Below are 144,179 nucleotides of genomic sequence, written 5' to 3' on the forward strand. Positions count from 1 at the left end.
ATGATATCAGCTGAGGGCAGGAGGAAAGCCATCTCCACCTGCTCCTCCCACCTTATCATGGTGGCATTGTTCTACAGCACAACTGGCCTGACCTACTTCTGGCCCAAGTCCAACAACTTACCAGAAAACAAGAAGCTGTTATCTTTTTCTTACACAGTCATCACGCCCATGTTAAACCCCATCGTCTACAGCCTGAGGAACAGTGAGGTGAAGGGGGCCCTGAGGAGAACATTTTGCAGAGCAAGGTTACCACAAAAGGGATAAAGTCTCAGTCTTTACTCTCTACCTCCACTGGTGTAACTTCATTCTGTTTGGCAACTGCTCCTTTTTCATACTGGGAAGAGTGAGAGGAGGATTGGGCTGATTGGGTTCCATGGAGTAAATCCTGGTTTACACCAGGTTGCATACAAGGATTAACATAGCTTCCCAGACAGACAATTAGAGAGTGTTGTGGTAGCTGTGTTTGTCCCAGGACAGGGGAGAGACAAAGTGGGTGAGGTGATATCTTTTACCAGACCAACTTCTGTAAAGTTTAGAGCTCCACAGAGCTGAAGAACACCTGCCACCAAAAGAAGTTGGTCCAATAAAAGATATTACCTTACCCGCCTTTGTGTCTCTCAATTGGATAGATAGACAAATAAGGACAATCAGACACACAGGCCTTAGAAGAATATAAGAATCTATTGTCAGGAATTCTGAATAATGTAAAAGACTGAACCTGTTGCATGTTGGAGGGCCCACAACTTCATAGGACATCCATTAATGTCTGCCTTGGAGTGGACTGAGCAAATACCTGAGAGGCAGCAATGTCTGAAACCTAAGCCCAGATAAGAAGCTGATTGGAAAGTCAATTAGGGCTGGATCTTCACTGGGTGTGAATTAGCATTTCATTAGTTTGGGAAGCTGAACCCATAGGGTTGCATGGGAACAACATCAATTTACACTAGCTGGGGATCTGCCCAATGGACCTATGGTAGATTTCCACCATCTGGGGATCTGGCCCATGGATAGCAATGGATCAATGGAGCTGTGGCTGATTTACACAAGCTGGTGATCTTAGCCTTGGATATCAATGGAGCTTAGACACACACACATCCCTTGAATCCCCTTTAGTTGGTAGTGTCAACTTGGCAGGACAACATACAGCTTTAGTGTAGAGCAGTCCATAGTTTTATATTACTAAGTTATGCTGCTTCAGTCGATGTAACGTAGATCATCTTACAGCAGTGTCTACTCTGAGCTATGCCAACAGGACACACTCTCCCACCGACTTACCTTCCAGCTCTCAGGGAGGTGGAGAGCAAACATCTATGGGACAGTGATCTGCCATTTACTCAGTTTGTCTTCACCGGACTTGCTAATTTAACTCCGCTGCATCAACCACAGCAGTGACAATTTAGCCAGAAGTATACACAAGCCCTATGTGGAATGAATGGCTTGTATATTGACTTGATATGGGACAAAGAATCTTAGGCCATGATGGGGATGTGAGCTGAACACCCACCCACAATCCAACAGAATGTAGAACGGTTTCTTTGTTCACCATCTCATCAAAGAGTCTGTGCCTGAAAGGCAGAGGGAACCCCACTGATTCCCTTCCATGGTAGGGGCCTTTGGGAACATGTGAACTTTGGCCCCTCCTATTTTCTGCCTGTGGCACATCATAGTCTGTGGGTTGTAATGGTTTGGTCTAATTTGAGTGGTTGGGTCTACTGTGCAGATGCTGGGTGGTTTTGGTTGCCTGTGATATGCAGGAAAAGAGACTAAGTGATCAGTGACTCCTTCTGGCCCTAAGCTCTGTGACTGTAACATTATATAATTGAAGTGGTCCTCTCTCTTTGGGACTGAAACATATTCAACATGATAGTATGACTGAAGCTTGTACATATTAAAAAAAATAAGAAAAAACAAATTCTCATTTTTTTAATACCTGAGAGGAGAAGAAAGAAAGAAAGAAAGAAAGAAAGAAAGAAAGAAAGAAAGAAAGAAAGAAAGAAACTCCAGACAAATATTGGGTTAAATAGCTTGGAGTTTCCACAGGACCTGAGCTAAAGGCAGCAAGTAGTCACATTGTCCCAGGACTAAATTGTGACCCATATGGCCCTGGTTTCTCACTTGCAGCAGCAGAAAGAGTTCTCTGTACCTACACATGGAAAAGGTGGCTTTCTCCTCCATGTGGGATCAGCTTCAACAGCCAGCATTTTGGTGGAAGAAAGGGTCAAAGACAACTCACTGACTAGTTGCTTTTCCCTCCATCTGTATATGTGAATTTCAGTTGGAGCTGGGTGCCTCCCTCTATATGTAGAGATATATCTATCTCAGAAAGCTAGAAGGGACCCTGAAAGGTCATCAGGTCCAGCCCCTTGCCTTCACTAGGAAGACCAAGTACTGATTTTGCCCCAGCTCTGTAGGTGGCCCTCTTGAAGACTGAGCTCACAACCCTTAGTTTGGCAAGCCAATACTCAAACCATTGAGCTATTCCTCCCCCCTACAGTCATTAGGTTCCTTCGAAATCTACAGCCTTAGGTCAAATTTTCAAACCTGACCTCTTGTTTGTAGGCTGAGAAACCCCTGAGTATGGATTACTGAAGCTCTGGGCACCAAGAATTCTCTTTGCCATCAGATGCATATATAGATGCTTAGCACCTCTGAAATTTAGACTTTACATGTCTCAGAATAGGCACTTGGAAACAAAGGGACACTAAATTAGAAGCCACAATCGAAAACTGGAACCTAAGGATCACATTTTGTAAAGGCATTTTTAAAGTGAGATCCCGTAAAGCACCTAGGCACCTAAGCACTTATTTCAATAGTAACCAGAAGCTTATGAAAATCCTAATAGATGCCTAGATTCCTTTAACAATCTGCCCAAGTGACTTGCTCAAGCTCAGACAAGAAGTGTGCATTAGAACCAAAATGTGTTCTCAGTTTCCGGAGCTAAATTTTCAAAAGCAAAGACAATTTTTTTGTTGCATCAAATTTTGGGTGCCCAAATGCTTCCTCTTTAAAGAGGCTTGATTTTTAAAGGTGGGTGTTCAGCAGTTACTGAAAATAAGGGCCCTTCTATGCAGAACCAGTGCTAGTATTTTTAGTGCCCTAGGCGCATGGCCATTTCGCCGCCCTGCGCTCTGGTCCCGTGGCTCCGGTGGACCTGCCACAGTCGTCCCTGTGGAGGGTCCCCTGATCCGCGGCACTGGTGGAGCTGTCGCAGTCGTGCCTGCAGGAGGTCCACTGGAGCTGTGGGAGCAGCAGACCGTCCGCAGAAATGCCTGCGGCAGCTCCACTGGAGCCGCGGGACAAGTGGACCCTCCACAGGCACCACTGCGGCAGGTCAACCGGAGCCGCCTGCTGCCCCCCCCGGCAAAATGCCGTCCCCCAATAATCCTGGTGCCCTAGGTGATTGCCTAGGCCACTTAAATGGAAGTGCCGGCCCTGCTTCTATGTCACCTCAAGTGAGACATTCAACATTTTGGGCATCCAAAAAACCTAGTTATTTTTGGAAACATAGGCCTTTTTTCCCAAATCCACTTCTTTTATCACCAAACCATTTTTTTCCTCATAGCTCCAATAGGATCCTTACAATATTGTGAAAAAAATTAGAGGTGGATTAAAAATAAAAATTAAAATACTTTTAACAATCCAAATTATTTTCATTTTGAATGATTCCAAATGGAATTAAAAATAAAACAGAACACTAACTGTTTATTCAAAACATTTTTTCAAAAAAATTAATTTACAGCTAATGTTTTGTAAATGTAAATGTGGCAAGATTTTGGTAAGGTTTATACTATTTTAATTAAAATTTGATATAAAATAACACGGTACATTTCACGACAAAGAAAAAGAAACATATCAGTAAGGTCCGTAAATATTTGGTTGAAAATATTCCAACCAGTTCTAGAAAGAACATCAGCTTTCTACTCAACAGTCACAAGGCATCAGTGGAGTATTGTGTTCAGTTTTGGGTGCCACATTTTAAGAAAGATGTAGACAAACTGGAGAGAGTTCAGAGGAAAGCAACAAAAATGATCAAAAGATTAGAAAAACTGACACAGGAGGAAAGAGTAAAAAAATTGAGCATATTTAGTCGTGAGAAGAGAATATGGTAACAGTCTTCAAATATGTTAAGGGTTGTGATAAAGAAAATGGTCAACTGTTCTCCAAGTCCAGTAAAGTTAGGAGAAGACCAAATGGGCTTAACATGCAGCAAAGGAGATTGAGGTTAGATAGTAGGAAAAAATGATGAAAACTGGTGATCTAGCCCCAGAATCTATAGGATCTTGATTTACTGCACTGACTGTCAGGATCCCAACATGTAAACATCATTGAAATGAGTTTTTGTGTCATTTCCATTCATAAATCCCAAAGGTGGCTAAGAGACCAAATCCCAGTGGTCATTAAAGGATGTTCATATAGTTATGTAGAATCCAACCATGAATCCTTTGGAGTCTGCTTCTTTCCAAGGTAGGTGAAGAATTTTTTTCACTCAGAGAACCAACATAAACATTATTATTTCTTTTATACTTTTTATTCTCTTATGCTTCTTGGTCACAACTTTTCTCTGGCCTATATTAGCTCCTTGGGCTTCAGTGGAGTAAATTAGATGTATCTTGGTATGTCTGCAAATTTCTCTTCTTTCCACTGAAAATCACTCAGACATATAAGACATATTGCATAGAAACCCACAGACAGTCTCATTTAGACAGTCTTACTCAAATACAGTAGAAATAGCAAGTAGTCCCCAAGATTTCAAGTAGAATACTTATGGAGTGAGTTTCTATTCAATGTGAGGAATGGGAGGAATCAGAAACAGAATTCAGAATACAGCTACGTTCTCTTCAGATAAGAAATAAAGGCTAATTAATCAGATTTTTGAAGGTATTTAAGCACCTGTAAAGGTACTTAGTAGAATTTTCAAAAGCATCTGGGTACCAAAAATCGTTAATTTCAGCACAGAGAGAGTTTTGAAAATTCCGCTAGGCACCTAAATATATTTAAGAACCTCATCCAAAGTAACTCCCTAAGGCCAGATTCTGGTACCAGTTATTATGTGATATTAATATGGAGTAGCTCAGTAGAAGTCAATGGAGTTTTGAGAATTGATGTGAGCACAACTAAGGGCAGACAGTAATTCTAAATTGCCAGAGTTTAGATTAAGCCATTCCCTGAAATGGGAACAGCAGATAGAGAGTCCTGGGGAATCTGGTCTTCAGGTCCCACGATGGATTTGCAAGGCTCACAATGAGAGGGCAAAAACAACTACAACCCCACCCCACTTTATCTGTAAACTGATTAAATGTCATCTGAAGTCATTAAGTTGGATTCAGATTTCAGTGAGAATGAGAAAACTCAAGAGTGTGGATTCAGATGATCTTTCTGGTATTATCTCTATAAATATTGGATCATTTGAAAAGATTTTCCATATAGTCCAGGCTGGCAAATAAGTGATAGAGATGTAATTCTCCTCTCGCTCATCCTGGTGTAAATCAGGAGGAACACCACTTCAGGTAATGGGGCTCATTCTCCACTCTTTCAAACTGGTGGAAATCAGGAATAACTCCACTGGAGTTACTGAAGTCACAACAGTTTAAAACTATTATAAGTGAGGGGATAGTAAGGTTGACTATTTTCAATTAAATAAGTAGTTATTTTGGCACACAAGAAAATAATTATTAATTTCCCATTAGATTAATTTTTCTTTTTAGCTATAATTTTATTTAATTATAATTATTTTTATTATTACTCTTATATGGTTACCATGAGAAACAACACTACTTGGACGTAAATATAGCGACAACCAATTCTTTGAGTAAGAATATCTGTTATACTGAAAAATACATTGTGAACAAAATGGCATATGTGCCATTGGCAATTAGTTTTAAGTTAGAATGAAGATCACATACGAACAAATAGAGTTTGATCCAAAGCTTAATAACAGCAAAGGACTTTGTATTAGGCAACAGATGCAAAAGAAGAATTCTACACAGGGGATGATCTTTTAATAGCTATTTCTATAATAGCTATAAACACTGGATCATCTGAAATCTTTTTTCATATCTATCTATCCATCCATCCCTCCTAGGAAGAACAGTTTACTACATATTCAGTCGGTAGAGCCATCTTGTATTAAGTATTCAATTAATCTATCTTTCAGTAGAAAAGAATCTACAATATCTCTCTGGGCAGATAGATAGATAGATAGATAGATAGATAGATAGATAGATAGATAGATAGATAGATAGATAGATAGATAGATAGATAGATAGATTAGGAATACAGAAAGAGACATGGAGAGGACATAATAGCTGGTGTAATATTTTGTTAAGCTCCTGATTTGTTTTTATTATTTCTGTTATTTATTACTGTTACTGATTCATTTCACTCTTCCTTATTTTATTGCTGGATGGGATGGCTTAGAACTATTAGCTCCAAGTCCTAAACACCTGAAACTACTTGCTCAAATATCAGTAGGGTGGATGAAGATTGATAACGTTCTGAGGTAACATAAATCTATGTCCATGACGTTTACTCTATCTCTCTTTCTCTCTCTCTGTGGTGCATGGTCTTCAGTCTAGCATGTAAGAGAATCAAGTTACAGTACTTCTTCATGGGCATTAAACAATGCAGGGCAATATTTTCAGATGGACTAATAGGCATTTTTCCCAATATCTCTCACAAAAAGTTCCTAGTCGTTGCACAGATGTGCACAGTACTGTGGGTTTCTGAAAGATGTCACTTATTATCCCAAATGTCCTTTGTACAGTCCTGTTTTCTGTCTGACCCCATTCCATTGGAACTTAATGACAGTTCAGTCATTCACTTCCATTTTATCAAGATAGTAGTTTGTGAAACCCAGCTGACCACGGCACAATATCACCATGGAGGAGCCTGCCAAGCCCAGCTGCCCCCGTTACTGCCTGGTCAATAGCTCTGAGCCCTGGGTTAGAGCAATTTGGGTGTAGATGTAAGGGGAGAGTGGCTTGAATCTGATTTTGAAACCTGGGGTTACACTGCAGTATATACGTACCCTATGACAAACATCATTAAATGATTGGTAAAATGTCCTCAAAATGTTCTTATGCAGAAGAGAGGTTTCTGATTTCACTCCACACCACTCTTCTCCAAATTGGATTATTTTGCTGAACAGTCCCATCACATTCCCTCTGCCACTGAAGAGTCAATGACTGTTCTTCCCTATACTTCATCCTCAACATATCAATAAAAGGAACTTTGTACGGCAATGTGAAAGAGGATATGCTATGAGGAGATAAAGAAAATTATGGATTCTCCTAGACCGCCAACCCCTACAGATTAGATCTTGTGAAATAGCATAAAATATGATTCACGAAAGTATTAATCTTTACTTAATTGAATAAAAATGTGAATAATGTTAGTGGTCATCTACAGAGTTTCAGATCTTGTGTTTGGAAAGCTGGGACAGAGAGTGTCATAAACAGATCATTAAGGGTTAATACCTTTTTTACTTGTAAAGGGTTAAAAAGTTCACTTAGCCTAGCTAACACTTGATCAGAGGAACCAATGGGGGAACAAGATGTTTCAAAAGGAAGGAGGGAAGTTTTTCCTTTGTTGAGAGTTTCAATTTCAGCTGGAGTGAAAAAGATCAAGGAACCAGCCTCTTATCAGAGTAGTAAGTTTTAGAAAGGAGTAAATAGGTTTATGTTTATTTCTTTGTAACCTGTCTTATGCAATTAGAGGTAGAATCAAATTGGGTATTTGGGTATTTTTTTGTGTAACTAAATTCGTGCCCAGGGGAACATCCTCCATGTTTTGAATCTTTTGTCTGTGAGAGTAGCTGGTATGCTAATCTCTCCCAGAGGGTTTTCTTTTACTTTTCTTTTCTTTAATTAAAAGCCTTTTTCTTAATACCTGATTGATTTTTCCTTGTTTTTAGATCCAAGGGGATTGGATCTGGACTCGCCAGGGATCGATGGGGGAAAAGAGGGGGGATGGTTAATTTCTCCTTATTTTAAGATCCAAGGGGTTTGGATCTGTGTTCACCAGGGAATTGGTGAAGTCCCTCAAAACTACCCAGGGAAAAAAAGTAGTGCTTGGGGGAGGGTGGCAGCGATACCAGATCTAAGCTGGTAATTAAGCTTAGAAGTGTTCATTCAGGTCCCCACATCTGTACCCTAAAGTTCAGTGTGGGGAAGGAACCTTGACAGAGAGAGAGAGAGAGATGAATATAGATTACTATTTAACTCCTGAGCAAGGGAGAAACAAATAGTGATATATAGAGAGAGAGATGATGCTGAAAAGAGAGATCTATTCAGATACATGTCTCTCTGTCTTTGTTCTAGATAGAGAAATAAGATTATCTGAGAGTCAAAAACTGATACATAGATTTTGATATATTACTATCAATATCTATCTATCTATCTATCTATCATCAATTAACAATATATATCCCCACATAATTAGGTAAATGATGGACAAAAGTGATCATACAAACTCTTCACCAAGTCAGTTTTATAAGACTTTCTTCCAGGTGAAACACATTGAAGAAACATCATGAGAATAATGAATCACACTACTGTCACAGAATTCATCCTTGTGGGGTTTTCCGATCATCCGAACCTGCAGGTTCCGCTGTTCCTGATCTTCCTTGGTATTTATACCATAACCCTTACAGGAAACGTGCTCATTATCCTAGTAACATCATTTGACCCCGCTCTGAATAGCCCCATGTACTTCTTCCTCCGGAACTTGGCCTCATTAGAGATCTGCTTCAATTTGGTCATTGTCCCAAAGATGCTGGTCAATCTCCTGATGGAAAATAAAGCCATCTCCTTTGCCGGATGTGCAGCTCAAATGTATTTCTTCTTCTTCTTTGGGGCAGCTGAGTGCTGCCTTTTGGCCGCAATGGCCTTTGACCGCTATGTGGCCATATGCAACCCGCTGCATTACCCGGACATTATGACTCAAAGGGCTTGTTTCCAGATGGCTGGTGCCTCATGGTTCTCTGGATTTCCAGTGGCAACTGTGCAGACGATATGGATATTCAGTCTGCCATTCTGCGGGCCAAATCAAGTCAACCACTTCTTCTGTGACAGCCCCGCTGTGCTGGAGTTGTCCTGTGCCGACACCTCCCTCTTCAAAATCGAGGCCCTCACAGCAACTGTGCTTTTCATCATGTTCCCATTCCTGCTGATCCTGGTCTCCTATGTGCGGATCATCATCACCATCCTGAGGATGCCCTCAGAAGAGGGCAGACACAAAGCCTTCTCCACCTGCTCCTCTCACCTGGTGGTGGTGACTCTCTTCTATGGCACAGCTAGCTCGACCTACTTCCGACCCAAATCCAGCAACTCCCCAGACACCAAGAAGCTCATCTCTGTCTCCTACACAGTGATCACCCCCATGTTAACCCCCATCATTTACAGCCTGAGGAACAAAGAGGTGAAAAGCGCCTTGGGGAGAGCATTGGGCAGGAAATTATTTTCAGAGAAAATGTAATTTCTTCAGGCCTAGAACTCCATTCAGATCATGGGGCTGGTTCTCCTCTTACTTACCCAAGTAAAAATCAGCAGTAACTGCCATTGAGTCAACACGCCAAATCCCTTCTCTGTCATACTGGTATAAATCAGAACTGGCACCTCCCGAAATAAATTCATCTTCTCTGAAACTATTGTAGGGCAGAAGGGAACCAGCTTTTGATTCAGGAGCGGTGATTGTTACCTGAAATTCTGATGGACTTGAATGAATCCTGCAAACTGTACGTGGTTTAAATTCAGTAAAATGCCAAGATTATTATTTTGTTCTATTCCTTTTGATGTGTGTTTATTTTGTTTGCTTAGCCTCTTGCCTTTAAGAGCTTCTCTTCACCAGCAAATTTTAACAAAGTGGTGTATTAGGTCTGCTGTAATTAAGTCTGAGAAGACTAATCTGTTTAATTGTTATTCTAAGTACTATAAATCTGTGTGTTCCCTTGCATTGATTTTGAGTTGGGTTTGTCTCATGATGATTAAGGTTATTTTTACCTGTAACTCTGATGTATTTTAATGAATCCTGCAGACTGTTTTATGTTCAGTAAAATACTGAGAGTATATTTTGTTCTGTTCATTTTTGTTTTGACTCTCTTCTTCTAATCTCTTCACTAGAATGTTCTTTTTTTGAATTTAAAAAACTGAAAATATAAAATTTCAGATAATAATCAACAAATTAAAATATTTGGAAATGCTGCCAAGGCGCCTCATGGGAATATTTAACAGAAACAAATATCTGATAGAATGGACAGCTGCTTCTATGGACAGTTATTCCAGTCGTAGAAGAGGTCTTACCCAAAGCTCAAGGGGGTCATTTAATTGACTTATTTGGGCTTTGGAATAAGCTAAGGAAGAACAATCCCTATTAGTGACACCAAATCAATGTAGTGCTTGTTTCTTCTGAGGTTTTGACCATTCAGAACTGTCATAGAATTCAAGGGGCATGATGTGATTTGGGACTGTCACTCTTGGATCCCAAATAATTAGTGATGATTAAAGTCAACATAAAGATTCTAGTCCTGATACTACTTTATACCACTGTCACTCCATTAACTTTAGTAAAGCAATGCTTCGTTTACATGGGTATGACTCAGAAAAAAGTCACGCCTCACATGGGGAGTAATTAAAAGGAAGGACATTTATCCTAAATTACCTTAATTTTTCCAGTATTACAAAGGGAAATTCACTACCACATAGAAACACAGATTTTAAACTCAGATAAGCTGATTCTCATTTCTGCTTCTTCTTCTTCTTCTTCCTCTTCCTCCTCCTGCCTGGACCTTATGATATCTTTATCTCAGCCTTAAATTAGCATTCCCAACCCTTTGAATGCCTATATGCAACCCTCATAGCAAGTGACTACTCCAACTCCTCGCTCCCCAGCATTTAAAATACAACTAGAAATATGTAGCATTTAAGGGCATTTGAACAAGGACCTTTCTCAAGATATAGCTTTTCTGCTGTGCCAATGGAAACCCAGGTAATTCATGATAGCCAGCTTGAGAGGCTGTTAGGACTTTATTTCAGAATAAATGCCAAGGTCCTTATATTTCATAACTCAGGATTTCAACTGGTATCATCATGACAACTGCACCACCAGACATAGGAAAGTAATTCCCACTTCCCTTGGACATCAGTGTATATCACCCAATTCTTCTTATGAATATCAATGGATCTATGACTGATTTACACAAACTGGGGTCTTGGCCATGCATATCAATGGAGCTATTGCTGATTTATATCATCCTAGGGTCTGCCCTATGGATCTCAATGGACCTTAGACCTACTTGAGCAAATTTAGATGCTAACATTCTGGCTGGATGAAGAGAATCTGAGTGACTGGAACTCTTCCAATAGAGATTAAATATGTAAATGTGATTTTAATCAGTACAACTCACCTCATATTAAAATGGGAATGATATTTATTTATCTAGTATTTATTTGTAAATATATTACATATCTAGTTGTACTGGTGCACTTACTTATAGGGGATGATAGATAGATAGATAGATAGATAGATAGATAGATAGATAGATAGATAGACATTAAGGTCAGAAGGGTCATCTAGTCTGACCTCCTGCACAATGCAGGGCACAGAATCTCACCCATCCACTTTAATAAAAAACCCCTAACCTATTTCTGAGTTATTGAAGTCCTCAAATTGTGGTTTGAAGACCTCAAGCTGCAGAGAATCCTCCCGCAAGCGGCTAGAGATAGATAGATAGATAGATAGATAGATAGATAGATAGATAGATAGATAGATAGATAGATAGATAGATAGATAGATAGATAGATAGATAGATAGATTTGTTGCCTGTCCAGAAAGTGTCCAGGAGACTTTCTTCAATAAATTCCATCAATTATAAATAATGCAGAGAGCCCTGCTTGCTAACGACTCTTATTCTCTCTTATGACATAGTTCAGTAAAAGTGAGTAGCCACATAATTTCTTCTTGCACCATACATTGAACCTCACCAAGCTCTGTGAAGCTAGAGAGCACGTCCCTTCCACCAAGAGAAGCTGGTCCAATAAAAGATATTACCTCACCCACCTTGGTCTCTCTCAGTTGGACAGACAGACAGACAGAAAAGGAAAATCAGGCACACAGTCCTTTAGAAAAATATGAGAATCTATTCTCAAGAATTCTGAATAATGTAAAAGACTAAACCTGCTGCATGATGGAGTGCCCACAACCTCATGCAGTAACATCTGAAACCAAACCCATGGTACGGTGCTGATTCACTATATTATCTTGGAAAGCCAATGAGGGCTGGAATTTCAGTTAGTGAAAAAATAGCATTTCATATCTTTGGATCTCAGAACTCATTGGCAACCAGATGGGGCACTAGAGACAATGGCTTCCATTGAGACACCATCTAGGGGTCTGCCCTATGGATATCAATGGATCTATGACTGATTTACACAAACTGGGGTCTGGGCCATGCATATCAATGGAGCTATTGCTGGTTTATATCATCCTAGGGTCTGCCCTATGGATCTCAATGGACCTTAGACCTACTTGAGCAAATTTAGATGCTAACTTCCACCCAACAATGATAGAAAACAGCATGGGAAAATTGCTCTTACATTAATTTGGTGTGGTACAAGGAATATTAGGCAATAATGGGGAACTGGACTTCCAAGCTCGTAGAGTAGCTTTGTAAACTGGAGCTTCCATTGGTAAGAAAGCTCAATACTTTACTGAACCCCATCAACAATCCAACAGAATGTAGAACAATTTCTTTGTTCACTGATTCATTAAAGAGTATGTGCCTGAAGGGAATACCAGTGCCTGAGGGAATACATTAATTGCGGGCCATTGACAGGGCCTCAGGCACTGGTAAATCACAGGCCTCCTATTTTTGCCTGTGGCACATAATAGTTTAATCTCCTGGTGGCTGTAATACTTTGGTCTAATTTGAGTTGTTTGCTTTAGAGTGCCGTTTCTGGGTAGTGTTGGAGGACTAGAACCACTACCACCACTAGCACATCAGACTAGATGATCCGGTTGTCCCTTCTAGTCTTATGCACTATGACTCTGACATTATGTATCTGAAGTAGTCCTTTTCCTTCAGGGCAGAAAACCATTCAAAATGGGAGTAGAACTGAAGCTAGCATGTATTCAAACAAACCAGAATGAACAAGAAAAAAAATAAAAGACAGATTTTGTTTCTTTATTTAACATATGAGAGAGAAAGTAAGTAAGAAAGATAAAGAACACTGCAAAAATATTGGGTTAGGTATCTTGGAGGTTATTTCATGAGCAATAAGTAATTTGATGAGCAATGAGCAATTTTTGCTGCATCAAGTTTTGGGTGCCCATATTCTAGCATTTTAAAGAGGCTGTTTTTTTAAAAGCGTATGCAGGGCCGAGGAAGGAGGGAGAAAATCAGGGATTTTCAATGGCACCTCCAAGCAAGTGGGACATTCAACATTTGGGGCCTCCAAAAAATAGTTATTTTTTTAAACATAGGCCTATTTTCCAAAATCCATTTATTTCATCACCAAACCATTCTTCTTCCCTCTCACTCCCATAGCATCTTTATGATACAGCGAAATACAGAGAGGAGGATGAAAAATGAAAAATAAAAAATAAAGCACTTTTTGCAGTCCAAGTTATTTTCATTTTGAATTATTCAAAACTGAATTAAAAATAAAAGAAAACACAGACAGATTTTGTTCATTAACTTTTTTTTCAAAACATTGTTTTTAATCAATTTACAAGGTAATGCTCTTATTGTAAAGGTAATAAGGTAAAGTTTTGGTAAGATATAAAACTTTTTTGGGGGATGCTGCACTTTAAGAAATATGTGGACAAATTGGAGATACTCCAGAGGAAAGCAGCAAAAATGGACACAGGTTTAGAAAACCTAACCTCTTTGCCAGAGGATGCTGTGAAGGCCAAGACTATAACAAGGTTGAAAAAAAGAACTAGATAATTTCATGGGCAGGGATGGTGTCTTGGCTCTTTTTGCCAGAAGTTAGGAATGGGCAACAGGGGATGGATCACTTGAGGATTACCTATTCTGCTCATTCTAGCTGGCATTGACCACTGTTGGAAGACAGGAAACTGGGCTACATGGACCTTTGATCGGCCCCAGCATGACCGTTCTTATGTTCTTATGTTTTATGACTTAGGAGAAGAGGTGAAAAAAATTAGTCATGTTTAGTCATGAGTAATGAAGACTGATGGAATCCTGTAACAGTCATCAAATATATTAAGGGTTGTAATAATAAAAAAAAAACAATTGTTATCCATGTCCACTGAAGATCAGATAAGTAAAGAGCTTAATCTACAGCAAAGGAGATTTAGATTAGCTATTAGGAAAAACTGATAAAAACTGATTACCTAGACCCAGAATCCTTATCACTGCACTGACTCTTGGGATCCCAAAAGGTAAACATTGTTTCAGTGAGTTTGTGTGTCATTTCTGCTAATTAACTCCAAAGGTGTCTAGGAGTCAAGTCTCATTGGTCATTACAAGAAGTTCATATACTCATGTAGAATCCATCCATGAATCCTTTGGAGTCAGCTGCTTTCGGAGGTAAGTGAAGAAATTACTGAGCTCAGATGAGCAATATGAGAATTGACATTTCTCTTACACTTATTCTCTTATGTTTCTTGATCACAACTCTCCTCTGACCTCTCCTTGGGTTTCCGTGGATTTATTCCTCATTAACACCACTGTACATGAGAGGTGTATTGGGCTTTCTTCTGTATATTTCTCTTACTGATACTGAAAACCACTTAGACATATAAGACATATTGCACCGAAACCCACGGACAGCATGATTCAGACAGTCTCATTCAAGTACATTAGGAATTGAAGTAGTCCTCCATGATTTCAAGAAAAGTAATAATGGAGTAGGTTTCTATTCAGTGTGAGTAATGATGAGGAACCAGAGGCAGAATTCAGAATGCAGCTACATGCTGTCCAGTTAGTAGAAAAAGGCTATAGAATTGGATGTTTAGAGGATTTAGGCACCTGTAAAGTCATTAATTGGAACTTTCACAAGGATCTCAGTGCCTAAAACCATTAATTTCAACATATATTAGGCACCGAAATGGTTTTAAAAATCCCACTATGCACCCAAATATATTTAAGAACCTGGTCCAAAGTAACTCCCTAGGGCCAGATTCTGATATCTGAAAACAGTTATTGTGTGGTATCAATATGAAGTAGAAGTAAATGGAGTTTTGAGGATGAATGTGAGCACAACAAAGGGCAGACACTGATTCTAAATTGCTGGAGATTTAGGTGAAGTCATTCTCTGAAGTGGGAACAGCAGATAGAGTGCCCTGTGGTATTCGGTCTTCAGGTGCCAGATGAATTTGAAAAGCTCAGACTGAGGGGGCAAAAACAACTACCAAAAAACCCCATACATTATCTGTAAACTGATCAAATGTTATCTGAAGTCACTAGGTTGGATTCAGAAGTCAGTGACCATGAGAAAAATCAGGAGTCTGGAGTGTCATAACCTAGTCCCAGATTTGGATCTTAGCGTCCAATATATGGGGGTTAGCATGAAAACCTCCAAGCTTAGTTACCAGCTTGGACCTGGTAAAGCTGCCACCACCCAAAAAATTAGAGTGTTTTGGGGCACTCTGGTCCCCCCAAAAACCTTCCCTGGGGACCCCAAGACCCAAATCCCTTGAGTCTCACAACAAAGGGAAATAAACCTTTTCCCTTCCCCCCCTCCAGGTGTTCCTGGAGAGATACATAGAAGCAAGCTCTGTGAATTTAAACAGAGGGATTACACCCTCTCTATTTCCAGTCCTGGAAACAGAAGTAATTCCCTCTTCACCCAGAGGGTATGCAAAGTCAGGCTAGTAAATCTAACACACACAGATTTCCCCCTGACTTCTTCCTCCCACCAATTCCCTGGTGAGCTGCAGACTCAATTCCCTGGAGTTCCCCACTAAAGAAAAACTCCAACAGGTCTTAAAAGAAAGCTTTATATAAAAAGAAAGAAAAAATACATAAAAATGGTCTCTCTGTATTAAGGTGACAAATACAGGGTCAATTGCTTAAAAGAAATATGAATAAACAGCCTTATTCAAAAAGAATACAATTCAAAGCACTCCAGCAACTACACCATGTAAATACAAAAGAAAAAAACAATAACCCCTATTGTTTTATGATCTCTGTACTCACAACTTGGAAACAGAAGATTAGAAAGCAGGAAACAGAAATCCTCTCATAGCCGAGAGAGAGACAGGCACAAGACAAAAAAAACAAAGAACTCAGACACAAACTTCCCTCCACCCAGATTTGAAAAAGTCTTGTTTCCTGATTGGTCCTCTGGTCAGGTGTTTCAGGTTACTTCTTTCCAGGTGTAAGAGACATTAACCCTTAGCTATCTGTTTATGACATGGAGTCACATGATCAGTCTTTTTGGTATTGTCTCTATAAATACTGGATCATTTGAAAATCTTTTTCATATACTCCAGGCTGGCAAAGAAGTGCTAGAGAGCTAATTCTCCTCTCACTCACCCTGGTGTAAATCATGAGGAACTCCACTTCAGGTAATGGGGCTCCTTCTCTCCTTCACACTGGTACAAATCAGGGATAATTCCAGTGGAGTGAGTGAAGTCACAACAGTCTAAAATTGGCATAAATAAGAGAGAAGGGTAAAGTTGTCTATTTTCAAAGAAAACTAAAGTTTATTTAAGTGACTTTGACAAAAAGAAAATAATTATTAATTTGCCAAGTGATTAATTAAATGAGAATATTTTTTCTTTTTTCTTTATAATTTTATTTACTACTTTTTTCTTTTTATTAGTATTTTTCCATTGTAACAGTGACAAACATTATTAAATAGTTTTAAATATCCTGATGACCGATTCTCCAGGTAATAGTGTCAATTTGATTGTAATATGCATTGTGAACGAAGTGCCATATGTGCCATTGGAAATTAATTTTTAATAAGAATGAAGAAAGCATATGAACAAATAGGATTTGATTCAAAGTCTATTGACATCAAAGGACTTTCTATTTGGCCAAGAGAGGCAAAAGAATAATTCTACACAGGGATTGCCTTTTAATAGCTATTTCAATTCCAAATTCCTGAGGCTGCATCAAAATCAGGCCCCATCTTTTCAACCTTTTGACACATAAACCTAGGACTTCATTTTTCTTTTCCAAGTACCTTACTCAAAGCATAATAACTTCTACTAATGTAACACAGTGTCATGTCCTCTCTCTCTTCCTGTCTCTATTTTTCTATCTATGTTAGGTAGAATATTGTTCTGTGTATGCCTGTAGATTCACTCACTTATTAATTTATCACTAATCTATCTTTCAATTAGGACTCTCAAGTGATTAAAAAAAATAATCATGATCAATCGTGCACTTTAAAAAATATATCATGATTAATTGCACTTTTAAACAATAATAGAATACCATTTACTTAAATATTTTTGGATGTGATCTACATTTTCTAATATATTGATTTCAAGTACAATACAGAATACAAAATGTACCGTGCTCACTTTATATTTATTTTTATTATAAATATTTGTGCTATAAAAAAACAAAAGAAATAATACTTTTCAATTCACCTCATTCAAATATTGTAGTGCAATCTCTTTATCATGGACGTTAAACTTTCAAATGTATAATTATGTCCAAAAAGTAACTGCATTCAAAAATAAAACAATGTAAAACTTTAAAGCCTACAAGTCCACTCAGTCCTACTTCTTGTTCAGGCAACTGTTCTGACGAACAAGTTTGTTTACATTTGCAGGAGTTAATGCCACCAGCTTCTTATTTACAATGTCACCTAAAAGTGAGAACAGGCATTCTCAAGGCACAGTTGTAGCTGCCATCGCAAGATATTTATTGTTGATTACTGATTACTCTCGCCCCTCGCTCCACCGATATGGTCACAAGGTGCCCGTTATCTACCGGGTAATGAGCGTTGGGATAGGGCGGAGGTTCGATCACTGGATGCCCTTGGGAGGGGTGACAAGTGTCCCAAAAGTAGCAATGAGGATAACGCAAACAATCAGTCGTGGGGTTAAAAATTGAGGGTTTATTGAATGGGTCACAGGTGAGGATAAGGAACAACTCAATACTAGTTACAACTTGGGCTTACAATATAATACCAGAACAAATAATAAAAATACTGCAATTACAAACAGAAGCTGACCCTGGTACCTCTCTAGGTCCCAGTAGTTATTCAGGTCCTTCCAGGGGTTAGTAAGAGTGCTATTGGTGCTATTATTAAGCATAAATGCAATTACCCGTCTAAATAAAAGCAAAATGCAATAAGACAACTAAAGCTTGCCGTGAGACTCCGGCTTACAACACGATACAAACTCAGTTAGCTAACAAAAATAGCAAAATCAGCACCCAGGCATACTCACACACACAAACCACGAAAGTTTCATCATCACCGGTAATCGGGTAGGCTCCTTAAAACACGCGGCCGAGGGAGACCTCGAGGTGATCAGGCTCGGTTACAAGGTCCAGCTTTTTTCGTTTCTCCCTGTCCACTCTATACACACTGGGCAATTTATAAAGGTAATGAGGTGTTCAATTTTTTGGCCAGGTTTCTCCTAATTAGGAGACTTGCAGGTGCCTCGTTACCACCCTCGGGGGGGAGGGGGTTCCTGGAAATGGCTGACCACAAAATTTGCCTAGCACCAACGGTAACTTACAGGAAATGTTTTTCGCTTGAAACTATGTGCTCGTTTCCTGAACATGGAGGCCAGGGCAGAAAACTGCTTAAAGCTGCAGCACTAATACAGGCACTAACATTTATATGACAGATGCTCTAAAGATTCATATGTCGCTTCATGTTTCAACCACCATTTCAGAGGACATGCATCTAGGTGGATGACAGTTTCTTCTCAATAACAATCTAAAGCAGTGTGGACCAACATTATTCATTTTCATCATCATGAGTCAGATGCCACCAGCAGAAGGTTGATTTTCTTTTTTGGTGGTTCAGGTCCTGTAGTTTCTGCATCAGAGTGTTGCTCTTTTAAGACTTCTGAAAGCATGCTCCACACCTCGTCCTTCTCACATTTTAGAAGGTTCTTCAGACTCTTAAACCTTGGGTCAAGTGCTGTAGCTATCTTTAGAAATCTAACATTTGTACCTTCTTTGTGTTTTGTCAAATCTAAAATGTAAGTGTTCTTCAAACAAACAACATGTGCTAGGTCATCATCTGAGACTGCTGTAACATGAAATATATGGCAGAATGCAGGTAAAACAGAGAAGTAGACATACAATTCTCCCCCAAGGAGTTCAGTCACAAATTTAATTCATGCATTATTGCTTTAATGCGCGTCATCAGCATCTACTCTAGAGCAATGATCAAAGCATGAAGGGAGATACGACTATTTAGCATATCAGGCATGTAAATACCTTGCAATGGTGGCTACAAAAAATGCCATACGAACACCTGTTCTCACTTTTGGGTAACATTGTACATAAGAAGCAAACAGCATTAGCTTCTGTAAATGTAAAGAAGCTTCTTTGTCTCAGCAATTGACTGAACAAGAAATAGGACTGGGTGGACTTGTAGGCAGTAATGTTTTATATTGGTTTGTTTTTCAATGTAATTACTTTACAAAGAAATCACCATTTTTAAGTTTCGCTTTCACGATAGAGATTCTACTACAGTACTTGTATGAGGTGAACTACAAAACACTATTTCTTTTTTCATTTTTACAGTGCAAATATTTGTAATCAAAATAAAATATAAAGTGAGCAGTGTACACTTTGTACTCTGTGTTGCAACTGAAATCAATTCATTTGAAAATGTATAAAGCATCCAAAAATATTTAATAAATTTCAATTGACATTCTATTATTGAACAGTGCGATTAAATCAGTGATTAATCACAACTAATTTTTATAAATGTGATTACTTTTTTTGAGTTAATATCTCTCTGGACAGAGAGATGGATAGATAAACTACTATTGGTTGGTGTTTGTCCTGCTTTGAGCAGGTGGTTGGACTAGATGATCTCCTGGGGTCCTGAAAAGCTAGTAGGGTGGATAGAGAAAAATAGATTCCTGAGGTAACAAATCCACATCCATGCAGTTTACTCTCTTTGTGAGGTGAATAGTCTTAATCTGTCACATAAGATAATGGTGCTGCAGTACTTATTCATGAGCATTAAAGAATGCAGAGCAATATTTGTAAATGGGCTAGTAAGTGTTTACTATGATACCTCTCATAAAAATTCCCAATCCCTGCACAGTTGTGCACAGTTCTGTGTGAGTTTTTGACAGATGTCACGTTATATCCCAAATGTCCTCTTCTGGTTGATCATGTATAGAGTACATTTTGTGTCTGACCCTGTTCCTGTGGAAGTCAATGGGAGTTCAGACACTGATTTCAATTTGTGGTAGTTTGTAAAGCCCTCCTGACGATGGCACAATAGCACCATGGAGGAGCCTTCCAAACCCAGCTGCCCCTGTCACTGTCTGGTCAATAACAATTACATCCAGAGGCTTGAGACTGGCTATACTGTGCTTGGGAGATGATGTGCATGGGCCAGAGCTCTAGTCTGCTGATCAGAATTTTCTCTGGCTCCAGTATGAGTGCCCACAGCTGCTCTTTTCCTCCTTTTCACAGCCACACAGAACAAGCCAGAATCCAGTTTTGTCTGACCCAAAGGGGGCAGCTCAGAGCCTCAGCTGACATAATGACATCAACAGAGAGATACTCATTTTCACAAGCTGAAGACTGGCATGACAGAGAACAGTGTCATAACATCAGCAGGACTATTTACATGAGTAAGGACTACAAAGCTGAAGAGAGGATTTGCACAATAAGGAACCTAGAGAGTTTTTAAAGAATTAGATGCCCAGTTCTCTTTGTGATATGTACCTCACGCTCTTGGGCTCTTTTGAAAAGCCCAGTCTCAGGGCCAGTCTACACTAGGAACGTTGCAGCGACACAGCTCCACCAATGCAGCTGTACTGCTGTAGCTCATCTGGTGAAGATGCTAAATGCCAAAGTAAACGAGTTTTCCCATTGGCATAATAACTACACCTCTGAAAGAGGTAGTAGCTAAGTTGGCTGGAGAAGTTGTCCTATCAGCATAGCTCTGTGGACACCTTCACTTATGTCAGTGTAATTATGTCACTCGTGAATGGTGGCGTATCTGCACCCCCAAGCAATGTAAGATGTACCATTATAAGTGGTAGTGCGTACAAGCCCCCAGTCTGTAACAGCCGTGGTAGTATTAGGTGTTGTTTGGCCCTCAACATCTAACCAATATCAATAGGAACTTAGGGCTCCAAGTAGCTAAAGGATTAAGACCTAAATAAGAGTGTGGGTCTATCTGTATTTGTTCTAGATAGAGAAATAAGATTATTAGAGAGATAGAGTCAAATAGTAATATAAAGATATAAATATATAATTATATCTATCTGTGATCAATTAGAAATATATACTCGTAAATATATGTGTAGTTGATGGATAAAAATGATCACACACACTCTTTGACAAAAACAATGAGTCTGGTGGCAGCTTAAAGGCATAAACAGATTTATTTGGGCATAAGTTTTCATGGGTAAAAACCTCACTTCAAAAATCCACAAAAGCTTATGCCCAAATAAATCTGTTAGTCTTTAAGGTGCTACCAGACTCCTTGTTGTTTTTGTGCATACAGACTAACACGGCTACCCCCTGATACTTGACTCTTTGACAAGAATGCTTTCTACAACTCTCTTCCAGATGAAACACACTGAAGAAACATAATGAGCATGTGGAATCACACTACCGTGACAGAATTCATCCTTGAGGGGTTTTCCAATCACCCCAACTTGCAGGTTCCGTTGTTCCTGATATTCCTTGGTGTTTATACCATAACCCTGACAGGAAACATGCTCATTATCCTGGTGACATCAATTGACTCTTCTCTCCATAGCCCCATGTACTTCTTCCTCCGGAACTTGGCCACCTTAGAGATCGCCTTCACTTTGGTTATCATCCCAAAGATGCTGATCAATCTTTTGGTGGAAAATAAAATCATTTCCTTTGCCGGCTGTGCATCTCAGATATATTTATTGTCCTACTTTGGGACAACTGAGTGCTGTCTTTTGACTGCTATTGCCTATGACCGCTATGTGGCCATCTGCAACCCACTCCGCTACCCAGACATCATAAATAGAAGGGCTTGTTTTCAGTTGGCTGGTGCCTCATGGTTCTCTGGATTTCCAGTGGCCACTGTGCAAATGATGAGGATATTCAGTTTGCCATTCTGAGGGCCAAATCAAGTCAATCACTTCTTCTGCGATATCCCTCCCATGCTGGAATTGGCCTGTGCTGACACCTCTCTCCTGGAAATTGAGGCCCTCATAGCGACTGTGCTTTTCATCACGTTCCCATTCCTGCTGATCCTGATCTCCTACGTGTGGATCATCACCACCATGCTGAGGATGCCCACAGAAGGAGGCAGACATAACGCCTTCTCCACCTGCTTCTCTCACTGGGTGGTGGTGACTCTCTTCTATGGTGTAGCCATCTCAACCTACTTCCAACCCAAATCCAGCAACTCCCCAGACACTAAGAAGCTCATCTCTCTGACCTACACGATGGTCACCCCCATATTAAATCTCATTATTTATAGCCTGAGAAACAAAGAGGTGAAGAGTGCCTTGACGAGAACACTGGGCAGGAAATTATTTTCAGAGAAAATGTAATTTCTTCAAGCCTAGAACTCCATTCAGTTCATGGGGCTGGTTCTCCTCTTACTTACCCAAGTGTAAATCAGCAGTAACTGCCATGGAGTCAACGGGTCAAATCTCTTCTCTGTCATACTGGTATAAATCAGAACTGGCACCTCCCAAAATAAATTCATCTTTTCTGTAGGGCAGAAGAGAATCAGCTTTTGATTCAGGAGGGGTGATAGTTACCTGAAATTCTGATGGACTTGAATGGATCCAGCAAACTGTATGTGGTTTAAGTTCAGTAAAATGCCAAGATTATTATTTTGTTCTACTTCTTTTGATGTGTGTTTATTTTGCTTTCTTAGCCTCTTGCCTTTAAGAGCTTCTCCTCACCAGCGAATTTTACCAAAGTGGAGTACTAGGAATGCTGTAATTAAGTCTGAGAAGACTAATCTGTTTAATAGTTATTCTAAGTACTATAAATCTGTGTGTTTCCTTGCACTGATTCTGAGTTGGCGTTGTCTCATGAAGATTAAGGTTATTTTTACCTGAAACTCAACTCATGTATGTTAGTGAGTCCTGAAAACTGTACCAGATTTATGTGCAGTAAAATACTGAGAGTATAATTTTGCTCTGTTCATTTTTTGTTTTGACTCTTTTTCTCACCTCTTCCCTAGAATTTTTTTATTTTTTGAGAATAAATTGAAGATATGAAATGTTAGCTAATAATCAACAAATTAAAATATTTGGAAATGCTGCCAAGGCGCCTCATAGGAATATTTAACAGAAACAAACATCTGACAGAATGGACAGCTGCTTCTATAGACGGTTATTCCAGTCGTAGAAGGGGCCTGACTCCAAGCTCAAGAGGGTCATTTAATTGAATTATTTGGACTTTGGAATAAGCCAAGGAAGAACAATCTCTATTAGTGACACCAAATCAATATAATGTTTGTTTCTTCTGAGGTTTTGACCATTCAGAACTGCCATAGAATTCAAGGGGCATGAGATGATTTGAGGTTGTCATTCTTGATCCCAAACAGTTAATGATGATTAAAGTCAACATAAAGATTCTAGTCCTGATACTACTTTATACCACTGTCACTCCATTAACTTTAGTAAAACGATACTTCGTTCACACGTGTATGACTGAGAAAAAAGTCACGCCTCATATGGAGAGCAATTAAAAGGAAGGACATTTATCTTAAATTACTTTAATTTTTTCCATTAAAACTGTAAAAAAGGGACATTCACTTCCACATAGAAACAGAGATTTTAAACTCAGATAAGCTGATTCTCATTTCTTCTTCTTTCTACCTGGACCTTATTATATTTTTACCTTAGCCTTAAAATATCATTTCCAACAATTTTCATCTCTATATGCAACCCCACAGCAAGTGACTATTCCAACTCCTCACTCCCCAGCATTTAAAATACAGCTTGAAAATATGTAGCATTTAAGGACATTTGAACAAGGACCTTTCTCAAGACATAGCTTTTCTGCTGTGCCAATGGAAACCCAGGTAATTCATGATAGCCAGTTTGCGAGGCTGTTAAGACTTTATTTCAGAATATTTTTAATTGCAAATATACAGGGGTTATATAAAAGTTGTATAAATAGGATTGCATCCCTCTCCTTGTACTTATTGTATGTCACTTATCTTCTGAGATTGTAATCTGTGTGGGGAATGGTTTGTACACACATAGCACAAAGAACCTGGACTCTGGGCACCATAGTAATATAAACATGATGTAGTATTCATGAATTAATATTAAACGTCAGATCATTTCTCCTTCCTATTATTTTACTGTTGTTTAGATTTTCTTTCTTTCTTTCATAAAAGTATGTGAAGTGATTTAAGTAAACTGAATGTCATGCAGTTGGCATGAAGTGTCAAACAGTGTAGTGTATTTAGACCTAACCCTGCAGTTGTATCATTATGAAAAGCAGAATAAATGCCAATGTCCTTATATTTCATAACTCAGGATTTCAGCTGGTATCATCATGACAGACATGGGAAAATAATTCCCACTTCCTTTGGACAACAGTGTGCATTACCCAACTTTTCTTTTTCTGTCTGGACTGAAGAGAATCTGAGTGACTGGAACTCTTCCAAGGGAGATTAAAGATAGAAATGTAATTTTAATCAATACCAATCATCTTACACCTTTCACTTCTAAACTTAATTCAGAGACTCTCAGGTTTGTCTGCAGTTTCATACCAGAGCTCTGAGCAATCATACTACTCTCTTACATATAATGCAACTCTCCCACCTTTTCTGCCCTGCCTGTGCTTCCTGAACAGTTTATATCCATCCATGACAGTGCTCCAGTTATGTGAGTTGTCCCACCAAGTCTCTGTTATTCTAATTAATTGGCTCCAGGTGTCTTAATTAACTTGCCTGTCTTAATTGGTTCCTGATTGCTCTGGGGCAGCACCCTGTTCTGGTCACTCAGGGAACACAAAACTATTCATCCAGTGCCCAATATATTTGCCTTCTACCAGACTCCTGTACATCCAGTGGTCAGGGTGTGTCACAAGTGTAAATGGGAAATCCTATTAGGTGCCTTTAACAGTCTGCCCAAATGACTTGCTTGAGCTCAAACAGGAAGTCTATGGTAGAACTAAAGTCGTCTTCAGTTTTCCTGAGCTAAATTTTCAAAAGCTATATGCAATTTTTGCTGTATTAAGTTTTGGGTGCCAAACTCTGGCACTTTAAAAAGGCTTGTGGGTGTTCAGCACTCTCTGAAAATCAGGGACTTTCTCTGGCACCTCAAGTGGGACATTCAACCATTGGGTCTCCACTCCTTCGATCATCAAACTGTTCTTCCCTTTCATTCCATAGGATCCTTGCAATATTATGAAAATAATTAAAGATGGATGAAGAATGAAAAATAAAATACTTTTAACAATCCATGTTAATTTCATTTTGAATGATTCAAAATGGAATTAAAAGCAAATCAAAACAAAAACAGGTTTTTTCTATTAACTTTTTATTCAAAAAAATTTTCAAAAATTTTAATTTACTAGCTAGATTATTATTATGAATGCAAATATACATAAGGTAAGGTTTTTTGTAAGGTTGACAATATTATTATTAAAGTTTGATATAAAACAACATGGAATGTTTCATTACAAACCAAAAGAAACAAATCAGTAAGGGCAATAACTATTTTGTTGAAAAATATTCCAAATTCTTCTAGAGATAACATCAGAGCTCTGCTTGGCACTCATGAGGCTTGGTGGAGTATTGTGTTCAGTTGTGGATGTCACATTTTAAGAAAGATGTAACCAAATTGGAAGGAGTCTAAGAGGAGAGCAACAAAAAATATCAAAGGTTTAGAAAACCTGACCTAGGAGGAAAGGTTAAAAAAAACTAGGCATGTTTCATCATGAGAAGACTGAGAGGGAACCTGATAAAAATTTTCAAATATGTTAGTGGCTGATATAAGGAAGACAGGGATCAATTGTTCACCATGTCCACAGAAGATAGAGGAAGTGATGGGATTAATCTGCAGCAAAGGAAAATCAGGTTTGATATTAGGAAAAGCTTCCTAACTCTCAGGATAGTTAAACTCTGGAATAGGCTTGCTAAGGTGGTTATAGAATGCCCATCAGTGGAGGTTTCTGAGAACAGGTTGGACAAACACCTGTCAAGAATGGTCAAGGTTTACTTGGTCCTGCCTCAGTGCAGAGGAGCTGGATCTGATGACTTTCTGAGGTGCCTTCAAGCCCAGTAGATTTTTCTGCATGATTTCCTTAGGGCTCCTTTCAGCTTCTCATTCCTCAAGCCATAGACAATGGGGTTCAACATCGGTGTCACTACAGTGTAGAGCAGGGAGAGCAGCTTGTTGCTTTCCACATAAGAGCTGGACTTGGGCTGCAAGTAAACAACACCCCCTGTGCCCAGGAAGAGGGTCACCACAATAAGGTGAGAGGAGCAGGTGGAGAAGGCTTTGTGCTTCCCTTCAGTCGAGGGCATCTTCAGGATGGTGGAGATGATCTGACTGTAGGATACTAGGATCAGGACTGAGGGGACTATGGCCAGTAGAATAATGAGCATGAACAATTCAGTCTCACTCCTGTAGGTATCTGCACAGGCCAGCTTCAGCACAGGAGGGATATCACAGAAGAAATGGTCAATTTCATTTGGCCCGCAGTAGGGTAAAATAAATACTAAAGAGACATGTCCTGAGGACACCAGGGAGCCTGCAGCCCAGGACACAGCTACCATCTGCAGGCAAAGGCTTCTGCTCATAATAAGCGTGTAGCGCAGGGGGCAGCAAATGGCAACGTATCGGTCGTACGCCATGGCTAGAAGGAGGAAACACTCCGATATACCCAAGGAATGGAAGAAATACACCTGTGCGGCACAGCCCAGAATGGAAATGGCTTTGCTCCCCACCAGTAGGTTGAACAGCATCCTCGGAATGGTGACCGAAGCATAGCAGATCTCCAGGAAGGAGAGGTTTCTCAGGAAGAAATACATGGGGGTGTGGAGGGCAGCATCCACCAGCGTGATGAAAATAATTAGGCTGTTGCCCAGTAGGATCACCATGTAAGCAGCACCCACCCCTACAAAGAGCCAGCCCTGCAGCACATCAGGAACATGAGAAAACCCGAGCAGAATGAACTCCCTTACAGAGGTTTGATTTTTGACTGACATGGAATTTCTTGTGCCTGGCTTTCCTCCCACATGCATGAAGGCCTAGAAGGATTCAAATTCATTGGTAAATGTTAATTTCACCAGACACACACAAACTGACAAAAAACATATTTCCATTGATAATAACTGAAATTTACAGATAATCAGAGAAAGAAAACTTTTCCTTGAGAACTTATTCGAGTTTGACTGAAGGATAGTTACCTTATATATTTTGGCATGTGATGTTGATAATTTATGTTTTAACAGTTATAAATGCTTTAAATTTTTGAACCTCAACATCGACTGTAATTAAATAATGATTGTCTGACCCTATCTCCCTAATTTCCCACAACTGTGAAAATTTCAATTGAAAAAAAAAATTTACAAATAAACCTTGATATTATCTGTTGAAATTATAAAAAAATAAAAATCATATTCTGCCACTATGTTGGGATCAGCCACAGAGTTGAACCTACTGAAGTGAAAGCAGAGTCTGGCTCATTATTTATCAGTTGTATTCCATCAGTGCTCGCAATTTGCTAGATACCTTCCACAAAACAATTTATGAGCTTCAAGATAAGTTCATATTCTGGGACTGAATGATTCTTAGGGATCTACTGTTCAAACACCCACATCTAAAAGGGAAATGAGAAGAGAAAAGACAAGTGACAGGGACAAAGCACGACATAGAGTAACATGCAGGAAAATATTCACCACTGCTGCAAAAGGGCACATCTCCTGGATTCTGCCTTCTTCTGCTGTGTTCATAGATACTGGACCCAATTTCCTTCTTATTACCCAGGTGTAAATGCAGAATAGTGCCTTTAAAGTAAACTATCTTGTACACTTCTCGGGATTCACACTAGCATAACTTCCTGGACCTCACTGAATTCAGAAGGGAAATGAGGTTCAAATATTTAACAGTGAGTGTAATTAAGCATCGGAACAAATAACTGAGGAATGTGGTGGATTCTTCACACAAAATCTTTACATCAAGACTGGATGTCTTTCTAAAATATATATGCTATAGCTAAGCCGGAATTTGTGGACTCAATACAGGGTGAAATTTAGGGCTCGTTCAAACATTTGGAATGACACTGTGGAGAATGCGGGAATTTTTCTAATATTTGTAATGAACAATATGTGTGACTGAATTTGCCCACCCATGTATTGCTAGCCACTCTGCATGAAATGAAGGAGTCAATTTCTCCTAGGAGAGAAGGGAATAAGGCATGGCTGAGTGTCAGGTATGACATCTGGATTGGGGCCATTTACATTATCAAAAACTGAATGGAATGGATACCTGTGCTTAGAGTCTCCTGGAGAGACAATAGAAGACCCAATTGCCAGACATTATGCTTAAGCCAAGGTGGGGCTGAACTTGTGAACACAATAGAAGCAGCAACTGGCAACAAAGACACTGCAGGTGTCATGTGGCTGTATTAAGAACTCCCACAGCCAGAGAAAGACAAGGAGACAGAAACTAAACATGGACTCGAGAAACGTCTGGAAAGCCAGGCAAAGGATCCGCTTCTCTGGACCTTGACGAACTTTCCTTTACCAGAGTAACCCAGTTTCTCAAGTGCAGTATTCCATTTGACTAATCAATACTACCTAGTCTAGAAAAGCAGCAAAGAATCCTGTGGCACTTTATAGACTAACAGATGTTTTGGAGCATGAGCTTTCGTGGGTGAATACCCACTTCCTCAGATGCATGTAATGGAAATATCCAGGGGCAGGTATATATATGTGTGCTAGCAAGCAAGCTAGAGATAACGAGGTCAGTTCAATCAGGGAGGATGAGGCCCTGTTCTAGCAGTTGAGGTGTGAAAACCAAGAGAGGAGAAACTGCTTCTGTAATTGGCAAGCCATTCACAGTCTTTGTTCAATCCTGAGCTGATGGTGTCAAATTTGCAGATGAACTGAAGCTCAGCAGTTTCTCTTTGAAGTCTGGTCCTGAAGTTTTTTTGCTGCAGGATGGCCGTCTTAAGGTCTGCTATAGTGTGGCCAGGGAGGTTGAAGTGTCCTCCTACAGGTTTTTGTATATTGCCATTCCTAATATCTGATTTGTGTCCATTATCCTTTCCATAGAGAAAAAGGAAAAGGATAATGGACACAAATCAGATATTAGGAATGGCAATATACAAAAACCTGTAGGAGAGCACTTCAACCTCCCTGGCCACACTATAGCAGACCTTAAGGTGGCCATCCTGCAGCAAAAAAACTTCAGGACCAGACTTCAAAGAGAAACTGCTGAGCTTCAGTTCATCTACAAATGTGACACCATCAGCTCAGGATTAAACAAAGACTGTGAATGGCTTGCCAACTACAAAAGCCGTTTCTTCTCCCTTGGTTTTCACACCTCAACTGCTAGAACAGGGTCTCATCCTCCTTGATTGAACTAACCTTGTTATCTCTAGCTTCCTTGCATATATATACCTCCCCCTGGATATTTCCACTACATGCATCTGATGAAGTGGGTATTCACCCACGAAAGCTCATGCTCCAAAATGTCTGTTAGTCTATAAGGTGCCACAGGATTCTTTGCTGCTTTTACAGATTCAGACTAACACGGCTATCCCTCTGATACTAGTCTTGAGAAGTCTGTCTGGTTTCACTGCAGATACTCCCTAGGTGCACTGTCCCCCAAAAGTCTCGAACCAGGAGTCTGAACTAAGCTGGACTTGCTATTGAGAGCACATAGGGAGAAATGGGAGCGGTAAAGCTAGTTGACTCAGTCTCAGAGTCATGAGAGCTCACTCTAGTAGAAAGAACAGGAGTACTCATGGCACCTTAGAGTCTCTTGCAGATACAGACTAACACGGCTGCTACTCTTGTAAAAAGTAAAGCCTTGGGACTGGTCAAAAATAGAGGGATTCCAAGAGAGACTATTTAAAAGCTGGGGCATAACACACAACCTGTAAACCATTGACAGAAATATTTTCCCATTTGAAAATAAGGTTTCACCAAAATCTAAAATCTCTAGGGGAAAAAACAATTTCTGCAGAATTTTTCAAGAAAGCAAGCATTTTATTTTGGGTCACAATGTCAAAATGTTTCATTTCAGAATCTTGTCATTCTGCAAACACTATTTGGCATATCAATTTTTTGTCCTGAATCAGGATGAAAACAAAGGCTGAACTATTGGAATTTCCTATAAGATGGAAATTCCATTTTTCATCAGCTCTATTGAAATTCACTGGTCTGCACTGTACAGGAGGTCGGAGTAGATGATCACAATAGTCCCTTTTGACCTGAAACGCTATGAATCCATGAATTTACTCTGGATTTATTCCTGAGTAACCAAGTGCAGACTTTGGCTCCATTCGTCAACTATTTTATGGCTCTATTTTTTTTCAATTTTGATTAAAAAAAAAGCTCAGATTTTCCTCTCTGCTATATTAGAGTGAAATCAATCTGACTTAAGGAGTATGACTCCACTCAGCCCTAGACCTTGTCTATGCTAGAAAAATTATATCAGCATGACTAGGTTGCCCAGGTGTTTGAAAAATCCATCTATCTTAGTGGGGCAGTTAAGCTGACCTAAGTCCCTTTGTACATAGTGCTGTGTTGATGGAAAAATTCTTCTGTTGACCTAGCTACCACTTCTTGGGGAAGTGGATTACCTCCTCTGACAAGAGAACCCATCCTGTCAGAGCATGTAATGTCTACAGCGACACACTACAGTGGCACAGATGAGGTGCTGCAGCTCTGTCACGGTAGCATTTCAAGTGTAGACAAGCTCTTAGCAAGAGTAGCAGAAACTGGCTCAGAGTAATTCCGCTGTAGTCAGTGAAGTGAATCTAGATTTAAACCAGAATAAACAGAGATTTGTTCCGGGTGACATATTCAAGCCAAAGAGAATTAGAAACACAAATACCATTGGGAATCAATAGGACTAATGCATATAATTGCTTAGGTACATTTGATCACTCACCATCAATGTGTGAAACAATTGCATTGTTTGATTTCTGTACGTACACCCATCTTTTAACCCTTGTCCCTGTAGAACCAACAGTATAGCTAAATTCTTCTCTCAGACATATTGGTGTGAACCAGAAGTAACTCCACTGAAGTCAGTGAGGTTGATTCTCTATCCTCTTTTATATTCTGCTTTAAATCATGGATAACTCAACTGGAGTCAATGGGGTTTGATTCTCCTCTCACTCACTCAAGAGTAAATCAGGAGTAACTCCAATGAAGTCACTAGACCTGATTCTGCTCTCATTGTCCTGAGTTCAATCAGAAATCAATTGATCTCATTCTATTCTCATGCACTGCAGTGTAAATCCTGAGTCCTATTTTACTGTCACTCACCGCAATTTAAATCAGGAGTTGCTCCATTGAATGCAGTGGATACTAAATAATCTCCTCTCACTTACCAAAGCATAAATCAGGAGTATCTCTATAGTGGAATCAGGCTCAGTCATATATCATGTTACTTTCATTTTTTTTTCCCACTGAAATAGTTTCGAACCTTCTCATATCATCCCCAATATATTTATATTTCTGGCTAATGTATCAGAAAAATAACATCAAATACAAAAGTCTCACCTCCATCTGGAATGCGCTTTGTTCGTTTTGGTGGTTGCTAAATAATATCTGAAAGTGGTGAAGCAGCAAGAGCGTTTCTGTTTTGATGATCCACTTGAGATCTCTCCTTTTATAATCCCCTTAATCCAAGTGCTGACCTGCCATAAAATTTAACAGGTGTTTTTGTCTTTTTCTCACACAACAATAGAAAACTTTACCTATAGTGCATGTGTAACCCACATGTCTCCTGGGTGTGGTGCTCTGTCCCAGCTAGTGGCACTGAGACTACTTAGAGAAATTAATGAGTCTGCTACAACCTTAGCTAAGGTTCTTGTAGCTTTTAGCGCATGCAGTAGAGGCTCATGCTCTAAGCTCCAGAGGGCCCAGGTTTGATCCCATCAGTTGACCACCAGGGTCTGCTGGTGTTACACATGGGCTCTGTGTAAAGATGGTCAAGTTTTGTCATCTAAACTTTTTGGGTTCTGTTTTGTTTACAGAAAATAGGTTTTCTTCCAAAATAATAAATTTAAATAAAAACTTCGGTTCAAAAGTCAGGTTTGGATAAATATGTTTTGTTTTTTTAATTTAAAACCAAAACTTTTAATGGCTTGTCTGAACAGTGTAAATGTTTGACCTTTTATGACTTGTTTTTTTATTGCAAGCTGAATAATCTTTCATGAGAAATTTTTTTTAAAAGACATAACATGAGCTGTTTACAGTATTGTTGTAGCTGCCATTTTTGAGCCATTCTAACTCTTCTGTTTTGCTATCAGTCAGGATGTAATTTTGTATAGTATCTCTTAGAAGCACAAAATAAACTTTACAGTCCAAAGGAAGGATTTTAAGTACCTCTGCTTTTGAATTTTTTGTAGGAAGGAGCAGAAAATGCAGTTTCTGTAAAACAGAATTTTAGGAGGGAAATCAAAATGAATAGTTAATGCGGGGTGAGTTTGACCCAGATCAGAATATTTTGTTTTTTAACTGATGCAAAATATTAAGTTTTGAATCAATTCAATAAATCATTAAACTGCATGTCCCTATCACTGCGTTGCATTATGAGAGTTAGTGATCTGGCTCGGGTGACCAGACAGCAAGGGTGAAAAATCAGGATGGGGGTGGGGTTAATAGGCTCCTTTATAAGGTAAAGCCCTGAATATTGGGACTGTCCCTATAAAATCAGGACATCTGGTTACCCTAGTTCCAGCCTCCGTTCTCTCATATGCACCAAGATCCCTGGAGGATTACATCACCCATCGTGTTATGCAGATTTCCTTCTGCCCAAGCTGCATGATGAATCATGGGGGGGGGTCACATGTGTCTGGGTACATTATGGGAGATGTATTCTATTCAGTGAGCCTGGGTCATAGAGGAGAATGGGTGCTTCAGTTCAATAAATCAAAATGAAGAAAGGACACTCATGGACACTCATTTCCCATTAAAACCTCTTAGGCAGTTTTGAAAATCTCAGCCTTTGCTTTACTCATTTGCTGTGAGTACAGGAAACAATCCCCAAACTCTAATTGTATGTGAGGCTTCCAGTTTGGATATATGAAACTCATCTGAGGTCATCAGTTCTAAATAGTGGATTACGACCTGGAAAATTATCCATGTTAGTAACAAACTAGCCAGTCACTGACTGATTCACTGACACAATTGGGCTTGGATGCAGTAGTAAGTGCACAAAAGCCCTTGCACTCACATACTAACCTATTGATTTCCCATTGACTTGTGGGATTTAATTTAATTGTTCTCATTGATCCAGTGTCATGAAATTATGGGTGACCTAATACAGGAAAAATCCATTTAACTAAATTCTGTCTTTTCCTAGAAGTCATCAAATAGTCATCAGTCATTGAATAAGACCCATTCAAATTCATTCCCCAACATATGAGGGACAGCTGTATCCAACCAACGTGAGCAGGGCATGCTGAGTTTGAGGACATCTGTTTTGATAGCATTACTACATAGCATTCATTTCTGGACATGTTTACTTACAGGCAGGGTGCTTCTATAGGGGTCATATCATCTATTCTCATAACTCCATTGAAGTCAGAGAAATTGGTCAATAATCTTTAATAATTCTAGCTGAGCTGCAGTTATATCATTTAAGCTACACATAGGGTATATATGAATGTATTTCTAGTATCCTTTGTGCATGTGAGCTGATATTAAGCGTTCTTTTGCTCTATTTACCATGACACAGGTCTTCCACAGACAAGAACACAGATATCAGGTAGACAAAAATCCGAGCTTCATAATTTACATACAGATTTTTAAAATTGCACATGAGATGGAGGGTGTGGGGGGAGGAATAAAGCTTCATTCAACCCATTGTAGTTCTCAGATATAGATATTGGATACATGATTATGTACCATAAACTCAGGGATGGTCAGATCTGGGGTTTGGATGGGGGGACCTGTCACAGAGCCTAGCCTGTGCTCCCTGCCAGCCACCTACGAGGACTCAGCAATCTGCAGCACTGGTTCCTCTCTGGAATACTTCCTGGGTACCAACTCTCAGTGGGGTCCTCAGCCCACCTGACATGGGTGTTTTTTGTAGGAGAGTGAGGCCTCTCTTTTATAGCTTCTTCCAAGTGGAGGAAACTCCTTTGTTTCATGCCAAGTCCCCCCCAGCACAATCTGTGGAAAACCACAGATACCGAGATGGAGTTCAGAATCATATGGTCTAGTTACATGCCCTTGCATGCTTCACTGAGTCATAGCAGGGGCCTTTACCCATTGCTTTCATGCTCCCTCTGGGAGGCTTTGTATACAAGTCCTGAGATAGTCCTTGTGAGTGTGTATTCCCCTTGATGGGGCCTCTAGCACTGTTTAGCTTTCCCACTGTTGCAACTGAAAGGCTGGTTGTGGGTGTACCCAACTTCACAACATATTTCAGTGACACACATATAGTAAAACTTCATAACTTCACATACAATGATAGCACATAGAATCCAACAAGATATTAATGTTCAACAGATCACGACTTTTAGAATGATACCTCACAAGGAAGACTTCGTACAAAACATAATAATTACATCACCGTGGTGAATATAGGATGCTTTGGAATGCAGACTGTCACACCATCATTAACCCAAAGTATTTACCTTTGCATCTGTGTGGCGTGTATGTGCTACAGGCCCTGTCAGTAATGGTTGGTCCACATACATATAGGCTAGGCACTCATTGTATAGCATTAGGGTTGCCAACTTTGTAATATTTAAAAACCAGATGCTCCAGCAGAAGCCCTTGAACCTCCTCCATCCCCCAAAGCCTTGCCACTTCCCCGCAGGCACTGCCCCTGCTCCACCCTGCCCCAAGGCCCCTTCCCCCATTTGCTCCTCTTCCCCTCTTTCCTGATTGCTCACTGCTTTTGCCTTCTCTCCCCACCACCGCTCTCCCCAGGTTGGGAGGGATTCACCTGTGGAGCCGGGTCTGGAGCTTCAGCCACCCAGTGCAGGTAGGAGGTGGCTCAGGCTGAGTAAGGGTTGGCCTGGGTGATGACCAGGCACCTCCCTTTGTCTCATGCCTGCAGTAACCAGACTTTGGGTGTCTGGTCAGTAGATCTGACCGGACACTGTCAAGTGCTCTTAAAGTCCAATTGAAAACCATACACCTGGCCACCCCAAGAAGTTTTCATACTGTAACTTCATAGTTTCAACCAGAATTCGTAAGTTACATAGACATACTGCCATTTCATCACAGGGCTATCTTTAATTAGTTTTGGCTTGGGCAAGCTGATGTGTGATGGTTGGGTAACAAAACAACGTGAATAGAAATCCATCTCTGAGTTAAATTCTCAGAAGTGAGTGCTTGTACACTGAAACAGCACTAGTTAAATGTCATGAAGGGGTTTTTCAAAGGAAGCTAAAAGTGGCAAATCTTAGATATTAGAAATTAATTCTGCATTACAGGAGAAATATCTTCTTGAATAACATTATCAATATTTAGTAATAAAATTTTGTATGGTTCCCATCACTCAGCATTTCATATGTATGAATCAGTTTATCCTCAAAAAAACAGGTGAGATTGGGAGTTGTTTTTATCCCCATTTTACAGGTTAGGAATTGAGGCACACCCACATTAGAGGCCATATTTAGAAAGGTATTTAGGTGCCCAGTGGGATTTTCAAAAGAATCTAGGAGACTAAAACTCATCAAATTCAATGGATGTTAGGTACGTCTGAAAGTTGCATCAGGTACTTAAATACTTTTGAAAATATGGCTCTAAGTGACTTTCCTAAGATCATAAGAAGTCTGTGGCAGAGACAGGAACATAATCTAGATCTACAGTGTCCCAGTTCACTGACTGAACCACAAATTTGTTCTTTTCTCTCTAGATTACAGCTGGCTGAAAAGTGGATTTTCTGGTTCTCTAGAAATTTAGTTATTTCTAAATTTGGGTTTGCTTGGAATTGGGAGGGGGGGAAAAAGGGTTCCTAGCTCATGAGCAGACTGCATGGCAAGGATACCTTGCAGCTGCAGACTTTAGAACCTAGGACGACCCCTGGCCTGGAGCAGACCACATTGCAGTTCTGCCCTGGAGTCGCTCACCCTACAATACTAGGTTCCCTGGCCCTGAGGCACAGCACTGTGTTTCATCAGACAATTTCTGGCTAGCTTAGGCTTCTTTTCTAAGCCACCTGGATGTATTCCACAGATCACTAATGCATGGATGCAGATTGAGACTCATCGGTTGATGGTAAAATTGTCCTTGTGCATGTAACCCACTCCCACTCAGTGTGCTGCTCTGTCCCCCTTAAGTTGCGTCTGGGACACATACAGAAGTTGAAGGTCTGCTCTAGCTTTGCTTAATAAAACGGCTATTTTAGCTCCTGTAGATGTTCATGCTTTAAGACCAGAAGGTCCCAGGATCATTTTCAACCAGGGCCAGTACAACCATTTAGGCGACCAAGGCGGTCGCCTAGGATGTTAGGATTTGGGGGGTGGCATTTTCTTTGGCAGAAACCAAGGTGGCCAGATCTTCGGCCACCCCAGTCGCCGCCGGCATTTAGGTGGAGGGAGCTGGGGCAGAGAAGTGCGGGAAGGGCCCCCTGCAGCAATTTAAGGGAGGGGATGCACACAGGGGAACTCCCTACCCCAGCTCACCCCTGCCTCACCTCCTCCCTGAGCACACCATGGCTGCTTCACTTCTCCTGCCTCCCAGGCTTGCGGCGCCAATCAGTTTAGGCACTGCAATCCTGGGAGGTGGGAGAAGTGAAGCAGCGACGGTGTGCTCGGGATGGAGGCAGAGCAGGGATGAGCTGGGGTAGGGGGGTACCTCAGGGCGGAGGGGGGGTGCTGATGCAGGGGGAGCACCTCAGGGTGGAGGTGGGGAGCTGCTGCAGGTGGGGCACTTCAGGGCGGAGGGGGGGAACTGCCGCAGGGTGGGGGCTCCTCAGGGCAGGGGCGGGTACAAGGTGGAAGTTTCGCCTAGGCCACGAAACATCCTTGCACCGGCCCTGTTCTCAGCTCAGGGGGCCTGTGTTACATACCTCTGAAATGTGGGCTGACATTCTTTTTGAGGAGTTATCTGTCTCCCTGCAGAACCACTGTTCCAAAACATTGTCTTGTTTAGTTTTAATTGAGTGCAGCATCAGCCTTCCTTCCCCTGGGGAAATTGTCCTTCACCTCTACCAAACAGACTTACTTGGGCCACTTGAATTCTTTCCTGTGAGCTCATCTTTTGAAGAATATTTTCCACAGTGCTCTTTTCATGTCCTGATTCCTTAGACTATAGATCATTGGGTTCAATGTTGGATTGATTACGCTATGCACAACAGCTACAATTCTGTTCATGTTAAAGGAGGATCGGGCCGTTGGGCTCACATACATGAAAATCACAGTCCCGTAGTACAAAGAGACTACAGTCAGGTGGGAGGTGCAGGTAGAGAAAGTTTTATGCTGGCCTTCAGCAGAAGGGATCCTCAATATGGTGATGACAATGTACATATACGAGACCGGAGTGGACAGGAATGTGCTGAGAATCACTAAGGCAGAAAGCATGAATATGGCCTTCTGTGTTCTGTATGTGTCCACGCAGGCCAATTTTAGCAGTGGTGGGATGTCACAAAAGAAATGGTTGACCACGTTGGAGCCGCAAAATGGTAAACTGATCACCAAAAAGGCAGCCACCAATGGTTCCTGACACCCACCAATCCAGGAACTAATAATCAGCAACATGCACACTCCTTTGTTCATGATGGTGAAGTACCTGAGAGGGTAACATATGGCTACGTATCTGTCATAGGCCATCACTGCAAGGAGGAAGCATTCAGCCGTGTAAAGGAAGAAGACATAAGATTGCAGCAAGCAGCCAGCCAAGGGAATAGTTTTCACCTCTGTGAGCAGGATGGACAGTAGCTTGGGGACTGTGGTTGAGGTATATCCCATGTCCAGGAAAGTCAGATTCCCCAGGAAGAGGTACATGGGAGTATGGAGGCATCTGTCCATCCTGAGGGTGATGATTATAGCAATGTTGCCAGTGATGGAGAGAAGGTACATGGCTAGGAAGAGGATGAAGAGTGAGACTTTTACTTTTCGGGTGCCAGGGAAACCCAGGATAATGAACTCTGTCACTGAGCTACTGTTCCATGGATCTACATGCACTTGTCTGATCATCTACCGGAGAAAGCAGAACAAAAGGGTCAGAAAAAATTTGCAATTTTCAACCAAACAGCTTGTGTCAGAAAATGTCAGTTCATCAAACTTTCTCCAATTCAGGATGGAATGTTTGTCCTTTCTGTGGGTCATCTACATCACAGCTGAGTGCCTTGACCACTATATCAGAGTGTGTCTCTCTCAAGAACCTCTCCTGATGCTGTTTCATGTTGTATAAATAATTAACTAATCAGTGCGAGAAAGGCAGCAGCTTTGATTCTATAGTGTGGTGGCCAGGGCTTTGTCTACACTAGCATTTTTTTCACAGGGGTGTGAAAAAAAACACTCTTGATTGACATAAGTGTCACAGACAAAAGCACTAGTGTGGACAGTGCTATGCTGGTGAGAGACGCTCTCCCATCGACATAGCTATCGCTACTTGTTAGGGGTGGTTTCATTATGCCAGCGAGAGCATTCTGTCCCGTCACCATAGAGTAGCTAAACAGGAGAACTTACAACTGTGCCACTGTGTGCTCCGTAGTGTAGACATAGCCTCAGGCACTTGTCTGGAATGAGGAAGACTCATGGTCAAACTTCTGTTCTGAATCAAGCATACAGCAACATACGAACATGTTATACACGCTCCCATAAGCCCTTCAAGGCAACTTCCAAAGCAAATATTTTAACTTTCTCTATGTATAAATCTTGATTATTGACCTTTTTAAAATTAATGGAAAATAGAAATTCAAAAACACCCTAGGTGACTTTGAAAAAATCTGCCTTAATAGAAATAGGTTAATAGAAATCTCCACATGTGCATTAGCTAGTATTGCATATTATAAAGGAAGTAAACCCTCATGTTTCAAGGCACAAACCGTCCATAGCTGAGTGGGTCAGGGAGAAACATCTCCTCTGGGAAGGAAATATCATTGCTGCACCATCCTCTGAAGTGTGCGGCACTGATTACTGTGAGTGGAAGGGTACTGAAGTGGATCACTGATTAGAACCATCATGGTAATTCCTACATTCTTAAAAGCCTAGTCAAATCAGAGTTGCAGTGGCCAGCACCTTGCAAATTCAGAAGCTGATGGCAGGCAGGAATTAACGATAAAAATAAATTCTGTATTCCAGACACTTAATCCCAAAGAGTAGCTGCTAAATAAAATCTAACCTGGGTACCATGCACATGAAAGCATCTCTGTTTTTTTCTGGGTTGTATGATAATTTATCTTGAGAACTTAAAGACGTGGGCTATATAGCAAGGTAACAAGTGAGTCACAAGATAAAACTCTAACCAAAATGAGTTCAAATAAGAAAACAAAAATATTTATTCATCCCCTGGGGATTTTTTTTCACAATCCTCCCAATTGCTTCCTCCTAGCAGCAGGACTCTGGTTCTGACATACCATAAAGTTTAAGGGCCTATTTCAAGTGTACTTCATGCCTCAGGAGACACAGTCAATACAACACCTCCTGGACTAGAAATGCTGCAGGAAGATCATTGATTTTATTTCTGTTGGCATGAACAGATTGATAAGGAAATGTGATCCTTATCTTCTAGGGATACGGTCCCAGTGAAGGCACTTCAGAAAGGGATAGATAGATAGATAGATAGATAAAGAATGAAATTCAGAAATTCCATCCCAACTTGGGACAAAAAGTTGAAATTTCCTTACAACTTATCTACACACAGTTTTTATACAGTCATATTATGGACACAGCTTTATTGTGTTATAGAGGGGTGAACATCACCTTAAGGCAGTTTTGAAAACCCAAATTTTTGAACCTAACTTTAGGCTCTTCTTTTTCCATGTTTAATCCATGATTATTATTTTAAATAATTTCAGTCGATGAGAATAACATCACAGCCATGATAACCTGCAGGGAATATGGCATATTTTAATACAAACACAGTATAATCTGTGTACACATGCACAGAAAAAAACCCACATTGTGCGTCTTGCCCTATTTATAGATGGGTGTATGGATTATTGATTCTTCTCTTAGACTGCTGTGGTTAAAGATTTGGTCTCCTGAGGGCTACAGCTACAAAGCAAAACTATCAGCATTTGAAGACCCTAAGAACATACGAGAAACAATTCCAATTTATGGTAAGTTCCTTTATTAACAAATGCAGATCAACTACCCCATAGATACTAAAATATAATAGCAGATAAAGTGCTTAACCCTATATCCAGCCTCACTCACATCTCACATCTCCTTCTGGGGGGACACAGGGGAATCAGTCACTATTCTCATCTCCCCATGCATTTCTTCCGGCCAACCCACAGTACACAGACTGTACAACACATTATACTCTGAGTTGCATTTACAACAACTAAGGCTCATACCTATGCATAGGGATGTCAACTTCCTTATCTTTATTTGCACCACCACTTCCCATAAACTTTAGGGTGCTCTGCTTTTCATAGGTTAGCATCCTAGTTCCTCTTATTTCCATTAGCACTGAGGGATAGACGCTCCTATGGGAACCTGCGGTTACTGCAGAATTTCTCATGATGTTACAATCTGGTATCTTGCAATCTAGATGCGGTACATTGTGGCATGTTTTTTCCAAATACCACCCACTGGCACATTCTTTTAGGTGATATTGTAACTTTACTGGTATAGAGTTATTCTCGAGTCACCTACCTATGTACACCCTCATGAGGCCTAAAGTCTAGTATGGCTACATTGAAATCTTACAGGCCTCAGCCTGTAGGCCTTGCATTACAGCCTTTGCTAATATGCCTAATACAAACTCATATATGCTCATCAGCCCTGTACTCCTGACTTAATCCTACTTAAGGATCCTATCCAGCACCCCTTAATTAATTAGATTTAACCACAACAGTAAATCCTCTATTAAATGTGTCCGTGAAATGGCTACAAGCAGAAGAGAATTTCCCATCGAAGAGCACTGAGCACCTCGAAAAACATGCTCCTCCATCCTGCATGAATGGAGAGACATTAAGGCTCCAAGAAAACAAAATTAGATCAATGAAGAAAGGGGCAGATTTTTTTTAAGAGAGTGGAATTTTCAAAAGCATCTGGGTGCCCAACTCCCACTGAAATCGATGAGTTTTCTTCTGAATATCGCAAGGGGCACCCAAATGACTTTAAAAAGCTGGCCCTATGAGCTAAATTCACAAAAAAAAACCATAGGCGTTCTGGTGCCATGCATTGCAATGCCTAACTTCTACGCACCTAGAAAATCCCTGGGATTCATGAAGTCTGAGTTTGGCTCCCGGTGAAATGAATTGGGAAAGGCAGGCACCTCAGAACAGGATTCATAAACGCCAGCATGTGAGATGGGGAGCCACCTACACTAGACAATGGGAGATACCAAGAGGAAGGTTATGTCTGTTCTTCCGCTCTCCTGTTAAAGCTATTCCACTGTGGATAAATAATTTTAAAAGGTCAGTGGAGCAGGAGGACTGGATCCTCCACCTCCCAAGTGGATGCTGTAAACACCAGGCTCTGGAGTCATTATCATGCTTTCTCTCCCTCTCTGTGGCCCAATGGTTCATTAATAATTTAATCCACTGTGGAATAGCTTCATCAGGAGAGCTTGAGGGATCCCCACATCAGGATGGCCCCCAGTTCAGGGGTGAGGCCACTCACCTGAGAGGTGAGCTGTTAAAATTCCTCAACTGGAGGTGGAGACTTAAAACTGGAGGTATCCTGCACCCCAGATGAGTACCTGATTCACAGGACTGAAAGTTATGAGAGAGCTTCTCCTCCCCACCCCTACTATTTTGTGTAAGCAAGTGACAGGGGATGGATCACTTGATAGTTACCTGATCTGTTCATTTACTCTGGGGCACCTGACATTGGCCACTGTTGGAAGACAGGATGCTGGGCTAGATGGACCTGGTTTGCTGCTCCAAGCCAATGGGGGCTGCGGGAAGAGGCACAGGCCAAGGGATGTGCTGGCCGCCCTTGCTGCAGCTCCCTTTGGCCTGGAACAGTGAACCACGGCCAGTGGGAGCCGCGATCGAACAAACTGGCCAGCCAGGGTCTTTCCCTGAACAAGTGGCGGCCCAAGTTTGAAAACCACTGCTTTGGATGATGTTACAGTAGGAAATATTTCTCTCTAGAACTGAGATATTCCTTAGAGCCCATCAAACAACAGAAGAATAGACGTGGGGAGTTGGAAATTTTCTAATGGCATTTGAAATTTAATTGAGAATTTAAAAATTCCAAAAATTCTGTGAACTCTGTAGATTTGTAACAAATAAGAAAAATATTTTGGAAAAAATACTGTCACTTTTCACACTTTATCATAATTCAAAAAAATTCAGGGAAAATCAAAATTTTGAAAATTACAACAAGCTCCATTTTAATAGGTAGAAAAATGCAAACAAAAAATGAGGGCAAATAATTGCAGATTTTTTTAATTGAAGTTCAAAATCTGCATAAAATATCATAGAAATATTAAATACAAAATATAACTAGTTCAATATGAAGGATTTATCCTTTGAGCATCCCATTAGGGGACATTTCCCACTGTACTCAAGATGACTCTGAGGGTATATTCCAATAAAGGAGATTTCTCTTTAGAGTGGAGCTATTACTCGGTGTACTGTCCAACTGGAAGAAAATTGCCTATGTTTTTGGAGGAAAGATCTTGATTCCCATTCTTCGAATTGCTTCTTTAACTTCCTTGTTCCTGAGGCTGTAGATAATGGGGTTCAGTATTGGAGTCACCACCGAATAGAACAGAGAGAGCAACTTGTCCACATCCAGGGAATAAATGGATTTGGGGCGTATGTAGATGAACATGGCTGTCCCATAGAACAGTACCACTACAGTGAGGTGCGAGGAGCAGGTGGAGAAAGCTCTGTGTCTGCCTTTGGCAGAGCTCATTTTAAGGATCGTGGCGATGATGTGGATGTAGGACACCAGGATCAGCAGGAAGGGCACCATGATGATGAAGGCAGCTGCCACAATGATTTGGAACTCATTCCAGTAGGTATCTCCACAGACCAGCGTCAGCACCGGCTGGATCTCACAGAAGAAGTGGTTGATCACATTGGACTCACAGAAAGGGAGTGTGAAGATAAACATGGTGTGGCCCAGGGCCACGAGGCTGCCACAGATCCATGAGCCAACAGCCAACCGGACACACACAGTCTTGTTCATGATGTCCGCATAGCGCAGTGGGTTACATATGGCGCTGTAGCGGTCATAAGCCATAACGGCTAGCAGGCAGCACTCTGTCGCTCCAAATAACAGAAAGAAATACATCTGTGCAGCACAACCAGCAAAGGAGATACTTTTATCCTCCGAGAGGAGGTTGGCCATCATCTTGGGCAGGGTGACAGAGGTGTAGCAGATCTCCAGGAAGGACAAGTTCCTGAGGAAGAGATACATGGGAGTGTGAAGGGCTGGGTCCACATTTATAAGGATGAGGATGAGGATGTTGCCCAGCACTGTGATGAAATAAATACATATGAACAACAGAAAGAGAAGACACTCCATATGTGGGAGGTTAGAAAAGCCCAGTATAATGAACTCAGTCACTGAGGTGTGATTTTCTGTGATCCCTTCAGGATATTTCATCTTGAGAAATAAAAAAATACAAAAAAAAACAAACCAAAAAAAAGTATTCATTATTTTGATGCAGCATTTAAGTCAAGCATAACTATCTTCATACTTAGCCATCTTTCTATCTCCATAGACATATATCTCCCTCTTTCTCTCTCTAGACATATATCTATATCCCTAGACATCTATTTATCTCTATCTTCATACATACTCATCTCTCTATCTTTCTCCCTAGACATCTATCATCTCTCTCTCTCTCTGTCTCCATAATATCTATCTATCTATCAGGGCTGACATCATATTGGCCAGATTCTGTTCTCACAACAAGTGTAAATCCACGGCAACTTCACTTAAGTCAATGGTTCTCAGTTGTCTCAGTTACATCAAACTTAGGCTTGTGTATCTCCAAGACTGCATTGGAAGGGCATCTGTTTTATACCAGTCTCAGTAGAGAATTTGCACGAATTAAGTTGCAACTGTGGAAGGCTGAATCCAGCACAATGAATTTACACTGACATAACTAAGATCAAAATCTGTCTCTCAAAGCAGTGATGTTGCAACGTAGATACAACAGAAACATACACAATTCTCAGCTCACATGTGATATAGGCAGTGTAACTATTCAGATTTGTCAGCAAAGTGTATAGCTGTTTCACTGAACTTCCCACTACATAACAGTTTGAACAACAAACTGTGGAAACACATGGTTAGAGCGTTTTTAATCAGTATGCTACAGAAATGGCCTGATTCTCCTTACACTTATTCCGGATTTATAGCAAAAGTACTCCACTGACTTCAGGACCCTTAATCCTGATTTCTTTCTCTTCCCTCCCTCCACTTTAATGCATTTAATTCTGTTTCTGCCCCTCTTAATCTACCCTTTAGCCTCTCTCTTACTAACCTTTTTAACAGCTCACTTCTCCTCTCCCCTCCAGTTCTAATCCCCTCCCTATCCATCTTTTTTCCCCTTCCCTTTCACTGGTTACACCAGTGTAAAACTATAATATAGGAGATGAGAGCCAAAGCATTTCTCACTCTGTGACCTCAAGATCACACACATGAAGGATGATTGGCCCTCTTGGATGTACACTTAAACAAAACTGATCTAAATTATACAGATTCCTTTTTAGTTTGTTTTTAGTCTACATGAAGCTGGATCCACACTGAATTCAAGGTGGGTGTTTAACCCCTTTAGGCTCTGCTAAAAATCCAGGCATGGATTAATATAGAAATGCCTTAAACTTTGTTAATGCAGAGTTAAAGTTGCCCAGTAAATCCATTTTACCGTTCCAGAATGTGGAGAATGGTTAAACTTAAACTTCAGAGAACCAGGAAATGACCCATTTACCCTGTGACTTACTTTCCTTTCTTCACACTCTGATCCATTGTTCAGGACCGAGGACTCTGTCTTTCTCCTTCCCTCTATTTAATCACCTTGACAATGTTGCAGAAGTAAAATCAAACATAAGGATTCTAGGGCACTTTAAAATATTGTTCTTAGACTAGAAATCTTGATATCAGGCAAAAGCTTCTACAAGCAGCTCCTGCAAAATGCAGGCAGCGTGCACATGACAGATCCTCTTGGAACTACCAAGCACAGGGCTGTAACCCCCAACCTGGGGGCTGAATCTCAGCTTCAATGATCACCATGTATCACCTTAAATCATCCAGACACTGTGACAGCCAGCTCCCTGAAAACACTCATGTGACATCAGAGCTTGCTCACATGTGCACTTCAATCCCTTGGGCACATGCCGTCTTGGAGATCTAAACTCTGTTCTTCAGAAACGTTTTTCCAGCATCGCACCCCAAAAGGGGCAGTGGGTGACATGCACTAGCCGAGTGGCTGATTTTGCATGGTCAGAGCTATAGTTTGACCCCCAGGAATGTTCATATTAAAAGAATGAGATGATTTTGTACAATGCTGTACTTGAAGAGCTGTGTCCAGAAACCCTTTGCTCGCACGTCCCCACGTTTTGGCCATGAATACTAGAAAGCCCCCAGACAAGGCACGAGGAAATTGAAATGAATCTGACTAAACAGGCAGATTTTTGATCACTATAAAAAGCTGACATTTACAAATAAAGCTGCTTTGTCCTCAACCTTATTTGGAACCGAACTGGCACTCGGCTGTAATGAATATATTAACAGACACCAGATGGTCTTTGTCACACTATAATCACTTAGGACATGGTTATTCTTTCTGTTAAACTTAATTAAATCTGAAGCCACTTCACTGAGATCAATGCGGGTATGTCCATTTAAACACAAAGTAAATGAGATCAGAATAGAGCCGTTCATATGCAAGTTTCATAACATTAACGGTGCTGGGGTTAAATTCCTGTCTTCACACTCAGAGTGAGATGAGAAGCAGGGCCTGCAATGTTTTATGCCAGGTATATTACAGTTTGAGGCATGATGTGAATTTAACCAGAAGAGCACCTAGATTCAGCTCTTTCAGGATAATCTAAAGGGGTTCAGCGTAATTCTACTCGCATCGAGAAATGCCTCACCTACCTTTTCAGCCCACATGCCTCTCCTCTCTCTGTTTCTCAAAGGAGTTGGGCAGGGATGGCACTGGAGCATTTAACAGCTTCTTTAGCAAATGCTTTAGGGACCTGCTCCTTGATGCTTCTTAGACTCTCTGTTACAGGAAAACCTATCATAGCTATTAAGCCCTATTCTTTCTCCTCATGTACTCAGGGAGAAAACAGTTACAGATTTCAGAGAGAGCACAGTTTGGCATTTAGTTTGTTTTTTTGGGTCCATAGGCCAGATTCTCAGTTGGCATCAATCGGTGTGGCTCCATTGAAGTCAACGTGCCAGATCCTCCTGCTGGTGTGAATTGGCATAACTCCTCTAAGCTTGTTGGGCCAGATCCCCAGTTGGCGTAAGTCAAAACTGTTCCATTTAAGTCAATAGTCAACACAACAAGTGGTGTGTACCCGCCTACCCACACTGGAATCTGTGGGGTCACAGCCATGTACACCAGCTAAATCTGTGACCCTATAGGTGTAGTACTGACTGACCACTACAGTCTGTAGCCGCATTGCAGAAGTGGATCCCAGGATATTACAAAGGTCACATGTGTTATCGGACCAACTTCTGCTGGGAAGAGAGACTAGCTTTCGAGCCACACAGAGCTTCAGGTCTGGGAATGGTACTTAAAGTATCACAGCTATATACAGAATGGAATAGATTGTTTCCCATAAGCAGTTAGCACATATCCTAAGGGACCATTCAAGGTGGAGTGGCCTGTTTACACCTCTGCAGTCACAGGACAAAAAGAAAGTTAGTGGTTTACAGATTGTTGTAATAAGCCATAAATCTAATGTCTCTGTTCAGTCTGTGAATTTTGGTCCATGTTTACACCGCAAAATTATGTCAATCTCAGGCCGTGTCTACACTAGAGACCTTGAAGTGGCACCGCTGCACCAATGCAGCCACGCCTCTTTAAGGTCTCCCATGTAGCCGCTCTAATATGATTGTAAAAGCTGTCAAGAAAAAAAGAAAACTCTTTCTCACCCTCTGAAACTAGGAGTTCTACCTTAGTTGTCCCCAAACCTGTAGAAGCTGGATGGGTTGAGAGGTATTTGAGGTTTCTTTTGTGACCTGAGGGGTGGAGAGCAAGCCCAAAGGCTCTCCAAAGTTGCTCTGCATGTTTTCTTTTGACATCAAAAGCTGCTTTCTTCTCAGCCTATGTATGGCCACACAAGGGAGTAGGTGTCAGTGAGAATTCCCCACCGCATGCGTGGCTGCATGCTGGCTAATTGGGTCTTTGCTCTGCTAGCTGGGGGAGTGAAAGCACCAGTCACCCGTACCTCCTGGGAGCAAATGGAAGGGGAAGTGAGAGACATGGTGCGGAGCAGAAGTCATGTCTGTTCCATTCTCCCTGTATGTCAGCTGGGAAAGGACAACAATGGGAAGACCTGGTCACAGTGATGCTCTTGGGTGATACACTGCCATAACCCAAACAATGTGGGCTGAAAAAAATAGTTTGGGGACACTTTTCCCATCTGAAAAATGGGGATAATGGTCATTAACATCCTTTGAAAAGTGCATCGCCATCTCTGAGTTGTCAGTGGAGCTGATTTTCATTAAGCTTGCTGAAGCTGACAGAATACTACTGTCCTGTACAGCAATTTCTGTATTAGTAGTCAGGAACTCTTGATTTTCTATCTATCCATCCTAAACACAGCCATCTATCCATCCATCCCATACACAGCCATCTATCCAGCCATCCCATGCACAGTCTGTATCTATCTATCCATCCCAAACACAGCCAACTATCTATCCATCCATCCCATGCACAGCCATCCATCTAACTATCCATCCCATACACAGCCTCTATCTATCTATCCATCCCCTACACAGTCATCTATCTAACTATCCATCCCATACACAGCCTCTATCTATCTATCCATCCCAAACACAGCCATCTATCTATCTATCTATCCATCCATCCCATACATGGCCTCCATCTAACTATCCATCCCTGACATGGCCTCTATCTATCTATCCATCCCTGACACAGCAATCTATCTATCCATCTCCAATAAGGCCTTCTATCTATCCATCCCAAACACAGCTAACTTTCTATCTATCCCATGCACAGCCATCTATCTATCTATCTATCTCACACACAGAGTCATCCATCTAACTATCCATCCCCTACACAGTCATCTATCTAACTATCCATCCCATACACAGCCATCTATCTATCTATCTATCCATCCCCTACGCAGCTATCTATCCATCCATCCCATACATGGCCTCCACCTAACTATCCATCCCTGACATGGCCTCTATCTATCTATCCATCCCTGACACAGCAATCTATCTATTTATCCATCCCCAATAAGGCCTTCTATCTATCCATCCCAAACACAGCTAACTATCTATCTATCCCATACACAGCCATCCATCTATCTATCCATCCATCCCATATACAACCATCTATCCATCCATCCATCCCAAACACAGCCATCTGTTTATCCATCCCATACAAGGCCAACTATCTATCTATCCTATGCACAGCCAACTATCTATCCGTCCCATACACAGTCATCTATCTATCACATTTGCAATTGTGTTGAATTATGACTAAATAAGTATTGTGACTGTGCACTGCTCCTCTGAAGTATATTTGTCTATTGGCTGGGATAGATGTCTCTTGTGTGAAAAATAAATGTAGCATGTCACAGGGGATTCACACACATTGTGCTCTCTCCTGGAGACTTTTCTTCATTTTTTTCTTGTTTCCTTTTTTTTTAATTCTTAATCTAAAATAGAAGCCATTCACACTGATTCTGGTTTATCTTCCTGTGTCTTTGAAAATTGTAGCCTAAATGTATAAAGCAGACTTGGGGCAGAGTTGGAAGCTAGGTTTCAATTTTACAAAACAGAATGCAGAGCGAGTGTGTTTTCCACCAAGGTTCCATTTAACCAATAGTGTTGATGTTGGGAGGCAGTGCTTTCCAATGGCTAGTGTCTGAGTTGAAAGTCAAGGGAGTTCAGTTTTATTCCTGGCTCTACTGACTCATTCACCAAGTAACTTTAAGCAAATCACTTCCCTTCTTTGTGTCTTATGTCCCCTGTCTGTAAGAAGATGATAAGAATATTAAAGTTAGAAGGGACTTCAGCTAGTCTAACCCCCTGCTCAAAGCAGGACCAATCCCCAGCTTTTTATGCTGTTCCCCAAATGGCCCCCCTGTAAGGATTGAACTCATAACCCTGAGTTTAACAGGCCAATGCTCAAACCACTGAGCTAACCCTCCCCCTATAAAGAGCAGTTATCCACTTTGGTGAAGGGCTTTAAGATCCTTTGCAAGGAAGTGGTACACTATAAAAATGTTATGTTAAAATAGTACAATCCATGTGGGGACTGCTGGGCAAATTTTGAATTATATGTGTATTCCTAACTCAAGCTAGTTGTCCCAAGCAAACCACTGATGTGAATATTCATGACTGATCACAATATAAATAAGAGGTTTCCCTCAAATTTGATGAAACCCTGTAACAGACAGTGAATTGGGAGTCAGAAAACCTGGGTTCTCCATCTTCTCAGAGCATCAGATGATGTGAAATATTGGTCAAGTGACACTAGCTCTCGTGCCTCAGTTTCCCCATCTGCGAAATAGGGATAATGATATTGACCTGCATTTGTAAGTGCATTGAGATCTATGAATGAAAGGTGCTATATAGAAGCTGGATACAAATATCTTTGTTTTATAAATGGAGAAACTGAGGCACAGAGAGGGGACATGATGACCCAAGCTCATCCAGTAAGATGAGATAAACCAGGGAGTGATTCTTCTTTTGCTTATGATGGTGTCAAGCAGGACTCACCTTTTGCTCAGCTGATGTGTATAGGGGCACAGCTCCATTGACTTCATTGGAACTATACAGGTTTACACCAGATGGGGATTTGGCCCAAGTGAATTACACAGGGGTAACTGAGTCAAGATTCAAGCCATGGATCTCTTGATTCTCAACCTGCTGATCGGAACCCTATATAGATAGACTCAAATGAATATACTGACATGTATGGGCATACAACAAAGCCAAGGGAATTCAACCCACAGAATTAAACATGCCCTTCTTCCTACTGTTTTCACATAGGAAGGAAACATGAGACAGTTTGTTTTCCTGCTTTCAGCATCGAGGGTAACACAGAGTTCTGTTTAACAGCCCAGGAACTGGGCAGACAGTCAAGATGCCTTGGTTCTAATCCTCACTGCCACTGACTCTTTGTGGGGCCTACACCAAATCACTTCCCCTTCTGTAAAATGGAGATGTTGACATGGGTAAGGGTCATATTTTTTAATAAATTTATGTGACGAAGGAAGCAGACAGGATCTCAGTGGAATTTTCAAAGGCAAGTCAGGAGAGTTAGGTGCCTAAATACCTTTAAAAATCTGACCCTTCCTGGCACAACACACAATTAACCTGTGGAATTTGGTGTCATGGCATATTGTGATGGCTAAAAGTATAACTGGGTTCAGAAAAGCACTCGATATGTTCATGGAGGATCGGCCCATCAATGGCTATCAGCCAAGGTGGTCAGGACACAACCCCATGCTGAGGGCAACCCTAAACCTCTGGCAGCCAGAAGCCAGGAAGGGAAGATGGGTGAATCACTCCATAATTGCCTTGGTCTGTACACTCCTCCGAAGCTCTGGTAAAGGCAGGCAAAGAGACAGAATACTGGGCTAGATGGACCTGTACAATAGCTCTTATGTTGACTTAGATAGCTATGTATCATTTCAAAACTGATTTAAGGTAGGCTTTTTAAAATATATACTTGCCTAACTTGCATTGATTTCAATGGGAGTTAGGTGTCTACAATTTTTCTTTAAAAATCTGACCCACAGGCCCAGGACTCTAAGTCCCATTGACTTTCAGTGAGACTTAGGGACAGTTTTTGAGAGTATTTAGGCACCTCACATTGCAGATAGGTGCCTAGTCAGATTTTCAGATGCACCAAGGCCCATAACTGCTATTGAAATCCATGGCTAGTTGGCACCTAAGGGCTTCTAAATGATCTGGATGCCTAAATACCTTTAACAATCTCAGACTCCTAAGTGCCTAAGTCACTTTTGAAAATTGGACTCAAGTCCCTAAACCACTTAGACACCTTCTGAAATTTTACTCATACTTTTTGTGAATTGGAGTGCTCTGAGATCCACAGATGAATATGGTTTTATGAGAACTATTAAGTGTGAACATCAAATTAAGACGCATGCTCCCTCTCGCCACTGTTTGTCTAGAGGTCATGTGGGCTAGTAGCTGTGACACTGAGCTAGGTCTCAGAAGACCTGGCTTCTATTCTCTGCCCTGTCACTGACCTCCTGGATGACCATAGCCAAGTAATTTCACCTCACTGTGACTAAGTTTCTCTGTCTGTAGGACAGGGCTGAGGATACTTAGCTTCTTTGTAAAGTAGTCTGAGATCCAGAAATGAAAATTCTGTAAAAACAGGTATTCTTATTAAAATGGCCTGTATATGAGCTAATTTAGCACAGATGAAAAGTTGCTTGCCAGGTGTCTCCTATTTTACAGCAGTAAAGGACAGGATAGGCATTAGGGCATGTTTCCTAAATGTGCCTCTATTCTTGTTTCGCCAGACCCCCTACAAGCCCCTGCCCACACGATCACTCCTTGCCATGCTGATGGCCTGGTACCTGAGCTGGCGGCCTTGCAGACTCTAAACATGATTTGTGCCTGCATGTTAGCCAGGGACTCTCAAAGAACCTAACAGAGTTAGGAGCCAAATTCCCACCCATGTTCAGTTGGAACAAGGCTCTTGCCCGTTTTTACCCTTTGGAAAATCACAGTGGAAATTTTCAGATGTGACCAGTGATTTTGGATGCCCTCCTGGAACCACCTTGCAAAGTCCTGATCCATAGAAAGACCTGAGCACTAGAGGCCTCTTTTGGGATGTCTCAGCGTGGACTCCCACTAAGTGAGATACCCATACTCGCTAGTCGCCAGACCAATGGCAGCTAACGTGTCTCTGCTGCCCAAAGTGCAGGCTGGTCAGTGCTTTTCCTCCTGTAACTGATCCATCACACTGATCTTCTGCAATGGAGAAAGCATCCCTGTGCCATGCCAATGTTTCTTATCTCCCTCCCTCTCTCCCCCAGCTCTCCATACTAGGATATCTAATAGAGGTTAGTCCCATGAACTGATTGGTCTGTAAGTTCTCTGGCACTCTCCCCTGCCCAGGTTTTCCCAGAATGCACCGGCACACACATACACCTCCTGCACAAAAACAGTAGCCATGGCTGAAACATGGTCACTGAGTGGTTATGGTGACCATACAGTGGACGGAGTCCCAGGGCGGGAGGGAGCTGCTCTCCGGCTAAGCCTGCACACACAGCGGTTTAATTGGTGTTAACTGTGATGTCACTTTAGAGTGGGATTTTCCAAGTGGCCTAAGGGAATTATGCATCTAAAGTAATTAAAAAAACAGTGAGGGCTGGACATCAAACTCCCTCAAGCCCCTTGAACAAGCCCAGTTTTATGTATTTTATTTGCAGTATGAACTAGTCTGAGACCCAACAATTCATCTCACGACAGAGATGGTACAAACTTCACTCTGCATCGCTGCTGCCCTGCTCTGTTCAAACAACAAATTAGTTTTCTCCAGAGTCAGGCAGCCTCAGAGACTATGACTTTAGCTTTGCAGTCAGATTGTAACTGGGATCATCACATTGGAAAAATGATCCAGAGCTGTTCCCTGTATGCATAGCTGAGGTGCCCATCACTCTAAACACCTTGATAGCTATCTGATCTAGTGCCCATATGGACTTTTACTGTCATAATGTTATTGATCTGTAATTTGTATTGATTTATTCCTTCACAATTAAACTCTGCTGATCAGCTAACAATGAAAGGACTAATGGGTCCCACTGGGCATTATTAAAAAGTCTTTGCAATGATCATGAAAAAGAGTTTCAACTCCACAGGTTGCATAGGGGATCATTAAAAGTCAGTGGGCTCCACTGGTGTAGCAGCACTAAATCCACAATGTTATACTCAGAATAAATTTGGCTTATTGCCCTAACTGCCTAGAGACAGGAGTCACATACAGAGTTCTCAGTAGCGGGTAAGGCTAAAACAAACTTGATGTTAAATTATAGCAACTAAATGAGACCCTGTGGGGATTCAGCCAATGTGAGGAACAAAACTTTCTGGGCTAGATTCTCAGTGGGAGTAAATTAGCATCACCTCATGCAAGTCAGTGGAGCTATGTTGTTTTTTACCAGTTGGGGATCTGGGCCCATGACGTGTGGCAGAATAGAAGAATGACTTAATTCTCACAAGAGGAATACCCCAACACACGTTCACATGGGGTCCCACAGAAGCAAGCAGTGGAAATGTCTTTGGGGCCAAGGCAATTCTTTCTCAAGAAAGACAAAACACCTATTACTCCAAAGAGCATCAAGGGGAATACAGCTAGTTCTGTGTAAACATTATGGGAGAAGATTTTATCCGGGAGTAACTCCATTTTAGGCAGTGGGATTACACCATGGGTAGGCTTGGCACATGTGCTGTTATCAAAACCATTAGAACAGTTCAGGGCTGAGCAGATCAGGGAATAGAATGCAGATTGTGTTTCAAGTCCATGTAAAATCTGCCACTAGGATGCAAGTGACCAGTTCTGGGTGCTAACTGAAAGCCAGTTTACAAACTCCTTGGTCACATCAGTGAATAGTTACACAGATGATCAGTCAATAGAGCTATTCGTGACAATAACCATTTACCAGTATGAGTGAAAGAGTCACAGTCTGGCCTTTATGAAGCATTCCAACCACTGGGAATTTAAAGGCCCAATTCTTCCTTACTTACATGGGGCAGTACCTTATGACTGTCAGTCCCATGGATTTCAATAGGTCTACTCGTGGTGTAAAATACTGTTCCATGTGAGTAAAAGAGGCAATATCTGGCTTGTTGGTCTTTCATTGATTTAGATGGTCATATGGGCCAAAAGTGTTAACATAACCCGCGCACTGTCCAACATTAACCAGTATTTAAAAAGGTTCTAGGTTTGATATTCAGAGACCTCTGCCTCCTCAGTGCCATGGCAAACACGCCATTAACAATCCTGTTAAGGTTTTATTAAAGATACAGAAAAGAAGAAAAAAACAGTTACAGTGTTTGAAATTTAGAGTATGAAGTCAGGCTTCGTTTTAACAAAATTCCCCGTTTCCTTTCCCTTTAGCTGGAGAGAGATTTTAGAAGGGAAAAAACAAGCAAACACTTTTTTGACAGTCTCTTAGATGGTATCAATGATGGTCATAACTGTCCTTGGGGAGAAGAGAAGATGTTAGCTGAGATGGGTTGTAAGTGGTGGTGGGGTTACGGTCCAATCCTGTTTCATCCCTGGTGGTTTTTGGAATTCAGCTGGACCCAGCAGAGCTGGTGATGCCATCTGGGTCCCTTTCTTTGGCTTGGCCGAGTCAGGACATCTTTCAGGATCAGGATGAGGAAGGCCTGGGGGCCCAGGAGATGGTGGGTGTAGCACTCATGAAGCTCACTCCAGCAGCCAATTTCTCTCCAGAGTCTCTTTCTGTAAGGACCCCAGAATGGAGTGGTGAGTGGAATAGCCCATCCTCTCATTATTTTGTCTACCAATTAGGCCTGATATTTTGGGTCACTGATTTCTGGTTCCGCGCTTTTCTAGTTTACCCGTCATGATCTTAACACAATCCTTGAGCTAGGCCTCTGTGTTTGGACTCATTCAGTCTGTCTCCCTTTCCCTACCTTTCCCCATCAACATTTCTTGTCCTAGGCTGTTGTGGCATCTTTTGAACTTTCATTCACCTCTCACAGTTAAACTCATGATCAGGGTAAAATGTGTAGGCCCAATTATCACAACAGTCCGATGTCAAAACCTGGCTTCTGGTTTTGGTGTCCTGTGTGGAAAGGATTGTTGGTTTGGAGGTGGAGGGGTTCTTGGGAGCAGGCAGTCCCGAGCAGAGCTGAGTGAAAATTTTTGGATGATCCGTTTATTCACTGAAAAATGTTGTTTTGGGTCAGCTTAAACTATTTGAAAATTTGTGCTGAAAATGCCAAATAGTTTTGGCGGGAGAGCTCAGTGGTTTGAGCATTGACCTGCTAAACCCAGGGCTGTGAGTACAATCCTTGAGGGGAGCACTTCTGGGGTAAAATCAATACTTAGTCCTGCTAGTGAAGGCAGGGGCCTGGACTCGATGACCTTTCAAGATCCCTTCCAGCTCTATGAGATAGATATATCTCCATATATAAAAATGGCCATACTGGGTTGGACCAAAGGTCCATCTAGCCCAGTTTCTTGACTTCTGAGAGTAGCCAACACCAGATGCTTCAAAAAGAATGAATGGAACAAGGCAATCATCTAAGTGATCCATCCCTTCTCATCCAGCTTCAGCATCTCACAGTCAGAGGCTTAGGGATACACAGAGCATGGGGTTGCATACCTAATCATCTTGGCTAATAGCCTTGGATAGACCTATTCTCCATTAACTTATCTAACTCTTTTTGAACCCAGTTCTACTTATGGCCTTCAAAAGTCCCTATGTCTCATTTGTTATTTTTTTTAAACTGCAATTAGTATAAACATGAATCTTCCCATGTCCCACCAAGAGATGTCTGAAACCATGAGCCTGGTGGCTTTCAAAAATAGTTAATAATAAGTTATGGACCTCACCTAGGCATGATAATTTTTTGTGTTTAAAAATAAAATGTGTTTACTTTATTGTTTTTAAAATGTTCAGACTTTCAATTTTATGAAACAACTCCTTGAGATCAGAATCAGATGTCTTGTATCTTGACTGACACTACAGAAAGAAGTGTCAAAACCTCTCTATGTTACACAAGTCAAGTCAAAGGAGTAAATATAGATTTACACTACATTTGTAGATTGTAATGCCAGAAGGAACATAACACAAGAATGACCATACTGGGTCAGACCAAAGGTCCATCTAGACCAATATCCTGTCTTCCAACAATGGCCAATGCCAGGTGCCCCAGAGAGAATGAACTGAACAGGTGATCATCAAGTGATCCATTTCCCGTCACCCATTCTCAGCTTCTGGAAAACAGAGGCTAGGGACACCATCCCTGCCCATTCTGTCTACTAGCCATTGGTGGATCTATTCTCCATGAATTTATCTAGTTCTTTTTTGAATCCTGTTATAGTCTTAGCTTTCGTAATGTCCTCTGGCAAAGAGTCCCATAGGTTGACTGTGTTCTGTGAAGAAATGCTGTCTATTAATTTCATTGGATGACCCCTAGTGCTTATTTTATGTGAAGGGGTAAATAACACTTCCCCACGCCATTCATGACTTTATAGCCCTCTCTCATATTCCCCTTGAGTCATCTCTTTTCCTAGCTGAAAAGTCCCAGTCTTTTTAGCCTGTCCCATATCCCCCTAATCATTTTTGTTGCCCTTTTCTGCACCTTTTCTATTTCTAATATATCTTGTTTTGAGATGGAGTGACCAGAACTGCTCACAGCATTCAAGGTGTGGATGTACCATGGATTTATATCTTGGCATTATGATAGTTTCTGTTTTATTATGTAACCCTTTCCTAAAGACCTCTAACATTGTTTGTTTTTTTGACAGATGCTACACATTGAGTAGATGTTTTCAGAGAACTACTCACAGTGACACCAAGATGGGGGCAGGGATAGCTCAGTGATTTGAGCAGTGGTATGCTAAGCCCAGGGTTGTGCGTTTAATCCTTGAGGGAGCCACTTAGGGATCAGGGGCAAAATCAGTACTTGGTTCTCCTAGTGAAGGGAGGGGGCTGGACTCAATAACCTTTCAGGGTCCGTTCCAGTTCTATGAGATGATAATAATAATATATGAAAATATACCTAGGATATCTTTCTTGAATGGGGGCAGAGACCCATCAAGAAGCCTGTAGGGCCAGATTGTCACATGACACAGACAGCTTATAATATAACAGACAACAGTTAGTCCTGCCTTGGGAGTGCAGGGAACTGGACTAGATGACCTCTTGAGGCCCCTTCCTGTCCTGCGAGTCTACAATTCTGTGTACGCTGGTGTAACTCAGAGTAGGATTTAGTCCCTTCTAGTGTAGCCAGCATTCATGCCCATGGCTGGGGAATGGAAATGTGTCAGAGCTTACATTTACAGTCCTGCATGTGGATTTACCAGAAGACATTTTCACTGCATGGGATTCAACCTGCAGGGCAGGAGAGATACAGTTTTAGCATGCCTGGGGCCAGATCCTCAACTGGCGTAAGCTGACATAGCTCTAAAGCGAGGGTCCAGCCCACTGATTTTCTGGCCCCATTGCCTCCAATGAAGCTGTGCTAATTGACACCAGCTGGGGATCGGCTCTTTTGGCTTCCATGGAGATGCAGCAATTTACACCCACTGGGGAGGTCATGCCTACTGAGTTCAGTGCAGCCACATCCATTTAAAGCAGTTGGACACCTGCTCCAATATGTGATTCTAGACACTGAAACACGTCTTCATAGTTCTAACTCATTCTCCTAAAGAGTCCAAGGTGCCTTGGGGATCAGGTCCCTGAAGCCACTAGATGGAATTGAAAGATACTTGGTCAATTATCACTGGTGAGAGTGGGGTGGAGGAAGATTAGAAACCTTCTGGCTTTGATTAGACACAAAGACAATCTCTCTCTATTTATAAGGGCCCTTTAGACTGCTGCACGGTTACACCAATTTGCAAATCTTTAAAATGCTGGCATGAAACTACTCTTTTTCCAAAGGTACGTGGAATTATATTGGAGGCAGGAACAGATTACCTAGAACCGCAGTGAAAGAAAGCATATTGCAAGATATCTATGACTATTGGCAAAGAGGAATAATTGGGACAGTATGATCTGTCTATCAGATACCATACATATCTCTCACCTTAGAGAGCAGGGGGGATAGATGGTTATGGTGGGTGGATAGAGAGATAGAGAGATATTTCATGCTGGATGATAATAATGATATTATTTAAATAATATATTATTTATTTTCCCTGATTTTAAATTTTGTTTTTGTAAAATTCATCTCCAAAGTATGATAGTTGGACAGTTATTCTGGGAAGAAATATTACTTCATATTTCTCTGGATAACTTTTCAATAACCATTCAGGGATTATGAAGGTCCTCTCTGGCCTTAATAACTTTCTATGTATTGGGAGACTTTCAAAAGTACAGATAGAATTCTCAGTGGGAGTCCGACAACCACCTGCCATTTGTGCCTTTGAAAATCTCCCTGTAAACAATCTATCTAATCCCCCTTTCTGAATCCAACCAGCTGCCTTGTCTAGTTTTCTACCTAGGCCTTTTTAAAAACAAAGTAGTACAATTCTGCAGAGCATCAATAGCAGTGTGTTCAGCACAGGTGAATAGTGCTGGAGTGATACACCTGGAGAGAGAATCCCTTATTTAACCAATAACTCTGGTAGCAAGATATGAGATGCCAGTGCACAGCCAATGCACCATTGAAACAAGTTCTCCATCACACACATGATATCTCACAAGCATGAAATACAAAATACACACAAGATACTCAAACACCCTCCAGACAAGTTGTTTTCTACTTTCTGCCACAAGCAAGTTCTTCTTATATGCACACACACACAGCCACACAACATAAGCACATACACAGCTTTCAAACACTTCTCCTGCTAGTGGTTGTCATAAGGAAATCAGAGAGTCATAGAAGTGTAGGACTGGAAGGCACCTCAATAAGTGATCTAGTTATCAAATCCTTTTCCGCTTCTCGTCCCACCCCCTACACACAACAAACCAGAAAACACTTAAGCATATGCCTAACTTTAAGCACATAAATGTTCCCATTGAAGTCAATGGGACTAGCCATGTCCTTAATGGTAAGAGTATGCTTCAATGTTTTGCTGGATCATGTCTGGGGTGGGGGGGTTGCTTCAACCCTGAGCCGCAGATCCCATATGCTACCCTAATAAGGACCATGTATGACAATAAAATTAGACAGAGCAACAAGGTGAGTGAGATGATATATTTTATTGGACCAATTTCTGTTGGTGAAAGAGAGTTTTGAGCTACAGGTCTGGGAAAGATTGCCAGATTCTCAGTCTCTAAGCTTACTTACTCAACAGCCTCCCTGCACAGGTCTCCATCTGTGGCTAGTTTTGGTGGTGTATATTTTCTGTATGTGGACACAAGTCCAATAGACGATAGGTTGTGATGATTCAATAGAGAAGTAACCAAGCAGGCTCAATAAAGAGTGAAATGCTCCAGCCTGTGCTATGCAGGAACTCAGATTGATGACATGTTGAGCTCTTTTGTCCTGACCAAGTTATGACCAAGTTATTTAATTTGGTAACTATGCAGCAGTCCCATGCTTCCAGCTGGCTGATGGTCACTGACCAAGGTCTATTTGATGCTGGTTACTAATGAGTGGTGTACCTGTATTCTTTGAACCACTGAGGCTCTGAATACAAGTGTTATCTTTATGAGATTTGGTATTTCCATATGATGTCACTGGGGAATGCAGTAAAATGAAGAGGGTAAGAGTCTGGGATTTAGGCCCAGATTTTACCCACTAACAAAAATCCACAAAATCTCCATTGACTTTGCTAGAGTGGCTCCAGATTTACAGCAGTGTAACTGACAGTAATTATCTTTTCATTCACTGTATAAACTCTGGCAATCTCTGTGAAGATCATTCTTCCAACTGCAAAATTAAAACGTGTCCCCTTATTTCAATGCATATCACTCTAGTAAAGAACCCACACATCAAAGTACTTTGAAATGTATGGATTGACAATACTTATTTAATTATTAAGGTTGAAATTTTCAAAGCCATTTTCAGATATTCATTGTTTGCAAAAGAAAAATGGTCTTGTTATAGGAGGGGAATTAATGTCAGGAGGTGTGAGATTTTTCAAAAGAGGCACAGCTCATTATGTGCCTAATTAATTTATAGACAGATTTGTAAAGGTATTTAGGGATATTCAAGAATTTTAAAAGCAACTACGCACACAACTCCCATATTATTAGGTGCCTAGGTGTTTTTAAAAATCCCACTAGGTGCCTAAATACCTTTACAAATCCAGCCCTTAGTTTTTTTTGACAACCCCAGCCATAATCTCTTTGACTCAGTTTCTCATTTGTAAAATAGGTGTATAAATATCACCTTCTTTCTCCCAACCTTTGCCTGTTTTGTCTACTTAGACTGTAAGAACTATGCATCTGCACAGTGCCTAGCGCATTATTAATATCAACCATATCTTGCTCTTACAGAGTATTTTCAACTAGTCAATCTCAATATGCATTACAGAGGAGATCAGTACTAGCCTCATTTTACAGATGAATGGAGACACAGAGAAGTAAAAGGACTTGCTGAAGCCACTGGCAAAGACAGGACTAGAGGCCATGTCTCCTCATTCCCAAGCATTTGCTCTGGCCACTGGCCCAGTGTCTAGGCACTGCTATTAAACACATAATACATAGTTGTTATTATTATTAACTGTCACACCATCTCCAGGAGAAATTAGGGAGGAGAGCACTGAATCTAGTTGCCATTTGCTCTGTGCTGCCCATCCACCAATGAACTCCAGACATCCCTGGTGAGATGACTTGTATTTCATCCCCATGCAGGTGGAGGGTCCAGAAGAAATGACAAGGGGGAATGACACAATTATAATGGAATTCACACTCCTGGGGCTCTTTCACCATCCTGAGCTGCAGCCCCTACTCTTCCTCGCCTTCCTCACTATCTACATCCTCATCCTGATGGGGAATGCTCTGGTTATCCTCGTCACTGTGTCTGACCCTGTCCTCCGCACCCCCATGTACTTCTTTCTCTGGAACTCGGCCTTTCTGGACATCTGCTACACCTTGGTCATCATCCCCAAGATGCTGGCCAACCTTCTCTTGGAGAAGAAAACCATCTCTTTCTCTGGCTGTGCCACCTAGATGTACTTCTTCCTATTCTTAGGCACCGCAGTGTGTTACCTCCTGGCTGTCATATCTTATGACCGCTATGTAGCCATCTGCAACCCTTTGCACTACCCAGTCCTCATGAGCAGGAGGCTCTGCCTCCTGCTGGTCTCAGGATGCTGGGTCACCGGCAGGTCTGTGTCCCTTGGGCAAACAGCTCTGATATTCAGCGTGCCCTTCTGTGGCTCGAACGTCATCAATCACTTCTTCTGCGATGTGCCGCCACTGGTGAAGCTGCTGTGCCCAGACTCCCATATAAATGAGGTGACAAAAGTTCTAATGAATATCCTGGTCATCATCATCCCCTTCACGCTCATCCTGGCCTCCTACATTTGCATTGTCACTGCCATCCTCAGGATCCCATCGCTGGATGGGAAACGGAAGGCCATCCACACGTGTTCCTCTCACCTGGTCTCTGTTTCCCTGTTCTACGGCAGTGCTGTCTTTAGGTACTTGAGACCCAACTCTGGTTACATGTCTGGCCTGGATAAACTGCTCTCTCTGCTCTACACAGTGGCACCTGCCCTGCTGAATCCTGTCATCTACAGCCTGAGAAACCAGCGGGTGAAAGCAGCACTGAGAAAAAGGTGGACCGACACACAGCTTCTCAAAGCATGTGAATGTGTTTCATTGTGAGCCACTGGGGATTACAGGCCCTAGTCCGCTCTTGGTTATGCTTGTATAAATCAGGAGTAACGTCAATGGTCCTGATTCTCCTCTGCCTCTAGTGTAAATTAGGAGTAATTTCACTGGCTTCAATGTATCCGATTCTCCTCTAGCTTATCCCGGTGTAAATCTAGAGTAACTTCATTAAATACAAATCGACTTGCACACCAGTGCAAATCAAGAGAGACTTCTTTTCAAGGCAATGGAATAATGCCAGTGTAAACCTGGAGCAACTCCATTAATTTCAATTGAGTTACTTTATTTTAAATCAGAGAAGGTTTTTTTTTTCCCCAAGCCAGTGGATTGTAAATGAGGAGTAACTCCAATGAAGTCACTGAGCATTAGTGTAAATATGATGTAATAGAAATGGAGCCTATGTTTATTCTCAGAGTGAATAGGTTTTATATTTACTTATCATTGAAATAAATTCTATTCTTAGTTACACTCATGTGAAACCAAAGTATTTCCATTGTCATCCATGGCTTACTCTGGATTTACGCCAGCGTCAATGAGAACAGAATCTGGCGAGGAACAAAGATTAATGATCTGAAGCCCTCTCACTTACATTTTATACCATTGCAAACTTCATCGACATCAGTTGACTTATTCTTGGTTTACAATTAATGAGATCAGAATCAGGCCCAAAGTTATGGAGCCTGATTCTGGCCTCAAAAATGCTTAAATATAGAGATTTACACTGTTGCGGTGGCCATTTCGGTCCCAGGTTATTAGAGCGACACAATGGGTGAGGTGATATATTTTATTGGACCACCTTCTGTTGGTGAGAGACACCAGCTATTGAGCTGACACAGAGCTCTTCTTCATGTCTGAGCACTGTTAAATTTGGTTGCCTTTTTCTTCATTTTATGGAGTTTCCATTACAGATGACAAAATTTGATATCTTCCATTGTTGAGCACAGTATTGTTGCAGTCGTGTTGGTCCCAGGATATCAGAGAGATAAGGTGGGTGAGGTAACAGCTTCATTCTCTTCTTCAGGTCTCTGTAAGCTTGAAAGCCTTTCTCTTTCACCAACAGCAATTGGTCCAATAATATGGAATCTTATTTATGATCAGGTGATAATTACACTGGCAGTTTAAAGGGATTGCAAATGAAGGGTACTTCTATTTTATGGCCCCTTTCTACTGCTAGACAGGTGTAAAGGAGATTTATTGCGCAAATAATAACTTGGCCCAGAGTAACTCAGTTAAACTCAGTAGGTGAAATTCTGCTTCCTCTTTGACCAGTGGTCACCAGTTGGTCTTTTGTGATTGACTGGTTGATCATAGAGGAGCTCCCCATCAATTGTGATCTCTGGCAGCACAACAGGGCTGCTGCTAAGACAGGCTCCCAGAAGAGGCCAGTGTGGCCCCACAGCCCCGGGGTAGGGGTACAGGGGGTCTCCTTTCGTACACTGCTCCTGCCTGAAAGTATGCCCCCACAGCTCCCATTGGCTGGGAATGGGGAGCTGTGGCCAATGGGATCTATGGGGATAGTGCTTGCAGAAAGGGGCAGCGAGCAAAGCCACGTGCCCCCCGCCCAGGGGCTGCAGGGCATGTTGGCCCCTTCCAGGAGCAGCAGGGGACTAGGGTAGGTAGGGAGCCTGCCTAAGCAGCAGCCACGCTACACTGCTGCCCAGGAGCCACCAGAGGTAAGTGCTGCCCGGTGGGAGGCTGCATCCCAACCTCCAGCCCTGAGCCCCCTCCTGGAACCACAACCCATGCCCCTTTCTGAACTCCAACCCCCTCCTGCATCACAACTCTCTGGTACAGCATGGAGCCCCCTCCTGCACCCAAACTCCCTCCCAGAGCTTGCACCCTTCATCTCCTCCTGCACCCCAACCACCTGCCCCAAGCTCAGCCCAGAACCCCCTCCCACACTGCAAACCCCTTGGCCACAGCCCAGAGCCCACATTGCCTCCCAAACCCCAAATCCCTACCCCAGCACAGTGAAAGTGAGTGATGATGGGAGAGAGCAGGGGATGGAGTGAGCGGGGGATGGAGTGAGAGGGGTGGGGCTTTTGGGAAGGGGAGGAGTATATTCTGGGTTGCTCTTAAATTCAAAACGTGATCTTGTATGTAAAAAGGTTGGAGACCACTGTCTTAGACCAATGTAAGCCAGGTGTAACTCCATTGATGTAGTGCAAAACCAATGTAACTGGGTGGCAGGGGGGTGGGAGAGGGACAATAGGAACACAAATCCGGGTATGAACAGGACCTGACCCAGTTCAATATTCTGAAGAGCTAAGAGTCTAAAAACTTGTAACCCATGAGAAGTATTTGATAAAAACAATAAAATGTATCTTTTATCCTCTGTTGCCTCTTTTTAAAATTAATTTAAATAGCCAAATATTTCCTTGATATCTTCTTGATGTGAAGAGCTATACATGTGGGATTGTCAGAAGACCTAAGGATGCTGAGAGCGAAATCCACACTGAAATTTAGAAATCCCAGTCTAAGGGCCAGCTAGCATGAACAGTTATTTTTGCATCTCGAGTGGTACAGAGCTTGGTTTTTGAATGTCCCAGCTGGTGGCCTAAAATAGAGATATCTCAGCATATTAAATAAGCATGATGCTGTGTGATACAGGTTGAATTCACAGAGAACTCAGATATTTTAATCTGACTGATGATGGGATTTTCAAAAGCGTCCAAAGGACTTTAGGAGCACACGTCTCATTGAAAGTCAATGGGATTTGTGCACCTAAATTGCTTAGGTCTAGATTTACAAAGGTATCCTTAGATTGTAAAGTCAGAACGGATCAACGTGCTCATATAGCCTGACCCCCTGTATAACACAGGCCACAGAACATCATTGAATTAATTCCTGTTTGAAGTAGAGCAGATCTTTTAGTGGGGAAAGTTATCCAATCTTGATTTTAAAATGTCAAGTGATGTCGACTGGCAATTGTTGGTGACTGAAAAAAAATTCAACTCTTCAATAAACAATCAAAAGGTTTTGGGAGAAAGCAGACACTGTCCATGAAAATTTTGTCTTTATTCAAAAATCCAACTTTCTAACAAAAGAAAAATGTTAATGGAAAACTTTTGAACATTTTGAAATCAAGGACTTCTCAGTGTAATTAGGCTTGGCAAAATTAGGTGTTTATTTTTTGTGATATTGACAGATAATATTCATGTGTATTTTATGCATTTTTTCCACTTTGTATCAATTTAAATTAATAGTTATGCAAATGCATGGACTTTAATAATTTTTTCCTATTTTTTATTGATTTACAGTTTCATTTTTGCAGAAAATCATTGGGGGGGGCAGACAATAATGGGTGAGGGTCCAACCATAATTATGTAATGACAACAGAGACAGATTCAAAAATATAAGGCTTTATAACCATTAAAACACAATTGTCAACATCACATCTCAAAATATACAAAGCGAATAGCCTTAAATCAAACTCTAATAAGATTTTAAGCAGTATTTCTCCTATTTTGCCTAGCTGTACATTTTTATGATCATTGATGGAGATATTTTTATTTTGGTTTGTGTGTGTGTACGGTGAAATCAACTTTTACTTAAACTTTCCAAGCCGAAATACAATATGTGCTCAGATATGATGTTGAGAGGGCCACGCAAGTGCATTGTCCCATTCTCTTCCCATTGAAGTCAGTGACCTTTAGCCAGTGGGGGCATCATAAGGCCGTCAAAATACCCCTTTATGAGGTCCTTCTGTGTCTGTTCATCTCTGAATTGTTCTCGTAGCTTGGGAAATGGCTGAGCACCAGCTGCTTGGCCTCTAGTACATTTTCAACTTGTGGTTATGTGTCCTTCATTCGGGACGGGCCCGTGGTTCTGGTGTTGAGAGTAGCTGATGGAGGCCAAGCAAGAAACATTTTTTGTGCTTGAGCCAAAGCTCATTAAGGTCAACAGTAGTTTCTCCATTGATTTCATATGTCTTTGGATCACCTCCTTTATCTGGTCACAGTTTGTCAATGATTCACAGCTAGTTAAAGTGACTAAAAGTTCACAATGGGAAAAGATTAGTGCCGGTCAATTTTTTCCCCTTGATACACCATTGCCAGGCTTTCCCATAATGCACTGCCTCCCTCCAAGAGGGAGCCCACAATCCATGATGCAATCCAACCTGGGAGCCTACAGAGGACAATGAGTCTGAGTCACTCTACATACACCTCTAGTGAGGTGTTGCAGCAGCATTTCCAAATCAAAACATGTTTTGGTTTTGGCTGAAGTATTTCAGGTTTTGGCAAGCAATATATATTTTTTCAGTTCCTTTGAAAATCTCAACAATGGGGCCAGATTCTGTCATCTTTACACACACTGTGAAATCTCTTGGCAGTTTTCTCTAGAAAAATCCCTTATCAAAAGTTTTCCATTGGGAAATCCCTGTTTTCCCGTGAGAAAATTATTCGAGGGAGAAAAAAAAGAGGTTTTTTATTTGTTTTGTTTCCCTCACCCCCCCCCCACTTTTCCCACTCTTCCTTGCTGTTTTCAAAGTGAAAACAGATGAGAAATAAGAAAATGTGAGAAACCGGCAGAAGTGTAGAAAGTGATACTTTTGAAGTCAAATGCTGAAAGTCACGCTTCAACTATTTTCCAACTGGCAAATTGTTGGGAAACAGACAGATGTGTAAGAAAGTAGGTTTTTTTCCCCTCCATAGTCTGACTGTTTTCTAGTTTTTGCCAGCTGAGACAAAGTGAGAAATTGGGGGAAAGTGAGGGGAACACCCACAGTTGTTAATTTAAAAGAAATCAGTTTTCATTAAACTTTATTTTCCAATGACAAAATTTTCATCAAAAATTTTTGACCAGCTTTATTTTTGATTTGAAGAGTCACAGTGCCTTTCTAATTTTACAAAAATAGCAAAGCCTCCTTAAATGCAGTAGAAAATCTTGGTGCCTGAGTACAATTTTTTCAGTTAATCTCCGGAGTGCCTCTGTCACCTCCTTGTTCCGCAAGCTGTAGATAATGGGGTTTAGCATGGGGGTCACGACAGAGTACAGCAGAGCAATGAGTTTGTCACTATTCGGCGAGTGGCTGGATTTGGGTTTCAGGTACATGGTGCAGGCTGTCCCATAGAACAGACTCACCACCAGGAGGTGCGAGGAGCAGGTGGAGAAGGTTTTCTGCCTGCCCTCAGCTGAAGGCATCTTCAGGATGGTTGAGATGATAAGAACGTAGGAAGCAAGGATGAGTATGAATGGCAGCAGGACAAAGAAGAGGGCAATCAGGAGAATGGCGATTTCAGTCCTGTGGGTGTCCCCACAGGCCAGTTTCATCACTGGGGGGACATCACAGAAGAAATGGTTGATTTCATTAGAGCCACAGAAAGGTAGGGTGAATATGGCCGCAATGTGACCCATTAACACCAGGAGGTTGGTGAGCCAGGAAGCAGCCGCAAGCCCTGTATAGACTCTCCTGTTCATAAGGACTGGGTAACGCAGTGGGTGGCATATAGCAATGTATCGGTCATAGGCCATCACAGCAAGGAGGTAACATTCCGTCCCTCCTAGGAAGAGGAGGAAATACATCTGTGTTGCACAGCCGAGGAAGGAGATGGTTCTATCTTCTGAGAGGAGGTTGGCCAGTATCTTGGGCAGGGTGACCGAGGTGTAAGAGAACTCCAGGAAGGACAAGTTCCGGAGGAAGAAATACATGGGGGTGTGAAGGGCAGTGTCGGCCAAAGTGACAAAGATAATGAGAAGGTTCCCAGTCAGAGCAATGAGATAACAAGACAGAAACACCACAAATAGCCCCCAGTTCAGCTCAGGGTAGTCAGCAAATCCCAAGAGGATGAAATGGGACACTGAGGTATGATTCCCAGTGGTCATTCCTCTGATACGCTCAGTCCTGAGGAAAAAAAACTAAATAAATAAAGACATGAGGCTGCATGAGGTGCAGGTTTCTCACTCTTTTCAATTATGCATAGTAAATGAAGATCCTGAATACTGTTTAACCGAGAAATTGTCCTACCTCAAATTTTATCCCCTGCAGCTAGCATCAGACCAGATACTGGTGTCCTTACTTATACTGAATAGTACTTTTCTCCAACACAAGGAATAAGTGAGAAAATAATAAAATTGTTGGAATTTACCAGTGCAATCCTCCACACAAATTAATGTTCATTTCCTAGAGTGTATTTTCCCCTCTCTAATGTCTATGGTTCTGTGATAAAAGCATCTAACTGAAAAACAAAGCCAAGCAGCTGAATACTCATAAATTCATGTGTCCATAGATTTTAAGTCCAGAAAAATAATTATGTTCATCAAGTGTAACCTCTTGCATAACAGGCCATATAATTATACCCAGTAATTCCTGCATTGAGCCCATAGCTTTTGGATGACCTAGAGCATATCAATTTGAAAGACATTTTTCTGGATTTTGAACTCCAAGTCATGGAGAATCCACCACATCTATAAGGAAGTTGTTGCAATGGTTAATTACCGTCCACAGTTAAAATTTAATGTCTAATTTCCAGGTGGAACTTTTTTTTTTATCTCACCTTCCAGCCATTGGATTTGGTTATAACTTTATCTGCTAGATTAAAGAGACCTGTAGCATCTTCTCTTCATATAGACAATAATCAAGTCACCTCTTGGACAAAGTGTCTTGAGGAATGACTTGGCTTGCACAATCTATTCATAGTCTTTTCCCCGCCCTTTTGCATGGGCTGGTAACCACAACTGTTGTCTTATTCAGTGACTGCAAGTGTGGCTAGCTCATGTCTGGGGGAAGAAAGAAGAGGAACTCTCTTTAGCCTTCCCTCCTTCCACAGCTATGAAGGGATCAAAAGCAACTGGCTCTATATATACACTCCTTACGTATCTACCTCGGACTGAGAGGAAACAGAGGTACATCAAGGTAAATGAGGGGACCAAGAGTCTGATCCTTTAAGCCTGTGTGCAAGTGTCAGTGGCTGCTGTCGGAAGACAGGATACTGGGCCAGATGGACAATTAGCCTGGCCCTGTATGGCTGTTCTTATGTTCTTAAGTGGGTCACTTTAGTCATTTGACTTCAATGGGACGATTAATGTGAGTGAAGTAAAGGATTGGCTCTCAATGTCGTACAAATAAAGTATGACCCAGGGTCTTCTGTGTTTTGCTCCAGCCATCCACTCAGTTACATGTCCCCAGTCTTCAGTGCATTTATCCTCCCAACCCCGTGGTGGCACAGGGAAGGGCTATTGTTCTCATGTCTCAGAAGAGGCACTAGGCACCTAAACCCAGTGGTGAACTGGAGCCGGTTCACATGAACTGGTTGTTAAATTTTGAAGCGGTTTTAGAACCACTTGTTAACTGGCTTCCCTGCCAGGGAAGCTTTGATGGGCCCTGGCCGGGAACAATGTAATTCCTCCTCCAGGGACACCAGGGGGCGCTGCGCTGCGGAGCCATGTGGGCTGCCTCCTGGCCCTGTTGCTGCTGCTGCTGCTCCTTGGACCTCTGGCCCTGGGGCTCCCCAGCTGCTCTGCTGGCCTGCGCTGCGTCCTGCTGCTCGGGCTACTGTCCCTGTGTGAGTACCCATCACGCTGCGCACAGCCACCCCCCTGCTGCACCCCCTGCCTGCACCTCCTGCCCGCAGCCACCCCCTGCCCGCAGCCACCCCCTGCTGCACCCCCTGCCTGCACCCACCCCCTGCTGCACCCTCTGCCTGCACCTCCTGCCCGCAGCCACCCCCTGCCCGCAGCCACCTGCCTGCACCCCCTGCCCGCAGCCACCCCCCTGCCTGCACTCACCCCCTGCTGCACCCACCTGCCTGCACCCCCTGCCCACAGCCACCCCTGCTGCACCCCCTGCCCGCACCCCCTGCCCGCAGCCTCCCCCTGCCCACAGCCACCCCCTGCTGCACCCCCTGCCCACAGCCACCCCCCTGCCTGCACCCACCCCCTGCTGCACCCACCTGTCTGCATCCCCTGCCCACAGCCACCCCCTGCTGCATCCCCTGCCTGCACCCACCCCCCTGCCTGCAACCCCTGCCCACAGCCAGCCCCTGCTGGAGCCCCTGCCTACAGCCACCCCCTGCTGCCTCCCCCTGCCATACGCCCTACCCACAGCTAGCTCCAACCCAAGCCAGACCATGTCGCACCCCCTGCCTCCAGCTAACCCTGCCCCACGCCCCTGTCTACAGCCAGCCACATGTCCACTGGTGCCCTTGCAGTTCTCAGGGCAGGAACCCTGCATACCTGCTTCAATGAGGACCCACACGTGCACACCCTAGGGTGACCAGACAGCAAATGTGAAAAATCAAGATGGGGGTGGTGGGTAATAGGATCCTATATAAGAAAAAGACCCAAAAATCGAGACTGTCCCTATAAAATCGGGACATCTGCTCACCCTACCACACCCCCAGGGAGTGGTGGGAACCCACACATGTGAAATGGAGATCCTTTCTAGTTCAGGCCCATCTTTTAAAAAAAGAGCTTTAGGTAGGGTTAACATACATCTGTATTTTCCTGGAGATGTCAGGCTTTTTGGTTCTTAAATCGCCATCCAGGTGGAATTTTTTAAAAAAATTCCTCCTGGGAAAATGCAGACGAATGGTAACCTTATTGGTACAAAAAAATACATACTGTGGCACATCCCTTAAATCAGAACTTTTTATAGGGAACTGGTTGTTCAGATTTTAGCAGCTCATCACTGCCTAAACCCATTTAAAAACCTGTCCCTTAGTCTCTGTGTGCCTCAAAGATCCAAATATGGGCTCATTTTGGATTTTCAGCAGTTCCTGAGCAGGTTAGACACCCATCTCCTAGTGCAACCAATGGGAGTTTGGTACCTAATCTTTTTAGGCATATTTGAAAATCCAATTATACCTATTGGCATCATTAGGAGCCTAAGTACCTTGCAAAAATCAGGCTGTAATGCACCAGGCCAAGGTCACACAGGGAAACTGTGATAGCAGAGTGTACTGAATCCATGTCCCACAGTGTCAAGCCAGAGTTCTAACCACTGGATTGTCCTTCCTCCTCTTTTAAGCAAAAGTGACCAAGCTTCTATTTTTTTTAAAAAAATCATTTTGTTTTGTGGAAAGCAAACACATTCTGCGGGAAATGGTTGGTAGTGGGGTTTTTGCTTTTTTTTTAATTTGAAATCACAATTTTCCATTGAAAAAAAGTTTTGATGGAAAATTTTTGATCTCCCCTACCCAACATATCTAACAAGTAGGAAGTAAAATCAGAGGCACAATAAAAGTGATAGTTTAGAATCTGAACACATTAATACTTCTTTGTAAGTCAAGAGTAGTTGTAAATCAGTCAACTGAAGAGAAAGGAGTTGCAGCAGTGTAAATCTGAAGTATTCAAGGTAGCAAAGTAATAGCAGTGTTCATCTTGAGTAACTGTACTAGTGTTAATGAAGATATCAAAGATTAACACTGCTGTAACTCAGAACAGAATTTGGCATGCCCAGAATATTCCTTTTCACCTCCACAGGAGAGGAACCTGATACTAGAATTGTTTAAAGCCCTCTTGAAATGTAAACTTACCTCACCTTCTTCTGGAGCATATAGCCTGGCCTCTTTGCAGCTTCCAAATGTCTGTGAGCAGTCTGAGGAGATGCACAGAGTGAGCAGATGTTTTTAAGTTCTCTTCAGTGCCCCACCAGGACCTCAAGCATGTCAAACTATGAACCTAGCACAGAACCCACAGTAACACCAATATGCTTCTTGGTACATTATACAGATGGTCAATCTGTCTCTCCCCATATCGATCTATCTACCCACCCAGACCTGAAGAAGGGCTCTGTGTGGCTTGAAAACTTGTCTCTTTCACCAACTTAAGCTGGTCCACTAAAAGATATCACCTCACCCACCTTGACTCTCTAATATACTGAGACCAGCACCACTTTACCATCTATCTTCATATACCAGCTCTTTATCTCTCTTTCTCCTTCTCATTTATCAACATGGTATCTTGGCACCCACAGGTCAGGCACCAAATTATATGAGATTGGCCTATAGAATTTCTAGTCAAGTATTCTTTGGGCCTTGAGGGGTTATAGGGAAGGAGACAACCCAGGTGTCTACTTGACCACTGAAGACAGAAGCCATGGTGAACTCCACCTCCAGTATCCACATGGGCAAGGTGGGGCATGCAGAACTATTTACTCCAAACCAGCTCATACAATATGTTCATGTGGAGGAACCTGGCTGTCTCCTCCATGTTACCTAGTTCAGATATTCACACCTATCTAAGAGAGGTCACATTCTGCACCTACTTTGTACCAGGCAGACTCTGTCCACACTTCACACTGAAGGGAATGGGGTGCATTCTGTTTTGCACAGCTGTATTAAAAAGCCGAGTTTGGTTTGCTGTGGTAATGTCATTTTGATAAACAGAGTTATGGCTGAAAAAATTCTTCTCTCCCACCCTCTCTTCCTCTATATATTCTTTCTTTGTTTAGAATGTCAACGATAAAGATGCAGCTGGAGGTTGTGTGTGTGGTGTGTTTGAATATTCTGTGCTCAATGTTCAACTGGTTCTCACTGGTGTAGCTTCATTCACTGTAATGAAAGAACCATCTGGTTCACTGACTCCAGAGGAGCTCTGGCAGATGCATGCCAGCTGGGGGTCTGGTCCATTAATTCCAGTGAAGCTACACTGGTTTTTACCAGCTCAGGTTCTGGCCTCAGACCAAGTATATGGCTTGCATCTTCTCATTCACAATAATGTAAATCATTAGAAACTTTAGAGAAGTCATTGGAGTTACACTGGTCAAAAAAACAGTGGAAGCAGGTTGATCATTTCAGCCTCTCATGATTATGATTATAAAGATGAGAGAAAGTGCAGATTTTCACACTATTTCAAAATATATTTGAAATAATAACAATTTAATATGGAATTATGATTTAGACTCTATATCAGTAATTTCAGGGAAGAAAAATTACAGGTACATTATAATGATCCCCCCAAAAAGCATTGCAAACTAAGTAAATTACACTAGGAAATTAAGATTATATTTAAAAGGAATCCAAATATATAAAGGCACGGAAATGCAGTTATAACACCCAAATAACTTTAACTCTGATGTGTAGTTGTCCTGCATGAATCAAGTTCTTATTCTTATCCTTTATCCTTGATTTTATTTACAAGTGTTATCTGATCGCCTATCTGCACCTTTTAAAATCTGTTCCTGGGGTTTCCAAAGACTGCTGATGTGAGTTAGCTACCTGGGTAAATATTTTCAGAATGGATGCCGTAAATTTTTTAAGACAATCAGTTTTTAGCAGATCCCCACCAGTGATTTCAATGAGAAAATTGCTGCTTCTCATATACCAGCTACATAATAAATAATAATAATAAATTAATTAATAAATAATAACAAAAACATGCTGTGGCCCAATTTTTGAGCCCAATTGTAACCATCAGTGCTTAGGAATAATTTTACATGTATAGGGCATAATCCAACAAACTATAGGTAATTGGGACATGTTTTACTAAAAGAAATAATCCAACAGGTATAATGGCACAGCTACACTGCAAAATTAGAGGTGTTCTTAATTCAAGTTAGCTAACCTTTGTTAGCTAACTTGGTTTAACATAGTAGTCAAAATCTGGCAACTTGGCTTGTAACTTGGGTTAATGGTTTGAGTCCAACTGAAGGTTCCTCTGTAGGCTTTAACATGTGCACCTAACCTGAGTTAGGAGTCAAGTTGCTGGGTCTTCACTGCTGTTTTAATCCAAGTTAGCTAACATGGTTTAGCTAACCTGAGTTGTGAACACCCCCAATTTTGCAGTGTAGAGACATACCTTTAAGGTATGTTTAGACTGGAGATGGAGGAGTACTTTCCAACTTTGACAAAGCTAGTGAGTTGTAAATAGCTACCCATCCTGAGTACAATCCCAGCTAATAGCCAAGGTAGATGTTCAGGGCCACCCATGCAGCTGCCACTACATTGCTATTTTTATCACACTAGCTCAGTCAAAGCTAGCATGAGTCCTTCTGCCCAAACTGGAAATTTTACCTGCTGCTCAAGTGTAGACACACCCGAAGTGTTGCAGAATTGAACTTTTCACATGTTCCTAGAAATAGTGCCACAGTATTAACTAATGGGAAGAAGGCAATTAACTGCAGAGTGGTACTTACTGAAATATCAGGTTACTGGCACATAGCTATTGAATGCTTTTGAAACTCACTGCAAACCAGAGATTCCATGCCTATATCTGGAACATCTTCATTGACTCCAAAGTGTGCCTGTGTTAATCTGGCAGGATGACAGTGTTTTATTCATCTGCTCTGTTCTCCTTTGGGAAATGGTCTCCCAAGCATTTCATTCTAGGACTAGTAATTAACAGAATAGGCAGTCCCATGATTATTTTGCTTTGGTGTGGTGTGCTGGTGCCATCCGATGGCACAGTGTGTCTTTTTATTCATTGCTAATGATTAGTGATTGTCACAAAGTGAATGAGAGCTAAAAGTAATGAGTCTTTTGTTGCTGTATCTGAATTGGTGGAGATGAGATAAGAACAGACTTCAAACCACATTGCAAACTGAGATCAGATTGGAAATATGGGGAGAAGGGATGGGAGGTTACTTCTCACTGGGCATGATTTGTCTCTCATTTACACCAGTTATAAATCAGTGTAACTCCTACTCCAGCCCTGTTTCACCACTCCAGCAGTGCAAAGCGCCCATTAAACCAGTTTAATCAGCCTGCTGTGTATTCCCCCTGCATAGGATGAAAGCCAGACCTTGGTGTAGGGGAAACTGGAGACAGCTGGTTTGTCCAGGAGTGTTTTTAACCCCCCAATGATCCCTTGTTAATGGAATGGCCCCTTGACCCCATAAGCACATTGGTGCAACTTAGAGCAGCCTTGGGGGTACTCTAAGAGGAAACAAGGCCTGAATAAACCTCCAAGTTGGCTCAAAAAACAGCCACAAAAACATCTTGCAGCTATCTTTCCTTCCTCCCACAAAGGCACCAGTGTTATGCAAAGCATAGCATGGACGCAGAAGATAAACTAGGCCATTGACTTTAGCAGATTTAGCCTAATTCCAAACCAGAGCAACTGAGAAACAGCACCATTGCCTTCAGTTGAGTTATTGTTGATTTACTTTGGGATGAGCATAAAAGCCTTTCAATGTTAACTAAGTTGTTTCTGATTCATGCTCAAGCGAGTGGAAGAAGATTCAGGTCCATTGATTCCATTATAGTTACTCCTGATTCACGCTGAGGCCTTGGCTACACTGGCGCTTTACAGCGCTGCAACTTTCTCGCTCAGGGGTGTGAAAAAGCACCCCCCTCAGCACTGCAAGATACAGCGCTGTAAAGCACCAGTGTAAACAGTGCCGCGGCGCTGGGAGCACGGCTCCCAGAGCTGCAAGCTAATCCCCATGAGGAGGTGGAGTATGTGCAGCGCTGGGAGAGCTCTCTCCCAGCGCTGGCGCTGAGACCACACTCACACGTCAAAGCGCTGCCACGGTAGCGCTCCCGCGGCAACGCTTTGAAGTTTCGAGTGTAGCCAAGCCCTAAGGTGACTGAGTCCAGAATCAGACTCCAGGATTCTGAGTTATCCCTGATTTACATTAAAGTGAGAAACAGCAGACCCAGGCCCATTTACTGCAATAGAGTTACTCCTGATTTACACTGGGACGAGCAAGAGGGAAATTAGCACCTCTGACCCCAGTAGTATTACCCTGGTTTACAATGGAGGTATTGCTTGACCAGACCCTCAATCCATTCTGATGAATGCATGAAGAATGCTGCCTTGCCTCATGTGTCTTGAAGCCCAGGAAAACATCCCAAAGCAGTCAAATTGTAGGGTTGTTGAGCTGTGGAGTTTTGCTCTGGGTTTAGGCCAACCTACCAAAGGCCAGGACTACTAAGAGCAATGGGAACTCAGAACAGTCAGATTCTTTCAGTATTGGGCCCTTTGTTTGCAGCTGTGGAAAACATTTTCTCTTTGCTAGGAAGCAGACAGTTGCCATTTCCTTCTTTGACCATGTGGTCCTCCTGATGTATAAAATTGGTTCCAGAGAGTACATTGGGAAAGGGGACTTAGGAAAGATACTTATTCCTTCTGAGACTCTGTGGTGGTGTTTGTGTTTTGTTTGGATAGAAGGTAAACATATGATCTCAAAACATAAACCTAGGCTGGTCCAAATGTTCTATGGTAGATCGTGTATAGCCTTAACTCTGCCCCCTTGCATAGTACAACACCTGCAGCTTTAACTCTGTCCTCTGTATGCTAGGGCATGCCCAATCTTAACTTTGGTTGGAGCAAGTGGTTTGGCATGTCCTGCCTTGCCCATATGAATCGTTTTTAATCATTGGCTATGATTGATTGCCACAAAATGAATGAAATCAGAATTCAGCTAGTTTTCTGTGAGCTGTTAGGGATTAGACAAGAACAGACCCCAAACTCTGCTGCTGGTCAGTGTGGAAATTTGAAAAATAAACGTGTTGTTTTACTTGGCCTTATTCTCTTCTCATTTAACACACTTTAGAACAATCTAATTACTCCCTTGCTCCTGATTTACATCAGTATGAAGGAGAACGGCCTCAACATTACAGTCTCATTGCGCTAGAACTCACATGCAGGAAGAGACATTCACAGGCCTCCAGAGCTAAAAATCAAAAGATGCAAAACTGACAAAGATCATGTGTGGGGGAAACACAGGCCCAGACAGGGAGAAGGAGCTTCCCAAAGTCACCCAACTGGTGAATAGTAGAGCCAAAAATGGAACCGTTTGTCTTACCCACTAGACACATGGCATCATCTGTCTACCTATCCATTGAAAATGAAGACACTGATAGGCAGCATGAACCAGTGGGCAAGATACTAGAGTTCTATTCCAAGCTCTGCCATGGTCTCCCTGCTATGCAATTACATAAGATGGTTTACTGCCTATATACCTACCCCCAGATCTGCCTGAGAGGGGTATGTAATGTTGGCAGCAACACCAATAGATTCCTTTTACTTACATTCAAAGTTTAAATGCAGCTGCATTGTGGCCACAGGTGCACTGAGGTCAGGGGAAGGCTATCACTCTTTGTAACTCATTTAAAAAAAAAAAATCTCGGTCCTTAACAGAAAGTGATTTCATCTGATGATGTAACTGTAAATCTCACAACAAAAGATAAACTACCTGAGAAAAGTTGCAAGGTTAGGTCCTTAAAATTCAAAAAATGACCAAGCTACACACTACACTGCTCTCCTGTCCAAATTAGCATTTGCAGCCTGTTGGAAACAGTTTCCCTGATAAGTATATTAAGGTTTGTCGTGACTCAGTTTCCACACAGATATTTCTTTATTGGTCCAAAAGCCACTCCGTGTGGATTACATGCAAATACAAATACAAGCCTAGGCAGACATATGATAGTTATAAGTAGCAGTAAAATAGTTATAAGCCTTGACCAAAGGCTCATAACCAGATCAGACAATACCTTCCTATCGTGATGGGACTCCAGAGAGGTAAGGAAAAATTCTGACAAAGAAACCTCCAGTAAACCTTGTCTTTTACATGCTATAACAGTGGTTTTCAAACTCAGGTATGCCAGCTCTCATCAGGGGATACAGGAGAAAAATCCCAAAATGGCAGAAAATTATCCCTTACGGGCCTTTTTCTGTGTTTTCACAGGTATATTATGACCCTATCTCAAATGGTGGCATGCAGTAGATGACATTATTTGGAAAGGGGTATGCAGCCTGAAAAGTCTGAAACCACTGCGCTATAATAAACAAGCAGTGTGGTTGTTGGTCCTTGGACCTTAGCTAAGGCCAGGGGAGGCAACTAGGGCTGAACTCTGTCCTCTGCCTGGGTCAATACAAGCTTAATGTCTGGGCCTCTCTCTTCAAGGTTTTCTTCTTACCTTATTTTGCCATTATCATAAACAGATGGTTGAGGGTTAATGTCTCTTTTACCTGTAAAGGGTTAAGAAGCTCAGTGAACCTGGCTAACACCTGACCAGAGACCAATGGAGGGACAAGATACTTTCAAATCTTGGTGGAGGGAAGTCTTTGAGCTGTTTGTTTTGTTCATTGTTCGTTCTTGGGGCTAAGAGGGACCAGACGTACACCCAGGTTTTCTCCAATCTTTCTGAATCAGTCTCTCATGTTTCAAAATAGTAAGTAATAGCAGGAAAGGCGGATTAGTCTTATGTTTGTTTTCTTAACTTGTAAATGTGTCTTTTGCTGGAAGGATTTTTACCTCTGTTTGCTGTAACTTTGAATCTCAGGCTAAGGGCGGGGAGGTCCCTCTAGGCTATATGAATCTGAATACCCCGTAAAACATTTTCCATCCTGATTTTACAGAGATAATTTTTACCTTTTCTTTCTTTAATTAAAAGCTTTCTTTTTTAAGAACCTGATTGATTTTTTTCCTTGTTTTAAGACCCAAGGGGATTGGGTCTGAACTCACCAGGGATTGGTGGGGAGAAAAGGAGGGGGGAAGGTTAATTCCTCTTTGTTTTAAGATCCAAGGAGTTTGGATCAGCGTAGCCTCTCAGGGTAATCCAGGGAGGGGAAAGTCTGGGGGGAAAAAGAGGTGGGGGAAGGCTAATTTCTCCTTGTGTTCAGATCCAAGGGGTTGGGTCTTGGGTTCCCCATGGAAGGTTTTGGGGAAACAGGAAGTGTGCCAAACACTATATTTTTGGCTGGTGGCAGCGTACCAAATTTAAGCTGGTAATTAAGCTTAAAAGTGATCATTCAGGTCCCCACTTTTTGGACGCTAAAGTTCAAAGTGGGGAAAAAACCTTGACATGGTGGCACAGCAGTGGGATTGTGTTTAAAAACCAAAAGCCAGTAGGATTTTTTTTCTCTCCTTTCTAGCTGCTTGGAAAGCGGCCTGAGGGCAGAGGTGTTAAGTTTTTTTAACAAGGGTCTTTGTTAAGAGGAGACTTCTAGCTGTGAGCCAGCAGCCGGCAGGCAAAAGGCATTTACAAGTGAATTGTTTTCTTTCTTTCTATCTCTCGGGTATAGCTAGTTAGAAAATCTCTGTTAACCAAGCAGCCTGAGCTGCAGAGGGGTGCGAGCAGCACAAGAAAGCAGAAAAATGAGTGTGAAGAAAGCAACTAAACAGGAGCTGACAAGGCTGGAAGCAGAGGAGAAAGCCAAAGCAGCTGACCACAGGAGAGAGATGGAGAGGAGAGAAAGAGAAGAGAAAGCCCTAGAGGCTGCCCACAGGAGAGCTATGGAGATGAAACAAAAAGAAATGGAAGAGAGGGAAAGAGAGAGAAAGCATGAACTGGACTTAGCACAGGCTAGGCCGGATGTGCTACCAGCCAACCCTAACAACCCTTCTCCAGGTACTGTTTCCCATCCCAGAAAATTCCCCACCTGCAAGGCAGGTGATGATACTGAGGCCTTCTTAGAAAATTTTGAAAGGATCTGCCATGGGTACAACATCTCTACAGACCAGTACATGATAGAGCTGAGGTCACAGCTCAGTGGACCCTTAGCAGAGGTGGCAGCTGAAATGCCTAAGGAACACATGAACGATTATGAACTTTTTCAAACCAAGGCCAGAATCAGAATGGGGCTAACACCTGAGCATGCCTGTCGGTGGTTCAGAGCCCTAAGATGGAAACCAGATGTGTCATTCACCCGACACGCCTACCACATTGGAAAGAATTGGGATGCCTGGATATCAGGAGCAAATGTTAAATCTCTGGACGAGCTGTCCCTCCTAAAGCAAATGGAACAGTTCTTAGAGGGTGTTCCTGAGGAAATAGAAAGGTTCATGCTAGATGGGAAACCCAGAACTGTAATCGAGGCGGGGGAGATTGGAGCCAGATGGGTCAAAGTGGCAGAAAAGAAAAAAAACTACTAGCAAGGGGAGTGAATATCAGAAGGGGCAAACCCAAATTAAACCCTATCGCTGAGGGCAACCCAAGACCCCACCTATAACCCAAGGAAAGCCCCAGACACCCTATTGTCCCACCTCACCAGTCTCCAGCAACCCACTTCGGCCCAGTGACCAGTAGCTGGATGATACTTTAAATGTAATGAACTGGGACATATAAAGTCCAACTGCCCCAAGGACCCCAACCGAGTACAGTTCATTACACCACCATCATACCAAAGATCCCCAGGCCCAGATGCCTCTCAAATACCCTCAGAGTGAAGGGAAACTTTGAGAGTGGGCGGAAAGAAAGTTATCGCATGGAGAGACACGGAGGCAGAAGTGTCAGCTATCCACCAATCCTTAGTAGACCCCAAATTCATCAACCCAGAGGCCCAAGTGACAATTTACCCCTTCATGTCAAAATCTGTAGACTTGCCTACAGCTGAACTACCTGTTCAGTACAAAGGCTGGTCAGGAATGTGGACTTTTGCAGTCTATGACAATTATCCTATCCCCATGCTACTGGGGGAAGACTTGGCCAACCAGGTGAAGCAGGCCAAGAGAGCGGGAATGGTTACATGCAGCCAAGCGAGGCAAGCTTCCAGACCCATTCCTGTTCCTGAGCCATCCACAAGGACCCTGTCTGTGTTACCAGAGACCAAGACAAAGGTGGTGGACCCGGATCCCCTGCGAATGACTGCAACAGCCATAGTGTGTCCAGTCCCAGAACCGGAACTGGAAAAGCAACCAGCACCAGAACCGTAGCCAGCACTGATGCCAGCGCTGGCAAACCCATCTCCAACCCCAACGCCAGAGGGCACCAGCGGGCCTGAACTGGCAGAAGCAGCAGACATCCCTACCCAAGAGGCTCAGCCAGAGCCTGAAATATCGCATAGTGCACCAGCAGAAAGCGGTTCACCATCAGCGAAAACAACCCCATCACCTACATCGCTTCCGGAGGGACCAAGCCCAAGTCCACAGTCTAAGGAGGAACTGGTGTCTCCAGCCTCAAGAGAACAGTTCCAGACTGAGCAGGAAGCAGATGACAACCTTCCAAAAGCTTGAGTGGCGGCACAGAGCACCCCACCGCCTCTCAGCTCTTCTAACCGATCCCGGTTTGTTGTAGAACAAGGATTTTATACAAGGAGACTCTTTCTAGTGGACACCAGGAAGATTGACATCCTCAAAAACAGTTGGTAGTTCCAATTAAGTACCGGGGAAAGCTCTTAAGCCTAGCCCATGATCATCCCAGTGGCCATTCTGGGGTGAACAGAACCAAAGACAGGTTGAAGAAGTCCTTCCACTGGGAGGGGATGGACAAGGACGTTGCTAAATATGTCCGATCTTGTGAGGTATGCCAACAAGTGGAAAAGCCCCAAGACCAGGTCTAAGCCTCTCTCCAGCCACTCCCCATAATTGAGGTCCCATTTCAGCGAGTAGCTGTGGATATTCTGGGTCCTTTCCCAAAAAAGACCCCCAGAGGAAAGCAGTACATACTGACTTTCATGAACTTTGCTACCCGATGGCCGGAAGCAGTAGCTCTAAGCAACACCAGGGCTAAAATTAACAAACATTTTTGCCAGGGTAGGTTGGCCATCCGATATCCTTACAGATTCAGGAACTAATTTCCTGGCAGGGACCATGAAAGATCTGTGGGAAGCTCATGGGGTGAATCACTTGATTCCCACCCCTTACCACCATAAAACGAATGGCCTAGTGGAGAGGTTTAGTGGAACTTTGGGGACCAGGATGAAATTTAATAGTGAAAAGTGCAAGGTCAGGCACTTAGGGATTAATAATAAGAACTTTAGATATAGATTGAGGATGCATCAGTTGGAAGCAACAGTGGAGGAGAAGGACCTTGGGGTATTGGTAGATAAATATATCAGAGGGATTAATATTAGGGAGGGAGAGGAATTATTTAAGCTTAGTACCAATGTAGATACAAGAACGAATGGGTATAAACTGGACACTAGGAAGTTTAGACTTGAAATTAGACGAAGGTTTTTAACCATTAGAGGAGTGAAGTTCTGGAACAGCCTTCCAAGGGGAGTACTGGGGGCAAAAGACATATCTGGCTTTAAGATTAAGCTTGATAAGTTTATGGAAGGGATGGTATGATGGGAGAGCCTAATTTTGGCAATTGATCTTTGATTATCGCCAGATAAGTATGCCCAGTGGTTGGTGATGGGATGTTGGATGGGATGGGATCTGAGTTACTGCAGAGAATTCTTTTCTGAATGCTGGCTGATAAGTCTTGCCCACATGCTCAGGGTTTAGCTGATCGCCATATTTGGGATCGGGAGGGAATTTTCCTCCAGGGCAGATTGGCAGAGGCCCTGGAAGTTTTTCGCCTTCTCCTGCAGCGTGGGGCATGGGACACTTGCTGGTGGATTCTCTGCAGCTTGAGGTCTTCAAACCACAATTTGAAGACTTTAATAACTCAGGCATAGGTTAGGGGGTTGTTATAGAACTGGATGGGTAGGGTTCTGTGGCCTGCTTTGTGCAGGGGGTCGGACTAGATGATCACATTGGTCCCTTCTGACCCTAGAATCTATGAATCTATGATACGTAAATTCATAAATAGGCACTCCAATGATTGGGACCTAGTGTTGCAGCAGTTGCTTTTTGCCTGCAGGGCTGTACCACATCCCAGTTTAGGGTTTTCACCGTTTGAACTTGTGTATGGCCATGAAGTTAAGGGGCCATTACAGTTGGTGAAGCAGCAATGGGGAGGGGTTTACGCCTTCTCCAGGAACTAACATTCTAGACTTTGTAAGCAACCTACAAAGCACCCTCCGACACTCTTTAGCCCTTGCTAAAGAAAACCTAAAGGATGCTCAGGAAGAGCAAAAGGCCTGGTATGATAAACATACCAGAGAGCGTTCCTTCAAAGTAGGAGACCAGGTTATGGTCTTGAAGGCGCATCAGGCCCATAAGATGGAAGCATCATGGGAAGGGCCATTCACGGTCCAAGAGTGCCTAGGAGCTGTTAACTATCTCATAGCATTCCCCACCTCCACCCTAAAGCCTAAAGTGTACCATGTTAATTCTCTCAAGCCCTTTTATTCCAGAGACTTAAAGGTTTGTCAGTTTAAAGCCCAGGAGAAGATGACGCTGAGTGGACTGAAGGTGTCTACTATGAAGAAAAGAGTGACGGTGGCATGGAAGAGGTGACCCTCTCCACAACCTTGGAATGTCTGCAGCGGCAACAGATCAAGAAGCTGTGCACTACCTTCGCCCCATTGTTCTCAGCCACCCCAGGACGGACTGAACGGGCATACCACTCCATTGACACAGGTAATGCTCACCCAATCAGAACCCCACCACCTACCGGGTGTCTCCTCATGCCCAAGTTGCTATAGAACGGGAGATCCAAAACATGCTACAGATGGGTATAATCCCCTCCTCTACCAGTGCATGGGCATCTCCAGTGGTTCTAGTACCCAAACCAGATGGGGAAATATGCTTTTGCGTGGACTACCGTAAGATAAATGCTGTAACTCATCCCAACAACTATCCAATGCCACACACCAATGAGCTATTGGAGAAATTGGGACATGCCCAGTTCATCTCTGCAATAGACTTAACCAAGGGGTACGGGCAAGTACCGCTAGATGAACCCGCCAAAGAAAGGTCAGCCTTCATCACCTATGCAGGGCTGTATGAATTTAATGTGCTTCCTTTCGGGCTGCGAAATGCACCCGCCATCTTCCAAAGACTTCTAGATGGTCTCTTAGCAGGATTGGGAGAATATGCAGTTGCCTACCTCGATGAGGTGGCCATTTTTTCTGATTCATGGACAGAACACCTGGAACACCTGGAAAAAGTATTTGAGAGCATCAGGCAGGCAGGACTAACTGTTAAGGCTAAAAAGTGTCAAATAGGCTAAAACAGAGTGACTTACCTGGGACACCAGGTGGGTCAAGGAACAATAAACCCCCTACAGACCAAGGTGGATGCTATCCAAAAGTGGCCTGTTCCAAAGTCAAAGAAACAGGTCCAATCCTTCTTAGGCGTGGCCGGATATTAGAGGCGATTTGTACCACACTACAGCCAAATCGCTGCCCCACTAACAGACCTGACCAAAAAGACCCAGCCGAATGCAGTTAAGTGGACTGATGAGTGTCAGAAGGCCTTTACTCAGCTTAAGACGACACTCATGTCTGACCCTGTGCTAAGGGCCCCAGACTTTGACAAACCATTTCTAGTAACCACAGATGCATCTGAGCATGATATAGGAGCAGTTTTAATGCAGGAAGGACCGGATCAAAACTTCCATCCTATCGTGTTTCTCAGCAAGAAACTGTCTGAGAGGGAAAGCCACTGGTCAATCAGTGGAAAAGAATGCTATACCATTGTGTATGCCCTGGAAAAGCTAAGCCCATACGTTTGGGGATGGCGGTTCCAGCTACAAACCAACCATGCTGCACTAAAGTGGCTTCATAGTGCCAAGAGAAACAACAAAAAACTTCTTCAATGGAGTTTAGCTCTCCAAGATTTTGATTTTGAAATTCAACACATTTCAGGCGCTTCTAACAAAGTAGCTGATGCACTCTCCTGTGAAAGTTTCCCAGAATCAACTGGTTAAAAATTGTCCTTAAAATGTGAAGAGTCTTGTAGTTTACACAATTAGTAGTATATGTAAAAGGTGCATGTGTTTTATTAATCTGTTTACTCTAAAGTTCTAGGAAGAAATCACAGCCAGTGTGATTCCACACTGTCTGAGGTTTGGGGGGCATGTTAAGGGTTAATGTCTCTTTTACCTGTAAAGGGTTAAGAAGCTCAGTGAACCTGGCTGACACCTGACCAGAGGACCAATGGGGGGACAAGATACTTTCAAATCTTGGTGGAGGGAAGTCTTTGTTTGTGCTGTTTGTTTTGTTTGTTGTTCACTCTTGGGGCTAAGAGGGACCAGACGTGCACCCAGGTTTTCTCCAATCTTTCTGAATCAGTCTCTCATGTTTCAAAATAGTAAGTAATAGCCAGGAAAGGCAGATTAGTCTTATGTTTGTTTTCTTAACTTGTAAATGTGTCTTTTGCTGGAAGGATTTTTACCTCTGTTTGCTGTAACTTTGAATCTCAGGCTAAGGGCAGGGAGGTCCCTCTAGGCTATATGAATCTGAATACCCCGTAAAACATTTTCCATCCTGATTTTACAGAGATAATTTTTACCTTTTCTTTCTTTAATTAAAAGCTTTCTTTTTTAAGAACCTGATTGATTTTTTTCCTTGTTTTAAGACCCAAGGGGATTGGGTCTGAACTCACCAGGGATTGGTGGGGGGAAAAGAAGGGGGGGAAGGTTAATTCCTCTTTGTTTTAAGATCCAAAGAGTTTGGATCAGTGTAGCCTCTCAGGGTAACCCAGGGAGGGGAAAGTCTGGGGGGAAAAAGAGGTGGGGGAAGGCTAATTTCTCCTTGTGTTCAGATCCAAGGGATTTGGGTCTTGGGTTCCCCAGGGAAGGTTTTAGGGGAACAGGAAGTGTGCCATACACTATATTTTTGGCTAGTGGCAGCGTACCAAATTTAAGCTGGTAATTAAGCTTAAAAATGATTATGCAGGTCCCCACTTTTTGGAGGCTAAAGTTCAAAGTGAGGAAAAAACCTTGACAGCCATATTTCTTCCCAGCCCCTGGACTGAGCAGTTCTTTTTAATTAAACCATAAAGAATTAACCATTGACTGCATCAGGTACCCAGTCAATCATATTTTCTTAATTTTGATTCCCTCAAACCAAACGTTGAATAAGATAATGCTGTTTAACACTGTCACTGCTTGTTTAACACAAATAACCTTTGCCTTGTCTCATCAGCTCAGGTTTGTTTGGTCACGTGCTTTTTGGGCTTGTTGCGTATGCTAACATCCAAACTCACTTTGAAGCTGTAATTCACTCAGGCCCCACATAGATCTATATGCCTACACAGCCTTAACTCTGCCTCCTTGTGGGACGCAGCATTTGAATATAATTTTTGGGTAGCAACTGCTTTGCATTCAGTTGTGATCTCTGTGAATGCATCTTTTAATGTGAAAGCATTATAACCAACCCCATGGCTGGGCATGGCCTGCTAGACCAGTCCCTATCTCTAGCATTGGGCGTATCATGGGATTGGAGGCAGGTGGTAGAGTTAATCCAAGCACTCAGCTCTTCTGACTGTTGCCTGGGGGTTTTACACTTCTGTAGCAGAGAGGATTGCACTGCTAGGGCTGCCAGAAATGAAAATGCAATTACCCTTGGCACCATGGCTGTAAATTAGAACACAGACCGATAAACTCAGCACTCAATCCAGCTCCTAGGGGCCACTGAGTGCAGAGATGTGATTGCGGGGACCCTTCAGCCTTGAGTCCATTTGCCAAAATTTGTTTGAATTCTAATCCTGTCCACCAAAGTGCTTGGAACCCCTCCCAGTTTGAGGTCATCCACAAATTGTATAAGTATATTCTCCACTCCTTTTTCTAAGTCATTAACTAAAATATTGACCATTATGAGACCCAGGACAGGCCCTTGCATGTATATGTAGGTTTTAAAATGTTATAGTTTGGTTCCTCAAAAGAAGCATTTTTATATTTTAAAATTTTTCAAGAAAAAAAATATTTTCTTTTGCTTGTGAAAATCTCTTTAAAAAAGTGTTTTTTCTTAAAAAAAATAGAAATATTTCTAGACTCTGCTGGTTTCACCACAGGTGATATCTCTCAATCTTTCTTGAACTAAACAGACATATAAGAGACTGATACAGAAATGAAGGCTCACTACCCTTGCAGGCTTCATGCACACGTGCCCCCTTTTCTGAGTTACAGGCCATACTCTCTGCTGTTATAAACTCAAACCTAGTTGCACTTCTACGGATCCCTCCTGTCAATTCTCTTCCTTCCTGGCTCCAGCATAGAGCCAATTCAGAAGTTTCATTTCCCAGCCAGCTTTCTCTAATTTTTAAGTTAAATCAAAGATGCCCAGTATATGTGCATGGATGCCCTTTATATTACTTCTACACCAAAAGATGAGAAAGAAAGACTATGGGATACTCCATCTCCATCCTCTAATGCCCCAGAAATTGCTCAGACCCACTTTCTGTTAGTGTTCACTCTATATTTTATTCTAAACCCTACCATCAACCCAAGTACAGTGCAACACCATAGTTGTTAACTCTCTACATCTGTCAGTCCCTCTTTACCAGAGCTCCAGGAGAAAAAGAAATCTCACTATTTTGCCCACTCTTCCAGTCCAGCTTCAGCTAGCCCTAGGCTTATTCCTCTTCCTCAGAGCACTGCCTGTCTAGCTTTTATCAGCTTAGCCAATTGAGGGCTAATTAGTTCCTTATTTATCCTAATCTCTTCTTCTGATTATCTAATTGCTCAACCAGCCGTCACTGGAGGAACTAATTGAGGCTACAGTGATTAGAATTCTGACCCACCTAGCTGGCCTCAGCACTAAGAGAAGAAAGAAAGAAAGAAAGAAACTGCCTTTATTCTAAGATTTGGATCCCTGTGGAATCATTTCCTTATTCTGAATCAGTGACGCTATAACAATGTGTGACATTCAAATAAAGACAATGCAACAGCAGGTACATATTCACTAGAATGGAGTTCCCAGAAATTGACAGTGGTTTTCAAATCACTGAAATCCATTGAACTATTGGAGTCCTTTGAAAATTGTTGGGAGATAGGTGCTTAAAGCTATTAAGCCTGCCTAAGGGCCTCTGATAATGCCACACATAACTAGCCTTGCTCTGTAAGAAGCCTTGCTCTGGCTCCCTCAAAAGTTTTCAACTAGCAATGATCGCGCCTCAGACTAAACTCTTTACCTGCCCCTGAAACACAGAATGGTCTCTTCACTGACTTCCACAGCCTCAGTGTATAAGAACACAGGTGGTTTAATCATGTTAGACTCACCCCTGGGAAATAATGCCACTACTATTTTACATTCCAATACCAAAGGAACAAAAAACATGGGCCTACCACTAAAAGTTCTGATTCTCGTGAATATCATCTTAATAGGAATTTAACACCATTCAGTTTATGGGGTTAGAGCAGAGGTCTCAAACTCAATTTACCTTAGGGCCAGTGCCAGTTCTCAAATCCTCCCAGCGGGCCAACAATGTCACTGGAGATGATGTTCAGAAAAGAAAATTTATATTGTATTTTTATTTCATAGAAATAATAAAACTGTCATGCAACTTTATACAATTCTTTGCCTGCCAGAGAGTTTTTAGTGTTTGCCAGAGACCTGGCAATTCTTCAGTTCTGTCAGTTTGTTGATGTTTGGCCTCCGTGACTGAGGGTATGGCTACATTTGGAATTTCAAAGCGCTGCCGCGGCAGCGCTTTGAAGTGTGAGTGTAGTCGGAGCGGCAGCGCTGGGAGAGAGCTCTCCCAGCCCTGCATGTAAACCACATCCCTTACGGGTGTAGCGTGCTGTGCTGGGAGCGTGCAGAGCTGCTGCCCTGATTACACTGACGCTTTACAGCGCTGTATCTTGCAGCGCTCAGGGGGGTGTTTTTTCACACTCCAGTTGCAGCGCTGTAAAGTGTGAGTGTAGCCAAGCCCTGAGCAGTTGAAACTTTCAGGATTGCAGCAAGGTGTGCATCAGATAGTTGTGTTCAGTATTTTGACTTGTTTATATTCATTATGGAAAAAAGTGACACTGTCTCTATGGCTGACTAGTGATGGTATCTTTTTTCCTCTCCCCCAACCAATGGGAGGTGCCAGCAATGGCTGGGAGAGAGGAACAGAGATACCATCACTAATCGCTGGGCAGAGTCAGCCATGGAGGCAGCATCATTGGTTGCTGGGCAGAGTCAGCCATAGAGACGGTGTCACTTTCTTCTTGGGCTTGTAGCTCCATGGCTTGTTTATGGGCTTCCATTTCTTTGTCTTTCAGTTCCAGGGCCCTCTGATGTGCAGCCTTTTTCTTATCAATTTCCATCTGTTTCAATTCCATTTGTCGCTTATGCGGCTTTTCATTTTCTTCTACTTCCAACCTGTGGAGCTGCAACTTTTTGGTAGCTTAACTTTCACTCATTTTGCTGCTTTTCTGCCTCTACTTCCCTTAAATAACCAAACAGAAAATAACAAACCGGTAACCACATTGTCTGTTCTCAAGGCAACGCTCTTAAAACTCACTTAAAATCACCACTAGTGTCTCAGAGCAATACGCTGTGCGCATTATCCTGCTCCACTATACCACTCTGATGGGTTGGACCCCCCTTCTGGGATACCATCTGATGTACTGGGATTTCACTGAGCCCCTCCTGCTCCACCAGCCTGGATTCCCTCTCCCTGATTTGCTGAATTAGGCTTTATTGCCTCTTGCAGCGCACACATACAGGTAAGGCCACACCCAGCTGCAGACACTGACTGAAGTCAGCTCTGTGTGAGAGGATTCACCCAGCACTCACATGCATACCCTTTTTGGGGAATAAACCCAAAACAATACTGTCTTGCACTGTATAAAAAGATCTGCACAGCACAAGCTCATAAAAATGAGCCCTCTCCCTCAATATGAAGAGAGAGATGCACAACCTCTTCCCCACCCCATTACAAATTGCAAAAAGTGGGTTTAATAATAAACAAAACAAGTTTATTAACTATAAAAGGCAGATTTAAAGTGATTATAAGGGATGGCAAACAGAACAAAGCAGATAACTGAGCAAATAAAACAAAAAATGCATACTAAGCTTATGATCTTAAAGAGACCAGTTTAGAGAAGTAATTCTTCACCCTAAATGGTACTTTAGGCAACTTGAAGAGTTTCATTAGCTTAGCGTTCCAGTTATCTCTTCTTATAGCCTGGAGCCCCATCTCAGCCTGGACTCACCCTTACCTTTCCCTTCAGGTTAGTTCCTTTGTCACTTCAGGTTCTTTCAGCAGTCCTTCTTCTTGGGTATGCAATGGAGCAAAATCCAGATCAACGCCCTTCCCAGTCATTAAAAAGGATTTACCTAACATGGGAATCCTTTGTTTGATCCCCATCCCCCTACAGTGGAAAAGTCCTAGCAGTGTCCAAGAGGGTATTTTTCATCAGGTAACAATATCGCCTGACTTTGTAGTGTCAATGTAGCATCCCAGGTAGCACCTCATGAAGGTGAGAGATTAGTATCTTCAGAGTTCTATTGTCCTTCTTAAATGGGTCATCCAGGAGGATTGCCTACTATCTGACGGGAATTCCCTCCAAGTACACACACAGTTGTAATTGTTACATAGTCAATATTCCTAAATTCATACACAGAAATGATACATGCATACAAACTGGATAATCACATTCACTAAATCATAATCTTTCCAATGATATCTTACATGAACCATCTTGCATAAAGTATATTTTTGTTATGCCATATTCATATCATAACCATATTTCTATGAAGAATATGGGGTGTAACGTCATACTGTCTTCTCATTGTATAAGTTAAATATACCAGGATTTAAGAAGAAAACTAGAGAAGCAAGTTCCATCATGTGCAGGCATAAGGATGACTTGCATGTGTTTTTAGCAGGATTTGAATCCAGGATGTTCAGGTTCTCAGTACAGACCTGCACCACTCAAGGTAGAGATTTAGCGTCTATCCCTCCGTGGACAGTCATTAGAGGGGTACTTGACACATGCATTCTTAGTGGATCATACAGGTGTTTGCTAGAGATTAGCTAAATTCTGGATGTCAGGAACCCTGGAGGTGGTGGTCAGGGTCCAGTGGTTAGAGCAGGGGTTGTTCAGAGAAGTGAGCCAGATCTACAAAGTTATTTGTAGACAGGTGAAAAAAAAGGCAGGGATTTGCAAAAGTGACTAACTGGGATAGCCACCCAACTCCCCTTGACTTGGCATAGACCTGCTGAAAGGCAGTGCAGCTCAATGGCTGAGACTTGGGTCCTGGGATCTTTTCCCAGCATTGCTGGAGTGGCGTTTTGGAGCTTTGCATTTCATGATTAGTGAATACATGTGTGGGGGGAGCTGATCCTTGATGCTCTTCTAAGGCAGAGTCTGAGGCCTTACCCACTAGTAAATCCCCTTCAGTGCCTTGTGGAAGCATGAGGGATACTATTCCTCTGGAGCTGACTAACTGAGTGGCCCTGCCCACTGCACCTGAGAAAGAGCTGGACCATAGCAAACTGTCCCTTATAAAAGAGGGCAGGAGGGAATGGAGACTGGAAACTGGAATTCCCTCTGGAAAGCTGAGGGAGCAGCAGCTCCTGGCAGTGCTCTGAATGCTTAGCTGCTGGAGCTGTCACAGAGAGGAACTGCTAGAGCATACCAGACAGACAGGAGGGAAGTCTGTTTTGGCGCCTTTATTGCTGAGGTCAGAGAGAGGAAAATCTTGTTACTGAATGTACTGGTGTGAGAGACAGATCTGAGGAGGAGGCTGCTATGAGGGGAGAGTCGGCGTGGGTTTGATTAGAATTTGTTTAAGAAGACTGAATTAAAGCAACAGCCCCTGCCCTGCTGAAGCAGCTTCAAAGGTCAGACAGAATGAACCCCAGGGAGAGAGCTGGCCTAGCAAGACCAATGTGTGCCCTAGGAGGAGGAGGTTGCTATGAGAGAGGTCTAATCCTTTTACAGATAAAGGTAAGACTAGTGCATGAAGTCTCCTGGATCCTGCTGAAATGCACCTTCACTTAGTATGCAACATATTGGGGTGACTTCTTCCTTCTGAAAACATGGCTTGATTGGGTAAGGTAGCAGGACAAGCACCTTAACTCAAATGGAGTGTGGAACAGAGCTGGCTGCAAAATGTGAGGGTTTTTTTATGCAATTTTTTTTCAGATTTTCATTAACAAACCAAATGCAAGAATGTTAGAGTTAAGGGTAAAATGTCGCAAAGTGCCCCATTTTCAAAGGCATTAAGGTTCATAATTAGACCCAAAAGAAATAATGGACAGGCTTGCTGAGAAGACAAGAAAGGGATCGGTTTACATGCCCCTCTCAATGTGTTTTCTTTCTTTTTCTTTTCTTGCTCTCCAAGATGGTAGTGCAGTCCCTGGAATCAGGCGCTGAACTAGGAGCTATGAAATTGAGAGTCTTCCTGTGCCTTTACCATTATTTTGCGGTGAGACTCTGGGCAAGTTACTTTACTTTGGTATGTTTGATTCCCCACCTGTGCAATACAATGATCTGTGAGGTTGGATTGGATGGAGGCTCCAGACTGAAACTGTAGCTCCATTGTGCTAGGTGCTGTACATACACACAATAGAGAAATGTCGGGCTGGAAGGTACCTCGGAAGATCATCTATCCCAGGCCCGAGTGCTGAGGCAGGACAAGTGCACCTAAACCAGCCTTGACAGGTGTTTGTGCAACTTATTCTTCAAAGCCTCCAGTGAGGGGGATTCCCCAACCTCCCTTGAAAGCCTGTTCCAGAGCTTAAATACTTTTAGAGTAAGAACGTTTTTCCTAATATCCAACCTAAATCCCTCTTGCTGCTCATTAAGCCTATTACTTCAGATCCTTTGAAAGTAGGACAAGAAGAACAATTGATCCCTGTCCTCTTTACAACAGCCTCTAATGTATTTGAAGATTGTTATCGGGTCCCTCTTCAGTCTTTTCTCAAGACTGAACATACTCCGTTTATTTAATCATTTACCATAGGTCAGGGTTTCTAAACCTTTTAGCATTTGTGTTGCTCTTCTCTGGACTCTCCCTAACTTATTCTTCTTACCTAAAGAGTGACACCTAGAACTGCACCCAGTGTTCCAGCTGAGATCTCATCAGAGCTGAGCAGAGCCAGACAGTTACCTCCTTTTGTCTTTCAGATGGCACTCCTGTTAATACACCCCAGAACTGTTTGCCGTTTTTGCAATGGTATCATAGCAGACAGTAGGAGACAGTCCCCACTCCAAAGAACATACAGTCCAAATAGACAAGAGAGACAATGGGTGGCAGGGGGAACAGATGGAAAGTGGCCAAGGTACCAAAGCAGACCATTGGTAAAGCCACAAATAGAACACTTCTTTCCAGTGTTCTCCAGTCACAGGACCATACGTAGATGGCATTAACCCACTGTTGAAAAGTGCATTGTTCTTTGTGAGTGAATAGTGCTACAGAGCAGGTAACTGAGGTGCTCTTGGGGGCACCTCACTACCACCTGACTGTAGCATTTGGAAGCCTCATCTGTTCTTGCCAGGTCTTGGCTCCCCATCCCCTCCAGCCACATGCAATATAAACACTCCCCTCGCAGCCCTTTCTTCCTCAGTACAAGTAAGCCATAGGCACATACCATCACTCAAGCCTTCTGCGAATCCCTCTGCAGTGATCAGCCTCTCTTCCACTGGATACCTACAGAATTCAGAGACCTGCTGCTTCCAGAGAAACAGCAAACCCCAGCTTACTAGTTTCCGTTCAGTTTCCCTTTCCCATTCAACACACAGCACTTAGATATAGTTGTCATAAACAGATAGTTAAGGGTTAATGTCTCTTTTACCTGTAAAGGGTTAACAAACAGGGAACCAAACACCTGACCAGGGGACCAATCAAGGGACAAGATACTTTCAAATCTTGGTGGAGGGAAGCCTTTGTTTGTGTTTGTTGGGTTTTGCTTTGTTCTCTCTGGGTCCTGGAAGGGACTAGATGTGCAACCAGGTTTCTTGCCAATCTCCCTGCTACAGTCTCTTATATATTCAGAATAGTGAGTATTTAGTAAGAAAGGCAGTTATAGTCTTTTGATTGTTTTCTGTATTTGCAAATGTGTATTTGGCTGGAAGTATTTTAAATTGTATTTCTGCTGGAGGAGGCTTTTTCTCCAGTTTCTATAAGCTGACAGACCCTGTAACTTTTACCATCTAAATTACAGAGATAACTTTTTTTCTTTCTTTTTATTAAAAGTTTTGCTTTTAAGACCTGTCTGATTTTTCCCCTTGTTGAGGCTCAAGGGAATTGAGTCTGTACATAACAGGGAAGGGGACAGGAGGGGAGAAGGGTGGAATCCCTTTGTTTTAGATTCATGGAGCTTGAATCTGTTTATCTCTCTAGGAGCCCAGGGAGGGAACGCCTGGAGGGGAGGAGAAGGTGGGGGAACAAACCTAATTTCTCTGTGTTGTGATTCAAGGAGTTTGAATCACAGTGATTTTCTAGGGTAACCCAGGGAGGGAAATCCTAGGAGAGGCACGGGTGAGGGAAAGAGTTTACTTTCCTTGTGTTAAGATCCAGGGGTCTGGGTCTTGTGGGTCCCCAGGGAAGGTTTTGGGGGGACCAGAGTGTATCAGGCACTGGAATTCCTGATTGGTGGCAGCATATCAGATCTAAGCAGGTAATTAAGCTTAGAGGAATTCATGCTGGTACCCCAACTTTTGGACTCTAAGGTTCAGATTGGGGAAAGATTCTATGACAATAGTTATCATGAAAACAAGCAAGAGTTTATTTAGCAATGAGAAGAGGTTTAAACGATCGCAAGTAGAAGTCATAGCAAGGGTTACATGTGCAATAAAATCATAGCATACCTCCTCCAACCTAGCCTTACTTATTTAGTTACTGTCGGGTCTTACAGTATTGCTCACCTGCATTTTTCAGCCAGGTAGGTAGTGATCCTTTTTGCCTGAAACAAGTCAGGCTCTCCGCTTGTCCCCTCAGTGAAGAATACTGTGTGTGTGTGTGTCTCTCTCTCTCTGTCCGTGCAACTTCAGATATATCATCACAGTCCTTAGACGTTCATTCCTAAACCAGACCCCTCCTGAGGTGGCTTCCATTCTGTAAACCTCACAATCTTATATCAGTTTTGCAACCTTGATTATTTGGTGGCTTTGTCTGCAAAAAGACTCCCTTTGTGAGCCAGTGATATGCTTTGTGACCTTGGTCATTTGCAGGCTGTTCCCCCTTGCCACCATTTGTCTCTCTTTTCTCTTTGGACTGCATACCCTTTGGAGCAAGGACTTATCCTAGATATGCCATGATACACACCAGACCAGACAGAGATAAGTGTCTCCTCCTCCCTGCCTGAACAGAATCTGTTCAAGCCCTGTCACCTCCTGGTGACCTGCTTTTAACTTCAAAATTGAAGATCATAATTTCCAGGATAGACACAGAACTTCTTAAATATTATCCAGATAACCTAGTAAACTACTGGATCTTGGTAGAGACTTTACATGCCCCCCCTTTGTTTATTGTTATGGAAACGCCAGACCCCTGGGGTCCTGTAAACGGCTATACCCCCCATTATTCTATCCATTAGTTGGCACCCAAAGGTCCTTGAGTCGCAGTAACTATTAACAATGTCTTGCTATAGAAATTGGGGCAATCTCTTAAATTTAAACTCTCTAACTATTAGCCTGAATCTTACTGTGTGGCAGACAGTTCCACAAGAAAGTCCCATTATGAAAATAAAGGCACCAGATAGTCCTGTTAGCAGAAAGTCTTTCCTGTTAGCAGAAGAAAGGTGACAGTGTGAGCAAGGGTAGCAGAAGCAGGCTTTTGTCAGTTAATAACATAGCCGACCTCCATTTCTCTCCCCTACAGATGACATCTCCTGCTTGGGCTCCAAGAGTGAATGAGACCAGCCTGACATATTTCATTTTCCTCAGGTTTTCTAACCACTGGGACATGCAGATTCTCCTCTTCTCTCTGTTGTTCCTGCTCTACTTGTTAACCTTAGTGGGGAACAGCCTCATTCTTCTCATCACAATGGTGAACCCGGCCCTCCACACCCCCATGTATTTTTTTATCAGGAACTTGTCCTTCCTGGAGATCTGCTACACTTCGGTCACCGTGCCCAAGATACTGGCCAACCTCATCTCAGAGGATCGATCCATCTCCTTTGCCAGCTGTTTAGTGCAACTGTATTTCCTTCTCTTCTTCGGTACAGTCGAGTGTTTCCTTCTTGCTTCCATGTCCTATGACCGTTACCTGGCAATCTGCTACCCACTGCACTACACAGCCAAAATGACTAAGGGTGTGTACATTGGGCTGTCGCTGGTCTGCTGGCTGTGTGGCATCTTCATACCACTGGGAAACATAGCTGGGATATTCAGCCTGCTGTTCTGTGGGCCTAATCAGATTGACTATTTCTTCTGTGATTTCCCTCCAGTGCTAAAGCTGGCCTGTGTCAACACGTCCCCAAATGAGGTCGCGATCCTAGCCAGCAGCTTGCTCATCACTGTCCTGCCCTTGCTCTTCACAGCAGGGTCCTACACCTGTATCATATACACAATCCTCAAGATCCCATTGGCAGAGGGCAGACATAAAGCTTTCTCCACTTGCTCCTCTCACCTTATTGTGGTGACTCTCTTCTACTGCTCTGCTAGCTTTGTCTACCTACAGCCCAAGTCCAGCTACTCCCCAGAGCGGGACAAGTTCCTCTCGCTGTTTTACACCGTGATAACACCCATGCTAAACCCAATCATCTACAGCTTGAGGAACAAGGAGGTAAAAGAGGCTCTGAGGAGAACCTTAAAAAGACTTTTGTTTTCCTAAAAACTCTCTGTTTGCATTTTGAAAGGAACCTGGGGAAAATAGGGTTTAGAATTCCAGTAGAGGTGGTCATAATATTTATCAAACATTTTTTTTTCAAAGAAAAACACAATATTCTACAGATCAAAATATTCTCTAAAACCAGGTTGACTTTAGTGAATTTTTTCATTGCAAAAATATGTAATTTTAGTTTTTTTCCTTCTAGACATCTTGTTTCTGTTTTCAAAACCTTAGAATAAATAATATTCAATTTTTGGATTTCCACCCACACACCATTTTTTATACTTCCTTCTTTCCAGCCATCTGCAACCCCTCAACATTGAAGTGACAGGATGAGAGGAGAATGTGTACTCATGTGAAATCAAAAAATAATGTTTCAAAAAGAAACATTTTTTCTTATTTTTGAAAAACAAATTTACTGAAAAATTGGGATTCAAAAACAAGCAAAATATTGTTTGGATTTTTTAACTCCAAAAATTAAAAATTTTCAGTGAAGATCTTAAAATGGGAAAGGTTTTTGTTCAAAACTAGTAAATGTTTTGACATTTTTTTGTTTGAACCTTACTCCCTTAGTCCCGTTTGACAATCCTAACTTTTTTTTTTCTTTCCTTTTATCTTGCCCCCACCTTGCCATTTTTAGGCCTTGCCTGTTTAGGTTGAGATTTCTTTTAAATGTCACCTGTGGATGTTAGGGTGACTAGATGTCCCAATTTTATAGGGATAGTCCCAGTATTCAAAGCTTTTTCTTATATAGGCACCTATTGTCCCCCCACCCCGTGTCCTGATTTCTCACATTTGCTATATGGTCATCCTAGTGGATGTCCATATCACAGCCATTTTAATGGAAATTGACATTCAAATTGCTTAGGCACCTTTCAAAATCTGAGCCTTGGATAGCTTTAGGCCAGGGATTGTGTCTGTAGACAATCTGGGACAATGAAGCCCTGATCCTTTAGCATAGTGGGACCCATTAGGAGTTTCTGCAACAAAAATCATAAATAGTAATTATCTGCTGGGTGATGAAATGATTAGTTTGTATTTTCCCAGCATGCCAAGTGTAAAAGGTTTGGGACTGTGGTCAAGGACACTGTTTCCCATCATCTGATTCCTCCCATGTTTGGGGAAACAGGACTTGGTACATTTTTTTTTAAATAAACAGGATTTCACCAAGGATAGCAGACTGCAGCATCAATACCTCCTAACTGGAACAATCTGCAAGACCCTGAGTTTTTGGCAGTCCACTCAGGACAAAAGGAGTAACATTATAGTGGAGATCAAGGATCCAGCTTGGAAACATTCTTTCCAGGAGGGAAGGTGGAGAAGCAGAAAGAGAGAGGAAACAGCTCTCTCTCCTGCTCTCTCTTCCCCCATCTTTCAAAATTAAAAACAGGGACAATTTACAGTTCACAAAACATTATCTCTTTTCCACCGTTCCTCTGCCCTCTCCTGGCCCCTTCCTACCCAGCTCTGCCTTCCCCATGCCTTTCCTTTATCTCCGAGCACTGCACATGAATCACCCCTCACATCTCCCAGGACCTCATTCACTGACTGACTCAGTTCCCCCTGCCAAACCCAGTGAGTATTGACCACTCTAAATGCTCTAACACCATGAGTCAGCAACCCTCAAAACTCATGAGGTGGGCTTTAAAAAATGCATCTGTGGCTCGACTTTATGACAAAAATAAACTCTCTGGTGCATATTTTTGATCGTGTCAACTCTGCGACTCACACCAAACATTCCAGGTGCCAGGGAACGAGTCAGTAATTTATTCCTTTGGTTATTCATGCTAAAAGAAGTCTCAAGGGAAGTAGCGTTCCCCACAGATGGTGCCAGGGATAAATTCTCTCACGTTTTCTTTGTGCACAGGATGCCTGTTTGGGAAGCTGGTTAATTTGGGGGTTGAGCTTCCTATGTGTTTGTCTGGAGCTCTAGTCCTACAGGTTCTGCCCACCATCCCTACAGCCAGGAATATGTCTTTTCTTTTTTTTTTACTGAAACACAACACAATTCATTCTAACTCACCCTGAAAGACAGGAGGAAGTATATCCCTCTAGATTTCCCCCTAAACATTTGTATCTAAGCCACACATATGACAACTGAGAAATTTGTTTCCATCTCACCACTGCAACAGTCCTCATGAACACAGATGACAACCAGTGCCAGTTTTATTGCAACCCCAAGAACTGTTTCACTAGATTAAATCCAGATACCAGAGGTAAGAAATACTGACATCTTCTCTGGGGGCAATGGATATTTTGGTACATTTCCTTAAAATGTGTGCCTTGTATAACAATATTCATTTGATATTTAGGGGTGGTGATAGGAACCTCAGTCATAGACCAAAGCCCCATTTTGCTAGCATTGTATAACAGGGGAAGAATTTTTGAAGAAGCTTAAGGAATTTAGGCACTCATGGCCCATTGAATTTCTTCATTGGATGCATAACTCCCTGCACTTCCTCTGAAAATCCCAGCCTACAAACTGAATTTTTAATTGTAATATTTGGAAGCTCAATGGTTGTGTTAGAGCTAAAACACCCTAAAAGTTCCTATAATACAGATTCTGTTCTCTCTTTCACTCCTGGAGCTCTGTCAAACTCTCTCCTTCAGAGGAATTCTTCCCATACCAGGTCAGTTCTATTGACTATCACTGAGTTCCTGCAATGAAGGCACCCTCCTTTTCAGATGGATCCTTTTCAGCAGGATGGATTGGGCAAGAGCTAGACTATCAAAAAGTGGCTATGAAAATCACTAGTGACATTCTTTTTGGCTAGGATACTAGTAAGGGATTTAGAAAAGATGGGCTACCAACTCTGCTCTAGTATAGGTTTGTCAGGTGCTTAGATTCTTGCTTATATGCTCAGAAGCTAACAAATCGCCAAATTTGGGGCTGAGAAGAAATTTCCCCCTCAGGTCAGATTGCCTGTGTCCTTCAGGAATTTCACTTTTCTCTGCAGTGTGTGGGTGCGGGTTGCTTACTGGGATCCTCTAGGTATATCTCCTTTAATAGCTCTCTGCCATTTCAGGGGCCTTGAGCACGGAGCACCTTGGTCCCTCCTTTTTTCTGCCTAGTCTCCCAAGGGCTGTGATAACATAAGAACAGCCACACTGGGTCAGACCAAAGGTCCATCTAGCCCAGTATCCTGTCTTCTGATAGTGGCCAATGCCAGGCGACCACAAGGGAATGAACAGGACAGGTAATCATCAAGTGATCCATCCCCTGTCACCCATTCCCAGCTTCTGGCAAACAGAGGTTAGGGACACCAACCCTGCCCATCCTGGCTAACAGCTGTTGATGGACCTACCCTCCGTAAATTTATCTAGTTCTTTTTTGAACGTTGTTATAATCTTGGCCTTCACCACATTCTCTGACAAATTGTTCCACTGGGTGACACTGCATTGTATGAAGAAATACTTCCTTTTGTTTGTTTTAAGCCTGCTGCCTATTAACTTCGTTTTGTGACCCCCTAGTTCCTGTGTTATGAGGAGGATTAAATAACACTTCCTTATTTACTTTTTCCACAGCAGTCATAATTTTAAAGACCTCAATCATATCCCCCTACTAGTCGTCTCTTTTCCAAAAAGTCCCAGTCTTATTAATATCTCCTCATACAGAAGCCGTTCCATACCCCAAAACATTTTTGTTGCCTTTTCTTTACCTTTTCCAATTCCAATATATCTTTTTGGAGATGGGGTGACCACATCTGCATGCAGTATTCAAGATGTGGGTGCACCATGGATTTATAGAGAGGCATTATGATAGTTTCTGTCTTATTATCGATTCCTTTCTTAATGATTTCCCTAATAATACTTTGGTCTAATTCTGTTATTGAGTTTAGTGTGCGGGTGCTGGGTGGTGCTAGTGGCCCGTGATCAAGGAGGTCAGACCAGATGATCTGGTGATCCCTTCGGGCCTTATACTCTATGACTCCATGCCCCTGGGCATGCCGCTTAGCCTCTCTGGGTATGTCTGCACTACACCCTAAGCTCAAGCGCTGATTCTGTTTCCATCCACAAACAAATCAGTCTGATTCAGATCAGCAAGCACTCAGAATCTGAGTGCTAGGAACCCACTAGGGAGGAAGGTCAGAGCATAAGTCTTGCCATGACTCAGGTCCAAGCCCTGTCATTTTGCAGTGTGAACGCAGCTCAAGCTGAAGTCCCGAGTAAGAAGGTCTATGCAGTCTCTATGGATGCGCTGGCACGGCCATGAGACTCTGCTCCGGAAATTGTAAACTCAAGCTTACAATGCAGGGTGGACACTCAAGCATGAGCTTGGAAACACTGACTCCGTGAGGCTGGGTCCCACAGACCCGGTTTACAATCCAGTGTAGACATACCGTGAGTACCTCAGTTTCCCACCTGTGCAATGCAGATAATAGCACTGTCCTGCCTCCAAGGTGGTGTGGAGGGTCAATTCCTCAAAGATGAAGAGCTTCTCCAAGGCTGTGGTAATGGGGGGGAAAGGGTGGATGATCAGTACCTTCAGTTATTTTGCAGTGGTGTTGTAACCGTGTTGGTCCCAGGAAATGAGAGAGACAAGGTGGATGAGATCATATCTTTTACTGGTCCCACTTCTAATGAAGTAGCTTGAAAGCTTGTCTCTCTCACCAACAGGAGCTGGCTCAATAAGAGATTACCTCACCCACCTTGTCTCTCGGATAGCTGATGATGTTTATTCCCCTTTTTCCCTTTACTTCTGCAGACAAAATGAACAGGACTGGAGAAGGCAACCAAACTTCTATGCCCCAGGAGTTCATCCTGTTGGGACTCTCCAGTCATCCAGAGGTTCGGCTGGCCCTCTTCGTGGCATTCCTCACCCTCTACCTGGTGACCCTGCTTGGGAACCTCCTCACCATTCTCTTGGTTGGGTCTGACCCTCTCCTCCACACCCCAATGTATTTTTTCCTCTCCAACCTGTCTCTCCTGGAGGTTGGATATACTTCAAGTGTTCTGCCCCAGATGCTAGCCCATCTCCTGGCAGAGCACAGAGACATCTCATTGGCCCGTTGCATGGCCCAGATGTACTTCTTCCTCGCCTTTGGCATAACGGAGTGCTTTCTCCTCACTGTTATGTCATATGACAGGTATGTCGCCATCTGCCTCCCGCTGCACTACCCGCTCCTCATGGCCAAGAGGGGGTGCATGGCCATGGTGGCCACTTCCTGGATGGGAGGTTTTCTAGTTTCTGCCATCAACACTGTGTCCACCTTCCAGCTATCTTTCTGTGGGCACCAGGAGATAGACCATTTCCTCTGTGAAATGCCGGCCATGGTAAGTTTGGCCTGTGGTGGGAAGGGCCAGGCACAAATAGTCATGTCTGTAAGCTGTGTGTTCACACTGGTCTGCCCGCTTTCCTTAATAGTCCTCTCTTATGCTCGCATCATTGGCACTGTCTTGAACATCCCCTCCACTGCTGGAAGGCATAAAGCCTTTTCCACCTGCTCTTCCCACTTGGTCGTGGTCAGCCTGTTCTTTGGGACAGTGATTTCAATGTACCTGAGACCCAGGTCTAGCTCCTCTATGGGGCAGCTCAAAACAAGCTCTGTCTTCTACATCACTGTCACCCCAGTGCTCAACCCCATCATATACAGCCTGAGGAACAAGGAGGTGATATGCGCCCTGAGGAAAATGATGGGTAAGGATGTAGGGGCCTTGCCTGAACAATGAAAGAAAACAGGTGTAAGGAAACAGGTTAACAATGAACAAATCAGGAATTCACAAGTGGTCTTGTAAATAATATGTACCTCATAGATAAAGAAATACCAAGAAGAAGAATAAATGTGTGATAAGCTTGCAGCTGCAGCTTTGCTTACTAGCACATTTTCTAGTGCAGGGATAGGTGCACCCAATTAGTAAGCCAATCGTGAAGTCTATGATGTAATGTAGAATGTACGCACTTGTGTTAGTCTGTTTTAGAATATGTATATAATCTGATATACAATTAAGTCGTTCAGAGTTGTGGTGCATCCTATCCCATCCCTATACCTGAGTCTGATCACCTCAGGTGTAGCTTTATGAAATGCCACTAAAGACACCTCAAGGCCCTGTCAGGATCTGAACCAAGTTCTAGAGAACTGGATTAAATGTTCCCCTCCAGAGTTGGAGGGAATCCCAACATTAGGGAGGTAGAGGTCTCTGTTATCCCAGATCCTGATAGTGAGTGACAGATCATGGGGGCATCCCATTTGGAATCCAGACTCCTGCCCTGCTACATCAGAACAATGGTCCATCCATCCCTGCATCCCTTCTACACTGGGGACTGGAACAAATGTCCCTCTAGTGCTGTATCCTTTCTATTTTCTGGACTAGAACTATAGTCCATCTTATCCTGTATCCCGTCTATGTACTTGATAAAATCAATGATTGATCCATTCCTTTATATTTGCTATTAATAGAAAAGACCATTGGTTCGTCCTGTCTGAAAGCCTTAACCCTATTTACTGTGTCCGATCAATGGTCCATCTGTTCCTACATTCATACCTGCTTAAAAACCAAATTGACCATCTAGTTTTGGTTCCTTCCTATGTAACAGATCAGAACGGCCCCAGCCACTCCATATCCTTTCTACATGTGAGGTTAGTTGACTGGCCCCTCTAGTCCTGTATCCCTTCTAGATACTAAATTAGACCAAAAGTCCCTTCTGTTCAGAGATTTTTCTCCAGCCAGTCAAAGTTTACAAGGGTCACCACACATACAAACAAATTAAAACACATAATTTGAGCTATGCTGGAGGCATGTGTTGGGCTAATCCTTTCCAGTGCCACTTGGGAAGGGAAAGAGAGATGGCAACAGATGATTCAGAGGAACTGAAAGGCTGGAAATTCTGCTCAATTGCTGTTATTACCTGACTGTGTGTGGACTCAGTTACAGTATCTCCAGTGGTCTCCATGGCACAGCTCAGGCTTCACACTAAATGTACCCATTCACTGTCCTCAGAAGCCCTTTGTTATTGCACGATACATAGATCTGATATGGGGTGCACGGTGAAAGTTAGAAATAGTGGGCTATCAGAGAGGGCACAAGACTGGAACTTAAATCTAAAACTGCAAAATTTGTCCACTCAGCTTTTTTCAAAGAAGATGTAGATTCAATAACACTAAATCATTTTGCAAATTCATGTTGATGTCACCAAATATTTTCAGGGGGAAAAAACATGAAAGAAATTCCATTTTTTTTACTTTCTTGTTTGTTTTATTTTACTTTGATGTCTGTTATATTACTTTTATATCATATTTATGTACTATATTTAATATTATACACAGACAATATTTAAGAGTGTTAAATATTATAACATTATAATCAAAACCAAATGATTTTCCTTATCTAAACTAAACCACTTGATAAAACTTTTATATGCTTCTGAATCAATTTGTGTGTCAGGATCACTTCACATACATTTATTAATGAACCCACCATCCTATCATGGTCTGAGGCACTCTCATGTCTGCTATGGGACCTTTAATGTGTCTGTAGTGTCAAAGATTGTTTGTTTGTTTGTTTTCCCATTTCAACATGTCCCTTATTCTCTCTGAGATATACATTGATTTTACAGAGCTGTGATTTCTTTAACACCTTTTACATTCAAATAAAAGTTCATCACTGGTTTCTCATTTATATGTATATCTGTATCCATGTCTATATGTAAATGTAGAGCTATAAGCCATGTCTCTGCTTCTGCCTGTCATACCACTGCTAATTAAACACACACTAGCTCAGTGAGCGCTAGCACAAGCATGTGTACATGAGCAGGGGAATCACACCCCTAACTCATCATGTAGACATACCCAAAAGGAACCCAATAGACCCAAAGCCAAAAGGGATCACTGTGATCATCTAGCCTGACCTTCAACTTCCCTGAATTAATTTCTCTTTGAACTAGAGCAGAGCTTTTAGAAAAACATCCTGTCTTGATTTAAGAATTGTCAGTGATGGAGAATCCACCTCAACCCTTGGTAACATGGTTAATTATCCTCACTGTCATAAACACACACCTCAGTTCCAGTCTGAATTTGTCTAGCTTCAACTTCCAGTCATTGGAACTTTGTCCGATAGTGAATAGCTCATGTTCAAATTTCTGTTCTCTGGGTAGGTATTTATAGGCTGTGATCAATTCATCCCTTACGGCTCTCTTGGATATGCTAAATAGATTGAGCTATTTGAATCCATTGCTTGTGTCTCCCCCAATCTCCTCCCTTCAGCACAGCATCCCCTAACACCATTGTGGGACATTGAGGTCTCCACTGACTGTGTGGAGAAAGCACCCCATTCTGAGTCCCCCTATACACACATAGTCACTGCAGCACATTGTCTCTTAGAGATAGGGTGGGACATGGTGGTCAGAATTGACTTGAAGGGGAGAATTCCCTCAAAGGAGTCAACCACACTGCGCTCTCTCCAGTCCTTGGGTTGTTCTTTGAATGTTCCCCATTCAAGAACTGACAGAGAGCATCCTTGCTTGGTGAGATATCTGATGGAACACTGTGAAGAAAGAGATGCTTTGTGAGAATCCATTGGTGTTCTTTTATAGCTTCGTTTTGTGGGTTCTCCGGGATACCCCCCAGGAAGACCAAAATTGGAATACGAATGGAATAAATTTCTCCCAACTTATTCCCAAATAGTTGTGCTGATCTTCCTGGTCACACTGTGAGTTTTGTCAGAAATCATTTCTCTTCTCTGTACCTGACCACTTCCCCCCCTCATCCACCCCATATAAAATGGAGGTAATAATATTTATGCATCTCCCAGGAATAACAATATTTATAGTGATTCCATGAGAGATTTTAACAATATTTATAGTAATCCCACTGACCGGGGTCACGCTGGATAAGTACTTGGGTGGGACACAGTCCAGGTGTAGGTAAAGGATTGTGAAGTTCAATTAGTGTCTCTTAAAATTTTTGAGATCCTAAGATAAAAGGTGCTTTAAGAAGTGTTACTGAAATATTGGGTCCACCTAGCTGAGAGCCAATGATAGCCAGACAGGGATAAGGAAAGGTTGCTTTATTCTGCAGAAGAAAGAAGAGTTCTGTACCTTGGTACAAAAAACTCTACTCCATACAAAAACCAAGAATCTTTTATACACACTCACATACAGGCTTCGGTCATGTTAGCATTTGATTGGTGGTTAGCAAACCCTGCACTTCTGCAATCTGCTCAGCCAAAACTGGCTTAGGACCAGCTTCAACTGCCTCAAGACTGATAAGAGAAGACAGTTCAAAAGTTCAGGCTACTGTGTCTGTGAGATATCCAATTTCCCCTAATGGTTGCCAGCTATTATAAGGCTACTAGCTGTTAGGGGGTTGCTGCTGACTGTCACAGAAGCAAGAAGTATTATCATTCTTATGGGGTCTTTACTTTTATCATTCAGCAAAGGAGGGTTTCTCATACTCAAACATTTCCCTTGAGGTTTATAGTGGAATCACACAAATTTCTAGGATGTCCTAATAACTTTATTCTACAAAAGGGTTTAGGGGCAGAACCACACACTATATTCCAATGCAAACTGGGCACCCAAATCCTTTTAGGCAGCTTTGAAGATCTCACTCAAGGTCTCCCTCTTGCTCAATTATCCTGGTTCTCTCTGCCTTACTTGCAAGATGGTCAGAAGGGAAACATCTATTAATCCGAAAGGGGAAGGTATCAGATTGGTCACCCATGTAAGAATTCAGCTCCTAACCCGTGCAGTGTTTGCCTCCATCCCACATCTGCAAAATATGGAAAATAATGTCTTCCTTGTATATTTAGGCTGAGATTTGTAAATGCATTTTAATGAGAATTGACATCCAAGTCTATGTCTGCTTTTAAAATCTCAGATTCTGTCTTGCAAAGGGCCTATCAAAATGGGTTCCCTTGATCTCAACTAAGGCCAATAGGGTGATACTGATTAATAATTTGCATGGCCATGAAATTATTACTTTGTGTTCTCCCAGAGACATTGAATTAGTGGACCCTATAGTACGGTGTGTGAGTAATGCAATGAGATGCCAGTCAGCTTGGCAACCGACTGAAGTTGGAGAGGAAGAGGGGGGTCTAACTTACTAGGTAGGAAATGTAATGATTGATAAGTGTAGACTCAGATTCATATTTTGTGTTACTTTTTAACCATTTGTTTCCTCCACTCCCTTCTTTAATTCTTATCCTTTCTTACACTAAACCTTCTTTTGGTTTATTGTAAGCACTCACAAGTGCTGTGTGGTTTGCAAGACCGCAGGTTTAAGGTAAAACTGGTAAACTGGGATATGTGGCATCTTTAGGGGCAGAGGATCAGGAATTTCTGTAAGTAGCCAGTGTCAGGGAAATGTTTCAAAGGGGATGAAAGACTGGCATGCACCTGTTGATAAACTGCAAGGTGAAGTTAGAGCTGATGTAGCCCATAGGACAGTGCTTGAGAGGTGGATAGGCTGGTGGTATCACATATATCACATGGAAGACTCCCTCTCACCCCCTTGCCTTCAGTAATGAGGTGACCCACCATCCTGAGTACCCACAAAACTGTCACAACTCCAGGGAAGACAATGGAGCAATGTTGCCATTAAACCAGAGTAAACAAGGAGCGTATCGGGCCGTGTTCCTCTGTTCACATCTTGAGAAGAAATATATTTGAGGTTATGACTCTCCTCAGGGCTCTACTGATATCTTTGCTTCTCAGGCTGTAGATAATGGGGTTTAATGTGGGTGTCACCACAGAATAGAGCAGGGCCAGAAATTTGTCACTTTCCGGGGTATAGCTGGACCTGGGTCGCAAGTACATGGCACTGGCAGAGCCATAGAACAGAGTGATGACTATGAGGTGAGAGGAGCAGGTGGAGAAGGCTTTTTGTCTGCCTTGAGCCGATGTGATCTTCTGGATGGTGGAGATGATGTGGATATAGGACCCCAGTATCAACAAAGAAGGGATCAGTGTGATTAACATCCCAGCTACAAAGACAGCAATTTCGTTCATCACAGTGTCTCCGCAGGCCAAGGTCAAGAGGGGTGGAATGTCACAGAAGAAATGGTTGATCCGGTTGTCCCCACAGAAGGGCAAGGTGAAGATGAGTGAGGTCTGACCCAAGGAGAGCAGCAAACCACTGACCCAGGAGCCAGCCACCAGCTGGACACACAGGCTCTTGTTCATGATGACCACATACCGCAGAGGGTTACAGATGGCCAAGACACGGTCATATGCCATGGCAGCAAGAAGGAAACATTCGGTGGTCCCTAGTGAAAGAAGGAAGTACAATTGGGCAGCACAGCCAGTGAAAGAGATGGTTCTGTCCTGAGAAAGCAGGTTCTCCAGCATCTTGGGGATGGTGACCGTGGTGTAGCAGATGTCAACCAAGGACAAACTGGAGATGAAATAGTACATGGGGGTGTGAAGAACCAGGTCAAGCCAAACTGTGGCACTGATGAGGATATTCCCCATCAACGACACCATGTACATGATGAAAGTCACCACAAAAAGCAAGTTCTGAAGCTCTGGATGAGTGGCAAACCCCACCATCACAAACTCTGTAGTTTGGTTTTTAGCTTCCATGTGCCTGGAGAGAGAAACAAAATGGGGGGAAAATAATGAACATGAACTCTCTTATCCAGTACCAGACTGAGTGATTGATGATTATTCTAATGATCATTATGTTGGTGATTTATAATGTGCACACAGCATTCTAGGAACATTCCACCAACAGTAAAAAACGTTGTTCCATTTCATGGCTTTTTTAAAGAGAAATCAAACCTCACTAATCTATTAGAAATCTTGAGGATGTCAAAAAGTATGTGGACAAATGGGATCCAGTGGATATAGTGTACCTGGACTTTCAGAAAGCTTTTGATAATGTCCCACACCAAAGGCTTTTAAGCAAAGTAAGTAGTCCTGGGATAAGAGGGAAGGTCCTCTCCTGGATCAGTAACAGGTTAAAAGACAGGAAATGAAAGGGTAGGAATAAATGGTAAGAATAAATCTCTCCTCATATGGAAGCTGTTCCATACCCCTAATAATTTTTGTTGCCCTTCTCTATACCTTTTCCAATTCTAATATATCTTTTTTATTCAGAGGGAGCGACCAGAACTGCACACAGTATTCAAGGTCTGAGTGTGCTGTGGATTTATATAGTGGCATTATGATATTTTCTATCCCTTTCCTAATGACGCCTCCCTTTCAGTCTAGCCAAATCACCCACCTCCCCACCCTTGCTGCTCTGTTTTCTATACAGTAGAACCTCAGAGTTCCAAACATCTTGGGAATGGAGGTTGTTCGTAACTCCGCAATATTCGTGATTCTGAAAAAAAAACTCTGATTGTTCTTCCAAAAGTTTACTATTGAACATTGACTTAATACAGCTTTGAAACTTTACTATGCAGAAGAAAAATGCTGCTTTTAGTCATCTTAATTTAAATGAAAAAAGCAGAGAAATAGTTTCCTTACCTTGTTGAAGCTTTTTTTTAAACTTTCACTTTATTTTAGTAGTTTACATTTAACATAGTACTGTATTGGATTTGCTGTGGTGGTGTGGTTGGAGGGGGGAGAGTTGAGGTTGTGATTTTGTTTTTTTGTCTAAGGGTGTGTGGATGACCAATGAGTTTGTAACTCTGGTGTTCATAACTCTGGGCTCTATTGTACTATATCAGGTTCAAGTCTTTGTCTGGGTCAGCTTCCAGCAAGCTGGCTCTGTGTCTCTTTGTCTGCATCCAACTGAGTTTACCATTTCTCCCCCTCCAGATCTGCTAGGGACATCTTTATAACCCCACAGTGTCTTTTAATCTCAGCCCTGTCCTTGGGTAGATAAAAACATCCTAATCTGGATGGTGCTAGCTAGGTAGGTTCATCCCGCAATTGATGTTCCAGCTCATTGTTTGAAGCAGGTATCTGAGGGGATGATTTATCTGTGTCATTGATTGACTCTTGCTGGATTCCTTAACAGCCCCCTTCACAGTCTTTGTTTGAGGTAACCCTGTATTCAATCAGGAAGACATATAGAACAGAACAGGGAAAAACCAAATCATGCACAATATTCCTAAGAGCTAATGCAGACATTTTCTCAGTTTTTCACATGTAGATGATATATATTTGCATCATAGAATTTCTGTCTGTCTAACTCTCCAGTCTAAATCAACCATAAGCAAGATCGGATTGTATAAAGGACTGATTCTTATCTTGTCCTCAATGTAGGAAGCAAATAACACCTTGTTACATGGCTTAAAGAAAGGAAGTCTCACCTCCACCATAAAGTTCCATAGAGTAGATTAATTCAAGCATAAGGAATTTTCTGAGTTACCTTAGCAATCACGTAAAAAAATGTGCTTCGTCCAGAATTGTTCTTCACGCACTTCTACATCTGTATTGCTATCTCCCTCTAGGCATGGAGAAAGACTGAGATCTCTTGAGAAAAAAGAAGCTCTTTATACTTGTATGCTGCAGCATGCATAATATTCCAGCTTTCTCCTGAACAATCTTGCTATAACAACATGAAGCTACAGGTCCAAAATACTTGGCTAAGGAAACTATCTGCAGAGCCTTGAAATGGACATCGCTGATCCTGTTTGCCTATAACTGTGTTTACAGTGTAGTTGTAGCTCTGTCAGTCCCAGCTTATTAGAGAGACAGGGTGGGGGAGGTCAAATCTTTATTAGACCAACCTCTATGGTGAGAGAGAGAGACAAGCTTTTAAGTCACACAGAACAAGAGCTCTGTATGACTCAAACCTTGTCTCTCTCACCAACAGATGTTGGTCCAATAATAGATATTACTTCACTCACCTGGTCTCTCTCTGTGTTTTGTTTTTATCCAAGACTTCCTTCACCCATTTTTCCTATCTACTGTGGGCTCTGCAGCTCTCCTATCTGCAGGATTCTGGCACACACAGCTCTTATGTGGAGTGAGAACATTCTAGTTTCTTTATGACCATTGGGGATATCATACTTTAAAAAACACATCTCCAGTTTTTCACTGGGGAATCAGACAGTTAATGCTGCTTGTTAATGCACATTATCATGTAGCACAAATAAAGTGTGGGGTCTAGCCCTGCATCATCTGTCCTACTGGACACTATTGAGAGCACTGGCATTGAAGGTGGTGCCAACCATATGTTGCCAAGTCTGAAGCCAAAGAATTTTTCACCTGATGCTGTTGATCAAGCAAGTCAGACATGTCCCCCACCCCACTCCCTCTGAAGCAGTGAGCGTGAGGCAAGGTCAGAGGCAAGAGTCCTGTCACATAAACCATGAACAATATCTTCTATGGCAAATACTCAGCAAAAATACCGATGATCTTGCTTAATTTCTAGGAGGTCCTTTTTCAAAAGAGAGTTGTGCTGGGCCACATCCTGACAATTATTCTGAATTTGCAAATCCACCTGGATTGATGTTTCATATTTCATTCAGCCTTTACCCAGGCAAAGCTTCCATTTCAGTTGATCTTTATGAGGAGCTTGTTTATTTTGTGCTCAAGCAAACCACTCATTGACATCCATGGAGCAAAAATGCCCATTGAAGGCGTTAGACCAAAACTCCCATTGAAATCAAGTGATCAAAATGTCCGTTGAAGCCACTGCCCAAATCTCCTATTTAAATGAATGGCTCAAAATGGCCACTGAACTCAATGGATTAAAATCTCCCTTGAGGTCAATGGCTCCAAATGTTGTACCATGGGTACTGGGCTATATAATTGGTTATGTTTTGGCTATATACAATATATGTTTTATAGTAAAAATTAAGGTATTAAAATAAATAACTAGGATAGTAAATACTAGTATTAACCATTTTCTTTTTATTTATGCCTTGCAAGTGACAGACAGGATTTTGTCTTTGTCTATGTTAATTAAATTAGAGGAATTTCAAAGGCCAAGGCCCCAAAATAGGAAAAAATAGTTCCAAAATTTAGCAAGGCCTAATTTACGATGACTTTCTTTTTCAACATAAAAACTGCCATTTGTTAACTTTTTAAAAGTCTCTGTAAAAACTGTTTATGTAAATAAGAAATTCATGCATCAAAAATATATGTATTAAAAAGGCCATTATTAAAGCTAAATGGCCAAACAAAAGTAAAAAACTAATAAAACTAAAAAAAACTCTTAAAAAAGCAAAAAAAAAAATCAAGGCACATTTGTGGTTATGAAGGGGCAAACTAAGAACCCTGAGGTAAAGGCTGACACCCTTAAAACACAAAATAATTAACTAAATCCAAACCAAACAGAATGACCCTCCCAAAAATGTTTTGAGCCATCAAAAAAGAACACCCACTGAGGAGTAACCAGTCATAATCTGACAGCAAAATCCATAAATTTCAACAAAAAAAACTTAAGAACCCTCTCCCACCCCCTCGTTAAACCCACAGCCCACAAAGAAACTGAGACCCGCACACTATTTATGCAAAACACTAAGAAAATCTCCCTCTTCATCACACAATGTAACTTAGGTTGACATAGTTTTGTAGTAGAGACATGCCCTGAGAGAGGTGTGAGTATCTTTTGGCACTATCGTACACCCCTGTTCTAACCAATGGAAAATTTGACCATGCGCACTTATATTGTTTCATAAGTTCCTATCTTTGTTCCCACCTGTCTCAAGCTCTGTATTCTTTCAGCAGTGGATAATCACGGACCTGTTTCTATTTTCAGCTCACATAACCACATGGTGCTGTGTCTATCATGTGGATTTCTCTTTAATGTTTCCTAGTTAATATGAACACTAGGTCACATTCCATCAGCAACTGGCATAGCGCCACCTCCCCACCTGCCTGAGCTACATGTGGGCCAGGGATAGAGTTACTAACTCCAGTTGGGGTCATTTGGTCCAGGAGATTCCTCACACTTAAGGAAATAGTTATTTTTAATATTCATATTGCTCTGAAAGCCACATACAGGTCTAGAAAACATGACCTCTGAGGAAAGATTGAAAAAATTGTATTTGTTTATTGTGGAGAAGAGAAGCATTGGGGGGGACATGATAACAGTTTTCAAGTACAAAAAGCTTGTTAAAAGAGGAGGGAGAAAAATTGTTCTTGTTAAGCTGTCATGGGATAAAAGGGAAGATCCTTTCACGGACTGAGAACTGGTTAAAAGATAGGGAACAAAGGGTAGGAATTAATGGTAAATTCTCAGAATGGAGAGGGGTAACTAGTGGTGTTCCCCAAGGGTCAGTCCTAGGGCCAATCCTATTCAATTTATTCATAAATGATCTGGAGAAAAGGGTAAACAGTGAGATGGCAAAGTTTGCAGATGATACTAAACTGCTCAAGATAGTTAAGACCAAAGCAGACTGTGAAGAACTTCAAAAAGATCTCACAAAACTAAGTGATTGGGCAACAAAATGGCAAATGAAATTTAATGTGGATAAATGTAAAGTAATGCATATTGGAAAAAATAACCCCAACTATACATACAATATGATGGGGGCTAATTTAGCTACAATGAGTCAGGAAAAAAGATCTTGGAGTCATTGTGGATAGTTCTCTGAAGATGTCCATGCTGTGTGCAGAAGCGGTCGAAAAAGCAAACAGGATGTTAGGAATCATTAAAAAGAGTATAGAAAATAAGACGGAGAATATATTATTGCCCTTATATAAATCAATGGTACGCCCACATCTTGAATACTGCGTCCAGACGTGGTCTCCTCATCTCAAAAAAGATATACTGGCACTAGAAAGGGTTCAGAAAAGGGCAACTAAAATGATTAGGGGTTTGGAGAGGGTACCATATGAAGAAAGATTAAAGAGGCTAGGACACTTCAGCTTGGAAAAGAGGAGACTAAGGGGGGATATGATAGAGGCCTATAAAATCATGAGTGGCGTGGAGAAAGTGAATAAGGAAAAGTTATTTACTTGTTCCCATAATACAAGAACTAGGGGCCACCAAATGAAATTAATGGGCAGCAGGTTTAAGACAAATAAAAGGAAGTTCTTCTTCACACAGCACACAGTCAACTTGTGGAACTCCTTACCTGAGGAGGTTGTGAAGGCTAGTACTATAACAGCGTTTAAAATAGAACTGGATAAATTCATGGTGGTTAAGTCCATAAATGGCTATTAACCAGGACAGGTAAGGAATGGTGTCCCTAGCCTCTGTATGTCAGAAGATGGAGATGGATGGCAGGAGAGAGATCACTTGATCGTTGCCTGTTAAATTCACTCCCTCTGGGGCACCTGGCATTGGCCACTGTCGGTAGACAGGATACTGGCCGTTCTTATGTTCTTTTGTTCTTATGTTCTTAACCTCTGAAGATAGGACAAGAGGCAATGGTCTTAAACTGCAGCAAGGATAGTTTAAGTTGGACATTAGGAAAAATTTCCTAACTGTCAGGGTGGTTAAGAACTGGAATAAATTGCCTAGGGAGGTTGTGGAATCTGCATCATTGGAGGTTTTTAAGAACAGGTTGGACAGACATCTGTCTGTAATCCAGCCATGAGTGCTGGAGACTGAATTACATGATGTCTCGAGGTCCCTTCCAGTCCTATGCATGAGGACATTTTTCTTCAAAGTTGGTAGGCTGGCACAGGTTCTGGGGTAGAGTTTGTGGTCGAAAATGTGGAGTCATTTGATCCAGAGGTTCCCAATATGCAGCCATCTACAGTATGAACATCTTTTTAATGTTCCAACAGCTCTAAAATATGCAGGGATAGTGAGATTATCTGGGCACTAGTTCCTCAAAAAACAAGGGAAATTTGCCACCCAAAAACTTTAATGCAGAGTTAAGGTTGCTCAGCAGTACCATCCATCTTATCTAGCTATCAAAACAACATAAGAATGGCCATACTGGGTCAGACCAAAGGTCCAGCTAGCCCAGTATCCTGTCTTCTGACAGTGGACAATGACAGGTGCCCCACATACTATCTATCTATCCTAGTCCTCTCTCTCTCTCATGTTAAGAACACCTATCTCATTTGTGTGTGGATGCAAAGAGAGAATGTGCACAGGGTTATTATAATAAATTGTTTAATTTAGGCACTGCAGGTTATGAGCATGAGTCCACAATAAGCAACAACAATATTCCCTCATTACCAGAAACAAACACGAATTTGTTTCATGGTTGAGATGCAAATTTTGTTCTGCCCAGGAGGTTCCTCAGGGCCCCTTTCACTTCTTTGTTTCTCAGGCAGTAAATAATGGGGTTTAGCATTGGCCTAACCATTGTATACAGCAGGGCGAGCAGTCTGTCAATTCCAGTGAGTTGCTGGAGGTGTGGCTTAAATACATCGTGCAGCATGTTCCATAGAACAAGAAAACCCCCATGAGATGTGTGGAACAGGTGGAGAAGGCCTTGCCACTGCCCTCAGCTGAGGGCATCCTCAGGATGGTGGAGATGATGCAGATGTAGGAGACTAGGAACATGCCAAAGGGGACGATCACCACGAAGGTGGCCACCGCGAGGAGCTCAGTCCAATTCACAGAGGTATCGCCACAAGCCAGCTGTATCAGCGGCACGATGTCGCAGAAGAAGTGGTCGATGGCATTAGACCCACAGAATGGCACCTTGGCTATCAGAGCAGTCTGTATCAGTGCCACAGCGACCCCACTCAGCCATGAGCCAGCCACCAGACACCCACACACCCTCCTGTTCATTGCGAACACATAACACAGGGGGTGGCATATGGCCATGAACCGGTCATATGCCATGGCAGGCAGGAGCAAACACTTAGCTGTTCCTAGAAGGGAAAAGAAGCACATCTGTGCAATGCATCCTGAGTAGGAGATAGTTCTCAGCTCCACCAGCAAATTCACCAGCATCTTGGGGATGGTGACTGAGGTGTAGCAGATCTCCAGGAAGGACAGGTTGCTGAGGAAAAAATACACAGAGGTGTGGAGAAGAGGGTAAGCCAATATGAGCGTAATGTTGAGACTGTTTCTCATCATAGTTACTATATACATAACTAACACTACAACAAACAGCAGGATGGCCGGTAGTGCCTGGAGATCTGAAAATCCCTGGAGTATAAATTCAGTCATTACAGTGTGATTTTCCCATATCAGTTCTTCGGCATCTTCCATCTCTGAAGGAAAGAGAGAAAGTTTTGCAAATAATTGAAACATAACATTCACAGATTTTGGATTCGCCCACTATCAAGGGCAGACCCATCTGCAAAACTTGTGTTTTTCAGTTCCAGAGGATTTTGAATTTGTGGTGTTGGCTGGAGCCATGTCTAAGATTTGCATTTAGCTGAAACGAAACTAGCACTGGCCAACCAACAAGGAAGACTTTGCTCAGCCCTGAACTGGGTGGATGGGACGCACAGACCTAAGAGTAAAGTTCCAGTTGGTGCCAACTGGCAAAGGACACAAGGATCTGATTACAGAGATCTCCTGGTCTGGTGTCTACATACTAGTTCACCAAAGGCACCATATAAGGAATGTATTGAAAGTCTGTGTCACATTGGTCATTATAATCACTGTGAAATATATGTATGGAAAATATGTGAGGAGTTCTGGATATATATTGACTATTACCCTGAAGGTCTGACACTTGGGACTGATCTACAAAAGGTTTCTTCCCAGCAAGGGATGTTTATTTATCTGTCTGTCTGCATGTAAACTGGGTATTGCATGGTGCACAATGGTCACCTATTTACAGTCTAAGCCAAATGCTAATCAACTGATTGCAAAGTCTCGAGTGGTGATTCTAGCCAGGCAAACACAAATACCCTGTTTGCAAGTGCAGACAATAGATTGTTGGACCGTAACTGTAGGGACAGAGACAAACTGTGCATCTTTCCAGGATGGCTAAAGGAAAGAGTCATGGGTCTCATGAATGGAAGACCAGCGCCACACTGCAAGGATATGGGGTGAGCTTTTGCTCTGTGTGACACGGCGATAGCAGGGTAGTTCAATTTAGGCTCTAGTTCGAGTGTTATTATTTTGTTTTATATGTAACCCTTTTATTTCCTCTCTTTCTGCTGGCTGTCATTTGAATCTCTGTTCTTTTGTTAAACAAACTTAGACTTGCTTTCTGTATAAACAAACCCAAGGGCTGGTGTGCTGAGTGGAATTTTATTCTTTGGTGTGACTGGTAAGCTGGGGTGTTCCTTTATGAGAGTAATTATGAGAGTGTCCAGTGGATCTGGGGGCTGGACATTGCAGGGAGAAGTTCAGAGGACACAGAGGTTGGAGTGCGCTCTTTGTTAAGAGAGAATGGGGTCTGATGAGACCTGGATGCTAATGATTGTGTTTCCAGAGGCTGGTGAGGTTGGGGAACTGTCATGGTATAATTTCCCACTCTGAATCTTAGCGTCCAAAAGATGGGGTACCAGCATGAATTCCTCTAAGCTCAATTACCAGCTTAGTACTTGTAACGCTGCCACCAACCAGGAATTCCAGTGCCTGGTACACTCCGGTCGTTCCCCGCCAAAACCTTGCCCGGGGACCCCCAAGACCCAGACTCTCTGGATCTTAACACAAGGAAAGTAAACCCTTTCCCTCACCGTTGCCTCTCACAGACTTCCCCTCCCTGGGTTACCCTGGAAGATTACTGTGATTCAAACTCCTTGAATCTTAAAACAGAGAGGAAAATTCACCTTCCCCCCTCCTTCTCTCTCTCCCTCCCAGACTCTCCCTGAGAGAGAAAGTAATCCTAACAAAGAGAGAAATTAACCTTTCTCTCCCCCTTCCCTCCTTTCTCACCATCAATTCCCTGGTGGTTCCACACTTAGACCAGCATCTGGATATGCTACCAACCACTTATCCACCTGCAGGTCCAACCTGCTTTCAAATACCTGCATTTCCTCCTTTCAGGGATCTGTGACCAGTGATAGAGACCAACGAGACCCCAGAGTGGGGTGATATGGAAGGAACTGAAACCAGCAAATGGCCTGTACGAATATTTAGTCTCATCACATCTTAAATTTTATCACAAGCCACATTAGACAGTCTTTCTCTTCATTTCCAGGAATGGAACAGAATCAGAGTACATTCTCCTGGCCAGCCAAAATCCCCCTGGACCCACCCTAGTTGCTATATTGTACATCATGCCCTGTGATTTTTCTTCTTCCCCCACTAGTCTGAGAGTCTCAGGGTCTCTTTGGCCCACACCATTAGAATGGTTTTCTTTCTCCACCCACTAGGTTCCTCCATCATGGCCTATCCAGGAGAACACCCCCATGATGGTAGCTGTCCATTGTTTGGGCAGCTAGTGTTGAAGGGTTGCAATCAGTGGCTGGATGTGTGTGTGAGAGTGAAGACAAGCACATAAATCATGTTTTGGGATGCAGATAGAAATATTCACAACACTTCTGTCCATCTCTGAGCTTGTCTCTTCAGGTATTTGACTGTGAGGGTCACCTTTTGGATTCTTAGAGAGCCTGGAAGAAATATGTTGTGTGAGATGGCCACTCTCAATGCCTCTTTGACTTTCTCATTCCTCGGGGTATATATGAATGAGTTCAGCAAAGGGGTTATCATGGTGTAAATTGCTAAGGAAGCTGGGAACCCTAAACAAGACCAAACCCTCACACTGAAAGCTCGTCCCCCTCCCTCAAAACCAAGGAGGCAAGAATAGCTGCAAAAAAACCTCAAAAAATGAACAGTTTATTAAAGGACACCCAAATAACTATACCCAATAAAGAACAGGAAAACCAATCAGGTGTTTACAGTACAAACAGGCTTTAAGTCAAGGCCCCAAAATCATATAATAACAATTGGTAAGAAAGTAAAAAGTCACCATCACCATTCTTCTTATTGTACAGGACACAGGATGCACAAAATCCAAGGACAACACCAAAAGATACCAGTGTCAGGGCAGGAATGATGAACACCAGGACATCTCAGGATACCAGGACAGGAACAGATAAGTAATCTTCTATCTTCTCTCTTCAGGACTTGCCCCGTTGTCTCAGCCGTGACTAGATGTCAGCACTGGGCTGCCTCTATGATGGACAGAACCCATCACAGAGCGCTGCATGCTTTTATAACCTTTTGTTACCAGGGAGAGCCTTTTCAGATCACCTGATCATTTCCCACTCAGTTTTCCAAAACGGTGCCAACATTTCCTGCCACTTAGCTATTACTGGGAAAATTACAAAACAGGGGCATCAAGAAGGGGACATAACATGTAGGGTGAAGGACAACTAAAGGAAAACTAAGATGGCAAACTGAATCCACTGGATGATGCAACCAAAGAAGGATATAGCTTCACTCTGAGACAGCAGGTTCCTCAGGATCACTAGGATGATGGAAGATATGAAGCAGGTCTCCAGGAGAGACAAGTTTAAGAGAAATAAATACGTGGGGGTGAGCAATGATAATCCATCCACACCACAAGGATTTTTACCAAGTTCCTCACTAGTGTCACCAGGTAGATGAGCAAAAGTACCAAGAAGAGAAAAATAAGCAGGTTGTGAGGGATGAGGAATCTCAGAAGAATGAATTCGATCTCTGTACTCTGATTTCCTATGTCCATTTCTTCTGCAAGTGGGGATGAAAGAACCAATTAGTAAAACAGCAATTCAAACAAACAAAAAAAATCAGATGAATGATAGGTGAGATAGGATAAGATTTCCTGAGCAGAGAGGCTTGGATTTTCAATGGAGCCTATGTTATTTCGGCCCTCATTGAATTGTGGAACATAAGTCCCTTCAGAGCCTTTGAAAATCTCATCCAGAAAGACAAGTGTGCCAGGTGGTCTCATTGCACTAATGGAACCTGGACATTAAAGTGGAAGGTATCTTGGAAAAAAGAGGAATAAAAGAAAAGGAAGAAAGATAGAATCTCTTCCCCTCTCTCCTTTCTTGTCTTGCTAGAGTCTAATCATATCCAAAAGTTATGTGTTTTCCCTCTGAGAGAGCTCAATACTTCAAGTTAAGAATGTATTTGTTCCTGATCTATGCATATTCACTGAATAGAATCCCTTCTTTCTCCTGCATGGGGTTTATACTACTGTGTAACCCCAATGAGTCCAGCTTCTAAGCTAATTTACAATCATGTGTAACTCCGCTGAACATGATTCTGATCCCATTTATAAACCCAGACATAAATTATGTCACAATCAGACACATCTGAACCCAAAGCTGCTCTCGTTATTTAAGTGGGGTCATCAGACAGCTTCTAGGTGTAAACTAGAGCAGAATTTGTTGATTGAATGAAAAATATTGTTAGAAAAGGAACCTTGAGGGAACATTGAGGTCAATGAGGATTTTTGCACTGGACTATGATGGGCTCAGATAGTTATTATAAATGCAAAGGATCTGCACTTCTTTACACTGAGTCTGAATTTGCTTCCATAGAATGTTTGATTCTAAATGAGCAGCACTGAATTCTGACTTTGAAAGTCAATTGGGACTCCTCTTTGTTTCTTTCTTTAGGATATCATTGTTCAAAGTGCCCATCTGGTTCTTTGTTCCATTTCTGAAAATTATCTTCTATCTGTCTGTTTATCTATCTAGAGTTGTACACATCACTGTAGTATCTTAGGTTACCTCTGTGAGCCATCATCTTCCCCTTCAACTGGAAGAACTAATTACATGTGAGATTACGATCCAACTTTATCTTGTCACAGACAGGCCCCCAGGAGACTTAATCACTTATGGGTCATATCATTCAAGGGATGCTGCACACTTTTTTCCAAAAACATTGTATAGGGAAAACACCCAGAGGCCAAAAACCAAAAGAAGGACACTCACAGCAATGTCAGCAGCAATGAGAGATGTGCCTTTCCAAATATTGACTGCCGTGTGGATGCTAACTCACCCACGGAGGTCATAATTTGTGGCTGGTCCAGTAATTGTTCCATCCAAACAAGCATACCTTTCAAAATCTGGCCCTAAGAATCTAAAAACCAGATTTTAAAGGTATTTAGATAGCGAAAGATCCAGATAGGTACCTAATAGAATTTTCAAAAGCACTTGGGCAATTAACTCTTACCGAAATCAATGGAGTTAGATGTCTCAGTGCTTTTGAAAATGTGCATCTTTGGGCACTTAAATATCTTTCAAAATCCTGCATCTAGTGGCCAGATAGTTCCTCGCACACTTTGGAAAATGAGATATAGGCGCCTATGTCGTTTAGGCATTGCTGAAATTTTTACACTTGGTCTCAATATTGTCTAGTCACACGGAGTTCCACCACTAATTTTACTGTGTGGGGGGGAAGTGTTTCCTTTTATCAATTCTAAATTTATTTGAATGCTCCTTGTAATGAAGGAGCTCTGATTTATCTACTGTGATCCACTCATTATTTTGCAACTCTGTATCATGTCTCCTTTTACTGGTCTCTCTAGAGGATGTTATACAGTACAAAACCTGCCTCCCTGCCCTGTTTTCTTCTTGAGAGCAAACTGAAAAGGAACTGTGCCTCTTGTTTAAAACACACACACACACACACACACACACACACACACACACACACACACACACACACACACACACACACACACACAAAGCATTCAGTTAGAAAGATCCTTTTGATTAATGATCTTATTTGGTTTGCCCATCTCAGAAATTATTTGAAAATGTTCAGGTTGCATGTTTTCTGTAAAAGATACACCATCCTTGCATATGTTGCTGGGAGAAACAGAAAGTGTATAGAATGTATAGAAAGAGCATAGCACAATCCAGAGCTCAGCTGTTCCAAGGAGTCATAATTAGAGCTGGGCAGAACTTTCCATTCAAATTTTTACCATTGAAAAAGTGGGTTTTTTGCTGCTCATAGAAGATTTATTTCCAGGAAATAGAGAAATGTTTTTCAACTATTTTTCTGAGTAAAAGAAACAGGTTCTGTTGTTTTGTGGTGGCAGTGGAGCACAGTATTCACAGTTTGCAGCCTGTCAGATAGGCCTCATTGCACTTTAATGGATCCAATAATTAATTACCGAATTACACATCTTCTAGGAGAGACTGCAGCCAGCCTGGTCCCTTTTAGATCTCTCACTGGTTGGTGGACGAGTGCTAATCCAAACAGGACTGCAGACGACGTGACTGCACATTGCACTAAATATCACAGCATGTCTGATTTTCTGTGATCTGAGAGAGCAGCCAGGTGGAAACTACCAAGGGAGACGGATCAGGAGAATTCTGCTGAATCCTGGTCCTAGAACTCTACTCTCAGGTCATAAAGATGAGATGGAGAGAGATGAAGGGAGAAGCAGCAGCGCTGGAGATACCAAGAGTGAGAGAAAATGTATTAATGATAAAGTTAGAATCAGAAAACATTTGATAGTTCCATGGATAGAACAGCTGGTCAGCAAATTTTACTTTTGTCTGGTGAGCAATTCCAATATTTCAACGTTTGTTCGCATTTCAGATTCTCCCCTCCATTACGAGGGTTTAATACAACTCTATAGGCACATAGCGGTTGTATAAACTGGAGATGGATGGTGTAGTTTCCAGCTCAAGAAACATACCCACACTATCTTTGACTGACTTAGTGTGCTAAAAATAGAAATGTAGCCCCACTGGCTTTTGTGGCAGGAGGGGAAAGCCAGCCAAGTATGTACCTAGCATCTTGGATGGTATCATAAAAAACAGAAAGAAAGAAAGAAAAAAGAAAGAAAGAAAGAAAGAAAGATCATGTAAGAGAAGTGACATATAGTAAGTTAAATGTACTTATTTTACTTAATTGAATTTGCTACCAACATATCTTCCTACGAACATAAACTGTTTATACATCAATAGATCCTGCACTCTCCACTTTTTTTTTCTCTTCCTGCATATTTGCAGATGTTACAGCTGCACATTCCCGATGGCTAAAACTAGGGGATGTCTGGCTGCATCTCACTGACTCAAAATAAAATCAAAATTATTAATAGTGTTTCACTAACTTGAAGCAATCTGAATTTTCTGCAATGTCTTAAAATCCATACACTTATTGAAAGCTTTCCTCAGGGCCTCCTTTACTTCTTTGTTTCTCAGGCTGTAGATAAGTGGATTGACCATGGGAGTCAGGATGGTGTAAAAGATAGAGAAAAATTTGTTAAAGTCCTTCAATCTGTTGCTATGCGGAAGCACATACACAATCAGTATTGACCCATAGAAAACTGTAACCACAATAAGATGGGAGGAGCAAATGGAAAACGCCTTCTTCCTCCCAGTGCTGGAAGGGATTCTCAGGATGGAGGTAATGATATAAATATAGGATGTCACGGTTAATAGAAACGGAGGCAGTGAGCATAAGCAAGCCACAATGGATGTTAAAAGTCCAGCCAAATGAGTATCACTGCAGGAGAGTTTCACCATTGGGAAGGAATCACAGAAGAAATGGTCAATTTCATTGGGACCACAGAAGATTAAGTTGGAGATAAAAAATGTTAATATAGTATTAGCCAGAAAGCCACTTACCCAAGACACTGTAGCTAGCTGGAGGCAGAGCCTGCCATTCATGAGGGCTCCATAATGCAGTGGTTTGCATATCGCTAGGTATCGATCATAAGACATGGCTGCTAGGAGATAACATTCTGCAGCTGCTAAGCATCCAAAGAAATAATATTGTGTCAGACATCCATTGAATGAAATGGTTCTGTCCCCTGTCAGGAAATTGGCCAACATCCTGGGCAGGATGTTGGAAGTGTAGCAGATCTCTAAGCAGGACAAGTTCCCCAGGAAGAAATACATGGGGATGTGAAGGTGCTGATCAGCCACAACTAGCACTACGATGAGGAGGTTCCCAGCTATGGTCAAAACACAGATCACTAGAAACAGCAGGAAGAGAAGGGGCTGAAGTTCAGCGAGATCCCCAAATCCCAGGAGGATGAATTCTGTGATGGCTGTTTGGTTTCCCATTCTGTGTTCGTCGTGGGGTTTTTACTTGGGAAAAATAAAAAACTATTAACACAAAGGAAATCTTTGTTTATCAGTACAGTATATCTTCGCTTAACGTGATAGTTATGTTCCTGAAAAATGCAACTTTAAGCGAAACGATTATAAGTGATTCCAATTTCCTCATAAAAATTAATATAAAAAGGGGAAGTTAGGTTCCAGGAAATTTTTTTTCACCAGACAAAAATCTATATTATATACACACAGTATAAGTTTTAAACAAACAATTTAATACTGTACACAGCAATGTTGATTGTGAAGTTTGGTTGAGGGTGGAAGAGGGTGGGATATTTCCCAGGGAGTGCCTTACTGCTAAATGATGAACTAGCATTCGGCTGAACCCTCAAGGGTTAATACATTGTTGTTAATGTAGCCTCACACTCTACAAGGCAGCATGAATAGAGGGAAACACAACAGACAGAGACAGAGACACACACCCTGTGTGAGAGAGAGAGAGAGAGATGTGCATTGTCACTTTAAGTACGATGACGCCACTCTAAATACATTGCCTTTTAAAGTAGATCAGGAAGTTGAGACAGCAGCTGCAGCTAGCAAGCTCCCTTCATCCTGAGCCCTCTTGTGTCCCTGCCCCCCACTCTATGGAAAAGGGATAAGTGGGGTGCAGGAGCAGAGGGGGTGGGGACACCCTGACATTAGCCTCCTCTTCCCCCCATCCCCACACAGCAAGCAGGAGGCTCCAGGGAACAGCTCCAAGGCAGAGGGCACGAGCAGCACAGGGCTGTGAGGGGACGGACAGCTGAACTGCTGGCAATTGATAGCCTGCTGGGAGGCTGCCACACAGGGAATGTAGGGGAGCAAGGAGCTGATGGGGGGCTGCCGGTCCACACTGGTTCCAAGCCCCCACCAGCTAGCTCTTCCTGCAAGCAGTGGACAAAGCAGGCGGCTGCCAAACAACGTTATAAGGGAGCATTGCACAACTTTAAATGAGCATGTTCTCTAATTGATCAGCAACGTAACAATGAAACAATATTAATCAGGATGACTTTAAGTGAGCAGTTGCTGTAGTTAATTTTGTGTTGAGACACATCCAACCCACCCGAAAGCTTAACAGCATGGGAAATGAGAAGTGAATGGAAAAGTCTCCTGCATCTCTCCCCACTATCTTAACCCTTTCAAACCTGTTCTCCGCTCTCTGCGCAGCTTCCCACAGAATACTGAGTCAAGTTCAAAGTCTCAGTCCTTTTGTTTAATGTGCTCAGTGGCCTAGGTCTGGAGCATCTGAAAGATCTGTACTGATTAGTGTGAACAGTAGCTCCAGCAATCAGTATCTTTCACTGAGTGCTAAGTTTTTGTCTTGTTTTAATCTTACGTTGTTGCATCTAATTGAAGGGGTTAGTAGGAAGTTTTCGTCCCCTCTGTGGTACTGGAGTTTTACGTGGATTTCCATAAGTGAGTATTACAGATCACCTAATGCTTTGGCATGAGGACTGGAGTTGACAGTACTGCTCCCCTGGCCCAGTGGAAGTCTCCATTGCCAGGGTAAAGCTAGCCTGAGCAGGAGACAAACCTGTCTCAGGAGTCAGTTCCTGGGTGAATTCATCCAGTGGGCTCGGACTCAAGCCCACCACAAACCTCACCACCTTCCACTTCAAGAGTAGGGCGCGCTGCTTTGGCCTGCCTTCTCCAACACAAAAAAGAGCTGAGTTTATGTTGGAAAACAAATCTCCCAAAGCAAAACCCTGACAAACAAATCACTGCACCACACACTCAGCCATTACTTCATGCACGCCCGGAAGGTGCTCGGATTTGACAGGGATGAGGGTGTTGTAAGAGGCTGCATGGAACAGGACTATATAGAATATCATATGGCATACAGCACTGTGGGTAGCTCACTCCACAACTCCCTTTGGCCTTCACTCTTATCTCCAACAGATTCTGAAAAACAATATGCCCCAGCTTCATCAAACTCCCAGTGTCTCAACGGTGACCTAGTGTATCAACACATCTGAGGGTATGCATCCCATTGATTTGCAAAATGAAACTGCCTTAACATTGCTGGAGTTGCCATTAATATTTTGCATTTGAATGTGCATTAGAAACTACAGAGAGACAAGATGGGTGAGGAAATATCTGTTACTGGCCCCACTTCTGTGGTGAAAGAGACAGAGCTTACACAAAGTTCTTCTTCAGGTCAGTGCACAAGCTCGTCTCATTCACCAACAGAAGTTGGTCCAATAAAAGATATTACCTCACCCACCTTTTCGTCTTTAATAACCTGGGACCAACATGGTTACAACTACACTGCAAACAACAAAGTTGGGAGCTATCAATCCAGAGCAGTAGTGTGTGTAGGGGGGAGGGGGAACAGGATGATGCTTACCTGGAACTGCAGGAAGATTCAGACTATAAACAATGATCTCTAATTTCTTCAGGATTTGGTAGCTACATTCAAGTTTTTCCTTCTCATTATTCTTCAGGTGCTGGATTCTCTTAGCATGTTCCAACTGACTATGTGGTACCTTTATGTCCCATCAGGAAGGTGCAGGTTTCTTTACTCTTTCCCCTCTATTTATGAACTGCAGATACCTGCTCATAATTGTAGCTGTTATAGGAGAAAGTTAGGTGTCCCCTGATCCCGCTCCTTAATAGCATTTTTAATTACTGAGTCTGGGGAGTCACAGTTTTCATGGACAGAACAAACAACAAAGGCTGAAGCAGTCAGCTTCTAAAACCCACTGGAAATAATTCTTTTCATTCCTCCATCCTGGCCGGGGGGGCCCAGACCTGGGTTACCCCATTTGTGGCTTCCTGGGCAATACAGGCACCAGGATCTCACCTGCCATGTCAGGCCAGGAGCACGAGGCCCCCAAACCAGGATAGTGACAATGATACAAACATAGAATGCCTGAGTTAATGCAAATATGAGGAGAGTGAATAAAGCCACCAGCATGGTAATGACACACTCCAGCCAGTAGGTATAATTGCACCAGAGATTTATTATTTGCATAGTTTCACAGAAAGTTAAATTTCATTGTGGCCACAGAAGGAGAAACTGAGGCAGGGAGAGGCAATGAATGTCTCCAATCAATCAGTGAAGGAGTCTATAGCCTATTTACACATCTCAAATTTTTGTACTTTGCCATTGGATCACTTTTCCTTTGTCACTTTTTAGAAACAAGGTCTGGTCTAGAGTGGAACTGGACAGGACAGATTCAAAATTACCCAGGTTAATTTCCTTGCTTTTTTAGAACATAAGAATGGCCACACTGGGTCAGATTAACGGTCCTTCTAACCCAGTATCCTGTCTCTGACAATGGCCAGTGTCAGATGCTTCAGAGGGAATGAACCGAACAGGGCAATTACCGAGTGATCCATTCCCCGTCCTCCAGTCCCAGCTGCTGGCAGGCAGAGATGTAGGGACACCCAGAGCATGGGGCTGCATCCCTGACCATTTTGGCTAAGACTTACTTTCCAGTCTTTGACAAGTCATTTAGTCTCTCTGTGCCTTAGGTTCCCATTTGTAAAATGACTTTGCTACCTCCTAAGCATGTACTGTGGATAAATATGTTAATATCTGATTTGCTCAAATACTACATTAGTAGGTGGAGCTGGTCAAAAAAACAATTTTTTCATAACAAAAAAAAATCTTTATTCCAAATTTTGCAGGAGGCAAACTTCTGTTTTCTCACAGCAAGTTTTGAACTGATTCAAAATGAAAATTTTGAACTTGCAATTTCATTTCAGTTTTTGTGTTTCAAAATCAGAAATGAAATGACGTCTTGACACAAAATGAAATTTACCAGATGATTTCAAAATGCTGGTCTAAAATTAAAATTTCATTCCAAAACAGGAATAGCAGCAAAAGTTTTCATTGGAACTGGCATTTTCCCTGGGATAATGTTGGGAGTTTTTTAGAAAAAAATAAGGGGGAGGGAATTTAAAATAAGAAATTATCCAAAGGAATTTTTTGGCCAGCTGCAGTCACAGGGGCCATGTAAGCACCTAGATAGGATCAGAGTAGTCTCTAGCTCCAGCCATTTCCCTAGTCTTTGGGAAAGGAGGGATCTAACACCTGAGCCAGAGCAGGTAAATCTGACACAAGGTAGAAAGGTGAAGGACCTTCCCCTTCATCATTCAAATATATAAAAGTTCACTTGCTGCATGTGCAGATGTGGGAGGAGAGGCAATATTGTTAGAAAATTCCATACAATAAAATCAATGTAAAAGACAAAACATGCATTAAAATGAGTTGGCTCTTTTAAACTCATGCTTGATTCCATTTTCTCTTTCTTTCTTACAAATTTTCACTTTGTCTTGTCTCTGTAAATCTATGAGGCATGGTCTGATATTCTCAGTTGCTTAAGGGACTTGAAACCCCAATTTCACATTAGAAATTAATGGGAGTGGAGAAGGGAATTTACATGAGAGCACGGGTAGTGAGGTGCTCAAGTGACATTTCCCTATTATTTATTAGTGTGCCTATCACCATGACATCTAGACTCACCACATGGCTAAAAATGTAAGAATCGGTATTTCAGAGAGAATCTTCCCTGATAGATCAGAACCCTCTTTGACTTTATTTTAAAATAACTCTAGAAAATAAAAATGGAGAAAGAATTATGGCGAATGTCTATTACTTTCTCAGGAGATTCTGAGCTGTCCTACTATTTACTTAACCCTTTCTTATTCTTCTGATGTACACTCAATGTTATATCCTCTATTTGTCTCACTGGCGTTTTCCTATTATGAAAATACATGTATATCAATGTTTTCAAACAAACAATCTCTGCTATGATTTGGAAGATTCTCAAATGTAAGACATGGTGCTAACAGAATGGCCACAGAGAATAAAGGAAGAGAAGGGGGTGGCTATACTGCATAGGGGCTACTGGAGACTTCCATTATGAATGTGGGCTGGTTATATGGTGTCATGCCTGCAAAGTTTAAGATTGGAAGGCCCAGAAGACGATAGCATTTTCTGAATTTTGATGGGTCTTTCATTCTGTCTGTCTTAGGCCTTCTTGTCCCTTGGTCTCCTGCATTTAGCTTTCTTGGGGTTTGTCTACAATGCAATTAAACTCACAGCTGGCTCGTGTCAGCTGACTTGGGCTCAGGCTAAGGAGCTGTTTAATGGCAAGAACCCAGAGCTTTGGCTCAACCCAAGCACAAATGTCTACATGGCATTTAAACGGTTCTTGAGCCTGACCCACAAGCCACACAGCAAAAAATTGGCAGACCTAGGAAGCAAATGTGCCCACAGCCTAGACAGGAAGGGGGCAGCTGTACTGTCTAGCTGCTGCTGCATAGGAATTCTGATGAGAAATTAACACATGCACTGTACTGGAGGAGTAGTATGAATAATGGAGACCGGATGTCAGCAGCATCTCTGGGATGGGAGAGCAGCAGACATATTATAGAAAGACCTCTCTAGACAGCTGCAGAAAATGCAGGATAAGAAAGGGTCCACTATAGAGCAAGATTCTCCAATCTAGCAAACTTGAATAATCCTGTTTATTTCAGTGGGGGCAACACTGATGTACACCAGCAGGGAATCTGTCCCACTGACTCCATCAGAGCTATGGCAGTTTACACCCGAGTTGAATACGGCCTGTACTGTTTTATTTGTGAGCTCGAGGAAAGGCATGTTACACTTCACAATGACCACAAGGTGGAAAACTGTAGCAGTGAACAAATAACGGTGAGCTACAGCCTATATTGGCCACTGGATGTAGGTCCAGGATTCCTACTAGAAAAGAGATTTATTCTTTGAGATGTCCGTTAGATGGCAGTATGGTCAGGAATGAGTAATGAGCAGCTATTCTATGAAATAACCACTAAAAAGGCAGCAGAAAATGAATATTGGCAAAAGGCAGCAGATTGTAATGGATCATACAGAACAGTCATCAATCAGAAAGTTAACTAGTGCTTCATCACGATCTGAAACATTCCTCCCATGCTCTGGCCCCCAGATACTCATTGGGCAGTTTCTCTAAATGCAGTTACATTTGGGTAAAAACAAGTCAATTCACACAGGGCGTTGTTAAGAACAAAGTTTTGGAGACACAAACGAATCCATAGTGGTGATGGGTTGAAGTGAGATCTTATTAACAAGTTTTGGAACCAACTTGTCTTGATTAAAAAATTTAGAATTGGATAAGAAACAACCATCTCCCACATGTATTTATACTTACTCCTGTATTTTCACTCCATGCATCTGATGAAGTGGGTTCTAACCCACAAAAGCTTATGCCCAAATAAATGTGTTAGTCTCTAAGGTGCCACAAGGACTCCTCGTTATTTTCACATGACTTTGTAATCAGAAATAAGTGGATGGTGTTATTGTTACCCTCAAAAAAAGTTGTTTAATTCAGGTCAAAATAGGACAGTTGTCATCTGAAAGAAAACTTACTGATAGAAATGCCAACTTCTGGGAATCTGATATGGACAATATATGGTGATGCACAACCACAGTGGTTACATAGACTCTAGCAGAATATTTACATTCATTGATGTGTGTGCACACAGATCTGTGCATGCATGTATATTGTACCTCTGCACAAACCACTGTCCTCTTCTGCTTGGTGTCAGAGTCTCATGTTTGCTTTTTTCTACACCTAGCAGTTTTCTTGAGTCCAAGTGATAGCCTTGCTTGGCAACCAGGAAGGCTGGGATTTCTGAAGGAGCGTAATTACACATCCAAGTCCCAGTTGGATATGGGTGCCTAACTCTCTTGGACTCCTTTGAAAATCTCAGCCAAATTTAATGTGGTCAAGGGTTAGGTCCCTCACCAATGCAGTGCCGAGATATTTAAGATTGAGAGGTGAGACTCTGTATAAACATCTTCACACCTGCTTTACCCTTCCTGAAATCATAAATACATAGTCATGCGCAAAGGCACCATTGTTTAATGGCTGCATTTCATTTTGCAACCATTCCATGACACTTCAAATTCAGCTGCCCAAAACGTTTCCTGGATTTTTTCAGGCCCAGCTTTGAGAAATCCTGAGTGATGCTGTGGAAGAATAGAGGCCCAATCAAAGAGATTGTCAGCAAGTCCATTTAAGATTGTAGGATATCCTCATAAGAAGTGGCCATGAATGATCAAAAGGACTCAAGCCCGAGAACACTTCAGACTATTTTCTGTGCATTTGGGAGAGGTAGGAGTATCTCAGGAATGAGAATCTCAGCATGCAGATGTGGTCAAATGCTTTGGTGGTGAATGCAGCTGTGGTCAAACACATTGTATAGGATGAGTTCCAGCCAATGACACTTGTACGTCTCATGTAGCAAGAAGCTATCACACTAGTGACCAGCATGGGATGAAATGTGTGTCCAGTTAAGAAATGTAGCAGTGATCGAGATGAAGAGACATGCTATGGGGTTCTAACAAACACCCTGCCCTGGACCCCACTGCTCAGCTCCTATGCACTGGTGATGACCCAAGCCAGAGATAATTTGTGGTGGCAATTCCTTGCTTCTTAGCTCTGTCATTGTCCTCACTAAATCACTGATGGCACATGGCTCAGACCATTCCCATCCTTACTGTGTGCCATGCCTCCCCTACCTACATTTTGCAGATGTTACTGTCTGAGCAGCTAGTTTTCAATGGGAGCCAGGTCTCCTGGCTTGGGTTACACTTTGGGTTAAGCTCTTCACCATCTGCGCTTGTTTTTCTGCCAGGTCAAGGTCCTTGTCTTGCTCTAAGACCCTGGACACCATTGCCTTGGTTTGGTTCTTGTGATCTGCCTCACTGCCTGCATCCTGCCCTATTAAGCCTATTTATGCAAAATTCCTCTTTTACTTTAAGGTTCTGTCCTCCGTTCTCCTTCTGCCCTTGGCACATTTGAGCCAGAAGGATCCTTTCCTTTTCTGCCTTGGCCCATGTCCATCCTAGCCTAGCTGCTCACTTCCCAGTTTTCAACATACCAAGAAAAGCAAGAGAGACACATACTTTTGTCCCTGATCTATCCCCCAAACCAAGTGCTGCTTCTCCACCACCATGGTGAGTGATGTGATCCAGCTAACTGCAGCCAGGGGTCTCTCTCAGCTCTCATGCCTCTGGTTTCCTAATAGATCTTCATTTGGGCATGACACAGTGAGGGGATTCTCTGTCCACCTCTGATTCCCTTTGGGGGACTTCACAGGGGTATAGGGTGGCCAGGGGGATGGAGACTTGAGCTCATTTCAGGGGCATCCCTCTTTCCCATGAGGTGGTTGTAGGATGTGGGAGGCAGGATGGAATTGGATGTTCAAAGCTCTTCCAAGGAATAGGATGTCCAATTCTCTTTAAAAATGTAATGGGATTTGAGCTTCAGATCTCTTAGGCAGCTTTGAAAACTTTCAGGCTGGAGGTGAATGTTTTAACTTCTGGCCATTAATAAACCTTCATTTATCCAGTAGATGGGGTGCACAAGGAATGGCAGCACTGGGCCTTTAAAACTATCCTGCTTCAACTGGTGAGGTGTTTTTTCCACAGTTCTAGAGTGGTTTGAAAACATCTTTTGAGTTTGCTTTCCCTTTGGGATTAGAGCTCTCATTCCATTCATGATGTTTCCGCTGTTGAAAAATAAAATATGATCATTGCATTTTTCTTCCCACTATGATGATCATTATTAGACATATCTAGGGAGATTTCATCTTCGCATATGAAGAGTGAATGACAAATCAGGAGACACGTTAATTGTCTGGTAAGAGATACACAAGTATATGAGATACAAGGATCTCACCAGCTCAGACTTCCCTCAGGTACCTGCAGTTCTCTTACTGAATGACGTGGAGTATATGAAAGAGGTATGGATGGATGACAGATTAAGAATCCCATAGCCTCTTCTCCAAACTCCTGAGTCCAAAGATCACATCAGAGACTCAACTTTGTTTTACATCAGGTAAACAAAGCTTTCCCATTCAAGTTGAAATTTGAATCATTATCTATTCTATGGTCTCCATTGTCATATAATAAAATCATTTCATCATCACTCTTCTCCTAGTTTCAATCTATGAGGAGATTATCTTCTCCATTTCCCCAGCCCAACTCAAGACTTTTCTACTGCAAGGCTGAATTTCCATCATTGCATTATTGAGAAGTTGGCTGGCATTTATTATTAATTATTTATTATTATTATTATTATTTTATTATTATTATTTACAATTTGATTTGATAATTATATTTTGTTTGGTTGTGTGGCGGCTGGTTTTCATTTCAGTGTTTTCATTTCAAAAAGTATGAGGGGGTTAATATGCAGTAAAATAATGGCTTGGGAACAAGTTGTGTTCTTAGGTAAGTAAGTAGGTTGTCTCAGTTCAATTTTTCATCAAAACAAAATAAAAATGGCGGTTTTGAACACGCTGTGATATTTTCAAGCAGAAATGGAATTTTTTTCGGTTAACAGAAATTAGTTTTGGAAAGCCTTTTTTCCATCCTTTTGCAGAAAGTCTGACAGAAAAATTCATGGCGAATTTAAGTTTGTTTCCTGCCAGACTGTTCCAGAACAGTAATAGGCATTTTTTATCAGATCCAGTGTCTGCAGTAAAGTGTTTTGAATGTGAAAAGTGCTCTGTAAATATCAGTCATCATCCTCTCCCCCCTGATACCCAACACTCACTGTAGAACTCAGGCAGGTGTATTGTGCATCTGCTCTAAAAGATGGGATACCTCAATAGACAAAACAATGAGCAGATTATTTTTAACAGGTGGCAGGTTTCTGCATCAATAGATATTTTCTTTGGATGGTGAGATAATGAAATTATCAGGCCGAGATCTGAAAGGCCCCTAAGAGTTTTAAGTACTGTGAAGGGGCAAGGCCAGATGGCTACAGTAAAGTACTGAGAAACAGGTATGTTAGCCCCAGGCTAAACAAATCCCTAGTACCATGGTAACCAAATGGCAGTTGCTTCAGGTTAATCAATGCACCTGGGGCCTATTAAGATCTTTCTAGAAGGCAGTGGAGATAGCTACTTTAATTAGAAAACCTGCAGTCAGTCAAGGCAGGCTAATCAGGGCACCTGGGTTTAAAAAAGAACTCACTCCATTCAGGCAAGGAGGAGCCAGAGGAGGAGTGTGTGTGAGGAGCTGGGAGGAAGAGGGCAAGGAGCTGAGAGTGAGAGAGTGTACTGCTGGAGGATTGAGGAGGACAAGCATTATCAGACACCAGGAGGAAGGTCCTGTGCTGAGGATAAAGAAGGTGTTTGGAGGAGGCCATGGGGAAGTAGCCCAGGGAGTTGTAACTGTCATGCAGCTGTTACAGGAGGCACTATAGACAGCTGTGATCCACAGGGCCCTGGGCTGGAAACCAGAGTAGGGGGGGGAGGCTGGGTTCCCCCCAAACCTCCCAAATCCTGATCAGAGACAGGAGGAGCTGACCCAGACTGTGGGTTCCACAAGAGGGGAAGATCACTGAGGTGAACAAATCCACCAATAAGCGCAGGACCCACCAAGGTAGAGGAGGAACTTTGTCACAGTACTTCACTGCTATTGAAAATTCAAAGATCTAGTTACAGGGCCACTGGTAAATAGAATTAGGTTGTGGGATTTAATTGATGAGCCTACAGTAATTTTTAAATTTATCTTCTCCAAATTGTGGTTGGGTCATAGATTATCAATCTTTTATTTCAGGCATTAAGATTCACAGATACAGATTCCAAGGCCAGAAGGGACCATTGTGACCATCTAGTCTGATCTGCAAAATAGCACAGCCAGAGAACTGCCCAGACAAAAAATCTCCCTAGTCTGGGAGGCTCATGGGATCTTGGCTCTAAAATATTGTCAAGTTATATTGATAACCATGTCCTCCCAATTTCATTTCAGTATTATTTTTATATTGAAGAATTGGCTTCGGTTCCCCTAGATACACCGAATGGCAAATAAAGAATGGAGTAATCAAATATCCATCACAAAGTTCCTCCTCCTGGGATTTGGGGATCTCCCAGAGCTACAGACTCTTCTCTTCCTGCTGTTTCTGGTGATCTACATTTTGACCATTGCCAGGAACATCCTCATCATTGCATTAGTTGCGGCTGATCAGCACCTTCACACCACCATGTACTACTTCTTTGGGATCTTGTCCTGCTTGGAGACTCATAGCCTCTTTGGTAGGAGATTTTGGAGCCTTGTAAATGTGTTTCCTTTCTGGAGCAGGAATTGGTGATGTGGAGAGAGAAAGAATCCACATTGTTTTAACCCAAGGAAAAAAGGAAGTCAGTGAAATGAATTAACCACATTGCTTGGAAATTTCATTTGTATTTACTTGTGTACTGGAGAATGCATTAGTTGCTGAAACAATACTGTGGCAGAATTTATTTATTTATTTTAAAGACAGGATAATTGTCTGACTGCTACCAATATTTTCAGCGACTAAAATTTTTTGAAACATCTTTAATTTTAGCATATAATGGTCACCTGGCTGAGTGAGTGAGTGTGTGTGTGTCTCTCTCTGTCACACATATACACACATAGTTTTCCTTACACACACACACACACACACACACACACACACACACACACACACACACACACACACACAGAGTTGAGCAGTACCAGACTTTGGGGATTGTAGGTCACTTTCTCATTGGACCAGAAATTGGTGATGTGGAGTCCAGGTATTTTCTACTGGGATTTGTCTGTTTACAGAACGCACATGGGTCCACTTTCCTTGTACATAGCCGGGCCACAAAATGCCCATCGGCATCCCTCTCTTCCAGACACCTCAGCCCTGTTTCTGAATTTTTTTTTTGTTCAAGTATAGCTACTTTTCAATCTGTTATAGAATGCCTAGAAAGATTGAAGTGTTCTCCTAATGGCTTTTGTATGTTACCATTCCTGATGTCTGATTTGTGTCCATTTATTCTTTGATGTAGTGACTGTCCGGTTTGGCCAATGACAGACTGGACGTCTACATAGAGTGTTTCCGCAGACGTGCACAGGCTGAAATTGTGAACAAACAGCATCACTTGCCCTATAACCTCAGCCATACAGAACACAACGCCATCCACAGCCTCAGAAACAACTCTGGCATTATAATCAAAGGGGCTGACAAAGGAGGCGCTGTAGTCATAATGAAAAGATCGGATTATGAAAAGGAGGCTGCCAGGCAACTCTCCAACACCACATTCTACAGGCCACTTTTCTCTGATCCCAGTGAGGAGTACTAAAAGAAACTACATCATCTGATCGAGAAACTCCCTGCTATAGCACAGAAACAAATCTACATGGACACACCCCCAGAGCACCGACCAGAGGTATTCTATCTGCTACCCTAGATCCATAAACCTGGAAACCCTGGATGCCCCATCATCTCAGACATTGGCATCTCTCACAGCAGGATTATCTGGCTATTTGGACTTTCTCCTCAGACCCTACGCTACCAGCCCTCCTAGCTATCTTGGAGATACCACCAACTTCCTGAGGAAACTACAATGCATTGGTGATCTTCCTGAAAACATGATCCTGGCCACCATGAATGTAGAAGCTCTTTATATCAATATTCCACATGAGGATGGACTACAAGCTGTCAAGAACAGTATCCCTGATGAGGACATGGCACACCTGGTGGCTGAGCTTTTGACTTTGTCCTCACCCACAGCCATTCCAGATTTGGGGACCACTTATTCCTTCAAGTCAGAGGCACTGCTATGGGTACCCGCATGGCCTCATAGTATTCCAACATTTTTATGGCTGACTCAGAACAACACTTCCTCAGCTTTCATCCCCTAAAGCCCCTCCTCTATTTGCGCTACATTGCTGACATCATCATATGGACCCACGGGAAGGAGGCCCTTGAAGACTACATCGGACAATAGATCCATCTAGTCCAGGGGTTGGCAGCCTTTCAGAAGTGGTGTGCCGAGTCTTCATTTATTCACTTTAATTTAAGATTTCACAAGCCGATAATGCATTTTAACGTTTTTAGAAGGTCTCTTTCTATAAGTCTATAATATATAACTAAAGTACTGTTGTATGTAAAGTAAATAAGGTTTTTAAATTGTTTAAGAAGCTTCATTTAAAATTAAATAAAAATGCAGAGCCCCAGCAGAGCAGTGGCCAGGGCCCAGGCAGTGTGAGTGCCACTGAAAATCAGCTCGTGTGCCACCTTCAGTACCTGTGCCATAGGTTGCCTACCCCTGATCTAGTCCAATATCCTGTTTGACAGTGACCAGACCCAGATGATTAAGAGGAAGGTGGAAGAACCCAACTGGAGACAGATGTCATATAACCTGCATCCCCCACATATAGCTCTAACCTTGATCTCTACTACTTAGAGATTGGCTGAAGCCCTGACACAGGAGGTGCAACATCCCTTCCAGAATCCTGGTTGTCATTCATTACAATAACTCTAGACATGACTGACATCCATGTAAATATCCAACCCCTGACATTCCAAATGGTGATGTGTTGCAGCATGGTAATGACCATGACATATCCAAAGACCAGTTACCTTAGAACAACCCCTGTGCAGTGACTCTGTACATAGTGCTGTTTTTCACCACCTCTGACTTTTCTATTTAGGATGCGAGTTCGAATACTTCATCCCATGCCATATCTCTTGAGTCAGTAAGACCAAAGACAGAGGAGGCAGCCCCCAAATGTCCAGAGTCTATTCTGTTACCAGGGAGTGGCTCAAAAAGAGCTAAATATAAAAAGGACCCACTGATGGAAAACCCTTCCCAACTACCATCCCTACAGTCTCTCTGGCACTCTTGCAGGTACAGATTTCAGAACTCCTCGGTGAGGCTTGGGATAAACACTGACCAAAGCAAAGACATCAGAAAATGTAAGAAGTTCACTTTAAAACAAGGTTTCCCCAAAAATTCAGTCCCATGCATAACCCCAGTAGCCTCAGGACTGCGAATGCTGGACATTTCCTTTCCAGTTTCAAATGATTTATTTTCTGTTCCTTCAGAAGAGGCAGGAATCTCTGAGAAATGAGAATCCAATGCACAGAATGACCATGTGACCCCCAGGGCACATCCCAGGAATGACACTGGAACAACAGAAATCAGGATACAGCCCAGAGGGCTGTTGCATCAAAAATATGTGAATAGTTAGTTAATTATGCAACAGCATGAGGGAAGCACAGCAACACTCCTCAGAGAGGTTACACAGAGAAGTACCCTGCCTTGCCCAGCTCTCAGTCGCTCATGATAACTCAGCTTTCAGCCTTATCATCCTGGGCTTAAAGTATTATGTGGGGGAAGGTGTTTGCACCCCATTCCTGTTCCTGGCATATTGGCCGAGATCCCTAAAAGGAGGGCAAAGTTTGTTGTCTGTGCCCACTTCTGGTTCCAGAACTGATGTATATAGTGTAAACAAACGTTACACTAGGAAATTACCCAGACTGCTCATCACTGGTTCTGCTCCAGTGGGAAACTATGCTGCAATATGCTGAGTTCTGCCCCCACTCAGCAGAAGGTATTGTTAAAGAAACATTTGTAGTTAACAACAAAAAAATTCCTTAGGAGTGTGAGAGAGATTGCCTTCCAGTAAAAATCTCTCATTTGCAAACTGTGGATGAAATTTACTTTACATTCAGTGTCCAGTGTGTTTGTTAAACTGCTCAGCTTCAACACCCAATGCAACAGAACTGGCTCACCTTAGCCATTGTTACCCTGGTAGTTGTTTAAATGACAGAAGCGGGACACCTGACATGAGCAAAGATTACTGAGCAGAGTCACTCTCTGTAGGGCCATGCACTGCGTGGATGTGATGTTACAGTTCAGCCATGCACAGCAATGACCTCATACAGTAGGGAGCAGAAAGGCGATTCCTCTGGGCATGGGAGGCTGGTTGCATCAGGACAGTTGTTTGTACAGTCTGCACAGAAATCACAGTGCTAACTCCCCAGGCTCAGCCCTTTGAAGGTGGAATCAAGGGAGATGCAGCCTGCCACGGAGAAGGATACAAGTACGAGGAGACCACTGGACAGTGTCAATAGAGGGGAAAGAGCATGTTCTAACACAGCGCACGGCAACTGCTCATCCATTCAGGTAGATGCAGGAGTCTTTACTGAGAAGATCCAGTTTCTACCAAATGATGAGATCCTAGAACTTCAGTGGTGGAAACTGAAACCTGGCCCCCGGACCCTGAGAAAGAAGTTTCAGCTGTCCTGTGGTTACAGGTGAGCACCCTCTTCCTGACTGTGATTCCATCCAATCTTCCAAGCAGGGCCATGAAGGTGCTTTGTGAATATTGCATGCAGCATTTTTGTAGCCCTGGTTGGTTCCAGGACATTAGAGACACAAGGTGGGGGAGGTAATATCTGTTTTTGAACAAAAATTCCATTGGTTCAAATGTTATATTTGTGAATATTAGCCATTTTAGCCTCACCGTCCCACAGCACTGCCAATAAGTGTTAATAGCACCATTTACCAAGGGGAAAATTGAGATACACATCTTTTGAAAGGTCCTCAGTTGGAGATCTGGCCCCAGTGGAGCTATGGCCAATTATACCAGCTGGGGACCTGGCTCAGGAAAGATAGGGTGACACCTGGAATAAAATAATGGAAATGAACACTAAGTGAAGCTGACAGAAAAAAATGCTAAAATGGCATGAAAGTGTAAGAACCAAATTAGGAGGATGAGAGGGAATTTGAAGAACAAATTGTCTCAGTTAAAAGTAAATAACAAAAACCATTTCATTCTAAGTCAGGAAGGTTGCCAGAGAATCCATGGGTCCACTGAACCATCAGGGAATAAAGAAGCTATAATCATTGCAGAGGGGCTAAGATTGAGATTTGCAAAGCCATTTAGGAACTGGCTGTTTTAATCTCCTATTAGAGTTAATGTCCAGATCCCATAGATATTTGACAGCCTCCACTTAAATGATTTATTTGTATCGACTTTCACTTAAAGGGTTACAAAGTCACCTAAGCCAGGTTAATGTTTTCCAGGTAACAGCCTGTCAGAGGTTGAAATATCTAAATAATCGGTTCTGGAATCCATCGGAATGGTGGGTTTCTCTGTATCACTTCAGGAGAATGTAGCAATATAGGAATTGCCAGATTAGATCAGACCCAAGGGCCATCCAGTCCAGTGTCTTGCTCCGAGAGTCGTCAGCACTAAATGCTTCAGAGGCAAATGTAAGTACACTGTAGTAGCAGTTGTGAGATCATCTCCCAGCCCCATACATGTTATGTTGGTCTATAATAGAAATTGGCTGAACCCCCAGAATTTGAGGTTAATATCCATTCCAAAATGCTGGTTGCCATTAATCATGGTAACTCTGGGTATTTATATGACGGTTGGAGATATCCAGTCTCTTCTAGAATATATTTCAGCCCTTCATGTCAATGATTTCTCATGGCAATGAGACTGATGCTCCCAATGTTGGTGTAAGAGTGTGAGTGCCAACCTCAAAGCAGATAGTTATAAACAAGGGCACCTCATTGGCTGCAAATTCTAAGCTTCAAAGAATCCTGTGGCACCTTATAGACTAACAGATGTTTTGGAGCATGAGCTTTCGTGGGTGAATACCCACTTCCTCAGATGCATGTAGTGGAAATTTCCAGGGGCAGGTATATATATGCTAGCAAGCAAGCTAGAGATAACGAGGTCAGTTGAATCAGGGAGGATGAGGCCCTGTTCTAGCAGTTGAGGTGTGAAAACCAAGAGAGGAGAAACTGGTTCTGTAGTTGGCAAGCCATTCACAGTCTTTGTTCAATCCTGAGCAATTCTAAGCTTGGATTGCACCAATCAACTGTCCTGAGTACAAACGCCTCAGGCACTTTAACAGCCTTGACAGAGTCACTGACATCCCCTTGGCTGAGCCGCTCTGTCGTGCCACCTAGGTGAGCGTGTCTCTGATCGATGGCCCGTTATGCCAAGAATTGGAGTAATAATCAGGTCACCTCTCACTTAGCCCAGGTCCATTGCGCTTTAGGTGTCACACCAAAGACACCGCTCATAGCCAATCCTACAATGACTTATGTGAAAATTTAAGTTTAAGTTTTAGGTTTTAAGTTCCCCATCTTTTAATTTCACTGTATGTCACCCTGGCTCTTGCAGTGAGGGGTAGGGAAAATAGAAGTTGCTCATTCTACCTTCTGCAAATCATCATTGTACAGACTTCTATCATGTCTTCTCTTCTCCCTCTCCTCTCTAAAGGTAACAACCCTCACCTCTAAGACGCTTTTAAGGCCATTTTTGCATCTCTGGACCCTGTTCAGTTGTTGAGTCCGGACAGTCGGAAGAGGTTATGTCCCTTCCCTCTAGGTACCCAAGGGAGGAGGTGGACTGGGTAATTGGTAAGGAAGAGAAAGGCACAAATCAAGCCATGAGGGGCATCTTTCGCACATTATGGAAGGGTTGGAGTGGGTATCCCCATCAAAAATTGCCCCCCACCCCCAGTAAGGGTAGCCTACCCCTGCTAAGGGATAGATTCCCACCGGGAAGGGTTCTCTCTTAATTATGGAGAATCTGAATATTGAAATTCATAGTGGTGTGGCACTGGACTGGGTTAAGAACCCCCCCACTGCTTGCTTTGATGCCCCAGTTAGCAGCGTTAAATGTGTGAGGGGACTAATTCAGGCTGTGGTACTTATTCTTGAGGAGTTATTATGTGTGTGAGTGACTCGCGAAGAGGATGCATGTGATCTCCTCTGCGGAGATGATGCTGTATTGGAGGAATAAGTCTGGATAGGTGAGAGATGTTGATTTAATATTTTTACAGTTGGTTTTTACTAATAGCCTTTAGCAATTTAGAAGAGGATCACTTTAAGCCTAGTTTTTATAAGTCAGGGTTTCTCAAAACAGGGGCTGCCACTTGTGTAGGGAAAGCCCCTGGCGGGCTGGGCTGGTGTGTTTACCTGCCCTGTTCGCAGGTCCGGCCGATCGCAGCTCCCACTGGCTGCTAAGATAGTGGAGTTATAATTAGCGAAGTTAATGGAGGATAGCTCCATCAACGGCTATTAGCCAAGCGGGTCAGGCACTCAACCATCTCTAACCTTCTGACTTCCAGAAACTGTGACAGACGACAAGGATGAATCACTCAAAATTGTCCTTTTCCGTTCATTCCCACTGAAGCATCTAGTGCCAGACAGGGATAGGATACTGGGCTAGGTGTACCATTGTCTGGTGGAGTGTGGCCATTATTATGTAACGGGAAGAAAGGGTTGTGAGCTTCTGCCATGAAATTAAGATCTGGATTCTGTCAAATTCATATCTAAAACAAACAAGATTAAAAGAGCTATTCTGTCTTGAGAATTAGGAAGTCTTGAAGTTAAGGTGCAGGATTCAACTAACCCAAATTCTCAACAAATCTTGACAAGAAGAGACCCGATGGCAGTGTGCACATTTCTTATTATTCCTATTACATTAATGCCTAGAAGCCAACCAAGAAAGCTGCACCATTGTGCTGGGCACACTACAACACAGAGTAAGGGACAGGCCTGGGCAGGGTGCAAAAAGGAATTAACCAGCAGACTAAAAAGCATAATTTTGGAATAAAGGACAGAAAAAACCTAACAGATGTACAATATTAGTCTGAGAAATAACCTCCAAGGGAAGAGGTATAAGCTACTTGTTTGTCATATTTAAAGCTAACCTGGACAGACCACTAATATATTTGCAACAGGAAACAATCCCATCCTAAATGGTATGTAAAATTTCTTTTCTGTCTTGAGATTTTACTCCTTGTATGATGTAAATAATTAAAAACAAATAAACTCTCATCTCAGTAGAAATGGACACACTTGAGAAGCCTGATGAGTCATATGTCACTTCCCAGATTCCTGGATTTCCCGTACTGAATGACCCTTCCAGCTACATATACACCCTATTTCTAGCCTGATTAATTATTGCAGTTTTAATTGCACTGTTAAACAATAGAATACCAATGTATTAAATATTTTTTGATATTTTTGCTACATTTTCAAATATATTGATTTCAATTATAACACAGAAAATAAAGTATACACTTCATTTAATTATATTATTTTATTACAAATATTTGCACTGTAAAATGATGAAAAGAAACAGTATTTCAGTTCACCTCATACAAGTACAGTTGTGCAATCTCCATTGTGAAAGTGCAATTTATAAATGTAGATTTTTGTTCCATAACTGCACTCTAAAACAAAAGAATGCAAAACTGAAGAACCTACAAGTCCACTCAGTCCTACTTCTCATTCAGTCAATCATTAAGAAAAACAAGTTTGTTTACATTTATGGGAAATAATGCTGCTCACTTCTTATTTACAATGTACACCTGAAAGTGAGAATGGGCATTTGCGTGGGACTTTTGGAGCTGGCATTGCAAGGTATTTACATGCCAGATATGCTAAACATTCGTAGCCCCTTCATGCTTCGGCCACTATTCCAGAGTACATGCTTCCATGCTGATGATGCTCATTAAAAAAAGAATGTGTTAATTAAATTTGTGACTGAACTCCTTAGGGGAGAATTGTATGTCTCCGACTCAATTTTACCCATATTCTGCTATATATTTCGTTTTATAGTAGTCTCAGATGATGACCCAACACATGTTGTTAATTTTAAGAACACTTTCACTGCAGATTTGACAAAATGCAAGAAGGGACCAATGTGAAATTTCTAAAGATAGCTACAGCACTCAAGCCAAGGCTTAAGAATCTGAAGTGCCTTCTAAAATTTAAGAGTGACAAGGTGTGGAGCATGCTTTCAGAAGTCCTAAAAGAGAAACACTTTGATGCAGAAACTACAGAACCCGAACCACCAAAAAAAGAAAATCAACCTTCTGCTGGTAGCTTTTGACTCAGATGATGAAAATGAACTGGCATCAGTCTGCATTGCTATGGATTTTTATCGAGCAGAACCCGCCATCAGCATGGATGCATATCATCTGGAATAGTGGTTAAAGCATGAAAGGACATACGAATCCTTAGCACATCTGGCATGTAAATATCTTGCAATGCCAGCTACAATAGTGTCATGTGAACACATGTTCTTATTCACACTGTCACCTGAAAGTAAGAAGTGGGCAGCAAATGGAAACAAACTTGTTTGTCTGAGCGGTTGGTTGAACAAGAAGTAGGACTGGGTGGATGTGTAGGCTCTGTAGTTTTACATTGTTTTGTTTTTGAATACAGTTATCTTTGTACATATTTCTAAGTTCAACTTTCATGATAAAGAGATTGCACTACAGTACTTGTGTTAGGTGAATTGAAAAATTCTATTTCTTATTTTTACAGTGCAAATATTTGTAAAAAAATAAAAATAAAGTAAGCACTGTACACTTTGTATTCTGTGTTATCATTTAAATCAATATATTTTATGAAAACATCCAAAATATTTAAATAAATAGTATTCTATTATTGTTTAACAATATGCTTAATCATACTATTAATCACAGTTAATTTTTTAAACCGCTTGAAAGCCCTATTTGAAATGAACTTAGGTTACCAATTACTCACTTAAATTTTCAATGTAGGCAAAGACCTGTTTGGAATCCAATAATTTTTTATCTTTCCACATGGCATAACCTACATCTGAGCTCCATGTGCGTATATATATATATATATATATATATATATATATATATATATATATAATCAATTTTGCATTTGAGTCACTAGCCTTCATGACATGAATTTTGCATTTGAGTCACTAGCCTTCATGACATGAAAATCAACTCCTCCTCTTAGGCTTCTAGACACAGTTGGGTCAATGACCAGCGGGGAAAGCAAGAGTTTGAACCATTACATTTAAGATGCTTCATTAAAGTTCAACACTAATTATATTTTGGGTTTCTTTCTGTTACCACAGCTATGCTCAATGGCAAACACAGAATGGGAAAACCAAACATTTGTTACAGAATTCATCCTCCTGGGGTTTGGGGATCTGCAGCTCCTTCTCTTCCTGCTGTTTCTAGTGATCTACACTGTGACCATGACTGGGAACATCCTCATGGTTGTGCTAGTTGTGACTGATCAGCATCTGCACACCCCCATGTAATTCTTCCTGGGGAACTTGTCCTGCGTGGAACCCTGCTACACATCTACCATACTGCCCAGGATGCTGGCCAGTCTCCTAAGTGGGGACAGAATCATTTCATTCAGTGACTGCCTCACACAATATTACTTTTTTGTTTTTCTGGCATGCTCAGAATGCTATCTGCTAGCAGCAATGTCTTACCTTTTTTTTTTCCAGTAAGCTTCTGCGATCAATTTCACTGTACACATGAACTGGCAAAAAAACATTTCCATCAACAAAGTTTACAAACAGGCAAAGTAAGAAAAATGCTGTTTGAGAAGATATTAGAATATGATTTAAGGATATTGACTGTCTGTTTTGACATGTGATGGTGACAATTTGTGATTTAATGATTAT

The 144,179-nt window shown here is 42.2% G+C and overlaps 10 protein-coding genes and 2 pseudogenes across 11 annotated transcripts; 5 read left to right on the top strand and 7 right to left on the bottom strand.

The window, feature by feature from the left end:
* Positions 1–6,748: 6,748 nt before the first annotated feature.
* LOC115638202 (olfactory receptor 10A4-like) lies at positions 6,749–9,474 on the top strand. Of its 2 annotated transcripts, XM_030539774.1 has the most exons (2): positions 6,749–6,762; positions 8,535–9,474. In XM_030539774.1, the coding sequence occupies exons 1-2, from the start codon at positions 6,749–6,751 to the stop codon at positions 9,472–9,474; spliced, it is 954 nt and encodes a 317-aa protein (XP_030395634.1). The 2 variants fall into 2 exon arrangements, with proteins under 2 accessions (XP_030395634.1, XP_030395635.1); XM_030539775.1 differs by lacking the exon at positions 6,749–6,762 and having other exon boundaries at positions 8,530–9,474.
* Positions 9,475–21,726: 12,252 nt separating this feature from the next.
* On the top strand, positions 21,727–22,671 carry LOC115638311 (annotated as a pseudogene).
* A 3,695-nt stretch (positions 22,672–26,366) lies between these two features.
* LOC115638164 (olfactory receptor 10A7-like) lies at positions 26,367–27,305 on the bottom strand. The gene has a single exon (XM_030539732.1). The coding sequence runs from the start codon at positions 27,303–27,305 to the stop codon at positions 26,367–26,369; it is 939 nt and encodes a 312-aa protein (XP_030395592.1).
* A 10,190-nt stretch (positions 27,306–37,495) lies between these two features.
* Positions 37,496–38,392, bottom strand: LOC115638165 (olfactory receptor 1468-like). Its single transcript, XM_030539733.1, has one exon. The coding sequence runs from the start codon at positions 38,318–38,320 to the stop codon at positions 37,496–37,498; it is 825 nt and encodes a 274-aa protein (XP_030395593.1). The 5' UTR covers positions 38,321–38,392.
* Positions 38,393–42,741: 4,349 nt separating this feature from the next.
* Positions 42,742–45,352, bottom strand: LOC115638312 (olfactory receptor 10C1-like). Its single transcript, XM_030539906.1, has 3 exons — positions 45,343–45,352; positions 43,058–43,956; positions 42,742–42,768 (listed from the first exon to the last, which is right to left on the bottom strand). Exons 1-3 carry the CDS (start codon positions 45,350–45,352, stop codon positions 42,742–42,744), a joined length of 936 nt encoding a protein of 311 aa, XP_030395766.1.
* A 15,743-nt stretch (positions 45,353–61,095) lies between these two features.
* LOC115638166 lies at positions 61,096–62,055 on the top strand (annotated as a pseudogene).
* A 4,833-nt stretch (positions 62,056–66,888) lies between these two features.
* On the bottom strand, positions 66,889–67,887 carry LOC115638167 (olfactory receptor 10A5-like). Its single transcript, XM_030539734.1, has one exon. The coding sequence runs from the start codon at positions 67,885–67,887 to the stop codon at positions 66,889–66,891; it is 999 nt and encodes a 332-aa protein (XP_030395594.1).
* A 27,375-nt stretch (positions 67,888–95,262) lies between these two features.
* Positions 95,263–96,216, top strand: LOC115638169 (olfactory receptor 10A2-like). Its single transcript, XM_030539735.1, has one exon. The coding sequence runs from the start codon at positions 95,263–95,265 to the stop codon at positions 96,214–96,216; it is 954 nt and encodes a 317-aa protein (XP_030395595.1).
* Positions 96,217–98,350: 2,134 nt separating this feature from the next.
* On the top strand, positions 98,351–105,177 carry LOC115638170 (olfactory receptor-like protein OLF3). Its single transcript, XM_030539736.1, has 3 exons — positions 98,351–98,429; positions 100,919–101,823; positions 105,127–105,177. Exons 1-3 carry the CDS (start codon positions 98,351–98,353, stop codon positions 105,175–105,177), a joined length of 1,035 nt encoding a protein of 344 aa, XP_030395596.1.
* A 1,615-nt stretch (positions 105,178–106,792) lies between these two features.
* LOC115638187 (olfactory receptor 5V1-like) lies at positions 106,793–107,731 on the bottom strand. Its single transcript, XM_030539755.1, has one exon. The coding sequence runs from the start codon at positions 107,729–107,731 to the stop codon at positions 106,793–106,795; it is 939 nt and encodes a 312-aa protein (XP_030395615.1).
* Positions 107,732–114,299: 6,568 nt separating this feature from the next.
* On the bottom strand, positions 114,300–115,175 carry LOC115638171 (putative gustatory receptor clone PTE01). Its single transcript, XM_030539737.1, has one exon. The coding sequence runs from the start codon at positions 115,173–115,175 to the stop codon at positions 114,300–114,302; it is 876 nt and encodes a 291-aa protein (XP_030395597.1).
* Positions 115,176–121,924: 6,749 nt separating this feature from the next.
* On the bottom strand, positions 121,925–122,887 carry LOC115638172 (olfactory receptor 11A1-like). Its single transcript, XM_030539739.1, has one exon. The coding sequence runs from the start codon at positions 122,885–122,887 to the stop codon at positions 121,925–121,927; it is 963 nt and encodes a 320-aa protein (XP_030395599.1).
* Positions 122,888–144,179: the final 21,292 nt, after the last annotated feature.

Source organism: Gopherus evgoodei, chromosome 21 (genome assembly GCF_007399415.2).
Source record: "Gopherus evgoodei ecotype Sinaloan lineage chromosome 21, rGopEvg1_v1.p, whole genome shotgun sequence".
In the NCBI taxonomy this organism is placed as follows: Eukaryota; Metazoa; Chordata; order Testudines; family Testudinidae; genus Gopherus; species Gopherus evgoodei.

What these genes read in the sequence shown, in the direction of transcription:
- LOC115638164 (XM_030539732.1), bottom strand. Translation starts at nt 27,305, where the DNA reads ATGTCAGTCAAAAATCAAACCTCTGTAAGGGAGTTCATTCTGCTCGGG.
- LOC115638165 (XM_030539733.1), bottom strand. Translation starts at nt 38,320, where the DNA reads ATGTACCTTCTCTCCATCACTGGCAACATTGCTATAATCATCACCCTC.
- LOC115638167 (XM_030539734.1), bottom strand. Translation starts at nt 67,887, where the DNA reads ATGACCACTGGGAATCATACCTCAGTGTCCCATTTCATCCTCTTGGGA.
- LOC115638187 (XM_030539755.1), bottom strand. Translation starts at nt 107,731, where the DNA reads ATGGAAGCTAAAAACCAAACTACAGAGTTTGTGATGGTGGGGTTTGCC.
- LOC115638171 (XM_030539737.1), bottom strand. Translation starts at nt 115,175, where the DNA reads ATGGAAGATGCCGAAGAACTGATATGGGAAAATCACACTGTAATGACT.
- LOC115638312 (XM_030539906.1), bottom strand. An exon ending in TTAAAGAAGCAATTCGAAGA is followed by an intron (nt 42,769 to 43,057) that starts ATGGGAATCAAG and finishes TTTGCATTTTTC; the next exon opens with TACCTATTAAAATGGAGCTT.
- LOC115638170 (XM_030539736.1), top strand. Translation starts at nt 98,351, where the DNA reads ATGAACACAGATGACAACCAGTGCCAGTTTTATTGCAACCCCAAGAAC. An exon ending in ATTAAATCCAGATACCAGAG is followed by an intron (nt 98,430 to 100,918) that starts GTAAGAAATACT and finishes TTACTTCTGCAG; the next exon opens with ACAAAATGAACAGGACTGGA. An exon ending in ACAGCCTGAGGAACAAGGAG is followed by an intron (nt 101,824 to 105,126) that starts GTGATATGCGCC and finishes TGAGATCCTAAG; the next exon opens with ATAAAAGGTGCTTTAAGAAG.
- LOC115638169 (XM_030539735.1), top strand. Translation starts at nt 95,263, where the DNA reads ATGACATCTCCTGCTTGGGCTCCAAGAGTGAATGAGACCAGCCTGACA.
- LOC115638172 (XM_030539739.1), bottom strand. Translation starts at nt 122,887, where the DNA reads ATGGGAAACCAAACAGCCATCACAGAATTCATCCTCCTGGGATTTGGG.